General features: G+C 36.7%; 3 protein-coding genes across 6 annotated transcripts; 1 reads left to right on the forward strand and 2 right to left on the reverse strand.

Annotated features, from left to right (window-relative positions):
- The first annotated feature begins 1903 nt into the window (after window positions 1-1903).
- PPP4R3B (protein phosphatase 4 regulatory subunit 3B) lies at window positions 1904-67434 on the forward strand. 4 transcript variants are annotated; one of them, XM_044918996.1, is made up of 18 exons: window positions 1904-2266; window positions 3586-3641; window positions 13283-13381; window positions 21327-21950; window positions 28303-28380; window positions 29962-30078; window positions 31472-31588; window positions 44886-45017; window positions 46354-46456; window positions 47585-47608; window positions 47721-47767; window positions 48760-48820; window positions 50389-50547; window positions 53831-54000; window positions 56340-56479; window positions 56872-57056; window positions 58484-58677; window positions 64836-67387. In XM_044918996.1, the coding sequence occupies exons 1-18, from the start codon at window positions 2125-2127 to the stop codon at window positions 64929-64931; spliced, it is 2544 nt and encodes an 847-aa protein (XP_044774931.1). In that variant the 5' UTR covers window positions 1904-2124; the 3' UTR covers window positions 64932-67387. The 4 variants fall into 4 exon arrangements, with proteins under 4 accessions (XP_044774931.1, XP_021556969.1, XP_021556970.1 ...); XM_021701294.2 differs by lacking the exons at window positions 47585-47608; window positions 47721-47767 and having other exon boundaries at window positions 48779-48820; window positions 64836-67434; XM_021701295.2 differs by lacking the exons at window positions 47585-47608; window positions 47721-47767 and having other exon boundaries at window positions 48779-48820; window positions 56893-57056; window positions 64836-67434.
- On the reverse strand, window positions 34105-34781 carry LOC110590487 (40S ribosomal protein S8-like). Its single transcript, XM_044918998.1, has one exon. The coding sequence runs from the start codon at window positions 34756-34758 to the stop codon at window positions 34132-34134; it is 627 nt and encodes a 208-aa protein (XP_044774933.1). The 5' UTR covers window positions 34759-34781; the 3' UTR covers window positions 34105-34131.
- Window positions 67435-68568: 1134 nt separating the features above from the next.
- CFAP36 (cilia and flagella associated protein 36) lies at window positions 68569-97637 on the reverse strand. Its single transcript, XM_021701182.1, has 10 exons — window positions 97288-97637; window positions 94466-94530; window positions 93605-93706; window positions 80364-80478; window positions 76641-76728; window positions 74928-74979; window positions 72698-72800; window positions 69646-69785; window positions 69310-69459; window positions 68569-68785 (listed from the first exon to the last, which is right to left on the reverse strand). Exons 1-10 carry the CDS (start codon window positions 97400-97402, stop codon window positions 68684-68686), a joined length of 1032 nt encoding a protein of 343 aa, XP_021556857.1. The 5' UTR covers window positions 97403-97637; the 3' UTR covers window positions 68569-68683.
- Window positions 97638-144179: the final 46542 nt, after the last annotated feature.

The following is a 144179-nucleotide window of genomic DNA, read 5'->3' on the forward strand; positions in this document are numbered from 1 at the left end:
GAAGAGGGACCTTCTCTATTTATTCACCGTATAGAACAGTGTCTAACACATAGTTTATGCTCAACCAATATTTGAATGATTGAGTAAATGCAGGAAATAACTCTTATTTCCCAATTTTGTCCAGAGTTAGTTCTATTTGTAGGACATTAACCTCAACACATATAGTGTTAAACTGACTTCTGTATAGTTTTCATTCCTTTAAGTTATATAACTTACCTGTAAGTTCTTTGAGGCCAGCAACATATGACTTTGTTCACCCTGTCCCCTCAGCCTTGAACACCTTCCCAAGCCAAAGTGCAAACTCCCACTTAGGGATCCTCTAACACCAGTTCAAAACTTAATCTGTGAAGCTTTTTCTGACCCAAGACAGAAAGGTTATTTTCTCTGGGCTCAAAATGCATTTGTCCACATCAATCACGGCAATTAATGGGCTCTATTATTACATATAACTACCTAATTCAAGAATATTTTCTGAGATCCTCTATAGATTTTTTAAAAATGCGATGTATCCAGATTTTGAAATTATAATTTTTTTTTTATCAGGCGCCTGTTCTATGTAAGACGTCTCACGTTTTTAGTGCATCGCCGAAGGCTGTGCACACATACGATCTAGTAAAAACAAAAGCACGTTTTGACGAAACCCCTGGTAAGTAATGACTACAACCCCCAAGATGCGCTGCAGGGTCAACGTGTGCATCGCGTCTGTTTGCACCCTTCAGACTAATGAGTGGAAAGAACTGACGACAGAACAAGCTGAGAATGTCTTTAAAAATGAAAAGTATTCTATCAAGAACGAATGAGCACTGAAATAAACGACTGCCCAGCACATGACTGGTATCCACCGGGCAATATTTGACAATTAATATGTTTGACAACGTGAATGTCCAGAGAATTCCTCCTTCGCTTATTCAGCGCAGAACACCTCCCGATAGATAACGCAAAAAATATTCGTAAGAGAAACTCAAAAATATCAAAACAATGCTCTTAGATACGTTAGGCAGGTAGGTCCCCTCCACTTCCCTTAACTTCTCTGAAGACTTCTTTTCCGAGGCTACAAACACGGGAAGAGCACTGCATTTCCTGAAGTGGAAAGTATGCTTTTCAATTGCCAGCTACCAAATGCCTAACAGTGATACGCTTTGGCGGGAAACAGGAATTTGTCAACACACTAATGTACCACATTATAATCGCCTGGTGGTCCATAGAACACTTCCTGAGATGTTTAACAGATTCTACAACGAGTTTTAGCGGGTTTCGGGTCCCCGTAACTTACAGGGCTCAAAGTTCCTACGTATTCACGGCAAGAATTTTAAGTTATTTTTCTCCCATAGGCTGACAGAGTCAGCTTCCATTAAGGAGTGCGAGCACATATCCTTCCTTTTTGCTCAAGGTTAGTCCCGTCCAAGGATGCGTACCTCCCAGGTATGCTTTACTTTTTCCTCAGAGCTGGGTCCCATGGCTCGTCACACCCCAGGTGCAGCCAGCAACCTCTCAAAGGAAAATCCAAGACCGCTCTCGCTGCCGGCTCAGAAAGGAATCTCGCGGCACCAGACGGGACAGGGAACTCGCGAGAACCGACCACCGCGCGGAGATCCCGCGCCAGCAGGCGGGACCGAGAGTAGAGGAAGTCGCTCTTAGACCCTCCCACATAGGTCCAGTACCCGCCTCGCGAGAACACCGAACACTGCCGGCTGGGGAAGCGCGTGCGGAACGCAGAGGCGTCGCGCATTGGGCTCGTCGGCCGCCGTAGCCCCTGCTAGGACAGCCCGTGCGAGCCTGCTGGAGGAGGAAGAGAAAGGCAGAGAGAATCGGGTTACAAGATGGCGGATCTGTAGTAGTTACGGCGGCGGCGGCGGCGGGAGAGCGAGCTCTGGGGGGCAAAGGGAGGGGAGGGTGGGTGTGTGCGGGGGTGAAGTGAGAGGTTACCGGGACTCTGGGCGGAGGGGTCTCGGTGACTCTTGTTGCCCCTTCCCGCGACTGAACCTTGGGAGCCATGGTGAACTTGGGCCTCTCCGGAGCCGCCGCCGCCGCTGCCGCCACCGCCGCAACCGTCTCTCAAGAGTGAGGGGTGCGGACGAGGTGAGCGAGGAGGCGGCGGCCGGGGCGGTGGGGACAGCAGCCACCATGTCGGATACGCGGCGGCGAGTGAAGGTCTATACCCTCAACGAAGACCGTCAATGGGACGACCGAGGCACCGGGCATGTCTCCTCCACTTATGTGGAGGAGCTCAAGGGGATGTCGCTGCTGGTTCGGGCTGAGTCCGACGGTAAGGTTATTGGAACATAGGATAGGGGACAATCCGTGCCTCCGGTTTGGGCATAGCCCTGGTGTTTAGGCTCTGGGCCGGGTACTGTTACTACCACATCTTGGGACAGCGCTTTGGTTTTGTGCCTGCACTTCAGTACGGTAAAAACAAACTACTTTGTCCGGATTTACTCTCAGTCAAACGTTGATTCTGTTCCCCCGCCTCCTATGCCTATTAAGGATTTGACCCCTTCCTCTCCAGTCTCGCCTTTGAAATGGAGAGAGAAGTGCGAACGGAGGAAGTAATGAGAGACAAGAGTAGTTTTATTCTCGTCCTAGGGAGCTGACTCTCCCCCTCCCTTCATTTTTTGTTTTCTTATCCATTATATGTCTGTTTCAAAAGCTTAGTGAAACTTCACTGAGTGGGTTGTTTGTTTTTTTTAAACCCATTTTACTAACGAGCCCGGTTTGCCCCAGGCGACAGGTGCTGGGGAAAACCAAAAGGTACCTTTTCCTGCGATTATTGCAGACTGTTGCCACGATACATGCACGCACAAGCATATCTATAGTCTGGGATCCCCCCAGGCTGCCTTTGTAGAGGTTGCCATGAAAAAGTGGGTACTTTACAACCTAAACAAGTTAGGACACCAGAACAGATTGTAAACTTGTATCCGTTGGTAAATGTACGAGTCATGTGTGAAGAATTTTTAAATTATAAAATGTAGAGCATAATTAAAACCTTTCTCACTGTAATTTGAACACCTCGATTTGAGCAATTATGTGCAGATAATAGAAAAATAACAATCTTAGATTTATTCTTGTATTTTGTACTCTTGCACTTTCCCTTTTATTTTAAATAGTTATGGGCATTTATTTCTATATGAAGTGTCATTCAGTATGTTAAGGAGAAAAGGATAAAGGCAGTTCTGTAATTTGTGTACTAAGTACTTAGATTCCTGTTGTGGTCCTTTGTAATTTGTTTTGTTAAACTGGAAATGCAATAAAATAACTTTGTTAAAAAGAGCTTGGCTTCAAGTAGTCATTTAGACCTTAAAATTTTCATTTCAGTAAAACTTTAATAGACATCTAGTCTCCTTATATTTTGGGTCTGAATGTTGATCTTAGGTGGATTTTTTTCCTTTAAGGATATATGGGGGATAAGATGGTGTGTTCTGTATGAAGCCTAGATCTGAAGAGAAAAACGTGAATCAGAATACATTTGATTACTTCACATGTCTAGCTAGGGAAGGAGAACAAGTTTGTTTTTTTAAAGTAAGATTCAGATATTTTATTCAGAATTTTACGAATTGAAACTTATAAATATTATTTTTTATCTTTCAGGATCACTACTCTTGGAATCAAAGATAAATCCAAACACTGCATATCAGAAACAACAGGCAAGTAGTTGTTTATCTTTAATTTGAAAGACTTCATCTGTCATCAAGGAAGTATTAATCTGACAAACATGGGAAAGCTTTCCTCACAAGAAAAAACATGTTTGGTAAACAGAGTTACACATTCTTTGTTTTTTCCTGTAGGTCAAAAGTTTCAAACTAAAAAGTGAAAGTTTTTGTACTGGCAGTAATTTATTATCTTTGAATTGAGCCACTGTTAGTTTATGTTAGAATACAGTGTATTCATTAGTCTTACTTAACTACGGATAGCCAGATATCTTATACTCTGTATACTAAGCCTTTTATTCTCAATCACATTTAAAGGAAATGACATAAAAGAAAATTCAAAGGGGTACTCTTTAAAGCAAGGAAAGCCTGTTTGTGGTGTGAAATTCGATCCTTTGTTGAAAGCAAAGGTAGAGTTTTTGAAGTAGAAGCATTTAAATCCTGTTCTTTAATTGTTATATATTTTTAATATAATCAGTGGATACTTTATAAAAAGTGTACCTTGCCAATCATGTAATGTTTTCTGTTAATATTTATTGTCTTATTTGGGAAAAGAAAACCTGTGTTGTGTTTCAGTGTGCGCAGTTACTTAACCTGGAAATGGCAGCAGTGATTCAACCTTTTCTTCTGTGAATGTTTTCATTTTTATTATGAAAGATTTCAGAATTGAAAAGTACAGAAAATATGTGTGTCTGTGTAACACCACCAAATTTAACAATGTTAACATTATACCATATTTGTTTCTAATCTTTGTAATGTTGAGCATTGTGGATAGAGTTAAAGCCCCCTTTGTGCACATCTCATTCTATCCATTCTCCATCCTCCCTATAGGTAACCACTATTCTGAAGTTGATGTATTACTTCTGTACATGGCTATATACCTTTTTGCATATGTATGTATCCATAAATAATATGTAGTCTTTTGTGTGTTTTTAAACTTTACATGGTTGATCTCATGCTCTTACGTGTACTCTGAACTTTCATTTTTCACCCAACAGTTAATTGGAAGATTTGTTGATGTTAACAATGTAGATTTAGTTGTTTTTTTTTAAAACTGTATAGTATTCTTCTGTATGATATACACCTATTGTTAGACATTGGGATTATTTCGTGTGCGTGTGTGTGTGTGTGGTGTGTAAAGTGAATATGGCAGAGATTTTTGAAGGAAAAGATAAATTATATTAGGATTATATTTACATCATCAATATCTTTCTTCAAGGTCAATGAAAATTTGGATACCCAGAAATAAATACTTCACAGTTGGGGGAATGAAATTATGTCTGTTGCACAGCTCGTTATTAGTAAAAGTCTTACTGTTAAACAACTGTTTTGTGTATGCAATACATTCTTAATCATTTCTTTGAAGTATTTAAATTTTCAGTATTCAATTAATAGTTTTTTTTTTCCTTCTGCTTAGAAAATACTGTTTATCTTTGATGGAGAATCAATTTAAACATTTGTCCTGTATTGAACACTTGAAAAATGTTTCCTATACCTGAGACATTTAAGTAAATTTAATTTCTAAGTCAGCTAAGCAGATGGTTATTCTCTGTCTTTGCATGGAATTTTACCATGTAGCTACTTTTGTTTTTTTTGTTGTTGTCATTGGCCTCCTTTTTTGTGGGGAAAGAAATACTGTTTTGTAATCTTTTTTTTTTTCCCCCATCTGCCTAAATATAAAATGCTCAGAAACTGTGTTCTTAAATGTGACTCCCTACAAATTAATTACAATGGATTCTTCTCAGATTATGTATAAGATTCTTTAACTGTTGTTACTATTGGAAAGATCACATATGGTGGAGGTTTGTATATAAAGTAGCCCTCCAACATTAGTCCAAAAATACACGATGTTTCATCAGAAACTTTGGAACATGTCTTTATGTGTAATATCACTCTGATAGAAAACTAAAGTATTGGAGGAAAAAAGTACTTATTTTTAAAGTTTTATGCTATTGGGAAAAATGTTCTCTGTAATTAATCATGTTTCATAATATACTGTTAGGATTTTTAAGTATTTTTTCTAATTGAATTACCTTTACCAAATAACATTAAACTAGAAGAGAACTCTTTGGCACTGAGAATAATGTGAAAAAGCTTTGTATGTAAGATTGAAAAATGTGTAAATGGGGTCACTTGTTTTATTTTCTTTATATTTGTTTAAATTGCACTTTTCTAATAGAATCAAAGAGCAATTTAGGGAATCTGTTAAACTTAGTTTCTTTGTTACGGATATGGTTTTTTCATTTTTTTCACCATAATCTTGTTCAATTTGCATTTTTTATCAGATTATAAAAATTGGGATTTCCAAACACATTGGTAGTTTTCTGTGTTCATTAGAATTACTTTTTTAAATGTCATTGTTTAAGTTATTCAATATATTAGTCCAGAAAATAGCCATTTCCAAAATTTACATGAAATATATTGATCATTAGTGGGTTTTTAATTTTAAAAAGACTTGAGTGAATGAGATGCTCATAGTTTATAGGATATTTTGCTACAAAATACACTGAATAAACTCAAAGCGGACTATTTAGCATTCTTTTTTAACATTACAGTTCTAAAATGAGCCAAGCTCTGAATTATGGACTCAAAATAAGTTAGAATGAGTTAGTTGAATGTCAAATGACCCTATATTGATAGGTCATCATTGATTCACAACACTTTCTTGCTTCAGTACTGTGGGCAGTACTGAAGTTGTTAATGGGAAGAAGATAAACTTAAAGGAGCCAATAAACTTGTTAAGCATTTAAACACATTGGGAAGAGAAGAGAATGATGATACAGTGGAACATGAAATAGTGTCTGATACATGTCAAAATTTTAAGTTATTTAGAATCCATCCTACTGATCTGGACTAAATCAAAAGCAGAGTCATAGGGATGTATACTCTTTATATTCAATACAATTTTAATACAATTTGTGTTAATTGGGTTAGGAGAGAAGTATAAGGAAGTCCCCATCCTTTGTTTTATTGGGAGACAAGACCTAACAGGTGAAACAATTACATAACAGTAATAAAATATCTGATAAAGGGTTTTAACCCAGTCCTTATTGAAAGCCCATGAAAGCATTTCACAGATGAGGCAGTTAAGGCACAGAAAGGTCAAGTTTCTTGACTGAGATTTTACAGCAGGTATGTGCCAACACAAAATTTATATAAAGCTATTTTATTCCACAGACTTGGGATAGTAGAAAATTAAAGAAGGAAGAGATTAATTTTCTACTATCCCAAATCTGTGGAATAAAATAGCTTTATATAAATCTATATCAGTTTCACTCTCCCTGGTGGTGCCTGTTGAAGGAATTGTGATAGGGAAGGAAATAGTATACCCGACACAAAAGTTATTAAGGCACTTGGCAGCAGAGGTTTCTTATTTGTGAGCTTGGTTTACTAAACAAAAGGGAGCTATTCTAGATTCTTGAGGAGGGGCCTAACATGATGAAAGTGATACTGTGTTTAGGAAGCAAGTATGGCAATGTCATGAATAATGAATTGGAGGTGGAGAGGGAAATAAGAGCTTTAGGTAGCAAGACCTTTTACTATAATTCAGATGCAGGAAAATAGAAGTCTGTTCCAGTGTAGTAAATGGAATTGTAAAGAAATAGAGCTCCAGTATATTAGCAAGAAAGTGCTGGAAGATTTGGTGAATGATTAAATATGAAAGAGAAGGAATCAAAGGTCACTAGTAGTGTTTTGAGTCTTGGGGCCAGGAAAATGATGGTTCTCTTCAGTTTCTCTCTAGAAACTGAAAAGTGACAAGAAAGCAGGTCATTTGGCTAGTGGCTTGTTCATTTCAAAAAGCAAAAAACCCTCTTTGTTTATTTTGGATAGATAATACATTCACATCTTTAAAAATTCAGAAAGTATTTGGTGAAGTCTCTCCCACCCTGGACTCCATAGTTTCCCTTGCTAGAGGCCACCACTATTACCAGTTTCTTACATACCTTCCTAGAGGTTTTATGCATGTGTAAACAAATAGGTATGCAGTCACATACATTTTCCCTTTTATTGTCATAAATGGTAGCATACTATATACTGTTCTGTTATCTTTGGTTTGGATTTTTATTTTTTTCACCCCTTCCACACCTGTGGTTTAGATTTTTAAAGTGCAGTTGAAAGCTTTTGAAAATTTTCAGCAGAGGAATGACACAATCCAAACTAGTAACATCAGTGTTTGGAATTGAAGAGAGGCAATAACTGGAAGAGTAGCTGAAAGATCACAATATAATCCAAGAAGATATAATGTTGAATCGGGTTAGGGTGATGTCAGTGGAGATAGAAAGAGGTGGATGGATTTGAGATATATATAGAAGATAGAATTGACAGGACATGCTGCTGGGTTAGGTATTTGGTAATCAGGAAGAAGATGTAGTCAAGAGGAAGAATAAGCAATTGGAAAGAGTAGAGAATCAGGAAAACATGTTGTCTTGAAACCAAGGGAGAACAGAATTTTGATAAGGAAAGGAGGGTCAGTCAATGAATGGCTGTTCATACCCTTCAAAGGTAAGATTGAGACTATTCTAGGTTTTAGCTAGAAGAACATTTGCCAAGATAAAGATAGAGGTGAAAGTTTTGAATGCTGAGTTAAAATAACAGCATGAGTTTGTAATGAGTAGGGTCTACTCTAGCTATAGATCAGGAGCAGGAGTGGAGGACATGAATTATTATATTGGAAAGATTGGGCAGTAATGGATAGAGGTATGTTCTGGGTGGTTGTTCTAGAATGGGACTAAGGTATCTTTTGGAATGGGACTAAGGAGGAATACTTGGAAATCAGATGGAGAGGGTTTTTAAATAGGGGTCCAGACAGATACCTAGATAAATGTAATGCCTCTGGGCAGGAGGTTGGGAAGCAAGTTGTTGAGAACTTTGTGTTCTTTTAGAATTGTTTACATTTTTTATGGGGCATAGTAGCATGGACGTGGGTTTAGAGCTGAATACTCTTTTAAGTTTTTTTATTTCATTATTTCAGATTTTCTGAGCTAATTTTCTCTGAACTGTACCTTTTATTTATTTTTTTAAAGATTTTACTTATTTATTTGATAGAGAGATGGCACAAGTAGGCAGAGAGGCAGGCAGAGAGAGTGAGGGAGAAGCAGACTCCCCGCCGAGCAGGGAGCCCGATGCAGGGCTCGATCCCAGGACTCTGGGATCATGACCTGAGCTGAAGGCAGCCACTTAACCAACTGAGACACCCAGGCACCCCTGAGTCTTACCTTTTAAATGATGATACTACCTACATCATGAAATAGTTGTGAATTAGTGTATGAAAAATGCTTTAGCAAGGTATGTGACACATAAGATCAATAAGAGAAATACAGTCATAATTTCATCATAATCCTCTTTTCCAATGAGGAAAGAAAAATCAAAGAGGTTAAATACTTTGCTGAGTCACAGAAATAGTGGACAGTGAAACTGAGTGGTGCTAATTCTAGTCTGAGGTTATTCCCATTATATCCAAATATATGTGGATTTTAGGAAGATATTAGTATTGTTTTTAGCAATATCATCAGGTCTGTCTTGGACTATATGTTATACCATACTATATTTTAAAAATCCATCTCAAAAAAAGTTTAGGTCAGCCACCCACTAGGAGAGCTAGATGTTGCATAATATGTCTGTTAATCTCACTCACTTTCAGACTTCTGTATTGATTTTGAATATGTAAATTGAAGTCTACAAATCTGATATTTCTATTTTCCCTTTTAAAAAAATAAGTACTCCTTTTGAAAAACTTCAGCTCTGTATTGAATTTCATCAGAGCGATTGGGGCAAAGGTAGGATTAATTTGACAAGCAGTAGGATCTCAGATATTTCATGAGTGGATTTTATTCATGTTAATGTACTGGAGAGGAAAACTGAAACTGATAATCCATTGGTTTGTTAGACTATTTTAAATGTGTCACAGGTGCCTTTGTGAGTATGATGTAAAAACTGAAGAGACCCTTTCCATAGAAAAGATGTTAAAAGCACCAAGTTTTAGATACAATTCTAAGGTGTGATTTAGACCTTGAATAAGAACCTTTGATTTAAACAGTATTCACCTCAGGAATGTATTTTTAATATTTAAGATCAGAAATGACCATTTCTCATAATAAAACTACATTGTGAAAATCTGATTCAGTAAAAGCTAAATTGTCAAGCCTCTCCAGCTCATGTCTTAACTTCCATCCTGGCAGTAGACTTAATCACCTTTCTTATTTTTTTAAAGGACCAGAGCAAATATAACTGACTTTTTCTATTCTCCCTGAAGGCTCATTTTAAATCTGATTTCCATGGGGACATAGTGGTGATTAAATGTTTAGTTGGTAGAGGAAAACTCTTAAGCTTCTCTTAGTTTAAACAGGCATTAATAATGTCCCAAAGATGTGTGTGCCACGCACAAATGAGCAAAAAATACAATACAAAGAGCACAGCAGTTGAAAATGGACATTACTACTAAAACTGAGCTTGACTTTGGGATATGTAGGAAACCCTGCCATTTGACACTTTTTATTTTGTTTTAAATATTCTTGTGCAAGCTTTGTGCTCTCTTACCTAGGAGCTTTTACTGTGATCTTTGGAATAAGCAGTTACAAGAAGTACTTCTTACAGTTATTTTTTGACTGAGATAGTAGGTTTCCAGGGAGGGGAGGAAAAAAGGATGGGATTTGTAACCCATTTTGAGTAGATTTCGAAGGTGCCTGCTCTGATGGCAGTTTCCTATCTTGTTAACCAACCAGAGATAGACTTAGATGATGTTTTCAAAAGAATTATCTGAGACCCTTGTTAAAAATAAGGATTTGGGGGCTTCACTCCAGGGGAGAAGCATGGGAATTTGTGTATTTAACCATCACCCAAGGTCAATCCTCTTTACATTGAAAAAGGATTCTAAATATAAATTCCATTTAGTTTCTGGGGCTTTGCCTGGCTTAGGGAGAAGACTTTACATTAAGAAGATACAACAAGAAGAAACAAACAAGAAAATGATGAAGAAGGGGACTCAGTTACCTTAAGTCAGACTTCATTGCTTGCCTGGACTTTTGCTCAGAAGATAAATTGGAACCAAATTGGAAAGGGCCTTGGGTGCCTGGATAAAGTATTCTGGATTTCATCCTGTTGTACTAGTGATCTCTAAATTGGAATACACAGTATAAAGCACTGAGATTTGAGAAGAAACCTGCTTAGCTATTTAATCAAAAGAAAAAATTGACTTTTGCTAATACTTAATAAGCAAGTGGTCAGAAGTAAAAACAACAACAACACACAGACATGGTATTCTAAGAGTAACACTTCCATGAAAAGTGTTCCCTAACTACTGTGAATTACGGTAGCCTGCATGTGCAGATAAATATTTATAGATATTTTCTAATTTAAACTGACCTGTAACCCTAACAAAATGAATGCATGCCATAAAAAGGCCTGAAAAAAAATAATGTAAATGCAAATGAACATGATAATGGTAAAACTGACATTTATACTCCCAGTTAATCTGTCAGCCAAGTAATAATGCAGAAATAAGGATAAAACAGATCTCACAAGGGCGCCTGGGTGGCTCAGTCGGTTGGGCATCTGCCTTCGGCTTGGGTCATGATTTCAGGGTCCTGGGATCGAGCCCCACGTTGGGCTCCCTGGTTGGTGGGGAGCCTGCTTCTCCCTCTCCCCCACCTCTCTCACCTGTTTGTGCGCTCTCTCTCAAATAAATAAATACAATCTTTAAAAAAAAAAATAGATCTCACAAGAAGTTGCTCCTCCCCCAAAATTCAGAATTATTAAAAGGATGACATTAAATATGGATTTGTATCTACTTTCATTTGTGGATGTACTGTGCCCTAAATATATATTGGGTCTTAAAATGCTAGCCAATAATGGTATGGAGCCATAACAGTTTAAATATTTTAAGATGTTGCTTATTTTATTTTTATATAAGGCTTTTTATCTCTATTTTAGTGTGTGTTTTATAGAGTATTGATGTACTAATACTATATTCCTGAATATAATGTATAAGTAATTTGAGACATACAAATAGAGTATTGGAGATCACTGTTTATGAAGCTGTTTCAAGGAGAGCTCTAAGAAGTTGACTCGGGTTGAATAAAGGACATGAGCCTGAGTGTGTTTCCTAGACCTTTAACCAGAGGAGCTCTGTCTTTATCTTTTTTTTTTTTTTTAACATGAAGATTCTGAGTAAAATTTTGTTTATAAAAAGTTCTGGATTTTTTTAAAGATTTCAAAACCTCTTCTGTATATGGTGGGAGCCATGGAAAGTTTATTTTTATTTATTTATTTATTTATTTATTTAAAGGTGAAATATATTTTCCTTCGTGACACAGCTAGAAAGTGTAGAATTTTTTTTGAAGATTTTTATGTATTCCAGAGAGAGAGCGAGCAAGCAGGGGGGAGAGGCAGAGGGAGAAGCAGGCTTCCCGCTGAGCAGGTAGCCTGATGGGCTCGATCCCAGGACCCTGAGATCATGAGATGAGCCAAAGGCAGACGCCCAACCGACTGAGCCACCCAGGTGCCCCACAGAAAGTTTTTAAATGAAAGGAGTGACCTGATAAAATTTAGAATACATGGTGGCAAATTTTCCTTTCAAGGAGCACAGCCAGAGGAAAGGGAGAACACAGCTTTCCAGGTGTTGTTCTTACCTGATTAAACAGCAAATAAGTATTAATCTGAGGCCTGGGTTAATTGAAGGATATTTTTCACTTACAGATTAGAGCTCTCAAAGTATTGAAGTGTTTTCATTTTGAAGACTTTGTTAATGTGAGGCTCACTTTTAGTATTATATTTTTTAATATCAAGTCATAATATTTAGAAGTATTAGATGAACAATTATTAACTAATATATAAGGTATTTTTGTAGATTATATACTTGGTAATTAGGATATAAACTCATGTATATTTTTTTTTAAATGTATATTTTCTGAAAAAGTTTTAACCGTGTTAAACTTTCATTGTTATATATCCTTAAAAAATTGGCCATTTCATTTGAGTGTTGCATAATGATTTTTGTGTTTAGATGTGTCTGTGTTTTAATTTAAACCCAAACTCTAGTTTTTAATAAAGGGGTTGACAACTTTTTCCTAAAAGCTTAACTGACTTTTTGGTAGGGATACAATTAAGGACATTAGTAGAAAAACACCTAAACCCTGGGGTTCTTAATTTTTCTACAAACTAAAATAGGTGCTGAAATAGGTGCTGTTGATAATACTTAGAGCTAGAGTATCTTCATTTCATCATTGTTTTGAATTCCTTCATATACTGAAGGCTTTTCCAGATTCAGAGGAGAGAGGCAGTAGAGGATTAAAATGTCTACATTACTGCTTGGCCAAGAATGGCTGGACTTTCCAGTCGACATTATCGTAGTAACACGAGCCAGAGCCTGCTGCCCTGTTCTAATATTTTTTTTTGTTTTAGAAAATTCTCAATGTCATTTTAGTACCCAAACAATTCCATTGCCAGTATATTACTAAGCTTCAAAGGATAACAAAATACAGTTACATGATGTCAGTTGAGTATACATTAATTGCACACATCAGAGGGCGTTTGTCACCACTATGCTGTTTCCTCTCGTCTTGATTTCTACTTACACTTTGTAGTTATTTCTTTTCTAGCTTTTCTAGTGTGATGATGTAAAAATCTTTATTTTTAAACAGGATACATTAATTGTTTGGTCGGAAGCTGAGAACTATGATCTGGCTCTAAGTTTTCAGGAAAAAGCTGGCTGCGATGAGATTTGGGAAAAAATTTGTCAGGTAAGGTTTTTTAAATAATATTTAAGTTTGCATTCTTGATATTTTTTCTTTTTATCTGAAAGATATGTATTAGAATGTGGAGAGAGAATGTGTTTATCACTTTAGATTTTGATAGCATATACTCATAATTAATAAAAGGTCAGTAAATAATTACGTTCTAAGTCTTTGAGGTTTTTCTTTAATATTTGGTCACCTGTTTGAGGGCGCCTGGGTGGCTCAGTTGGTTGAGCAACTGTCTTCGGCTCGGGTCATGATCCTGGAGTCCCGGGATCGAGTCCTGCATCGGGCTCCCTGCTCGGCAGGGAGCCTGCTTCTCCCTCTAACCCTCCCCCCTCTCATGTGCTCTCTCTCTCTCTCATTCTCTCTGTCTCAAATAAATAAATAAAATCTTTAAAAAAAAAAATATTTCGTCATCTGTTTGCCTGATATTTATGAATTCTGTGTGCCAGACACTAATGATCAAAAGTGCTCATTCATGACTTCAATTCTGAAAGAACTTATAATATAGCAGAATATAAGATAGGTGGTAACTCTCACGTAACTGGAACTTTTTTTTTTTTTAATATTGATTTATTTTTAGAGAAAGCACACACACAGGCTGGAGGAGTAGAGGGAGAGAGACTCTCAAGCAGACTCCACATGGAGCCCAACGTTGGACTTAATCCCACGACCCCGAGATCACGACCTAAGCTAAAACCAAGAGTCAGATGCTCAACCCACTGTGCCACCCAGGCTTCCCTGGTACTTTTTTAATAAAGTTTTTATTTTAGGGGCGCCTGGGTGATACATTTAGTTAAGCATCTGCTTTCGGCTCAGGTCATGATCCCGGGGTCTTGGGATCGAGCCCCACTTCGGGCTCCCTGCTCAGCGAGGAGCCTGCTTCTCCCTCTCCCTCTGCCCCCACCCCATGTTCTTTCGCACACTCGTGCACACACGCGTGCTGTCTCTCTCTCTCTCAAATAAATCTTGAAAAGTTTTTATTTTAGAAGTTCAGATTTATAGAAAATATGAGCAGAAAATACAGAGAGAGTTCCTGTGCACTTCGCTCCATAACACCTTGTCCTCCAGTTTCTCCTCTTAATGGTTTCTTAAATTAGTAGGATACACTGGTCATAATTGATGAGCTAATATTCATACGTTATTATTACTATTCATTATTATTATTCATACATTATTATTAGCTAAAGGCTATATTTTATTCAGATTTCCTCAGTTTATTTTATTTTACTTATTTATTTTTTTAGAGAGAGAGCGAGCGTGCATTTGAGTGTAGCAGGGGCAGAGGGAGAGAGAGAATCTTAAGCAGGCTCCATGCCCAGCCCAGAGCCTAACTCGGGGCTTGATCTTAAAACCCTGAGGTCATGACCCTGAGATCATGACCTGAACTGAAATTAAGAGTCCGTTGCTTTAACCAGTTGAGCCACCGGTTGAGCCACAGAGTTCCTCAGTTTAAAACATAGTGTCCTTTTTCTGTTCCAGAATTCCATTCAGTATACCATATTACATTTAGTAGTTATGTCTCCTTAGGCAAATATAGTCTGTGACAGCTGGTAACTGGAATTTTAAATTAATCGTAACATTTTAACTATTATTTTCTGTAAATGGAATCACTGTTTCAGCAGTTGCCTAGTGTAATATTCTGTTCTAATTTTTTTACTATTGTCATTTTCACTTCTATCAGCTTTTCTTTATAGTGATTCTGATCACTGAAGGTTCTTGAGTTAGTTTTAATGCATCTGACCACAGTAATTTTTTTCTGTAGTCCTGCCAGTAACAGTGCCACACAGTGCAAGAAAGTATGAACCTTCTCATTCTATATAAAGCTTATTTAACAGCTGGCTCTAGGTCACAAATCTGAACTGGAAGTAGATGGTTTGTTTCTTTCCACCTCATATCTTACTATGTATGTATCAGGTATTAATGGAGCATTATTAGTATACACTATTAAATAGAAGAATTTCTATTGATGAACAGGTGAAAACACTGGTAAATATGATTTTGCTTTAATTTGTAAAATATACCTGAGAATGTAATCCAAACTGTTTTGTTATTATTTTGCCTTTGTGTTTTGCCTGTCTTTAAACCTATGGGTGGTGATGATGGGAAGGTCCTACCCTTTTTTTTCCTTTGTGTGCTCTCCAGAGATTGAGATTGAATTTTATGTTTGCAAAGTTTTCTATAAAGTGAGTTGTAAGACTTAAAAATGACCTCTATTGCAGATTCAGACACATGCAGTTCACAAATATTTGCTGCTCTGTTCTTGATTCAGAATCATGCATGGGTTCACCTACAAAATGAGGGGAAAAAACTGGTCCATGAAAATAATGAAAGCATACTGAAAGATATAAAACTTTAAAAATAAAAGAGGGAAAGATTACTTTTCTATAATGTGGGTTTAAAAGCTGTTCAGAATATTAATAGTATATAAAGATTAACCTTTTTTATTATAAGTTCCTGAAAAGTGATGTTTTATTTTGTATTCTCCCTCCTCTAATATACCAGCATGGCAACTGGCACATGTTGTGTGTGTATACAGTACATATTTAAAGAATGAATGAATAAGACAGAAGATAAACGTCTTACTTAGAACTAGGATGTTGGACTACATTTCTCCTAGAACATATATTTATATGGTGGATAATATTTTCCAGTGATCGGCATATTACATTATGCCTACTCCCTTCCCACACATCAACATGTACTGTTTAATATTAGTTCCTGGATATACATATATTCTTGAAGACTTGGTGCATTTGTCCTGGAAAGTTTTGCTGAAATTTGTTTACTGTTTTCACTCATGCAGTTCAGGAGTTCCCACAACCACTGTCAGCTTCACTAATTCACTAGAAAGACTCACAAAACTCCACAAAGCTGTTACATTCATTGTTACAGTTTATTACAATGAAATAATACAGATTAAAATTACCAGTGGAAAAAGGCACATAGGTCAAAGTCTAGGAGAGTTCCAGGCACGAGCTTCCAGTTTTCTTTCTCAGGATACTTATGCAGACAGCACTAATTCCAGCAATGTTGTGTGGCAACCTGCACATAGTACTGCTGACCAGAGAAGCTTACCCCAACCTTTGTGTCCAGTATTTTCATTGGGTGTTAGTTCTATAAGCAGGCTGACTGCCCTGTGGCTGACTTTAGTTTCCAGCACCTCCACAGGTTGAGCTGATACTATGTGGCCTAAGACCTCCACTATAAACCACCTAGTTACCCACACAAAGAATGTCTGGCATAGCCCAAGGCTCCCAGGTAAACAGAAAACACTCATATCAGACAGGATATTAAAAGTGCTTAGAGGTTACCTCTCAAGAGCTAGGCAAAGGCCAAATCTTTCTTGAGGCAAGACTAATCCTTGACTGCAAAGGCCACCCATTGACCCATTGCCAAGACTCTCACAGCAAAATGATTATATTTAGTATAGCATTTATATGACAGAACAGGTATCAATATGAATATGCCTGATATTTGAAGGAGCCATTCTGGGGTAGGGATATATTTAAAGAAACAATCTGTCTGATAAAGCCATGATTTACTTTTTATATTTTGTACTGATTACTCATTTTTCTCCTTGATCTGTTGCAGTTTGTACCTTATGATAAACTTGTACAGAGGTGTTTAGCAAAGAAGTTAACTGACAGTTAACAAAATCCATTTCTTCCTCCTGCCAGGCATTTTCTTTGAGCATTGATGTTGAGGAGGCTTTAACTCCGTTTCCCAGCATTAATATTATATTATATTATATTAATATATTAATTATGCATAGATATGTAATATATAAGCATATTAATATTATGACGCTTATGTACCTAAGGTAGTTGGAGCAGCAATGCTAGTATTATACCATGTTGCAGTATGGTAGTAGATGAGACCTGAAAAGTAGGAGTCTGGCACATTACTAGAATCATTAACAGTTATTAACAGTTGTTTCAGTTCATCAGGTTTATTTACAGGCCTCCATTCAACCTTGTCAAGTCCCAAGAAGAGGTGATCTTGGCAAACGTATGGCTTTTACCCTTAGGCACCTGATACAATTGAGCTAAGAGAATATCATCTCTTGCTCCAATCCTTTCTTGAGGCACTAGTGTTAATATTGGATTTCTCTTGTAGCTTTACCCATTTATTCATTCCTTTGCCCTTGGTTACTTTTTCTTCCCATTCGTCAATGATTTTTACTCACACTTTCCACCTTTGGAACGGGTGCTAGATTTGGCCACTCTGCTGGTCCAGGAAGTTTAATTTTTTACTAAACAACTGAGTACCATACTTTTTTTTTTAAAGATTTTTTAATTTTATTTTATTTTATTTTTTTTTTATTTTTTTTTTTTTAAAGATTTTATTTATTTATTTGAGAGAGAGAATGAGAGACAGAGAGCACGAGAGGGAAGAGGGTCAGAGGGAGAAGCAGACCCCCTGCTGAGCAGGGAGCCCGATGTGGGACTCGATCCCGGGACTCCAGGATCATGACCCGAGCCAAAGGCAGTCGCTTAACCAACTGAGCCACCCAGGCGCCCAAGATTTTTTAATTTTAAAGAGCGAGAGAGCATGAGCAGGATGGAGGGAAAGGGAGAAGCAGACCCCCTGCTGAGCAGGGAGCCTGACATGGGGCTCGATCCCAGGACCCTGAGATCATGACCTGAGCCGAAGGCAGATGCTTAACCTACTGAGCCACCCAGGTGCCCCGTGTACTGTACTTTTTAAATCTATGCATGTTGCTGAATATAGATTTAGTTTATCGCTCCTCACAACTGCCTGGTATTCCACAGAACCATACGTTGTCTTACTTTCCATTTCTGAGAAGCCCTTGCTGACCTTTGAAAAAACAATTTTAATTTCAACAAAAATCATATTACTCAGTCACTTCTTAACTCCTTATATTGAGAAAGTAAAACTCTGAAAAGTGTAACAGCTCAGAGAACAATAAATTTCTTAAGGAGAATGGTGAATAATAGTGAATAATTTTTTATCTTAGATAAAGATTTATTACTTCGTCATTAGAGTCCTTCGCTTTCTCAATATTGATACCATATTTTGAATTGTCCCTTTGGCAGGGCAAGGCACCACTGTAAGATTTAGAACAGGGGAGATGTATGCCTGTGTATCGCAAATGGGTGAAGGGCAGCCGTGACGGGGAAGGAGGGAGAAGATCCGGCATGGCATGTGGGAAAGCCCCAGAAGGCCACACTAAGGTGCAACCAGTCATGCAGCTCTACCTACATCTCTCTGAACTGTTTCCCTAGAGTCCAGGATATAATTCTGCTGATATCCACCTTGGCCATCATTAGTGCTTGATGCACCAAAGATGTGGGGTCCCTATTTAAGGTCCCTATAAATTTTTTGGCTTCAGTCCGATTCTTTTATGTGTGGAAGAGGAATAAGTTATAAAAAGAGCTAAGATAATTTCTGTATATATAGCTTTTAGAAAGCATAAAGTCAAAAGCACGTATGGAAGCATTAACCTCAGAAAATGGGAGGGTAGAGACATTCTCTCTGAAAGAGATGATGGAAATGAGTGAAAATAAGTTGTGAGATGGAGAAGGGTGTTGGATATTGGAATATGTTGAATACCAGTGGTCTCTTTTTTCAAAGGAAAGGTTCTCTCTCCTGAGATTTAAAGGGGAAAGTAATAGTGTTTGACACTTAAAAGGGGGAAAAAGTTAAAGCAACGCTGTAAAGGAAGTAAGCTAGAAGGGTGGAAAAGAAATTTTTGTTGAGAACCCTACTGATAGTGTAAATTTTTGTGAACTTACACAACCACAAATGACCCTATAGTTTTTAAGTGTTACCCTAATACCAAATTTCTACCTTCTGTCCTACTCTTTTTCCTGAGTAGTAGGTCCACAGATTTAGTTGCCAGCTAGGTATTCAGACACCTCAAACTTAATAGAACTGAACTTTTACTAACCATTCCTCTCCCACACTCTTAGTTTTTATTAAAGGAGCCATAATCTTTAAAACTATAGGGTCATTTGTGGTTCCTCCTCTCTTTTGTACCTGTCCCTTATCTGTCCCACCATCACTATCCAAATTCAGTTGTTCATGTAGACTTTGGAATAACACCCTAATTTATCTATATTCTCAAATTTATCCCATACAACTGATGCCAGGTTGACTTTCTAAAGGATAATGCTGTACATTCACTTCCCTAAACAATAACTCAAGTGTTCTAGCTTGACTTTCCATAATCTGGCTTTAATCTACATTTCCAATTATGTTGCTGTTAGCTGTATGCGTGTCACACATTTCCATCTCTCTGCCTCTACTATTCCCTTTGCACTTTGCATGCCTTTATCCGCATCTGAATCTTACCCATCTTTGAAAGTCCAAATGCCACTTTGAAGATCTCAAATGCCACTGCTTTTATGATTTCTTCCTTATAGTCTCTCCTCACCACCCCCCTGTACCCCCAAGAGCTGGAAGGAATTTCCCTTCGTCTGAATTTCCATAGTATTTTATCTGAATTGCTCTTATGACCTTGTTACTCACCCTCTTATATTTGTGTGTCAGTCTCCCTAAACCCAACTACTCTGTTGAGGACTCAGAAGTAAAAGTACTCTAGGAGAAAAATTACCTTATATGCACCAGTATATCTGTCTACTTTTCTCTAAGCTCTTAAGTCTTTTTTCATGTTGTTTTGGTGGATTTGGAAATTTCTGGAGCTTTTTCATCTCAGGATATTTGGATATTTTGAGGTGAAAAGAGGATAATTGCACTCTTGTGTTAGGAATTAGAAAAAATTTATAAAGAATAAAGTTTTTATGTTATTATAGAAATCATTTATAGAAAACTTGTTATACGGTAGCCATGCTTTTCTTGAGCTGTCAACATGAATTATAAAACAGTTTTTATTCATTATGTTTTCTAGATATTATAAGTTGGAGGCTTTATCACAGATGTTAAATGAATGCCAGTTTTTAAAAGAATATTCTTTGTTTTTTTCTTATTTTTTTAAAAAATTTTATTTGAGAGAGAGAGCACAAGAGCGGGGTGTGAGGGGCAGAGGGAGCCTGATGCAGGGCTCAATCCTGGAACTCTGGGATCATGACCTGAGCCGAAGGCAGACACTTAACCGACAGAGCCACCCAGGCGCCCCAAGAATATTCTTTGTTTTTTAGAGCAGTTTTAGGCTCATAGCAAAAGCAGCTATTTGTCCAAAAGTGAATTTCAAAAGTAATTTGAGGAAATCTTCTCACTCTTGAATATACAAAGAGTTGGGTTTTAGTTTGGTTTAAACTTAGTGGTGTTTGGGGTGCCTGGGTGGCTAGTTGGTTAAGCATCTGACTCTTGATTTCAGCTCAGGTCATGATCTCAGGTTTGTGAGATCCAGCCCTGCATGAGGCTCCAGGCTGGGCGTGGAGCCTGCTTAAGATATTCTGTCTCTCTTTCCTCGCCCTCTCTAAAATATATATATATACACACACACACATATATAATATAAATATACTCATATATAATATATGTATATATAACATATATATTATACATATGTAAAAATAATAAACAGTAGTGTTTTTGTCAGGCCAGTGTGATGGTGCATTAAGAGTCATACATAGTAATTTGGGGGACCCACAGAAGAGTTAACCTGAAAAATTCAAAATTAGTTGGAATAGTGAAGTTACTAAACAGCTGCACATGGTTATTACATAACATCACATAAATCAGTGTAACATTAGCTTAAATGTGCACATTGTCAGGGATCAGAGTTAACCTCAAGTTATAAGTTGGGAAATTTAGAGGTGAAATTGAGACTCAAGTAATTGACTCTAAACTGGGTATGTTTTCCCCCTCTAGACTTCACTTCTAATTAACAATGACTGTGTGGCTAATATTGTTTCTCTGCAAGGTATTTTTACTTAAATTCAGCCGTCAGTGATTTGATTTCCAAAATTTTGAATTCTTTTGTATTTTAAGGTAACCAGCTGTACTTGGATGTTTTTAGGTTCAAGGTAAGGATCCATCAGTGGAAGTCACACAGGACCTCATTGATGAATCAGAAGAAGAACGATTTGAAGAAATGCCTGAAACCAGTCATCTGATTGACCTGCCCACATGTGAACTCAGTAAACTTGAAGAGATTGCTGACTTAGTTACCTCAGTTCTCTCCTCACCTATCCGTAGGGAAAAGCTGGCTCTGGCCTTGGAAAATGAAGGCTATATTAAAAAACTACTGCAGCTGTTCCAAGCTTGTGAGAATCTAGAAAACACTGAAGGCTTACACCATTTGTATGAAATTATTAGAGGAATCTTATTCCTAAATAAGGCAACTCTGTTTGAAGTAATGTTTTCTGATGAGTGTATCATGGATGTTGTGGGATGCCTTGAATATGACCCTGCTTTGGCTCAGCCAAAAAGGCATAGAGAATTCTTGACCAAAACTGCAAAGTTTAAGGAAGTTATACCAATAACAGACTCTGAACTAAGGCAAAAAATACATCAGACTTACAGGGTACAGTACATTCAGGACATCATTTTGCCTACGCCATCCGTTTTTGAAGAGAATTTTCTTTCTACTCTTACGTCTTTTATTTTCTTCAACAAAGTTGAGATAGTCAGCATGTTGCAGGTGAGTAAGCAAAGGTGTTCCTTTATTTTTTTCAGATACTTACTTCCCTTAATAGTTTGAGCTGGTATTCATTCCTTTTTGAAAGATTTCTTTTGTTTACTTTAAATATACTGTCAAGCATAGAAAACAGGACTTTATCTCATGGGTTTTTGAAAGAGAATCATTTCTTAATGTGACCTTTTACATTTTTAAGTGTTCTGTGATGGAGCTTTTTTAAACTTCATTTTTGCATATATTTTAAAAATTACAAAATATATATGACATAAAATTGATCATTTTAACCATTTTTAAGTATATAATTCGTAGCATTAAGTACATTCACAGTGTTATGCAGCCATCACCACTGTCCATTTCCAGAACTTTTTCATCATCCTGAACAAAAACAGCTATTTTAAGACTATCTTTTAGTCCATTTTGTGAGACCTAGTTATTATTAGGGGGGTGTGTGTGTGTGTGTGCGCGCTTAAAGCTGCCCGAATAATTCAAATGTGCAGCCAGTACTGAGGAATACTAATCTTCAGGAAAAGATAATTAAATTATGTCTCCTTGAGTTGTAAAATAGGAATTTATACTGTGTTTATCATGTTAATCCTTTATACCCAAACAGTGTAGTAAGGATGATTTTGAAGATTTTGCTTTACTTGTGGTAGTATACGATACCCACAATTTCCTACATAACTGCCTTTGTTATGTCCATATCACTCATTAAATTTTTTGAGCAGCTTCTGTATACATAGTGTAGTGGTTCTCAAGTGTGTTCTCAGAGCTCCTGAAACCCTTTCAGAGAGGTCTGTGAAGTTTTTCTTTTTCCAACTTCTTGTTACTGTGAGGCGGTATTTTCTTCATATACTTCAACCAAAACATATCACAACAGATTGGATGTCAAAGAAGATATGAGAATATAGCTTTCTTCTATTAAGCCAAACATTATAGATTTACAAAAATGTAAAACAGCCACTTTTTTTCTAAATTTATAAAATTTTTTCTAAATTTATAAAATATTCTCATATAAAATATTTACATAAACTTATAATAGCTTATTTCTAGAGCAAATTAATAACTGTTTCTAAATGTCTCAGTTTTGATTATAAATATTGATAAACATAATCCACATAATAAAAGCTCTTTGGAGACCTCCATCATTTTTAAGAGTTTAAAGTGGTCCTGAGACCAAAATGTTGAGAATCTCTGTCTTAGTACTTAGCTATGAGATTCTACTTCATGATGCTTCCAACCATCATTCACCTTTCCCTTGTTACTGTATTTTTTTGTACAGGATTTACTTCTCTAGTTTATTCTTTCACCTCACAGTTTTTCCTTATTCCACAGTAACAGATATAAGGGAAAATTAGACTTATGAACGAGGTTCCATTTATAATATATGGAACCTGCTTTTTTAAAACCATACTTGCTGTACAATTCAGGGTGCCATTTGACTTGCTAACAGAAAAACAGTTACAGTTAAGGAGTTTGGAAGTAGACTCATAGTCAGTGTGGCTGATGTAAAGCACCCATTAACAGAAACTCAAGTGCAGAAGCTTTCAAATGACTGCTTTTGACTTCAGAAGGGTTTCCAAATCCATAATACTGAATTATAAATGCTTTTTTATATTTTAAAAAATAAATTATGCAGGGGCACCTGGGTGGCTCAGTTGTTAAGTGTCTGCCTTCGGCTCAGGTCATGATCACAGGGTCCTGGGATCGAGCCCCGCATTGGGCTCCCTGCTCAGCCAGGAGCCTGCTTCTCCCTCTCCCACTCCCCCTGCTTGTTTTCCCTCTCTCGCTGTCTCTCTCTCTCTCTCTGTGTCAAATAAACAAATAAGAATTTTTAAAAATATAAATAAATAAATAAAATTATGCAAACTATAAATAAATATTTATAACACTTTGTCATTTTATATATTGTGTCAAAGATCTATTTATAAAGGCTACAATTATATAAATCAAGTGTAGCTTTAAGAAAAGAAAGTCTTACTCATTTCTGGTCCATTAGATGCATTTATGAAATAGATACTGTGAATTACCTGTTGTTTATCCAGGGTTTACCACTTAGTTATCTCTTATGTGTCAGCAGTGATGCTGAATTCTGTTTTCTATTCTCAACAGTATGTGAGAAGAAAGAAATTAGGATTATGGTGATTGGCCTCTAAAAGCTCATTTCCTAAAGCCCAACTCTGAGGTTTCCATGTACAAAGTTTTTGGCTAGGTATTAGATGTTTCCAGATATCCTTCTAGCTAGGATACCTGTCTGTAGCTTTATTTGTTTATTTATTTATTTGAGAAAGAGCGAGCAAGTGTGGGTGTGCACGCATGAGTTGGGAGAGGAGTAGAGGGAAGGGGAGGAGGAAAGAATCTCCAGCAGACTCCGTGCTGAGGGTGGAGCTGGACATGGGGCTCCATCTCACAACCCTAGCCAAAACTAAGAGTCAGACACCTAACTGACTGAGCCACCCAGGCATCCTGATATCTGTAGTTTCTTAAATGAGTATTAACCTGCTGTTGTATGAGTTACATAAGCAAGTGAAAATGTAAGAATTCTATTTATCGGAACCAAAATGAGTTAGTGCAAAGATACATAAAATAACTCCTAGCCTGAATTAGGTTAATTAACAGAAATTATATGAAAGCACTTACTGTGGTCACTGGCTCCTGGTATGTACCCTAGTACATGTTGAGATTCTCTTAAGCTTAATTGGGGCATAAGAGTTTAGTTAACCTGAACTTTCTTTTTTTTTTTTTAAAGATTTTATTTATTTATTTGAGAGAGAGAGTGAGAGAGAGAGAGAGCACAAGAGGGGGGAGCGGGAGAGGGAGAAGCAGGCTCCCTGCCGAGCAGGGAGCCCGATGCGGGACTCGATCCAGGGACTCCAGGATCATGACCTGAGCCGAAGGCAGTCGCTTAACCAACTGAGCCACCCAGGCACCCTAGTTAACCTGAACTTTCTAATTGCAGATCAAAATCTCATGTGCCCAGAATTGAGAAATATACTTTAAAATGTTTTAAAAATTAAATTCCTTAAAGCCAATAAAATGAGGTTATTTTCACACAGACAGCTACAGATAAGATCCTTTTCAGAACAAGAAGTTTTAACTTCTTCCTTCACTAGAAATGGTGGAGGACAGATACCGCAAATGTTGACATTTTAACACATATATTTCCACTATCCCGTAAATGAGAATTGAGCCAAAAACAAACCCAGTAATACCAGTAGTTTAGTTCTTTTTTGACATATTTTGTGGATTTCAGCACTAAAAAAAATTTCTAACCTTTCATCCCAGTTACTAAGTAAATATATAAAATCTTTCCATGCCTTTAAGAAAACAACTTACAGTCATACAATTCTTACAATAATATAGTTCTCCATTTTGTTTTAGAGGTTTTTGGACTCATGCATACTAAATTTTATCTTACTAGATTTGGCCTATTCTACTTTCTATGTATGTTTTACTTTGGTTTGTTTCGTAACTATGAACTACTTAGGAATCTGTCCTATAGTTTATTATATATTGTGGGAGTTACAAAAATCTCATCATGTGGGAGACTTGGATTCTAAATCTGTCTCTATTATAGCCAGCCTCATATAAGTCCGCTCTTTGGGCATCAGTCTCTTGAAATTTAAAATTGGACTAGGCAATCTATGTAATCTCTTAAAGCCTGATGTAATTCTAAATTTCTGCATTTACATGAATAATGGTGAATGGGTTCTGGGTTTGGGTTTGTTGGTTTTAAAGTAAACTCTGCATCCAGTGTGGGTCTCGAACTCACAACTCTGAGATCAAGAGTCGCATGCTCTGCTGACTGAGCAAGCCAGGCACCCTTGGGTTTTTGGATTTTGAGCATGTGCTTGTTTTTACATTACTGCAAAGAAAAGTTTGATTCAGGCTTTTTAAGAGTGGCTCCCTTTTCCCCCCCCAACAAAGAATTGCTGTGTAATTCAAAAAAGCAGCCACACACAATTTGTCTTAAAAGTATGTTTTATTAAAAACAAAGGCTTTTAAACTAAATAAAAAAGAAAAACTAAAGTTATCTCAAGAGACTAATTACTGGGAGAACCAGGTATGTAGGGGGAAACATTACAACTATATTTATAATGGACTTTAGGCTGTCAATTAATTGTTTTTGTTTTTTTTTTTAAGATTTCACTTATTTGAGAGAGAGAGAGCTCTAGGGCTCACAAGCGGGGGGAAGGGGGAGGTTGGTGGCAGAGAGCTGAGAGAGAGGGAGAAGCAGACTCCCCGCTGAGCAGGGAGCCTGACGCAGGGCTTAATCTCAAGCCACAGTCTGAGCCAAAGGCAGATGCTTCACTGACTGAGCCACCCAGGTGCCCCAATTAATTGCTTTTTTAATGTACATTGGAATAGAGTGCTTTTTTAGAGTATTATCAAGAATAAAGAAATCAGAAAAAATATACATGATAGGAATTAGAAAATATTCTCCTAGCAGGCTATAATATACTTGAAATTGCCTCCATAATACATTAAGCAGTTCTAGCTGTCAGCACACAAATAATGAATCATGGAAGAAATTGTATTTATTAAAGAATTGAAACTATTTTCCTATGAAAGTATTCTCAAAAAAGTTAAAAAATCTTAAGAAAGGAAGATTTAATCTGGGAGAGATGGAAGAAGAAAAAAATTTATAAAAGGTGTAAGTGCATAGTTACTCACCAGAACCTAAAATATTGAGAGGAAAAGTATTTAGAAAAAGTGATTTGAGAAATAAGTATAATGCTGTTGAATTCTCTCAGAAACAGATGGTTCAGGCCACGGTGTATAAGGTCCATAAGAAGTCAACAAAATAAAGAACAAAAAGAAACACCATTCTGAGTCAGACTAATGAACGGGAGTGGCTTTCAATATTCTTTGAGTAACACTGATGAATGGTTAGTGGGAGAGTATGTTACATCGTCCATAATCATATCTAGTGGTTTTTACTTAGATTTTTTATATATACATTTTATCTTATTTTAGAAAAACTTATTTAAGGGATTGATACCACTTCACAGATGATCCACCTTAAGTAAAAGGGCAGGTATTTAAGGTATATCCTTAACATGTCGTGATTTGATTTTATTGTCAACCATGAAGGTATCACTATTACAAACATTCTTAGAACATGCTATCTTAAATAAAATTAATGCAAGTTGTATTTCATAAAAGTGAATTTTAAAAATAAGTGAAATTTAAAAGGATAGGTTTTTTAGTAGGTTTTGATGGAAATTTCCAAAGTGAATTTCAGAATTTATGTCAGTTTTTTCCTTTGTAATTTAATAGTCCATACTTATTATGGAAAATTGGAAAATATAAGCAAAAAAGCACTCATAATCCATCACCAAAAGATAATCACAATTAACACTTTAATGTTTACCCCTTTTAGATTTTAGACATAAATTTATATTAAAAATAAGATTATATAGTACGTACTCTACTATATTTTTTGTTTGTTCTTGTAAATAGTACGTAGATAAACTAACACATACCTGCCCTTTAATACCTCAGAATCATCAGTGTGAAAAGCAGTTATTGTAGTGTTTATCATTTAGTTTTATCCTTGGGAACCATAAGAAAATGTAAGCCTGTAACCCAAATGGCCCTAGATAATTATATTCCATGAGTTTTTGTGTTTTAAAAGGCTTTGCAGTCTTACCACTGCCAGAATTCAGTCTCCTTTACTGCTGTTCCTGTGCCATATTTGTAATTTCTCATTTTTCTAATTTGTGGCAGATTGACAATGAGATCTTCAAACTTGTTTGAATTACATTTAAATTAGAAGTAAATAAATAGGGGCTCCTGGGTGGCTCAGTCAGTGAAGCGTCTGCCTTCAGCTCAGGTCATGATCCCAGAAGGCATGATCCCAGGGGTCTGGAATGGAGCCCCTCATCCGGCTCCCTGCTCAGCGAGAAGTCTGCTTCTCCCTCCCTCTGCCTCTTCCTCGGCTTGTGCATGCTGTCTCTCTCTCAAATAAATAAATAAATAAATAAATAAAATCTTTAAAAAAAAAGTAAATGAATAGACCCTGAGAGGGAGCTGCAGAGCCTTTAACTGCAGAGTTAAAATACATGAGTTTTCATATATGACTTCTAGAACATAACTGGATTTTTTTGTTTTCCAAAGGGTTCTTTATAGCTGAAGTTTCTGGTCAAATGAGGTATTAATGTAACGTGTAACTAATATTAAATGGTGTAGTCAGGGTTTGAAACTTATAACATGAATATACCCTGGAATTTTAGGTTTCATGATGAAACTATTGGGTTTTCAGCTATTTTTATTATAATTTGTGTAGATCATACAAATGAGTGTAACTTTATACTATTGTTAGACTGTTTCATAGTAATTATTTCTTCTCATGTAGGAAGATGAGAAGTTTTTGTCTGAAGTTTTTGCACAGTTAACAGATGAGGCTACAGATGATGATAAACGGCGTGAATTGGTAAGTTATTTATTCCTGAAATTCGAACCTCTAAAGAGCACTTACTGTTGGCATATACAGCTTTCAATACTGAATTTGTTAAGAGAGAATTTTTTTATAAATATGAGATGAAAGATACTTATTTATACTATATAATTATTCTCAAAGTTTCTCAAACTTACTGTGTTGTATATTTACAAATTTCTTAAATTATTTTGATGAGGGGACTTTTGTGTCTTACAAATCCCAAAATTAGGTATGGAGTTTATGTATGGACAGAACTACAAACTCATACATTTTTAAGGCTGTATAGAACAGCTCTTTTTTTTTTTTTTTTTTTTTTTAAGAAAAAAAGGTAAGGACAGTGCTTCTTGAATAAATGCATGATAAGTAATTTGGTTCTTGGAAATGTTTTTTTCTTTTGAATATGTGTATATTTTATGAGGTATAAGCCATGCTTTGGTGGAAGAAAATAGTGATTGCTATTTACTAGCAGTTTGTCATTATTTTTTTAAACATAATCAGGTGCTTGGGTTTTAAAAAGAAATGCAAGTGGAGCACTGGGTGTTATACGCAAACAATGAATCATGGAACACTACATCAAAAACTAATGATGTAATGTATGGTGATTAACATAATAAAAAAAAAATGCAAGATTGCCAACTTAAAGTCAGCCAAGTCATCTTGGTATAGTTGATCGCCTGCTCAGTTTTCTCTTTTAAAAAATTAGTTGTTTAAACTCGGGAATGTCTAATGTCCTTTCCAATTCTTAAAAATGGAATTGTAGGGGCGCCTGGGTGGCTCAGTCGGTTAAGCGGCTGCCTTCGGCTCAGGTCATGATCCTGGGGTCCTGGGATCGAGCCCCACGTCCGGCTCCCTGCTCAGTGGGGAGCCTGCTTCTCCCTCTCCCTCTGCCTGCCGCTCTGCCTACTTGTGCTCTCTATCTCTCTGTCAAATAAATAAATAAAAATCTTTAAAAAAAAAAAAAATGTACTTTTGAGAGCCCCCTGAGAACCCAGCCACCATTTGTTATACAGCATGTTTCTGTGAAAATACATGCTCTAATTAAGGATACATGCCTTACATGACATTTTTGCAACTAAACCGTAAGTTAATATTGTATGTGTATTCACCCACTGGGACTCCACATATAACATGTACACTATAATGTCTTTGGGGAGTTCATTGTTCAGTGTTAAGAGGTAATGCAAAGTTTACTTTTAGTGGGAAGCTAGTTTTTAATATGTTATTTTAATATAGGTTTTAAGGAGCCAGGACACCCTAAAAAATCAAGGTCCTTTTTTTTTTTTTTTTAAAGATTTTATTTATTTATTTGAGAGAGAGAATGAGAGAGAGCACATGAGAGGGGGGAGGGTCAGAGGGAGAAGCAGACTCCCTGCCAAGCAGGGAGCCCAATGCGGGACTCGATCCAGGGACTCCAGGATCATGACCTGAGCCGAAGGCAGTCGCATAACCAACTGAGCCACCCAGGCGCCCCAAGGTCCTTGAGAAGGGCACATTACACTGTGGTACATCACATTAAAGTGTGCCAAGTTTGCTCTTATGTGTGTCAACTTCTTACTATGTTTTCTAATATTCCAGGTTAACTTTTTCAAGGAATTTTGTGCATTTTCTCAGACATTACAACCTCAAAACAGGGATGCATTTTTCAAAACTTTGGCAAAGTTGGGAATTCTTCCTGCTCTTGAAATTGTAATGGTAATTATATAGCTTCTTTTCATGTTTTTGAAGTTGTGAATTTGTAGTAGTTCTATATTATGTATGTGAAAGTATTTGTTATAATAATGCATATTGAATTATATATATTAGGTTATGATTCACTTGATAGTGAATTACTACAAGTGTGTGTTCAGTCTTTGGGTTTTTATTATTAATTTAAATTTATGTTATTAATATGTAAGCACTTGCATATAATATGGCTTCAAGTGAATAAAAATCCCACATGCTTTTTCAAGACTATTATTTCTTCTGTAACAATATTATGTTTCATAGAAACAATTAAAATATCTTTCTTTTTTAGACCAGTGAGTAGAGTGAGGACAGACTGGACCAAGGCAGCTCATGCTGCAATATGGTTTAGGGCAGTGGTTCTGCATACATTTGTTTATATGATTTTTATCCATTGGTATTGTATGAAAATTAAAACTGAAAAATTTTAAATATTTATCAGTTCATTTTAAGATGATCACATATTTGTTACAAATAATATAACTTCTATGAAAAAATAATTTGCCGGAAACAAAAAAAATTTTAGCGAAGAATGGCATTGTTTCACCTTTTTTTGCCCATCCCTTTAACATTTGGTGTAGGAGATGACAGCTAGATTCTCATAGCAACTTCTGCATTTGCTTTGTTGTGATACCACATGTCTCACTATACTTGTGATATCCTCAGAGTGAAAAGGGCCATTAATGCTCTAGTATTGTTTATTGCTATGAAAATAGTTTTAATCTCATGCACTTCCTGAAAAGGGTGTTGAACACCTCATCAAAATTCCCTGGACCACACTTTGAGAATGCTGAGTTAAGGAATGTTTTCAGAATCACTTGGAGATTTTGTAACTTACAAGTCATGTATCCTTTATCTATTAAAGAGGGAAAAGCATTCAGGATCACTCCCTTAGAAAACTAAGATGTGGACAAAGAGTGAAAATACCCAGAGTGCTTTTCAAAAGCATCCTCTCTTAGGAGAGTCATAAAAGAGAGAATCAGTTACTAAGGAGTAACTGGCAAATCCAGGACCAAAGACAGATTCTGGAAAATTTTGAAGTCTTAACTAGGTAACATCATTCACATTTTGCATATATATAAATAAAAAAAAATTTTTTTACAGCATTTGTAAAGTGTAATAGTATAATCCTATGCTGATCCTTACATCTAAATTCTCTGAGTATTTATCTTTGTGATGGTGAAAACTGGCAGAAACTAATCATTGAGCTGCTTAAAAGCTTTTAATATTTATACAAGAAAAGGAAGAAAAGATTCCAGTACAATGTCTGAATCCAAAAAGTTAGTGTGCATAGATTTGGGAAAGATAGGGAACATGGCGTAATTTTTGTTTACAGTCTCTAACCTAACTTTCCTTTTACCAGGGCATGGATGATTTGCAAGTCAGATCAGCAGCTACAGATATATTTTCTTATCTAGTAGAGTTTAGTCCATCCATGGTCCGAGAATTTGTAATGCAAGAAGCCCAGCAGAGTGATGATGTAAGTAATAATTCTCTGATTCTATGTGAATGACCTGTAATGTTTGCATACTGTTGAGAAAAAAAGTATAACTACAATCTAAATCTTCAATGAGGCAGAATAGATTTCTGATCAACTGCGACTTCAGCAACCCCAGAATATGTGGCATTTGATTTGTTTATTGTAAAAAACTGTATTCAAACTCAAGTTGAGATCAGTAGGTTATAATAGAATCAAGTTCTTCAAAAAAGTTCAAGTGCTAAAGGCACTTCTAGTATAACTAACAAGTTGCCTTCACTTGTTCAAATTGTCTTTTTTTCCATGTGAATAAATGTTTAATAATGAGACCACTGTGTTTTCCCACCACAGAAATACTTAAACTTTCCCCTTAAACTCTTTTAAGAACAAAATGAACAAATAGCTACAATTTAAAGTACTCTTTCTTATATCAAATATGTTTTAGTGTTAAATAGAAAATAAATATAATTATGTTCCATCGTAAAGAAGATTTTGATTCCTGTTGTTAATTTGATCTTTGTTATGAGTTACTACTGAATTAAATAAACTACAGTTGTTTTATATGTTTTGTGTTTAATCTCATAATATCTCCTTAGATTTTTTACATTCTTTGTTAGATATTTCCAGTGGTTGTTTTTTTTTTAAGCAATTTTATATTAGAATCAGTTTGAGCTAATGCTACAATTTTAGGCAGTAGAAAAGAAATAGAAGAAATCTTTATGTTAAGTATATTTTAAGGTTTTTTGGTTTTTTTTAACCCAAATAGTGCTAAATCTGACTTTAAAGAAATAAATACCTGTTTTATTAATCAGTTTATAATCTCACAGTTGTTATGTGTATCTTTGTGCCATCCTTTACAGAAGGTAACTTTGAATTTAACACTCTTAATTGCTACATTCTTAGTGATGTGTGTGATTAAGGGCACTCATTATAAAATCTCTTCCGATTGTGAGAATAGGATTCTTAACTCTGAAAGCTTTTATTTCTGTTTTTATTAGGATTCTTAACTCTGAAAGCTTTTATTTCTATTTTTATTAGAAATATTTCCTTGTTTACATTTAATTGACAAATGAGACTTAGAGAAGCAGTTACTGATATTTAACTATGAAAAGTCCCTTTCTCAGTTTCTTTTTTTTATAATCATAGTCTTCAAGGTCTTTCATTTCCCTGAATTTTCTGAGATCTAGCAGTTTAACAATTTAAAAATTTTGTTGCCATAAAATAATTGAGTTAGCCCACAAAAGAGGATACTTTTTTTTCTTTTTTTTTTTTTGCTTTAAAATTAAGGATTCCACATGCCAGATTCTTTGTTGAGTTCCTGGTAACCTTTAAAAAGAAAAGACTTACCTGTGTATTTGGTGGGCACTTGCTATTTTGATGCTCTTTTAAAGTAAATTGACAGCATTCAAACTTTCTTTCCAGTATTATGGAGCAGATTTGGTTTAGGAACCTGGATTACATACTAAAATACGTCTTGAGCAACAGGAAATACTAACATTTTTTACTATAGTCATTAATTCTTTCTAAGCTAGACGGATAGATTTAGCAATAATTGCTGTCTTTTTTTATGCCACAGATTTCACATATTTTTATGCTAATGTCCTTTGAAACATTTAGTAAAACTTATTTTAGAATCTGGGTAAGTAACGCAGCTATTACTGAACCACTTATTTTGGCAGGTATTTTCACTGTATTCTCACTTAAGAATAAACTCATATGTTAATTTTTTAAGATATGATAATAGCATTGGGGTTGTTTTTTTAAGAATCCTTATTTTATAAAGTTTTATACTGAAATACTTCATAGAATTATATGTGGAATTTATAGTAATTCTGGAAAATGAAATTTGCCATAATAAAGTTAAAAATACATAAGCTAATCTCTATGGGTTAACTCTTTGATATTTTGTATTTGAACATATCATGTTTCTTAAATTTGCATCCATTTTTTAACTTCTTGTTTTGAAGTAATATTTAATTTACAGAGAAGTTACAATAATAGTACAAAGAACTCCCATATACACTTCACCCAGATTGCCCAGTTGTTAATGTTTTATCTCTAATTTGCTTTATCATTCTCTTTCTTTGCTTATATTTGTATGTACACATTTACATACAGACATAATTATTTTTGTTCTAAATCATTGAAGAATAAAGTACAGAAATGATCGCACAATGGCTTTTTACCAGTATCTACTTCACTGTCTATTATAATTATCAAAATCAGGATATTAGGATTTTTATAGTACTATCATCTAACTGCAGTCCTATCTAAGATTTTGTCAGTTGTCCCAGTAATGTTCTTTTTAACCAAGACAAAACTGAAAATTTTCTGGTCTAGTATCCAACAATTGGGATTTGTCTTACGTATCCTCATGATTCAATTTAGGTTACTTTTTTGTGTCAGGAATGGTACAGAAGTAATGTTTCCTTCAGTGCATCACATCAAGAATTCCCTCAACTTCAAAAACTGAGCTTAAAGGTTTTTTTTTTTTTTTTTTTGGACAATAAACACCTTTATTACATGACCGAAGATAGGAGGAAGATTTATTTGCCTTTCTGGGCTTTGATTTTCCTCAGATAGAACTCTAGCTCCTTGCCCTCTAGCACATAGCCATCTGCTCGGCCACACTGGCCTGGTCTTGAAGCGATGCACGCAAGAAGCTTGCCCTGCTGGAATTGCTCCTCCACAAGACTGCTGATTTTGGCATTCTTTTTCCTTTCATCATATTTCTTCTGAATTTTCTTTGATCGTTTTTTGTTTAAAATCTCTTCCTCCTCGGGCGTCAGCTTGGCCCCCTTCTTGCGGCCCAGGGGCAGTGCATAGTGGGACTCGTACCACTGTCGGTACGGTGTGCTGTCAATGAGCACAATACAGTTCTTCACCAGGGTCTTGGTGCGGACCAGTTCGTTGTTGGATGCATTGTAGACAACATCAATAATCCTTGTTTTTCGCATACAACACTCAGAGCCCCAGGAGAAGTTCCCCACGTCTAGCCTCAAGGCACGGTACTTCTTATTGCCTCCCCGGACTCGGACTGTGTGTATGCGGCGGGGGCCAATCTTAGTGTTGGCAGCGGGGCGTCCCAGCTCATACTTCCGCTTCTTGTGGTAGGGCTTTCTCTTGCCCCCGGTCTTGCGGCGCTTGTGCCAGTTGTCCCGAGAGATGCCCATCTCTCTCGGCAGTGGCTGCGAAAGAGCAAGCTTAAAGTTTTTTTATTCAGACTGTTTTGCTGTTTCACAGACTTGAGAAATTGGACCATAAAGTTCTGTAGGATTTGAAGAGCTGTTTTTGCTTTCTTCTGACATGTCAGATGGATTAAAAGAAGTATTGTTTTTCTCATTATTTTAGCCCTAATTCAAGTTGCTGCAGAACAAATTTCGTGTGCATTTTTAAATAAGTCTTACTTTTAAAGAACAAAGATGTTTCCAGAACATCCATCAGTTTTTATTCTACTTCAGAATAATGTTCCTGCTCCTGTCATTCTTTCTTTTCCTCTTACTTACTATATTCATGGAATCTAAGATAACATGGATGCTAATATTTTCTTGATCTTACCTGAAAGTGTTAGTGGAAAATTTTCATCTTACTTTGTCATGCTTTCTAATTGGCTGATAATAACTGTCTAATGCCATAAATTATAAAATGTATCTTAATATCAAGAAGTTGAAAGTTTTAAGAAATCTTAGAAGCAATGAAATAAGTATGTTCTTTATCTTTCCCAGCCAGAAAGTAGAGAGGCCAACTGATAACCTGGATAATCTCTCAATTCCATATGTAGGTACCTAGAACTTCCCCTCTGTTGCTGATTATTTTTTGCAATACAGCAAAATTCTTAAACCCACAAAAATGTACTTTAAAAACCGTTATGTGCTTCTAAGAATAGTATGAGGTTGGAGTGTGATGAAACCCATGGAAGTATCATTTCTCTAAAACTTTGATTTAGAAATAACTAAAACCTTGAAAAATCTCTCAGAAACCTTGGTTAAACTTACTTAAATGTTGCTCTTTAGGTAAAGGATAGCAACCTTTCTTTAAAAGTCCAGAAAATAAGACTTGATCAGCCCTGTGGTCTCTGTTGCAATTACTCAACCCTGCCATTGTAATATGAATTGTCCAAAGATGGTGTAGCTATGTTCCAGTAAATGTTTTACCGTAAACTTTATTTACAAAGTAGGCAACCAGCAAAGTGGTCTTGTGGTTTGCCAACGCCTTAGACCCCTTTCTCAGAATATTGCAGGACAGTAATGGTGGCATTTAAAGGCTGATTCTGAACTAAAGGTTATAGTTGCAGAAGCTGCTATGGTGGTGTAAAAAGAAGTTAAAAGAGAGAACATAGGAATAAACAGGCTTCAGTGGAAAGGAGGTCATTGGGCCCTCTTAATTAAGACTATAAATTTAAGGGGAGACGGAGAAAAAAAAATTTTATATATACATATATATAAATTTAAGAGGGTGTTCTCTAGATTTTGGTGTCTCGGCATTGACACATACTAACTGGAGTTACTCTATAATGGTTTATTTGCACATCAAGTCATTTGATTTTAAGAAGGAATTTTCCAGTAGTTTTTCTTATATCTTCATTATTTAGCTACACTTACTTGCATGAGTTTTTTTCTAGCTGAGTAATGCCATTGTTGGAGAAGCAGGTTAAGGAAAACTGGATTTGTATGGGTAGTATTTTAATGGTACCAGTAAAGAACTCCTGCAAACAGTTAGAAATTAGACAGTTCAACTCTAGCTGGCTTGAATTTTGAAAGAGTGGTCCAACTTATAGTGATTTTCTATTCCATTTCCTTTGTTCTGCCATTGGAGAAATCGGTATGGGAGAGTTAATAAGGTCACTTGGATAGTGTATATCTTAGATGGCTGTACTGCAGTTAGAGAGGCTGGGTCCTTTGATTCGGCTGTTCCTTCTGTTCAGAAGGGCTTGCTCTATTATGTTAATTAAGAAATGAAACATGCCTTACAGACAACATATAATGTTGATAATACTTTTAGTTCATTGATGTATGTTCAACCATTCATTAATTGTTTCGGAACTATTTGTTCATTGTTTCTGAAAAATACCATTACTTTTGAGTGGATGTAGTCATGCACTGTAGTAGACTAATTTTAATTATTTACTGAGGTGGGTGTACCTCTGGAAAAAGACTGTTCCATACTGCTCCGTGGGGCAGAATTTCTATAAATCTGTGGTGAATTCTAGTATTTTAGGAATTGATTTTTACTTAGTTTGGCAGGATCCAGTAATACAATAATTGTAATAATAATAATAGAGCCTGACATGTATTCTAGGGCTTATCTCATTTTTTCCCATCTTTTTGTCTTTTATTGGCCAGTGTCTACTGTCTTACCAACTGTAGTTTCATATATTTTGTCCAGCTTTTTGTTGTTGTTCCAGGTAAAAACTAAATCTAGTTCCTGTCACTCCATCTTGACCAAAAGCAGAAGTCTGATTTTATATGTATTTTCAGAGCAGATTTTATTGCAAAAGTATGACTCTTATTACAGAATAAGAATGTTTGTAGATTCCTGTCTCTTGTGTTTTCTTTACTAAATTATTTTTCATTACAGTGACACTTAAGAGCAGTAAAAAATAAACCCATCTGACACAAGGATTTAGAAGCCAACTTGTTTAAAGACTTTTGTATCATTGCATGTGGCAATTAGTATTTTGATTGTGAGAAATTCCATATTTTGCCCTTTTCTCCCCTGCATCTTTTTTTTTTTTTGGTCTAAGTCTGATTATCCTGCTTTTTTTCCTTTTCTTTAACAACAAAACTATAATAGGCTTGAAGAGTGCTGTTTAGTTTCTGTGATAATGGAAATGTTTATTGTGTAACCACAAGGTAACCACTTGCTACCTGTGGCTACCAAGCACTTAAAATGTAGGTAGTGTGACTGAGGAATTACTTGTTTTAATTTTAAACTGCCTAATGTGGCAAGTGGATACCATGTTAAACAGCACAGGATTAGAATATTTTTTACCTACACAGCCAGTCTAAGGAGTGAATCTTTTATCTTACAATCATTCTAAACAAAGGATGTCTTCATCAGGTCTCTGTTTTAGAAGGATAGTTCTAACAGCATTGTGGAGGAGAGATAACTGGAGAAGGAAGACCTGACCTATGACAGAAGAAAGTAGGAGAATAAGGAATTAATGTATTACTTAGGAATGGGTTTGGCTTCATATATCAGAAAAACCAGGAGTGGCATCAGCAAGATGGCAGAATAGGAAATTCCAGGTCTTGTCCCCACAACAGAAACCAATTTAACAACTCTTAACAGACACAAATACCTCCATGCAACTCCTAGAGTCCAGGTTAGAGGTTACAGCATTTTAGTGCAGCACAGAAATGAGAAAAGATGCATTGAAAAGGGTAAGAACAGTTTCACTTTATCCTTGTCACTTCTCCCCAAGTCAGCATAACACAGTACTGAGAGAGATCCCTCTGGGCCCACAGATTCTCTCATGGGGAAAGGGAGAACAAAGAGAGAGTCTCAGTGACATCCCCAGCCTTTCAGAATGCTACCCATGAGGGCCATTTCTTTCAGGTCCTACCCAGAGCAGTGAGGGTATCACCTTGTAATAGCTAAGAACAAAGAAAAGGAGCAGGGGCTCTCAACACCACCACACACATCTCAATAGCTGGTCCATGTACCCCAGTAATGAACCCCATCAGCTGACCCAGCCAAAATCTCTGACTGGGCTGACGGGTGAAGAACTTTCCCTGCCAAAGCCAGTCTGTAAAGACAAAGAGCTAACTGCTTCTTTAGATGGGCAGACATCAGTGCAAGATTACAAAGATCAGGAAAACTTGACACCACCAAAACAAAACAAAATAAAGCTATCATAACTGACCCTAAGATGATGGAAAACTGAACTGGCTGACAAAGAATTCAAAATAATTGTCTTAAAGAAGTTCAGTGAGCTGCAAGAGAACACAGATAACTAAATGAAATGAGGAAAACAGTACATGAACAAAATGAGAAGTTCAACAGAAACCAAGTGTTAAAAAAGAACCAGAAGAGGGGTGCCTGGGTGGCTCAGTCGGTTAAGCATCTGTCTTCAGCTCAGGTCATGATCCCGGAGTCCTGGGATCAAGCCCTGTGTCGGACTCCCTGCTGAGCTAGGGAGCCTGCTTCTCCCTCTCCCTGCCGCTCCCCCTGCTTGTTCTCTCTCTCGCTCTGTCAAATAAATAAAATCTTAAAAAAAAAAAAAAAAGAAATTCTAGAGCTAAAGAATACATTGAGGGAAAAAAAAGGCAATAAACAGCTTCAACAGTAGACTCAGTCAAGCAGAAATAAAAATCAGAGAACTCAAAGACAAGCCATTTGAAATTACCCAGTCAGAGAACTAAAAGAAGAAAGAATGAAAAATAGTGGAGAAAGCTTTCATGAATTACAGGACACAATAAAGAAAACCAGTATACACATTATGGTCCCCTGAAAGGAGAAAAGAAAGGAGCAGAAACCTATTTAAAGAAATAATGGCTAATAGCATCAAATCAGGGGAGAGATATGGTCATCCAGGTACATGAAATTTATATGTCCTCAAATAGATTCTATCCAAAGAGGTCTTCACTAAGACACATTACAATAAAACTGTCAAAAGTCAAAGACAAAGAGAATTTTTAGAGCAGCAAGACAAAAAAACAAAAACAAAACACCCCAAAGAAACAAAACCCTCATTACATACAAGGGAACTCCCGTAAGTCTCAGCAAATTTCTCAGCAAAAACCTTTCAGGCCGGCAAAGAGTGAGATGATATATTCAAAGTGCTGAAAGAAAAAAACAACCAACTGAGAATACTTTACCTGGCATCACTAGATCTGCCTTAACAAGACATGCTTAAAGGGAATTCTTAAAGTTAAAATAAAAGAACACTAAACAGCTACAAGAAAGCATATTGAAAGTGTAAATCTCACTGGTGAAGGTAAATATATAGACAGATACAGAATAACATAATACTCTATTCATGGTGTATAAATCACTTTTAACCCTAGTATAAAAGGTAAAAGACAAAATATTAAGAATAACTGTAACTACAAAAATTTTTAATAGATACACAATATAAAAAAATAAATTCTGGGACACCTGGGTGGCTCACTTGGTTAAGCGTCTGCCTTCGGCTTGGGTCATGATCCCCGAGTCCTGGGATCGAGTCCCGCATCGGGCTCCTTGTTCAGCGGGGAGCCTGCTTCTTCCTCTGTCCACTGCTCCCCCTGCTCGTGCACTCTCCCTCTCTCTCTCTCTCTCTGACAGATAAATAAATAAAGTCTTTAAAAAAATTTTTTTAAATATAAAATAAATTCTGACATCAATAACATAGTATGTAGGTTGGGAGTAAAAGTGTAGAGTTTGTTTTCAATTGCTGATGAGATATTAATATTCAAAATATGTAAGGAATTCCTGCAACCCAGTAGCAAAAAGACAACCCAATTTGAAAATGGGCAAAGGGACTGAACAGACATTTGTCCTAAGTACACACACATCTATTAGGGTGGCTAGTATCAGGGCTGTAGGAGAAGGTAGTCTCCACAGGAGTTAAAGTTACTCGTAATTTTCGCTTGTTGGAAGAACTTGAAGGACAAGAGGTAGTAGGCAATGGCACTGTCATTTACGCATAAACCTCGATTACTCAAAATAGAATTCAGGTTTACAAGCTGAAAGCATGGAGAGAAGAGTCATGCTGTGGAAGCATGTGTGTTTCTAAAAAGTAAAAAATCTCAAGAAGGAAAAACAGAAATGGCATGCCTTATCCGTCTTGCTTAGTGAAAGAGCTTCAGGTGAAACTGTCTGAAGTAGCAGGTACAATGAATATTTTCACAAATTGTGTTAATTTTTGAAGTGGTATGGGTGCTGACTATAGTAGTATCAAAAATATGTCCAGGATTGTTTCGATAACTGTATTTATAATAAAAAAGTGTTGTGGGGGAGGTCGATGAATTTCTGTTAAAAGCCGTTCCTGTGTGTTACATGTAACAGACATGGTAAATATTTGTTTACAGTCTTTGACAAACCATGCATTTAAGTGCAATCAGCAAAAAGGAAATAGGTAAATGGATATGTGATTTTGAGATTAAAGTTAGTCTTAAAATGTAAATAAAATGTGGAACATGTCCTCAAAAAAAAAAGTATGGCTAATATAAAAAAATAAAGATGACAAGTCTTGACAAGGATGTGGAGAAAAGAAGAGTCCTTGTATACTGATGATGGGGATATATTGGAGCAGCCATCATGGAAAACAGATGGAAGTTCCTCTAAAAATTAGACTACCATATGATCCAGCAATCTTGCTTCTGTCCATAAATGCAAAAGATCTTAAAAGAGATATCTGCCCTCCCATGTTCATTGCAGCATTATTCACAATAGTCAAGACATCTAAGCAACCTCAGTGTCCATCTGCAGATGAATGGATAAATTTGTCATATATGTACAGTGGAACATTATTTAGCCTTAATGAAAGGAAGTCCTGCCATTTTTGACAACTTCGATGAACCTAGAGGACAATTTGCCAAGTGAAATAAGCCAGACACAGAAGGAAAAATACATGATACTTCTTACATGAGTAATACAGACTCATGGAGTCAGAATAATGGTGCTTGCCAGGGGATGGGGAGTGGGGGAAATGGGGAAGATACTAGACAAAGGGTATAGAGTTTCAGTTATACAGGATGAGTAAGTTCTAGAGATCTACTGTACTGCTGTACAGTACCTATAGTACCTATAGTTAAGAATATTATATACTTAAAATTTTGCTGAGAAAGTAGGTATTATGTTAAGTGCTTTTGTCACACAAAAAAAGAAAAACCAACTTAGAATAGTTTTACCTAATGAAAGTTTTATTAATGTCACAAGTCATGAAGCAGCTCCATGATGTCCTTAACTATACAGCTCATGATGCTAAAAGACTTTCATCTTTTGAGTCAGTCATCCTCATTTTCTGGTTTTAATGCCTGTTACTTTGAGGTTGCAAGATTGCTCTTCCACCTCCAGGAATAAGAAAGGCAGCAAAATAATGGAGAAGGCTAGAAAGCTTTGTATTTTATTTTAAAGCACTTTCCTGGAGGTTCCCCTTAGCAATTTCTACTTGGATTTCTTTGGCCAGAAGTAGGTTACCCTTAGCAGTGAAGGATGCTGGGAAATTGTGTTTTAGCTGAGTACATTGCCTCTGAACAAAATTTGGGCTCTGCTAGCAAAACAAAGAAAATAGAAACTAAGTTGGCATCTTGTAGTATCAGGCACACAGTCCCCCTCTCTAGCTACCTAACTTTCATACATATTTTTCTTTGCTCACTCACCTTTCCCTCATGGGAGATAAATCAAGTTTCCATTCACTTTTGTATCCAGTGCCACATCCAGAATATTTGAGTATTAGATAGTCCTTTTCAAGTCCAGATAAGACTCCTAGTGTTTCAGTGACCTATAAATAAAAAGATAATTTATCTGCCCCCAACATCACAACGAAACTGCTTTTGTTTGGGAAAAGGGAGAGCATACATATAGCAATCATTCATTCGTAACTATGATGCACTGTTTCATCAAATATTTGTTGAATAGCAGTAGCTTGGACTCTTTGTCCCGAGAGGTCCTTGATTAACGAAACCAGCTGTCTCTAAAGAATTCCCCCTTGCCTATTTTTTTCCAAAGCCTTTCTTCCCTCAGGATATTATCAGCTGTGGCCACATCTGAGTTGGGCAATAGAAGAACCCTTTCCTCCAAGGCTCTATATAATCTTCATAGTCTCCTTTCTGTTGGTGTGAGTTCTCTGGCCCATTGGTGGTCTTAAAGATTGAACAGTCATGGACCTTTGTTTATTTTAAAACTTTCTTGACAATTAAGCTTCCTCAACTGTTTAGTAGGCTTCCAAACTATTTGCTTCTTAAGGATTTTAAAGATCTTACCCAAGCATAATCTTTTTTTTTTTAAGATTTATTTACTTATTAGAGCACATGCCCGAGCTGTGGGAGGGGCCAAAGGAGAGGGAGAGAATCAAGCAGACTCCCCACTGAGCGCAGAGCCCAACTGGGGGGCTCAGTCTCACAACCCTGAAATCATGACCTGAGCCGAAACCAAGAGTCGGATGTTCAACTGACTGAGCCATCCAGGTGCCCCGTGTTCAAGCATAATCTTTGAACCTAGAGATATCAATTTATCTACTGACCTCTGTGCCCTTCTTATCTGAAGCCTGGGGAATCTTAAAATGTTCTAAAGAATAGCATTCAATGGTGCATATACCTCTCTCTGGCAGGGAAGTCTTACAGGCCTTTGAGAAAGGCAGTTCTTTTCTTACCTCTTTCACCATGAAGTATATAAATCAGCTTTTTTCAGTTCCACAAGTCACTAAATTATGGGACTGAGTTTGGCATTGATACTGATGGAAGCAGGGTTTATGAGAAACTGCCTTTAAGAGAAGACCAGAGCAAAAAGTTTGAAGACTATATTGAAATGACATTTCAGTGTATGAGCTATACCTTAAGTATTTCTTGCCACTCTGATTTTATTTAGATGTAACCTAAATTCATCATTTATTTTTTTTTGTGCCTAGTTTTAAATGAATGAACTTATGAAAGATGATTATATATAATTCAGCAAATTATCTGAGGCCCTAATTAACTGGTAGAATGTAAGTAGTACACGTTGACATAAATGTAAAGTAAATGCCATAGCACTGATCTGAAGAAAGTTTATTGGCTAACACCTTTTTGTAATATCTTAATATTTTACATGAGTTAAGCTTTGCTGATCATGCCAGAATAAAAAAGAGCAGCAGATTAATGTGGAATCTACCTTTTTCTTCTAATTGAAATGAGGCTTGGGTCTGGATTTATTAATTAGCTCTGTGAATTTTATTTCATAATTCGTAATTCCTCTTTGAAGAGATTTTATTCTAATGCCATGACAGAATTGATTCATTGGTGTTCAAATTTTGAAACATGGTAGGGGTGAGGGTTCTAATTTTAAGCAGCTAAGTCACTGTGACATGCTTTTGTTGGTTCTTTTTTTTTTTTTTTTTTTTAAAGATTTTATTTATTTATCTGAGAGAGAGAATGAGATAGAGAGAGAGAGCATGAGAGGGGGGAGGGTCAGAGGGAGAAGCAGACTCCCCGCCGAGCAGGGAGCCCGATGCGGGACTCGATCCCGGGACTCCAGGATCATGACCTGAGCCGAAGGCAGTCGCTTAACCAACTGAGCCACCCAGGCGCCCAACTTTTGTTGGTTCTTAATGGAATTGAAGAACACAACTTTACAGGGAAATATTTTTGAAAACCACAGTATGTTAAGTTTAGAGGGGCTAGCACAACAAAATAATAACAAAAAGTGCTTTATATTGGGGGCACCTGGGTGGCTTAGTCGGTTCTGTCTGCCTTCTGCTCAGGTCATGATCCCTGGGTCCTGGGATCTAATACCTCCTCAGGCTCCCTGCTTAACGGGGAGTCTGCTCCCCCTGCTCGTGCAAGTGCACACTTTCTCTCTCTCTCTCTGACAAATAAGTAAATAAAATCTTTTTTTTAAGTGCTTTATTACTGAAGATTTATTTTTATTACTTTACAGAATTCTCCCAATTTAAGAAATTTATCTTCATTCCATGCAGTTCCCTTATTTCATCTCCTTCAGTTACTACCTTCCTTCCCCCAACAATAAACATATTCTCAAATCACCAGAGTTGATGTCAAAACTTTTTTCTTTGACATGAGCAATCACTTTGTACTGTACTTCAGTTTCCAAGATTTCTTAAAAATACAGGCAAAAGGCAAATTTTTTATCTGCAAGCTGCTTTGTAGTTTCTTAGTTAAGACCCAAAAGCATGCAACCTAATGCAAATCTCTGTGGCATTAGATTATTATGTAACACGGTGTGCACCCACTTGCCTCCTGTGGAGAGTTGTATACTGGGTTTTCTCACTTTTTTGCTAGAAAGGATTTTCTCATTTGAAGCTCAGATAATCTGTGTTTTAGGGTCAGATGATGTGTGATCTTCCTTATTCAGTCAACTTCTAAATTCTTACCTGAGGCTGAAACCTAGAATGAGAATCTGTTAGAATCTCCGGTGAACAAGAATCACTGGTAAATGATTTTGTTTTCCACTTCCCTACATTAATGTTGCAGCTGTAGGGTGCTCTGCTTTTTTTAGTGGGCTTTTTCACTCTAGTGTGTTTATAGAACTTTGAAAAATACTAGAAACATGAAAGTTTAACTAAGTTCATTTATTCTTTGGTTCTGATTTTGTTCTTTCAGCTGGTATATTTGTCTTATATCCAAACCAGTTCTAATGGAAATGCATTTTCTTTCAGGATATCCTTCTCATTAATGTAGTGATTGAACAAATGATCTGTGATACTGATCCTGAGCTAGGAGGTGCTGTTCAGTTAATGGGACTTCTTCGTACTCTAATTGATCCAGAGAACATGCTGGCTACAACTAATGTAAGAAATTATTCTGAGATATAAATGTTTTGGTCTAGTCAGTTTTAGAGGATTTAATATATAATAAATTATGTATAAATATATAAATTATATGTAAATATAAAATCTTTTTAAATTTGTACAATTATTTATTTATTTATTTTAAAGATTATATTTATTTATTTGACAGAGAGAGACACAGCGAGAGAGGGAACACAAGCAGGGGGAGTGGGAGAGGGAGAAGCAGGCTTCCCACTGAGCAGGGAGCCCAATGCGGAGCTCGATCCCAGGACCCTGGGATCATGACCTGAGCTGAAGGCAGACACTTAATGACTGAGCCACCCAGGCGCCCCGTAAATTTGTACAATTTTTTAAAATAATAAATACTTGAGTATTTGTACACTTCGTATCCAAGTAGCTGTGGTGTTCCTGTAGCAGTTTATTTGTGGCAAAATACAAGATTGTAATCTGCGAAAATCTTAGTAAAAAGTGTTAGCATTTCTATTTATGGCCCTTGGCCTCATTCTGTTAACTTCTTAAAAATTAATACACAACAGGATGCATATATGTAACACTGCTGAAATGTAAACAGTAAAAATGGCTAAGATGGTAAATTTTATAAAGTTACATGTTCTTTAATCATAATGAAAAACATTAATACGTACTGAATGATCTCAACTGCATAGTAGGAGAAGTCATTCAGAAAGACTTATAGAAGTATTCCAAAATATTAATAATTGTTGTCTCAAAATGCTGGGATACTTTTTCTTTATAAACTCTCTCATATTTAAAGAAGAATATGTATGTTGTTTTTAAATCATTACTTGTTTTTTCGAGACCATTGTATAAAAAATAGTGGCCAAAAAAAGGGACTGTTTTCCAAATTTCCAAATAATAAATTTTTAAAATTTAAAAAATAGATCTAAATTCTATCCTGTTTCAGATGACTTGATAAATCATTTTGGTGTTTTTTCATATTTGACTATGCTATGAATGGAGTTTCAGATTTGAATATGTGTGGATATGAACTTTCAGATTTTCAGCAGTTAAGTTGCTCCTCTCACATTGCTTGATAGATTCTTCATTGCATTTCAGGTCACAAGCATATTAGAAAAAAAGTTCTTCTGAATAATTTTCTTCAGAAAAATGTTTTATACTTGTTTTCATTTTAATTTAGTAATATGAAATAGACTTGATTTTTCAGTTCTGCAGAAATACGATTAAGGTGAATATAACTAGTTTTTTGGTGCTTTCATGATATCTTGAAGTATCTGTTGTATATGACCTGCATTAATTCTTAAAGATATTTTATTAATTAAAAGATAATAAAATATTTTTTTAATTCTGTATGTTTCAGAAAACTGAAAAAAGTGAATTTCTAAATTTCTTCTACAACCATTGTATGCATGTTCTCACAGCACCGCTTTTGACCAATACTTCAGAAGACAAGTGTGAAAAGGGTAGGGTGTCTTACTTATCTGCTTATGATTTCCATTTTTAAAGAGTGAAATAAGTAGTATAATAGGCTCTCTACTCAGTGCTTTATTTGACAGGGAAATTACTACTGAAAAATTTAAACTGCGGTATAAAATCATGATTTCCCTTTTTTCAGAGGGACTGTGTTAGAGAATGATACAGAAAATGTAGCAAAAAGTATTACACCTTGAAGAAGAGAAATATAAACACTTTAACAGAAGGGGATTATTCTCAAAGCTGTTAATTACCAGAGGGGTATATTACCTACATTAGAAAATCCAAGGGAACCATCATTTTGGAGAATAATTTGGCAATATAGTACAAGCTCTTTAATTTCACAACATAAGGATCAGAAGTTGATGGGTTAATCAAAAAAGTTGGTTAAAACAGAGAACAGTTTAAAAAAATAAACTCTCTAAACATTCTAAATGCTGACTCATTTGCTGATATTTTTTATAAGGGCAAGCCTTTTTTTTTTTCTTTAATGTATTTTTTTATTGTATTTCCATGTCATCTTTCATGCATAAACTACAGTCATAATTCATCAGCTCCAGCTTCTGGTTTTACTGATTTTCTAGACTGTATTCAACTTAGCCATAGATAACTACATTTTTATGATATTTCATCAGTCTGTGATGTTTAAAGTATGTAATCATACTGCCAAAAATAATTAGTGTAAACAAAGGACTTTTTGTTAAGCATACAACTCAACTGGTGAAATGAGAAATGGGCAGGATGGGGGGATTTTATCTCTGAGAGTGTTGGTTAATCTGATGAGTCATTTTAAAAAGGAGTCAAAGAGAATGCTTACTAAACTAATTAAGTTGTAAAAATGGGCACACCTTACATAATACCATCAATTCAATTTCCGAGCATATCCTAGGGGACATTTATGCATATGCATGACAGGTACAAGAATGTATAAGAAAATAAAGAACACGTGATATATTCATACAATGGAATACTATATAGCAGTTAAAACAACTGAATTTTAATCTGTCAACTAACTAGTTCTTGAAAATATAAAGTTGGGTAAAAAAGCATTTGGCAGAATGTTTTCATACAGAATGGTTTCATTTGTATAAATTAAAATAAATGCATTTTTAATCTTTATTTTAAAATAAAACACTTTCAGCGTACAGAAATATTTAGATAATTGTATAACAGACACCCATATATTTCCTGTTGACTTTATCAAAACTAACTTGCCCTATCTTTTTTTCAAATATTTTTGAAAAGAAAATACAGATATTGTTAGTTTCCTGTGCACCACTTCACATTCTCACTTCACCCCCATCTCTCAAGGAATGCTGAATTTGAAGTTTATCACCCCATGTCTATTTATATTATTATGACAAGTGTAATGTATTATTTTTCATATTTCCAAGCTTGATATGAATTGATTTCTGTTGTACACATTATTCTGCATTTTTTTTTGCCCTTACTCAATGCGTTTTTAAAATCTATCCATATTGATACCTGGAGTTCTTATTTATTTTTAAATCTTGCATAATATTCTCTATGAGTATGTTATAATTTAGCCATCCTGCTTCTAATGTACATTTAAGTTTCTAGTTTTTGCTATTACACACAATGCTGCAATAGACATTTGTATTTTCCCCTATGCAAATGTGCTCTGAAATATGTGCCTAAAATTCAGAACTTACAATGTCCTACTTATTTTTTTAAAACTTCAAGGCATAAATTATCATTGTTAACATGTTATTCTGGAGTTTAAGAAATTCCTATATAGAGAGAGACATATCCTAATTGTTGGGGGATGACTAAGAAATAAAAGAAAATGTGCCTTCTCTGGTTGTAACCTCACTTTTTTATCACAATATTTATTGTCTTTTAACAATTCCTCATCTGCACCGAATTCTGTAAAGGACTGCAGATACAGGTATAATATTTGACTGAAACAACTATTTTTTTAATTGAAGTTTAGTTGACACACAATGCTAACTTCAGTGGACAGCATAGTAGTTCGACAAGTCTATACATTAAGCTCTGCTCACCACAAGTGTCGCTACCATCTGTCACCCTATAATGCTGTTACAGTACCACTGACTATATGCCCTATGCTGTACCTTTTATCCCTGTGACCATACATTCCATAACTGGAATCCTGTGTCTCCCTTCATCCATTTTGCTCATTCCTTCACCCCCCTCACAACTAATTCTTAACGGTTATTATGCAGGTAAAATGAGATTACGACCAAAGACATCCTTTGTATGTTGTAAAGGACTAGGAAAATGTTAAATAATTATTACTGAAGTAACTGACTTTAACTTTTTTTTATTAGATAATATAGTTGGATCTAACAAAAACAGCACGATTTGCCCTGGTAAGTATAAATTTTTATTTTATGAACTAATATAAACTGTAAGCTTTTTTTGCTCAGAGTATAATGCATTTATTTATACAAGGCTAGGAAAGGCATTTTTTTTTTTAAATTTACCTTTTTCCTCTGTTGTAAAGAAAAACATTTCATTTTCTCTAATATAAAAAATGGAAAACTGGTTGGAATTTTGTTTTTGTTTTTTACTGTAAATTTAGAGCTAGTTTTCTGATTTTTTTTTTGAAAAGACATCTGAAAGTTGAGGATTTTAGTTCATTATTTTTGAAACCTAGTAACTAAGGCCTTAGTGTTCGTGACAGCATTATGCTTAGGTATTATTTATGAATCTGAGTGTAAGCACTGTTGCTTCTACTTGGAACATGCATACCAGGTATGGGCCTGGGAATATAGAAAATATGCTCTGTGCACCTAGCATCCTGTCTTTTCTACCAGGTTCATCAATGGTCTAGGAGAGCCAGTTTCAAATGAGGAGACTGACATTCAGAGATTGGATTAGTTAGAGATATAATGATTAGTTTCATGTCCTAATTTGAGAAAGTGAAAACAAGACATTTAATTAAGACTGTAGATCATTGTTACAAAATCTTTTGTGAATAAAATTAGGGAACTGAGGGATTAAGAGAGTTTATTTTTTTTAATGGTGAGGGACTAGTTCAAATAAATACCAGAACTATATTTTGTATTTTTCATGGCTTTTCTGTTATCAAAAGAATGTTGATTTATTCCCGATAGCATCAGAGTTCCACAAAATAGTCGTGTGTGTAATCTTCTTGAAAAATAAAATAGTTGGACTAGATTTATTCTGTAAAGCTATGATTCCAAAATTTCCTCACAGTTTAATATTTCTTGCCTAAAACTTTTAATAGATGTCAGTAATTATTGACAGAAGCCCTTTGACATACATTGAATTTTGATGTTCAGGAACCAATTTGAAGTCATTTCATTAATGTATACACCAAGGCCTCTTGAGGGAAGAAAAGGTAGTTTATTTTAGTAGGCCTTTCATGGGTATTACACTTTGATGTTAAAAAGGTTATTGGTAAAAAATCTCAATGTAATATTTTTCACTTTATATTCAAATAGCCAAAAATGTCCTTTCCTTTAAAGATGTCTTTAAAGAAAGCATATTAATTTTTCTTGGGAAATTTTGTTGTACAATGTTAGGCAAAATGCTTGAGGTATTTACTGTTTACTGTGGACCCTTTAATAGGTTCATTGATATTAATAATGAAAGCAGCACATACTAAGGAAATATTACTAAGAAGATCTCAGTGCAATGAGGGTTTTCTTACCATGTTTGTAGATTTTTATTTAGGCTTTTTTCCCTCTTAACACTAATATTTTATACAAGAGCCTTAGAAAGTATCCATTTAATCAATAAAACTGAATAGTATTGCAGAGTCTACTAATGAAAAAGTAAAAATCTGTAGCTTTAATTGATATAAAATGAGGAAGAAATACAATTTTACTTTTGCTCTAAAATATGGGACATAAAATTTATTCTCTTTATTTAGGTGAATTACAATATTTTCATGTGATGACTTTTTTTGTAGATAATTATCAAACAGCACAGCTGCTTGCCTTAATTTTAGAACTACTCACATTTTGTGTGGAACATCACACATATCACATAAAAAACTATATTATGAACAAGGACTTGCTAAGAAGAGTCTTGGTCCTGATGAATTCAAAGCACACTTTCCTGGCCTTGTGTAAGTAACAATTTAAAAAGAACATTCTTGTAAAGTATTTTAAGGAACAGTCGATAGAGATAAAACCTGAAGTTACTCATGTGAATTGATTTATTTTTTAGCAGTATATATGCCATCAAAGAGATGATTATGAGAAGTACTAATCTTTTGTTTTCTTTTATTTAAAGGGCAAGAGGAATAGGTCATGGTGCTTCCCACCCACATATTACTCACATTTAGATTGAATTAGTTTAACTGTTGTGATAAAATACCACGTACGATGACGACATTTCACTAATAGAACAAGTCCTGCTGTCTTTCACATCTGCTTCATCAAACTGTCATTTATAGTGACTTTTTTTATACCTTTGAGATATGGGCCTTCAAACGTTTTTGTGTAATTTGGGTTATTTATTGAACTTGTAAAATAACTTATGAGTAGTCCCCCTCAGTATACCACTTGGACCAACAATGATCAAACTTAAATGCCAGTAGTTGCGTCAGTGTTGATTTTTGGCAAACTGTTAAGTTTCCTTTCCTCTTCATAATTTTACCTGCAAATAGAGATAAAGTAACTTCCTTCACCCTCCAAATAAAAAGAGCTTTGTGTGTTTTTTCTGAGCATAAAAATTACGGTTAAAATTGAAACATTTAACATATAGAGAAAAGATTAATCTCCCAACTCCTTCTTTTATTTTTAAGGCCTTAAAAGTAGCTACCATTAACTCCGTGCACAATTTTTCCTATTCCTTTTTCCACAGCTGTACAAATTTATATAAAAATTCACACACTTTACAGGGTTTTTTTTATTTTTATAAAAACAGGATCATATTAACATATTTCTCAGCTTTTTAGTATTACTACTCTAGGTGATCGAATATGGTCTCAACTAAATTTTTTTACTAAATGTAGCTGAGTCACACTTGATGGAGTGGCTCTTCCACAATTTATTCTGCTGTTCTGTAGTGCACAGATAATGGATTGTTCGGGTATTTTGCCCCTCCAAATAACACTGTAGTAAATAGTTTAGTATATAAATCTTTTAAGTGCTGGTTTCTTTATTTCCATAGTATGGATTCCCAATAATGATAATGCCAGGACAAAATGTTTATATAGTTTTAATGTATCCTTTTAAATTTGAGTTTCACATACAGCCTCCAGATTACTTTCCCAAAAGATTGAAGCACTTGACACTCTTGCAGCACTGTGTTACTGATTCCTAAAATGTTATGAAGAGGATGATGGAAAATGTGGTATTCCATTTATGTTTTAATTTACATTTTCCTTGGCAGTATATTTTCCTGTTTTAGGGCTTTTGAATTTTATCTGTTGTGAATTGCCTATTACCTTTTTCTTAGAGCTCTTTTTATATTAGAGATATTAATTTATCACATTTTTGGGAAAAAATGTCACAGTCTCATTTGTCTTTTGCATTTGCCTTTATAGTATTTTTTAAATATATAACAGTTTTAAGATTCTCTATGATGAAAAGTATGTCTCTTTTCCTTTTATGAGTTTTGGGGTTTTTGTCTTGCTTAGGAACATCTCCTATGTCCTAAGATTATACAAATAAAATACTCTCCTCAATTTACTTCTAATATTTTTATTATTTCATTTTTTACTTATATATGTAATACATTTGAAGTTTGTTTTTATATGTGATTTGGAGGGTCTTGCTTTGTTTTCTTCCAGATGGAGAGCAAGTTGTACCAATCCCCTTGTTAAATAAACTATATTTTTCTTACTGAATTAAAATTTCTCTGGTTATATAGTAAATTGACATATATATCTTGTGTCTTGTTTCTGAACTATTATTTCTATTTCTAATCTATTGTTTTATTAGATGAGATAAATAGGAAACTTTATTCTTAGGCCACTATAGCCTCTCTCTTGTAAAGTTTAATATCTGCTAAGTCCCTGCTCGCTTTTCCTTTTCATAATTTTCTTGGTTCTTGGACATTTATTCTTCTATAATAACTTAAAAACAATTTTATCCAGTTCATCATGACCAGACTATGTTAGATTTTTATATTAATTTTGGAAGGATTGATGTTCTCATGATAGGTATTCCTATCTGGCTTTCTGTAAATAGTTCTTTTGGATGACTGCAGAGTAGTCCTGTTTGTGTGGATATATCATAATTGAACAAATCTCTAGTATTTAAATGTTTACATTGCTTCAAGATTTCCATCATTTTAAGTAGTGCAGTTGTAACTATATCATATCATTCACCCATTCACCAGCAGTGTATTAGAGTACCTACTTGCGCACATACTCAGTCTTTTTAATCTTAAATAACTGTTTCTTGTCCTGCCACAAAAAGAGGTGATGTTGTAAGTCTAGCAGTTCTCTTCACACTTGTTTTTGGTTTTTTTCTTCACACTTGTTTAGTGTTACAGCTATCATACATTTATACCTTATGTGGCCTATTTCAGTTTTATTCTCAGATAATATTTGGAACCTCTTTTGACAGGCACAACTTCTTTTAATGACTTGCCTCTGAATAGCGGGTTGAAATGGGAGACATTTCTTTTCAGTATTTAAAATATGAAAAGCCACATTATACTGCTTGTTACTCTATTGTTCTTTTACAAATACAGTCTGATCTGCCACAGTTCATGTTTACCAAAGGCAAAAGAGCTCATAAGCAATTGGTAAAAAAGGACTAAGACGTATAGGGTTAAAATGTATATGTTATATAGGTAGTGTCGGTTCACAGATGATTTTTCCAAGGCAAAGAGACCTGAAATAGTGGGAGTGGAACTATAGCCTTGAAAAAGTAAAAGACCTTCAGCTCTCCTGTTAAGCTGGCAGCAGGAACCCCTTTGGCTTTATTTTCAGAAAATCAAAAAGAAGTACCTCCCTCCAGAGCTCTCCCCACAGAGAGGGGAGGCAGCCTTGGGCAGGTTGCAGCACTCCTGTGCCCACCTTCACGACAGACAGCCCTGCACTGGTTCTGAGTTGCCATCACCACGTCTGCATGTCTGCCTGCGCTGCTCTGAGTACTGCCAGCATTGGCACTCGCTGGTTTCTGTGGGGGGTTTTAATCTTTACACCATGGAGCTACCTGCCTGGGTACTTCATCTCCCAAGTACCAGTTATTGGGGGTTTTTTGCTAGCTCTGTCTACATGAGTTACACAAATTTGAGTGGTCTTTCCCTAACTCTGTTTTTCCTCAAAACCCAATTATTTTTAGTGCACAGTTTTTATTTTAGAATATATACATTGCTTTATGTAAAAATACCTGTATAATAATTGTTATTAATGAGATTATTGATTTGTTCCCTGTATTATTTTTAATTAGGTGCTCTTCGTTTTATGAGGCGGATAATTGGCCTTAAAGATGAATTTTATAATCGTTACATTACGAAGGGAAATCTTTTTGAGCCAGTTATAAATGCTCTTCTGGATAATGGAACTCGGTACAATCTGTTGAATTCAGCTGTTATTGAGTTATTTGAATTTATAAGAGTGGTAAGTTTATGCTAAAGGATTCTTAGTAAAATAAAATAATTATATGTTTAGTGATGTTAATATTTTAAATTGTGAAATTTAGCATAGTGTTTTAACCCATGTTTACTCTATATTATTCTCAGTTCCATTTTTATTGGCCAGATGTTTCAGGATTGTATTTGGCATATGTAGACATTTTGGTCAAGTATATGCCATTCTTGAGATATCTATGATCTTTGTAGGGGTAGTGATAAGTAGGAAGGTTGAAAATAATTACTTTGGTAAACTGAATAGAAGATGTATAAAAGGTAGGCTATTATCATGGAATTTTAAGTTGAAGAGACCAGGAAATTAGGCGGACCACTCCAGCTGCCTTATTTTATAGATGAGGGGCTTCAGACACCCAAAGTAAGTGATTTATTCTAGAGCGTCCATTTGGTTAGGAGCACAGTCAGAGCTTGAAGATAGGTCGTAGCTCAGTTTTGGGCAACAGAAGATCTGTCATAAAAAGATCTGGAGAGGGCGCCTGGGTGGCTCGGTTGGGCGACTGCCTTCAGCTCAGGTCATGATCCTGGAGTCCCGGGATCGAGTTCCACATCGGGCTCCCTGCTCAGCAGGGGGTCTGCTTCTCCCTCTGATCCTTTTCCCTCTCGTGCTCTCTGTCTCTCATTCTCTCTCAAATAAATAAATTTAAAAAAAAATCTTTAAAAAAAATAAAGATCTGGAGAGAACTCTATGTGAACAACACGGTTAAGATAGGTAACTGCAGAACCAGTACAATAAATTTACCCTCTCCCACACACTAAAATCATTCCACCAGGGGAAATGGCTACATGGTTAGAATTTGAAAAAAAGGAGAGTAAAGCTAGAAATTCATTCTCTGGTTTTGGCTGTTAAAAATCAGATTTCTGCTCATGACATGCTGTTCTCATGTAAAGATTATTTGGCTGACTGGATTACTTTTCTAGTAGTACTCACTTGGCAAGAGTATGGCTTTCAAAAGGATGAAAAGAATAGAAGTATTGTCTTTAGCCTTAGAAAAGAGGGAACATAGTTAACTACCTTACCAGGTATCTGAACCCTGTTTCACAATGCAGTGTTCTAATGAACCAGAGATTGACTTTTCTGTTTTTTTTTCCTTAAAATTTTTGGTGAGAAACTGATAAAATGAGTTGTAGGGTTCATAACCCCATTCCTATGATTGAATTTGTTTTTCAGAAAATAATTTTGAGTGGTCGATAAATGTACATTGAATCCCAAAACTTAACTCATCTTTTTTTTTTTCTTTTTTTTAAGATTTATTTATTTGAGAGAGGGAATACAAGTGGGGGCAGGGGCAGAGCAAGAGAATCTCAAGCAGACTCCCTGCTGTTGATCTCAGGACCCCAAGATCATGACCTGAGCCAAAACCAAGAGTCACCCAGGCGCTCCAAAACTTAACTCATCTATTTGTTCAGTATACAGCACAGAACCGTTTTACCTGGGTTTCTAATGTTTCTTCTTTGCATATTATTTAATTGAGATTTCCAGAGAAACTAGTTTAAAGACTTAAAATCCTCAAAAGAAGCAGATTATGGTGTATCTTTTAAAGAAGTGGCATGTATATTTCTTATTAATATTAAATTCCTGAATCACAACTTCAGTTATTATTAATAATGAGCGTACTTCGCACCCAAGCGTTTGCAATGATTATTTAGAATGGTTCATTTAGAATTTAAAAGAATTTAGAAGTTACTACTGTCAGTTTGTTTCACAAAAATTATACCATTGGAAGACTGGAAATAGGTGGAATTCAAGTTAATAGTTTATCAGATCTGTATATGTAATATAGTCAATGGAGTCTGTGTTTATTATTTAGGTAAGGCTTATCCCATTTTGATACCAGTTAAATAAGGAGTCATTAAGTAGCACCTAATATTTGTTAAAAATGTAATTTCAACATCTATCTGCCTTCTAACTAGCTCTGTGCTCTTCATCAGGTCATCCAACCTCTCAGATCTTCAATATTCCTTTTCTGTAAAATGGGGGTAATAAAACCTATTTCATAGACTTGTTAGGAGGATCAAGTGAAACTATATGTCAAAGCGCTTTTTAAATTGTAAAGTGCTATGTAGATGCAAAAAATAAACAGAAGACATAAACTAAATCTAGTTACTTTCAAATGTTTTGTAGCCCCCCAAAAGGGCTCCTTTTTTATTCCAAGTTTTCTCTGGAGGCCTGGCTCATGTGTAAAGAAACTAGGACATTTATTTTTGTAATGTGATTTTGAAAAACCTTTTTTGATCAGCTTTGGAACTATAAAAAAGTTCTTCTAACAGTCATTGAATTATATTTGAATTGTAAATTTTGTCCTTAAACAGGAAGATATCAAGTCTCTTACTGCACATATAGTTGAAAACTTTTATAAAGCACTTGAATCAATTGAATATGTTCAGACATTCAAAGGATTGAAGACTAAATATGAGCAAGAAAAAGACAGACAAAATCAGAAACTGAACAGGTATTGTTTAAATATATTGCATTTATAATCTATAAAATTACATCCAAAATTTTTTGTTTGGATCTGACATATGAAATTTACCCAGGAGTATTCTGGGTACCATCATTAGAGTACAGGGTTGTATAGAAGGGTAGGTTTTTTTCCCTACCCAGAATCTTTTATGTGAAAAATGACTGCTCCATATCATAACTCAAGATAAATTTTTAGTTTAATTTGCAATATTTTGGAGTGTTCTCTGGTTACATCTTGTATCACTGTTGAGGTGATTATGATGTAAATTATACGTAGTTAAAATTACTTTAGCTCCTCTTGGTTATACATATTTATTCTCAAATTTAACCTGGTCACAAACTTTAAATCATTACTCAGTGTTTGTGATATGTTTCTTACAGTGTACCATCTATATTGCGTAGTAACAGATTTCGCAGAGATGCAAAAGCCTTGGAGGAGGATGAAGAAATGTGGTTTAATGAAGATGAAGAGGAGGAAGGAAAAGCAGTTGTGGCACCAGTAGAAAAATCTAAGCCAGAAGATGATTTTCCAGATACTTACGAAAAATTTATGGAGAATAAAAAAGGTATTAAAATTTTGAATTTTTTAATAATGTATCATTTATTAGGTACAGAAATTATCAGTTGCTTGTGAAGGTTTGGTCATAGTATATAAAGCATGAAAGACATGAATTTTATAGTGAATCAGGACCTTTTAAAATTTCCACATCTTTTTCCAAACCTGGGAGTTATTTTCGTGTTTAAACTGTTTTTCTTGAAACTTGCCATTTTGTGATGCTCTTCATTTGCTGTTTAGAATTACACTGTCTACTCATACATTGCCTTTTATGAACAGTCTTGGATTTATTTCTGTACTGAAATCTCCAATAATACTAGAGACCATATAGATCCATAGAAACTTTCCAGAGCACTCTGCCTTTTATAGCTGTGAGGAAACTAAGCTCAAAGAAGTACCCCTGCTCTTTGAAATTTTAAAATCATTATAAAAATTTCATAAAGATACACTATCAAGCGAAGTAACATTTCCCATCTTTCAAATATGTTTAACTTGTTTAAAAACTGAGATCTTATTTTTCAAAAGAATTAATCACTTTAATTCTATGGCCTGAAAAACCACCATTATTGGAGTACTGTCCTGCATATATCATATAAATGTTTACCAAAAATTTACATTTTGAAAGGCAAAAGCATTTCCTGAAAGGCAAAAGCATTTGTGATTTTGAATGAGATTTTCTAAAAGTATTTCTCCTTAGGTAGTGTTTCATTGATTTATTACATTTTTCCTGCAACTTTTGTTCCTAGCCTCACTCATTATGTACTTGTTAATGCTTGAAGTTTTATTTACTTCAGCCTGGCAGAGCAAATAGCCCATCAAAATGTCCTCTAAGGAATAGGTAACTTTTGGTAGCCTAATTCTTCTACCTTTATTCATTACAGGCACTGCCCTGTGAAAAGGGGCAGTGAGGCCATACTTGAAGTACTGCATCCACTTAAGAATCATATACAAAAAAGTAGCAACCAGATATGAAAGGATAGTAGGTACCTAAGTCATAAGAGAAACAGATAAAGGAACCTGGAATATTCAGGAAGTAAGAGACTGATAGACATGATCATGTCATTGTCTTTAGGCATTTGAAATACTAACTTATGGGAGAGATTATCAGGTCTATCAAGGACTATAGAAGTATAGGTTCAGTTCAGTGAAGGGAAGCTGCAGAGGGACAATGGAAGAGTCAGACAGGTAATGAATCCTTGACACGCCCTAGGTAACAACAGTGTAGAATTCTAGTGTAGGATGACTGATTTTGGTATATGATTCTTAAGGTCTTTTCTAATCCTGAGGTGTCTAAGATTCCAGCTAATTAAAGACTTAACCACTGTACACATCATGCTCTACTCTTAGCTCTTACGAAGCAAAGGCAGTGTTATTTTCACTTGCTTTGCTTTTAGGAATATTTACTGAACAAGATTAAAAATTTTACTTTCACTTTAGCAAAAGAAAGTGAAGACAAGGAAAACCTTCCCAAAAGGACATCATCTAGTGGCTTCAAATTTACCTTCTCCCACTCTGCCAGTGCTGCTAATGGAACAAACAGTAAATCTGTAGTGGCTCAGACACCACCAGCAAGTTCTAATGGATCCTCTTCCAAAACTACAAACTTGGCCACATCAGTAGCAGCCACCAAGGTATGTGACATTATTCTATACACGAACTTTGCTTTTTCCATCTTTAAAATTATTTCATGTTTACTAAAGAAAATTTGGATAATAATTTCAAAGAAGAAAGTTGTACACAATGTCATCAGAGAACATGACTGCTAATAACCTTTGATTGATTCTTTAGGTGTATGGGTTTATCTGACATGTAATTGAGGTCTTTGTATAAACACAGTTTTGTATCCTGCTTTTATTTGTTAAAAAGAATTTTTCTGTGTTACTAAAACACTGTTGATGACTACAGAATTTCATTTTATTTAGCTGTATCATAGTATTTGTAAGTAACCTACCCAGTAATATTTTGGAGCACATACGTTGATTCCAATGTTTCATTGATAGTAGGACTACTGGTGGTGTTGCATTTTAAGTTACCTTTTTGAATTGATGAGTAGAAGAATATTTTCATACATATTGTCAAATACCTCCAGGAAGTTTCTACCAGTTTACATTACCATAAGCATTGTATGAGTGTGCTTGGCTCACTGCAGCTTTGCCAGTGTTGTTATAATTATTTTTAATCCTTGCCCATTAAGTAGTGGAGACAGTATAGATCTCATTCCCAGTTGTGTGTCCTTTGTTAGTAGCAAGGTTGAATATTAGCCTTTTGAATTTGTATTCAATAATTCTTCTGCAAGTTGTCTTTTCATAGTCTTGCCTTTTTAAAATTGGGTTACATTTTTCTTAGTATGAATGAATCTTTAGTTATAAGGATATTAGCCTTTGGTCATTTGCATAGCAAATGTATTTTCCATTTGGTTACTTTTTTATATAAACAAGTTTAAATTTTATTTTTTTTTAAAGATTTTGAGAGAGAACATGAGCAGGTGGGGGGAGGTGCAGAGGAAGAGGGAGAAGCTCCCCACTGAGCAGGGAGCCCAACACAGGGCTTCATCCCAGGACTCTGGGATCATGACCTAAGCCAAAGGCAGACACTTAACTGACTGAGCCACCCAGGCACCCCTAAACAAGTTTAAATTTTATATAAAACTTTTTTCTTTCATTTATATTGTTATTATATGTAACCATCCTTTTCCCCAAAAAGGAGTGGCTTAAAATAAAAAGGCATAAATCTAAGACAACTGTTAATGTAAGGGTAGAAGGACAAGAGGACAAATGCCATAGTAGTAGAAAACCTAATCTGAAGGGATGCTTCTTGGTTTGAACACATAATACAATTGGAGTTTATTGTTTTACAAAAATGTAGTCTTTATTCAGTATTGTATTGAGGTAGGCTCTTGACTAAAGATCACAGAAGTAGCATTTTCAGTGAGATTCTACTGCTTTTGAAACTTTTTTAATTAGAAATTTTAAAATTAATTTTCACTTCTTGATAGGAGAATTTGGTATAATATTTGTGGCACTCTATTAAGAATATTTGCTGTGAAGTTAAATTGTTCAGGTTCAGATCTTGGCTCTGCCTCTTCCTAGGCTATTTGACTTTGAGTAAGTTATTGTATCTCTCAGGACCTTATTTTTTTCATTTTAAATAAGGATAAAATAGCACCTACTCTATAGGCTTATAAATATTAAATCATGTAATAAATGTAAAGAACTTAGAACACTATTTGCACCTTCTCAATATATACTAGCTTTTCTTTTTTTAAAGCAATACATGCGCTTACTTTCAAGTGAAAATAGTATTAAAATGTTGAGAAAAATCAGTCCTTTTTTCTTCTCCACAGAGATAGTTAGAACTCTTCTTGTACCTGTTTCTTCCGTTTCTAAATAATATGTTAATACTTCATATTGTTCTATCAAGTTTAGACCTAATTTATTCTTGTTATGGTAGATAAGAATTTAACATGTGAACACTCCTTACCACATCCTCACCCTTACTTCTCTATGTATCACAATTTTTGTTTAAAATAACCTTTGATAATTTTATAGCTATAGTGACAATATAAATATTCTTTATTCACAACTTTTTTCTTGGTCTTTTTTTCTATACTATATGTTTCTTAATAACTTTTCTCTTTTTAGAGTAAATAATTGCCACCATTTTTTCATTTGTTGCAATAGTTAGGTGCCTTTCACTAATTCTTGCAGTGCCATTCAGCTTAGTTTCCACATTCTCTTGACGTCTCCAGTCTGGTTCCGACCTAGATCCGTTGCTCTCTAGACTTGCTGCACAGCTCTTGGCTTGAGGTTGCCGAGGCCATTATCCTAATACTTCTTTTGCCTCTCTTTTTCTTGTATTGCTTCTGGGTCTTATGTCTCTATACTCTTTCTTGATTTTCCCTCCCATTTTGGTGCACATCCTCTAATAATTGTTTTCTGAGAAAAGAATCCCAGGAGAGGTAAAATTTGAGCCCCTGCCTCTATGAAACTGTGTTGATTCCATCCTACTTGACTGCCAGTTTAACTGAATGTAGAACCAAATCGGAAATCATTTTCTTTTAAAACTTAACTTTTAAAAGTTATTGTTGCCAAGAAATCCAAAGACATTCTTATCTGATTCTTTGTGTGTGCATTTTTATTTTCTTGGGAGCAGCTGAACAGTCATGTCCTTCAGTTTGGAAACATTTTATATTATTTTGCTGTAACTTATTGTTCAGATGTTGGGCCCTCTGTATTGATCTTATAATTTTCCTAATTTTTCTCTCCTGTTACTCTTCTTTTTTTTACTCTTCTTGTTCTATTTTCTGGGTTATTTCTTATAGTTTTTAATTCATTATCCTTTCAGATAATTTTTTACTTAGGACAACAAAAGCAGGTTCAAGCACTAACACATTTTTCACCTTTCTTGACACTAACAGCAGATTACTGAATACACTTGTACTACATCTTTTTGCGGGGACAAGGAGAAAACAGTGATTGCTCTTGGAAAATAAATTGCTCATCACTCTAGATTATGACAAAAGTTTGAAATTTACTATCTGTTGAGTGCCACAGTCCAATTAATTGGTTCTTAAACAGATCAGGTGTGAACTTGTCTGTTTTCCTTGGCAAGGCTTCTAAAGCTCTAATATGCTTTTAAAAATTGCATTCTTGGCAAACTTGGTAGTTTTTCAAGGCTGGTGAGACATTAGCTACTAATGAAATTACAAAGATTTTTTTTTTTTTAACTTATAGAGCTATAAAAACCACATTTTCCTTAACAGAAGTATACTTACCCAAAAAAGGAAAGAAAAATACTTACAAAATCATAATCAGAAACCATTAGTGGGTGCTAAAACAAGCACTTCTTTTGCCACAGATTAACAGAAGAGAACACTGAATCTTGCTTTTTCAGTTAACAAACTTATCTGGGTGAGCTTTCCATATTAGAACATAAAAGAACTTCTCCATAGGATTCCAAAGTATGATACACTTTAATTTATAACTAACACTCTTGATGCATTTTAATGTTGTTTCCAGCTTTGTGTAGTTAAAGCAATTGTATGTGACTTTCTACACAAAATATTTCATATACATGTGTATTTCTATATAGAATATGCATTTACAGTTTTGATTAGTTATTGAATTTACTCAGCAAAATGGAAATATGTGGATAGTTCCTTAACATGGTATATATGGCCAGTACCCAAAGCTAGCTTAATACTTATGGACATATTAGAAGCATTCCCACGAAAGTTGGGAACAAGGTAGGATACCACTATGATTGCTATTATTTAACCATTGTTCTGGGGTCATAGCCAATGTCGTTAGGTGAGATAAAGAAATTAAAGCTATAAAAATAAGATATAGGGCGCCTGGGTGGCTCAGTTGGTTAAGCGACTGCCTTCGGCTCAGGTCATGATCCTGGAGTCCCGGGATCGAGTCCCGCATCGGGCTCCCTGCTCAGCAGGGAGTCTGCTTCTCCCTCTGCCCCTCCTCCCTCTCATGCTCTATCTCATTCTCTCTCTAAAATAAATAAATAAAATCTTTAAAAAAAAAATAAAAAAAAAAAGATATAAAAACCATCACTTGCTGATGATTTTTAAAAGTTTTATTAATCATGTTTATGGAAGATCTGTCCTTTTTTTTTTTTTCATGATTTTATTTATTTATTTGAGAGAGAACAAGCAGGGGTGGAAGGGTAGAGAGAGAAGCAGACTCCTCACCGAGCAGGGAACCCAACGCAGGACTCGATCCCAGGACCCTGGGATCATGACCTGAGCCGAAGGCAGATGCTTAACTGACTGAGCCATGCAGGCGCCTCTGTCCTTTATTTTTTGAGTAGAGGATAATTCTTGAATTCTCTCTTCTTACATTTTTTTAATATGATTAATTATATTAATAGTCTCCTAACATAATTTGTTCATTGGTTTGTTTGATTCAGAAAAAATGTCATTGTGTATTCATAGGTGTTTGTTATTGTTATCATTCGTTTTCATCCCTTCCTTCGTATTGGAAACTTTTCTCAAGGGTAATTGGCATAAGTGGTCTAATTGCAATCTGATATTTATTTTAAAACAAGTATGTTTATGTTTGTATATTAAGTCTTGAATCTGTCAGATTCTTTACGGAGTGCATCTCTGGATTACAGGCCTTTTCAAATATTTCACATTTTATATTTTTATTTTCAATAAAAATGATTGTTTTAACATATAGTTTATGGCATATATGTATAGATAATAGAGATAAAATTGATAATAAATTATGTAGCTGTGTGTTTCAGATAGAATATTTATTAATCTTAAGTAAAAAGGCATTTGAAATGTTACCGATTGGAAACTGAAATGTTTGTACATTATGATATATAATTTGTAATCCTAAACATGATTAAAACTTTCCTTGATAATTTGTCATCTTTGTGAATATCAGACTGGTGCCTTTTTAGAAGGTAATTACATCTTCTATCTCTTCCCATCTAACTTGTTTGGCTTAGAAACCAAATGAATAAGGATGATATCGTAGTAGCAGTTAATAGCAATTATTGAACACTAACTACATACCAAGGACTGTGCCAGGTGCTTTTTATGTTTTCTTTTCATTTTATTTTCAAAATAGTTCACTGAGATCTAAGTACTATTATACTAATTTTAAGATAAGGAAAATGAGGCATAGAGATACTAAATCACTAGCCCACAGTCATACACTTAAAAAATTGTGGCATTGCAATTTGAAGTTAGGCAGACTACAATCAATACATTCTTACCAATTTAGCCATACTGCCTCTTACCAAACTTAAGATTTGTGTGTTATTAAGCTGAGAAAGCAGGATTCTCACATAAGTATATGTGGTATAAATAAGTTTGATTTAATTCCCAGACTTTCTGATAATGGTTTCTAGTTGCTCAGTGGCCTTTGTTGATATTACAGTGGTTCAGTTATATATTGGCCAATGTTACTGCCAGATGTCTGGATTCTTTAGATATGAAGCTACTTAACTTTGAAATATGAGTTATTTCAGTTGTATTTGTTTTTCCCCTTGAGGTCTGAAGGGTTTGAACTAAATCCAGTGTTTACAGTAGCGCTCTTAACCTGTGGGGTCATATGTATAAACTTATGACTTATGGGATGGATTCAAAATGAGTGCAAACCTGAGGACATTTAATTTCCTGGGTAGTATCCAGAGCCTTAATAGGTTTTTAAAGGGGTCCATGACTCATAAAGGGCCGAACACCTGAATTACCTCATCCTTAACTTTTCTTTTAGTTAGAGAGGTAGCCCTAAATTTTTTAGTTGTTAGTTTTAGGAAGTATTTCATTTGTTTATTATTATCAAAAGCATAATGAAAACAATGGTATGCACTTAGTAATGAAATACATACATGAAGTATGGAGACAAAAGGAGGCTTCTTGTCGCTGACTGACTACTCTTTCTAGTTTAAACATAGAGAAATGAACTAGTTCATTTCCACAGTCCTTCCAGCTCCCCGTGTCATGATGATTTTTGAGTCCTGCTGTTTGGAGATACATTTTTCCACAATGAAATTTTGCTGAATTGAATTAAATTGTGAGGTATTGTTAAAAATCCAAGAGCTAAATAGAAAAGTTGAAGGTAACTTAGAGTGCCACCAATGGTACCAAGTGTTCATAATTTTCAAGCAGTTCCTTTATCAAATTCAAATGTATCTGAGATAAATATGATTAGATAGTTTAGAAAAGTTATTTGTGATGTCTTTAAAAGTGACTATTGATACTAGTAAGTTTTTTTTCCCCTGAAGTTACATATGTTAAAAAATTCTTATTCTTCTTCAATAGGGAAGTTTGGTGGGTTTAGTGGATTATCCAGATGATGAAGAGGAAGACGAAGAAGAAGAAACAGCTCCCAGGAAAAGACCTCGTCTTGGCTCATAAAATATTTAGTGAGGACCCTCAACGCGTGGTCTTACTAAAATGCTGCAGCTGTTCAATGAGCTGAAAATCTGAATCAGAAAGCTTTCTCACTTGAACTTATAAATATACAAGGAGTAGCAAAAGATACTCAGTATATCAGCTAGGAGAGTTTAGTTCTGTAAAAAACCAGGCTTCCCAGGAACTTGACTGCTTGCTAGTAATTAAGGGGTTTGCCTTTCAGGCTGTCAAAAAAAAAAAAAAAAAAAAAAAGTTAGTAACCAGAACCTGGGAGATAGCTTCTTCATGAGGAGACTCTCAGGTTTGGGGATGGCTTGGGGGAGGGAACAAGGTTGATAAAACAATATTAAATGCAGGGTTGCTCCAGGGGGGTATCTGATCTAGAAACAATTACAAAACTTTAGTTACAAACCCAATAACATTACTTGTATAATGGTGCTGGCCATGTTGTTCTTTTAATCAGTTGCCTCTTTTTAAAAAAATTTTTTATGAAAACCAAATTTACCTATCGTAAAAATGAAGTTATGCTTTTGGGACCATTTTTTGAAGATTTAACAGAAATTCAGCCTAATAGGTAGTTAGAGGGAAGTACACTCTGTGTTACAGTACATGTTGAGTTTTCTACACCAGAAATTTTCAGTATGTATTTTGATGAAAACAAACAAGCTGGATTCAAAATGGACAGTCTTGTTAATATAACTTTACAGCACTCTTAGAGATAACTGATGCCAAGAATCAGTACATTAGTATTTTGAAATGATTTTCTCTAGAAACTTGGGAGTGGATTGAACAGAATGTTTCCAAGTGTCTCCCAGTAGTACGTACAATCTTTTATGCAAGATACTTTGAAGTCACTTTCTGCTTTGTTCATAAAGTTGTCTCTCTCTCTAGAGCTGCAAGCAAGTTTTAAAGTATAATTTATAAAGACTCACATACAAAGACTAGTGCTGAATTAAGTGGCATTTAATATCTAGAGGCCATTTTGATCCAAGAAGTTACTTCAGTATCAAAGTCAGTATGCAGCACATGAAGTTTTCCCATAAACAAACAAGGGTGTAATATGAAAGCTGCTTTTTTTAAAGAGTAAAAGCACATTCCATGTACGTAAATGAATTTAAAATAAGTTGAGGCAAACAGTTAAGAGGTTTTATTTTTAGAACAGCAAGTTAACTGTAAATATTTTTAATGTTTGTTTGCTCATCTATGATCTGAGATCATGCTGAAGTGAGAAAAACATCCTCCAAACTACAATTTAATGCATTGGGAAAAAAAAAAAACTAAAAAACAGGAATCCCAGCTACAGTCTTCAGATCACCCTTGTAATGTGTTATGGGTCCATTTTTCCTGGAATAGCTTAAACTGAAGCAGTTTCCCCTGTTTTGGAGATTTTGTAGTTAATTTTAATTTTGGCTATTGTTTGGAAAAGATGGGCTGTCTGTGTAGATATGAAGTATAGTTTTTCCATAAAACAGATGTTTATTTTGTATTAAAAATACCACTGTACTTGTTTTACACCATTTGTATACATGTGGTGATATTAATGCTGAACTGTAAAATTCAGGAATTAAAATGTGACCCTGTAATTCTATGATTGTTGCTTTTGTTTGGTTTGTTGTAAATATAAGTTATCTCCATTTTGAGATTTGTTCCATTTTATAGTATCTTTTAAAAGCCAATAAATTATCCATAGATATTTATTATAAACCACTAAGTCCTACACCAGTCTGAATGAAGTAATAATAAGCAAACGAAGGTTGACTGCACTTTAAGAATTATTGATTGTACTTACAGAAGGTGTGCCTTGGGCAAATGAAGTCTCAACACCAAAACATCACAGCATGGGGCTAGTCTCACCTCTTTGATTAAAAGTACATATAATGAAAAAGACCTCCCACTTTATAAGGCAAGTGCCTCAGGATACCCTAATTTAAACCAAGATCAGTAAAGTTACCATCTGAATACAGTTTTTTTCAAGCAAGTCTGTGAAGCCCCTTTCACTCTTCTTAGCTCTTAATTTCTTCTTGTCATCTAAGAAGCCCAGGCCTAAAGCATTTCCCTATTTACTCTTGACTCTTCCTGATTAAGTAATTTTAAAGTTCCAGTAGGAAGTATTATCTTTATACCTTATGAAGAGTTTAATTTTCCTTTCTGAAGAATTGCCAGGAGTCAAACATTTAAATCATCATCATCTAGGAACCTTTCTTACCGCAGAAATGTGTTTTGTTGACTTACAGGATAACAGTTTTCATGGTACATATGCTCACCCACAATGATATAAAAACAGGGCTTAAAATATCCCTTGAAAGAATAACTATTAAGTTTCCACATGTTAGCTGCTGTCTTAATGACTACCCTCAGGCAGATCAGGATTTTTATATCTCTATCATCACTCAGTGAACCAAGCCAGAGCCCACATTTGTATGCCTGAGGTTCTCTTAAAATTATATCTGTAAACATGTATCCACTATAAAAACTATTTTTAATAAAAAGTTACATGAAACAGATTTCTGTGTTTTAATCACTAGTTTTTCCTCTTGTCCATCTAAGTGATGAAAATGTAACAAATGTAAAGTAATGATGGTTTTTCTCTGCAGGTTGAAGACTGGAGCTAAACAAATTTTGGTATCCCTTTTTTAAAAGTTTGTAACTGTAGATTTAGAGAGATAAAATGGAATTATAAATTAAACCTCAGGAGCAACCTATAACTAGAAAAGGGGTGCTTGCTGGAAGACACAATACAGGAAGTTTTCTGAAAGAAGGGTCTCCTACTATTCTGGTTCTGGACATGGGATCTTTTCTCCTGATCTGTAAGCAAACAACCACAGAAAACCATCCAGGACCATTTCACATAAAAAAGGCCTACACCCATGGCTGCATTCCCCTCAGGAGTTGACTGTTCCCTTTATCTTTTTTAATGGTAGCCTTTCTAGAAAGAGTAATTGAGTATTTTTAACATCCCTCATCCATTTTCCAACTGCTGTTTGCTTCTGCCCAGGGATAACGTCTTCTGGTTGGATTTCCTTATACTTGGTATACCCACAACAACTCTAACTCACCCCATCTCCATATAGCAGCCACACATTTTTTTTTTAGCTGAACGTTTTGATAATGTAACTTCCCTGCTTTAAAACTTTGCAGTGAGTTCCTACTGCCATAATAAAATTTAAAATCCTCACATTTCCTACAGGGCCCTGCAAATCAGTACCCCGCCTATCTCCAATTTCATAGCCAGCCTTCTGCCCTGATTCTGTGTATACACACCATACTGCCCACTCCTCACTAGCTGCCTTTCCTGTGGTAGGACCTGAGTTGGTCCTTCCCATTTCTCCCTGCAACTAGCCTTCCAATCAGCTTAAGTATGGTTTTCTCAAGAAGGCTTGGCCAGCCCTGCTTATAATACTGCATTTTTCCCTCTGTACACTTGGCTCTTCGGGCCTTCTTCACTAGCCCCATGAAGGCAGGGACCCTGATGATCTAGTTGACAACTGTATCCTTGGTACCTAGCACAGTGCTTAGCATAAACAATAGTAACCAAGTTGGAATGAATAAATGCACAATCGCGTTTCTATACCCTTTCTCAGCCCAAGTAGCTGTCTTCCCCACCACCCTTTACCTCAAAAGTTTAATAAAGTATTAAGAATGAGCTTATATTTGCATTTACAAACACAAGTATTTGAAACTAACAGGCTCAATTTAAGGATTAAATAATTTATTTTTAAAATTTGAACTTCTGTTTTGCTAAATTGTTTTTAAAATTACTTATTAATAACTTCTTCTTTAAGTTTCTCTGCAAGCAATCTCCTCTTTAGTAATGTTTGCTTCTCCTCTGCTGTCATTTCTTGTTTCTCTGTCATTTCCTTAAAAAAACAAAAAACAAAACAAAAAAAAAACAGGAAAAAAATTGGCTATAGTGTAAGATGGGTTCATTTGTCTAAAATTCCCAACATACTGCCTCAAAGAGCATTTTCAGTAAATAAAAATGTAAAAAGCCACATGTGGACTGGGCTCCCTAAATCTCTTCTTTGCAAAAATCTCTTCTTAGAGAAGAAAGCCTCTTGGAGGTGGTGGCAAGGGTACTGTTGCTGCTTTGTGGATAAAATATCTCAAAGGGCTTAGGTAAAATAGACTGCTGACCCTTAAGCACTCAGAGCAGGGCAAGTAAAGAAAAAAATGTATAATGAGACCACTATCATTTCAACCTCATAATCTTCATATCATAACCACCTCACTGCCTAGAAAAAACAGGTGCTACACTAGCAGGGAGGTTAATAGAACTGCATCTACAAGCAACATTCATTATCAAGGCTGTCTTGCACACATTCGGATTTTGACAATTCCACCTCTAGATTTGCAAAGTTTGACACACTAAAGCTAGCCATACCTCCACCTCCCCAGCAGGTTTTCCTTTCTGCTCGGAATTCTGTATCTGCTTAGTCCTCATATCCTTTCTCATGGACATCAATTTATCTCTCTTCTGCTTGAGGTAGCGCTCGCGTTGTCGGAGCTCTTCTGTTCCAAGTGTTGATAAATTCTGAGTCAAAAAAGAGAAGGAACTATTTAAATTCAAGTCCACATAATAAGCGGCACAGATAACCACTGGCTGATTCAACTCAAAATTTGTAATAACAAAAGCCAAGTGTATGCCTGTTTACATTGTTTGTTCCCAGTACTTTGTCATTTTGTTCATAGTTCTTAAAAAGTAATGTTTTTTACTTACTGCTATTGGTCCTTCAATGCTTGCATGTTGTAAGCCAGGAATCTTCAGGCCTTTTTGTGGGAAGGAGGAAGTTTCAGGCAGCATTTCCAGCTTTCTTGCCAAAGGTTGTACTGACTGATTAGCAAAATGCACTTTAACTTCTGGCAGTAATTAGACAGAGACCAATTAGAATATTATAAGAAATATTAAGTATTAGGTTGGTTCACCAAAATGCCTAGTGTTTTTTTTCTCACTGTCTTTTTTTTTTTTCCTCACTTTCAATCAACACACACTGATTCAATGTCTATATTGTTTCAAGCACTGGGTGAGAACAATAAACATGGTCTCTGTCCTCAAGGAGCTTGAACTACTGCTACTCATGAATAATGACATTTCAACAAATACCAAGCTCCTGCTGTTTGGCACTATAGCTACAAGAAGTCTAATTCTTGTCTAAAGAGTAGAACTACACTACACTGTAATACAAGGTTGCCACATAAACTAAATAAACAGGACACTAAAATCCCTTAGGTAGTGTAATTGGTTGTCAAACTTTCGCTTACAGAAGAAACTGTAAATGACCCTATATTTTCAGAACAGTGAAGTTAAAGCTACAATTTTTTGTACTGGACAAGTAAATGCCAATAATATCAATAATTTTTGTTTGTAATACATACTGAAGGTAACTTGAATAAACCTACTAACACTGTAAGAAAATGTAAAGATTTTACAGTTGAGTAGAACTTAGAAGCAGATATAACAGAGCACTCAATATTTTCCAGTTCTTTGGTGACTGTGCTAAGAGACAAGATTAACATGCTAATTGCTCTTCTGAGCCATTTTTTATTATAAGAAGGTGATTTTTTTTTTTAAGATAAAACATTTTCAGGGTAAGTACATGAACTATGAAAGACAGCAGAGTGAGACAAGAAAAGACTCCGATAAAAACGATAGCAAGAACTAAAAGCAGGATGGGCGAACATGATATACATGTCTCAGAATGTTTAAAAATCTTGATAGCACAGTAAAACTGGAAATAAAACTCTGCATGAGCAAAAAACTTGCCAAAGGACCACTGCTTTAGCATGGAGTAAGTGTCCTGATGGCAGTGCCAGGGAGGCTGGAAGAAGAAATGCTCTTCAGGCTCTTGGACAGTAAGGAAAGTCTTCATAGAAAAGATGAGGCTATAGCTAACCTCCCATCAGCCTAGACAGGGAGCTACAGAACTTAGAAATAAAAACAACGCTCAAGCAAGTTGGTTGCTGCAAACATGAGTTAAACATGCCATTCTTACTGATGGTGACTTTACACAGAGGTAGGCTTAGCCCCCAGATATGGAAGCACATGGCTGAAGAAGGGACAATTCCATTCATTTCTGAGGAGGGGGATCCTAGGCACATAAGCATTTATATTCCATTCATGTACATGTTCTGGATAGTTCTTGCCTGGAGTTTGTTAGTTATGAACACCTTGTATGTTCTAACTCACACCTAGAGAGGAAAGTACTTGAAACCAAAATACTTAGCTTCTCTGATTTCTAGGAATACACAATTAGAAAACCAGGAAGCTTAAAGAAAGATCATCTTATCTCTGGCAACTCTTTGCATCAGTCTGAGAACAGATGCCATCCATTTCTAGCAGGAACCAAGGAAAAACATGAAAAAAAAAAGGAATTAAAAAGGAAGTCAGACTCCTTTTTGATTCTTCCCAAATTAGGTTTTCAAAATGGACTTCCATCACTGTGCATGAAATGATTTCCTGGAATATCAGATATACTCATTTTTAAAAAATAGAATAGTTTTTGAAAACTAAAGTCATTACTTTAGAAATTATCTGCCATTTGTTCTGTGCCACTTATGTGCATATCTGAGTTATATGTGGTTTGAGATTAAGTTTAACTTCACTTAATAGCCAGATAAGGAACTAGACAAAGCAAATGTATTCAAATTATGTCAGACACAAGACTGAAACGTGTGTACTTAGGTCTGTACAAAACAGAAAGCTAAATCTGGGCCAGCAAATTAAAAAAGAGCTCAGACAAATCTAAAGCAGGTGCTTTCATAAATATAATTCAGATGAAGTTATTCTACCTAGAATCTGATTATGAAAAAAGAACAATGGTTAAATTTGCTAGGAAGAAAGAAGGAAGGTAATTTCATAAACCTGCTTCTGTTTCATATGCCCCATTGTTTTATCAACTAAGAGTACAGTTCCTTAAAATAAATGGGTAAACATCAAACCCATCTTATCTCAATTATAAAAATTCTTCTAAAGTGTAAAAGAACACAAGATTTTGGAGGCAGAAGACCAAGTAAGTAACAGTTTTACCACTTAAAAGCTCAGTGGTTTTAGACAAGTCACTCAACTTCCTTGAATTTCTTCTAAAACAAAAATAATAAACATAAAAATAAAGATCATATCTACCTCACAGTTGTGTGGCTTTTTTTTAAATGAGAAAAGGACATTTATTTAAAACCAGAGAAATGCGTGATAAAATGAACTGAATTCATGATCATGACTCAACTTCTGTTTCCGAGTTACTTGTTTTCTTATAAAGAAAATCAGAATATATTAAAAATGACTTTGCCATATATTGTACAAATCCATCCACAAGGATTCTCATCAATTTTAGTTTCAATATTTCCCGACTAAACATCTGGATAAACTGGCTACTTTTTGTTTCCTAGTTATGCTTTAATTCATTAGGAAAATAACTTAATATTACCTTTCCAAGTTCTGCTTCTAACTCACAAACACTATATAACTGTGGTCAAGGAAGAGAACACAAATGCGACGGGAGCATATCTTGAAGGCTGCGGCCTTGGTGGCTCCCTCAAGGAAATTTCACTCGCTGCTGGGTTCCAGGCTTCACTTAGAAATCTGGGGACTACACCCTCTCTGTCAGCTGAGTATTTCCTACCTGCAACCTCCACAGCTAAATTAAAAAAGAATTTTAAAGACAAATGGCCACTCAACACTCCCTCCCAGGGGTTTTGAAGGTTAAGTAGGTATGAGAAAGTAACACACTCTTTATGATGTTTATCTATCCATCTTGTTAGAGAAAGTTCAGTACCTGAGGGTGGGTGTGCAAAATGTTCACCATCTCCTTGGGAATTCTTCATTTTTGCAGTTTCATTAGCATGCACTGGAGGCTCTTCTGTTTTAGCCTCTGATAACTTCAGGAATCCATAATACAATTTAAAAAAATTTTTAGATTAATTTTGACTAATTCACTATGTAAGGGATCCAAAGACGTTACTTTAAAAAAAATGTATTGTCTACTAAATAAATAATGAACAAGAGATTTTCCAAAGTTTTTAAGATGTTTCCAGCATTTTAAATCTTTTATTTTTTGAGGTAGATAAACATTCTCATTTCAAATCATGCACTGCTAAGAGTAACTAACTAGTATGTTTAGAACTTTGGACTTAGCAAGAAGTTAGGTTCAAACCCAGGATTCACCTTTACTACTCATCTGACCTTGAGGAAGACACCAAAAATACTCTAATAAGAGAAAGAAATCCACTGAATTATAAGGTGCTTTTCCACTTAAAATAATCTATAAACCACTACCATGGTATGCCTGAAGAAGCCACAAATGGGTTTATTCCCATTTCTAAAATGGGATAGTGTATTTAAACCAAATAAATCATTTAAATCTTGGAAAAAACTAAACTGACAATTTGTTTTTCTTAAAAACAGAGGAAAATCTAATCACATGTAGCTTATTAGGTAACTCATGTCATAAGCCCCTATATGCTGGTAAAAGACAGAGGAAGATTCATTATCATACTATCAGCTCCACTCTTGTGTGTTTGAAAATTTCTATAATAAAAACCCATACATATAGCCCCTAAAATATAGTATTATTCAAGAAGCCAAATATAGTTTGCTTATAAATCAGAGTTAATACTAATGTCTTCTGATAGCAGTTTTGAGCTGATTTCTATTCTATACTCTTAAAAGGTTTTATTTATTTATTTGTCAGAGAGAGAGAGCACAAGCAGGGGGAGCGGCAAGCAGAGGGAGAGGGAGAAGCAGGCTTCCCGCTGAGCAGGGAGCCCGATGTGGGACACGATTCCAGGACCCTGGGATCATGACCTGAGCCAAAGGCATATACTTAACTAACTGAGCCACCCAGATGCCCCTGTTCTATACTCTTACATTAAAAAATATCAGCACCTATGAAATGCACCTCCATTTACTAAAAGGAGATTTACTTAAAGATACATAAATCACCTCTTAATCCTAAAACATCTCTATTTCTTCTGCTCTTCATGGGATACCTTGCAGTAAAATAAAGCTTTCCAAAAACAGTGCATGATTGAAGGAAAAAAAGGAAAACGACTTTTGAGTGATTGAGAGACAGTTTATATTCAGTTTCCCTTTCCCTTCAGAGAGATTTGGGAAAACACAGGAAGAGAGGCAGCTAGAGCAGAAGAGAGGAAAGAATAATTATTAGCTTCCTTCACCTCAGCCGGATACATGTTTAATTTATCCTTAGGAAAGATTAAGCACTTTATGGAAATAGTTCTTAATGGAAGAACAGTATGCCAGGATATATCATAACCGACTCATTCTGCTTCAGGCTGATAACGTTGAAGTCTGCAGGGGACCCTCAAGAGTAACTGCAGTTGCTGTTTCAAAACAGTAAAGGAATCAAAGAGAGGGAGAAAGTAAAATATTATTCTTAACTGTCTCTTATTCATAAAATTAAGGGGAATTTTTATAAGGAATCCCTCATAATATGAATGATATTACAGTTTTTTGTAGTTAATCTCAGTGTTTTGGGGTACTTAAAAGGTAGGTTGCTGCATGGGTTATAAAGCGAATATGGTTATAAAGTCACATATAAATGCTTAGAATTGCCAAGAGAATATGATACTCTGAGGAACTACGTAGTTCCACATAGGCAGCAAATCCTAGGTGTAAACTTAAGAGATAACAGCAATGAGGGGCACCTCGCTGCTCAGTCAGTAGAGCATGTGACTCTTGGTCTTGGGGTCATGAGTTTATGCCCCACGTTGGGCGAGTTTACTTAAAAATCAAAGGATAAGGGAACCTGGGTGGCTCAGTCGTTAAGCGTCTGCTTTCGGCTCAGGTCATGGTCCCAGGGTCCTGGGATCGAGCCCCACATTGGGCTCCCTGCTCAGCGGGAAGCCTGCTTCTCCCTCTCCCACTCCCCCTGCTTGTGTTCCCTCTCTCGCTGTGTCTCTCTCTGTCAAATAAATAAAATCTTTAAAAAAAAAAAATGGTTAACAGCAATGAAATACTTCTGTTATATTAATATGTTCTGTGGGCACCTGCTTTTTTCTCTTCCTTTCTTCCTCCTGGTCATATTCATCTTTTGATTTTCTGAAATATACAAAAATAAGGTAGAAAAGTAAATTTTCTTTTTTGGTCAAAGAATAAATATCCAACAAGCAACATGCCAAACTAAGCTCACAATATGTGCAAGGAATCTTGGAAACCAAGATGGAAATAATCAGGCTTTTCTTAAAGCAGCTTAGAATCAACAGAGAAAGATACACATAATAGGCATGTACAGCATAATACAGTAACATAAACTACAGGTTCACCCATTTCTTCTGGAAATGGGAATGACCCCTAGCTGAACAAAGACCTACAGATTTGAAATCCTAAACCCAAATCTGAATGGCAAATCTGATCTCTCACTTTAAAGTGATAAGCTCCATCTCTCCCTCATTTTAGTTTTTCCAGTGCCACCAGAGCTATCTCAAAGCTCTCCTGGTATCACCATGCCAAAGCCCTATCAGTTGTTGTAAACTGCTCACTGAGGGCCTCTGATTTAGGAAAACAGCCACGTCAACTCTCATTCATTACTAAGCTCTACTACTTTAAAGAGTACATTCCCCTCGAAAGCCCTTAGAAAATAAAATCTGAAAGTACAAGGTGATTAATTTTCAGACCACTAATCAACCAACAGAAGCAACCAGTTCAAGTCAAAACTACCAGTCCTCTAAACCTATTAACAATATCCTTAACTCTTCACACCTATAAACTCAAAGCATTCTGTGTTGTCTCAGGCTCCCATCTGCCCCTGCTGTGCAAAACAGGATCTGGCCGGAAGAGGTTGGGTTTACCAGCACACCTGCCTCCCTCCCCACAACCACTCAAATCCCCTGGAATTAAGTACTAAGTCATGGAGCTCTTGCCATAGTTCCCCACTAGACCCATCCTCCTAATCACCATCCTGCCTTGTCCTCCCTTCTGCTTTGCAGTTGAGGACAAGGGTGGATAGCGGTAGAACTACAGAATGCTAGAAGACGATCATGTGTATGGCTAGAGTTGAAGAGGAAGGAAGGACTCCCAAAGAACAAGTCCCCATTCTGCAGGTGACACAGTGGCTGCAAGTATCCTTCTGCCCTAAGCCTATACATTCTCAAAGGAGATTTTAAAAATTAGGTGCTGCAATTGCTGCTCCCTTCCGAAATTCCCAGAGGGGTCAAGAGACAACAGGCCCAAGGGGAAAAAAGAAATGTTCCTTTAGTGGCCTGCACACTCCATGCCAGGCATTTGGCTGAGAATCATGTAACTGGGGCAAGGAAGAGACCGGCAAGACAGTCATCTGGGATGGGCACTTCCCACTGTCCACTTTTCCCTTACAGGTTACCTGCCCCCCTGTCAGCTATTTGGTCTGTGGAGTGTGAATGTCCAGCCTCCTGCTATTAGACACACCTGGAACGATAGCCATGGACTATCTTGCTCACCAGGCTGGGTCTACTGGCTGGTTTCCTGTTCCCATGATGGGAGCGGAAGAAGCCCCTCCCATTTAGGTTGATATGGTATGAGGCACTTGAAAATCATTTTTTCTGTCCATTAAAAAATGTTATACATAGTTATAAACAAATACAATGATAAATCATTTTTATTGTTTTTAGTAGAGAATTTAGTTATTTTTCACTAATTCATAATATTTTGAGGATAGAAAACATATACAGATCATGTCACAATATTACTAATGATTCATTCAAAAGATAATTAAAGAAGGATACCTAAGAACTTCCCTCAGGATTTTCATCTCTTCCTGTTCAAGGTCACTGACCATATCAGAACCATCTGTTAGGCAGTCAGGTAATACACCTGTTCAAAATCAAAGACCACACAAAAGAATATGAACTCAACTGAAAACATTCATTGCTCACTATTCTAACTCACCAAGAAGTACAAATCAGTTTATTAATGGCTTTCACTTAAATGTTCTAAGCTATTATCTTTCTAATTATGGTCTTTTTACTTTTTCTTGTTTTACAGAATCAGCCCCACCCAAACCCCAGTTTTACCTAGAAATTCTCTTAGTAATTATTTGTATTACCTACTAAAAATAAACATAATATAGCAATTAAAATTAGTTAATATAAACTATCACCTCCCTTAATTGTATACTGAGGATAGACCACTGAAATCATTAAGCTCCTAATAATGAAAGTATGCTCTCGGTGGCACCTGGGTGGCTCAGTCATTAAGCGTCTGCCTTTGGCTCAGGTCATGATCCCAGGGTCCTGGGATCGAGCCCCGGGAAGCCTGCTTCTCCCTCTGCTGCTCCCCCTGCTTGTGTTCCCTCTCTCCCTGCCTCACACTCTGTCAAATAAATAAATAAAATCTTAAAAAAAAAAAAAAAAGTATGCTCTCAGAAGTATCCCTTAAGTGTGAAAAGAATTTACAAAACAAAATATAAAATACTTTGTTAATTTGAACAGCATGTTAATACTCTTCATTCATACTACAGCAAATGCTACTGAAAAGGGCCCTGCTTACTACCTGGGAAAAAGCACAGTGCTAAGCACTCGGGGGGAACATAAAGATGAATAAAACAATCTGCCCTCGGAGCTTCTATCCAGATATTGGGCCAATAACTATAAACCAGGGCAATACCAACTTCAGCCCAAAGCAAATAATAATTCATGGCAAGTAATTTTAAGTATTGGTTGAATTTACTTTATTACCTACATCTTCCTAAGAAGCAGGTAGACTGGTAATCAGTGTTCTATTCGTAGCTATAATTAGTATATTCCCACAACATCAGTAGCATGTCTCTTAATTTTTACCTTCCATTTCTTTATCCACAGATGACTATGGGATTTTGGATCTGCTCTAAATTAAAGTACCTTTATTATTCTAATCCCCTTGATGTTTAAATACCTTTTTTAATTAAACATTTTATTTTGAGATAATTGCAGATTCACATGCCATTGTAGGAAATAATACAGAGAGATGCTATGCATGCACCCTTTATTCAGTTTTCCCCCAATGGTAACAACTTGAAAAATATAGTATGGTATCACAACCAGAAAACTGACATCTATCAAGTGCATTTTTGCACTTTTTCCAGTGAAAAGATATACAATTAGTATTCTCTGATAGTATTTCTGAGGAAAATGAAAAGAACTAAGGAAAGAATGATGCAACAGTATGCAATACTTCAAAACCATCAAAATAATGCTCTGATTTGCATTTCCCAAAAATTCTTTGATAAAATACAACAAAGAATCCAGAGAGCCTTTGAATTTTTCTTACCACAAAGACAATTTTCAAATGGTCTGCGGTTTTGAGTACAATCAACATTGCTCTCAGGTACTAACTCCTGGATCTAAGTTAAGCAACATTCTTAAATGCACGTATTAAAAATGCTATGGCACAAACTAAGTATTAGATTTTATTTAAATGTAAGCCAACAGTCCCACCCAGTGGTTTGATACCAGCTCTATTCCGCATCATTGCCTCATCCTCCCTTGCTAATATAAGCCAGATTTGTTTAATTATCAGGCAGCCAAGTATTCAGAGGCTTAACCCCACCCACCACAGGAGAGTGATTCATGATAATGGTCTCATTTCCCCTGCCAGAGGGTTTAAGAAAAACATGTGACCCCAATCCTGACCAATAGGACCTGAGAGGGAAGCTCCTGGGGGCTTCCAAGCAAGTTTTGTCTTGCTAACAAAAAGAGATGTACAGGAAGAAATACCCCTTTTCTTCAGGAGATGTTGTTGAGTTTCAGCCAGTGCAGCTAGAGTGCAATCAGGAGAGAAGATCCTGAGAATAGCAGAGTGTAAAGATGGAAAGTGTCAGCGTTCTTGATAATATCACTGAGTCACTAACTTAACCAACATGGACTGTCTTCCTTCCTTTCTTCCTCTGGACTTCTTGTTCTGTGAGAGGATCGTTTCTTACTGCTTAGGACATTTTCACTGAGGTCTTTTCTGCTAATGGCAGCCTGAGGCATCCGGCTGATACAAGCTATATGTATTTGTTCCCTTTATATTAAAATCTAAATGAGTTTCCAGTTAAATTCCAAACTGAAAACTATATGGAGTGCCAATATCAAGTTCACTAGTTATGCTTTAATCCCCCCAAAACAATTTTAACTATAACATAAAGTAATTATTCACATCCTCTAACCCATAGGTCAAAATAAAGCATAATTTCAGGAACATTCAGAGAAAAGGATTTTATAAAAGTAAACTATGGTAGAAAAACAAACAGACTGTTTTCCAAACTTATTTACACCAAAGTAACAGCACAGTGTCATCCATCGTTCAGGGTTAGGGTGATGTTATCTCCTACTCAGAGACATCAGCTCTCTCACCTGCTGTGAAAAGCATCCCAGGATTTTACAGGATGGTTATGGTGGTGGTTGGGCTCTAAGAGACAGTCTCTACTCTCATCATACTAATGAGAGGAGAATCCACAAGGGCCCTGCAACACTGCGATGTTTGCCCTGCAACAACAGAAGCCTCTTGTTGCATGTTCCAGACCCTTAAAAGCAAACAGTACAACTGAACTATAGCTCTCACATCTTCAAGAAACAATTTTTTAAAAGGTCCTGCTGCCAAACCATTAAAGAGTATGTAGGCATGGTCAAGAATATCAGTGTAGTTAACTGAGCAAAGGAACACATAAGTATTAAGGTAGGTTACTAGAGCCAGAAATCTGAAAGGAGGTAAGAATCTGGATTGAATCTGGATTGAAAAGGAGATAGTACAATAAGAAGTATGGTTAGAAACTCACATGTGTTGAGTCAAGATGTCAAATGCAATTCAAATACACAAGAAGGGAACAAAAGCAGGAAAATCTAGGGACAAACTGAAATTAGATAAGAGAGTCAGGGAACAGATTAACTAAAGAGAACTACTAGGGCTTTGAGTTCTGTTTTCCTTTCCCTGATGGTAGTGCAATCATACCTGCCCATTACCCTAGAACAGTTCTCAGTTTGGTCCCAGGACCAGCATAATCACCTGGGAACTTGTTAAAAATGCAAAGCATTCGGTCCCACCCCAGACCTGCTGAATCAGAAGAGAGAAACAACCATACGTGTTTCAACAGCCCTCCAACTACTTCCAAAGCTCACTAACGCTGGAGAGCCCGTCTCCTACAAAGGTTCTAACAACGATAAGCCAGAAGGAAAAGACAAGTCACCTTCTCTCAACAGTAACTAAAACTGTGACAATTCAAAAATACTGAATTTCATAAATAAAATGGCTAGGAAGAAAAATCAACCTAAAACATCATTAAATCAAATTCTGGTCTGCTTTGAGACAGCCAACACAAACTGATCAGGAAAGTTTACATTGTTGAATCTCTTCAGTCAACAAACCTGAAATACATTTGTACAAAGCAGCTACATTTAAGACCATAAAAGAATCAGAATAGTCAAAACTAAAATAAAAAAAACAAAACAAAAAACCATTTAGCACTTAGATTTCTAAATTAAACATTTTACCATTTCTCTCTTGAATTATTCGAATGGCTTGCAGCTGCATTTCAATGTTTTTCTGGACCATCATTGCTTTAAAGATAGTAAAATCTTCTGCTGCCAACACAGGTTGCAAAATGGCCTATGGAAAGAAGTCTGGAAGTTAAACGAAGATTCAAGTTGGTTTTTTTGTTGTTTTTTTAGGATTTTATTTATTTACTTGACATTGAGAGAGACAGCGAGAGAGGTAACACAAGCAGGGGGAGTGGGGGAGGGAGAAGCAGGCTTCCCGTAGAGCAGAGAGGCCAGTTTAGGGCTCAGTCCCACGACCCTGGGATCATGACCTGAGCTGAAGGCAGACGCTTAACGACTGAGCCACCCAGACGCCCCTAAACGAAGACTCAAGTTTTAAAACTATTACCACACACTCAGATCATTTCTATGGCCAATCATCTGTATTAATTCAAGAATGCTGTATTATTATTTACAGTCAGATGACTCAAAAGGAAAATTTTAAGATTTCTAAAAGCCTAATTTAATGTAAGGTTGACTCTCCCAACCCCAGGCCTCCAAGAAGCTAAGTCTGACAATGGTGATGTATTTTCCAAATAAGCCAGTGCTGAGTAACTCTGAAAAATAACACAGAAATTAGGCTTACTTTTTTAAGGTTGCACTTCAGTATCTGGATTTGTTTTGCAGCCAAAATAACGATATCTATTGGTTTTATTTCTATCACCTGAAATTTACTGTGAATAATAAATCGGTAACTACAAAATTATCCCTTAATTCATAAAAGCACCAAGTTGAACAAAAGTAAATGCAAAAAAAATGGAGTCTGGAAAATAAGTGAAATGAGATATTAGTAATGTGAGAACACAACTGTCCTGTATGTAGAAGTTTCATGTAAGAGGTAAGTTAGAAATTATGATATGAAATCATTTTCTGGATGAAACAAAAATGTGACAAATTAAGGGGAAAAAATGAAGGTGTCTACCCTGGAGTACCCAAATTAACACTTCCTTAACTACTGGGAGCTATTTGCTGTATTAAAGAGCAAACCAATTCCCAAGCTAATTAATAATAAGTAGAATAAGATTTGCAATGTGTGAAAACCCAGAAGAAAGCACTCAAATTTTATGCACCCAACTAAAATCTTACTTCAAGCTTTACATGATATTAATGTAAAAGCTGAACACACAAAATCATGCAGAGGCAACCAAGGGTGTGCTATTGTTCACCAGGCAGGCTGCAGCACTGTCAGACACATCAACAAAGGCTCTATGGAAGAGCTCTACTCAAAGAGGAAGGAGCCCTCCCCCAGCAACCAGCTCACACCCTAGACAACCGCAGTATATAGCAAAGCAAAACAAAACGCAAAAGCAGCTCTCTGTGACATTCATGAAGAGTCAACTGTCGAAAAAAATGATGGAAAGTTTATTCCCTTTAAATTCACATACACTGTTCAAAAGACCCACAGCAGGGCGTAGCAGATAGGCTTGACTGAAAGTTGCAGCCCAAAGCTCAGTATTGAAAACACTTGTGGACAGTCTCCGTGATAGATTAGTGATGTCTGCCAAAACACCTTTATGGGATTGCGCCCCCACGTAACTTTGTTCTCGGGCTTCCTAGACTTCTTATTAGTGACACTAAGGACTTTATCCTCATCAATAATAAACACTTGAAGGGCAATGCTATTAATAGCAATGTATCAACTGGAGCTTCTAACAGCAAGTCAAAGTTTGAGTTGATACTTAAAAGTGTACCTTGATGCATCTAAAATGCATATTCCTAAACTGTGCCCTAAACATAATGAATCTAAATTTCTAGAGGATGGGTGCCGTGCTCGCTAAGGCAGCACATATACTAGCGGGTTGGGTGCCCGTGTATTTCCACAGATAATTCTTGTAACATTAAAGCTCGAGAACCATTGACACACTGGAAGAAAATGAGCCCTTGATACCAAAAGCCATTCCCAGCTTAACCATGTACCAGCTGTGTGACTCTGGGCATGTCATTTAGTCCTCTGAGCTTCAGTTTCTTCATCTGCAAATTGGTACTATAATAATAATAGTATTACAGTATTTTGTTGAATCTAAGACTCCAGATTAGTAAAATAAGCCTTTACTTCTTGTACCAACTAGAAAAGAAAAAAAAAAAAAAAACCCTGCCAATTAAATGATAACATGTCATTCAGTGTAAAATACATTCTCATTTCAGAGGTATTATGATATGAAAAATTTGCATTTTAGCATGAAAGAAATATAATAATAACTTTCTGGCTGGGTGTTGGAATTAAATAAGAGAAAGCACTTTTTAAACTGAAAAGTACCTATAAAAGTAATTGTTCTGGTCCTGTTGAGGCTGGTTAAATATCAAAATGGTGCACTAATAAACCTAACAACTTTATAGCAATGGGATTCTTCTGGTTCAAGGAAATGGATAAGAGCTTCCAATAAAGGCACTAAGAGGAACTAAATACAAGACTTACTTCAAAAAACTGGCAAGTACTTTAAAAACAACAATAATCTTAAGTATCCATTAAATTAATTGAAATGTCAAACTACTTTGACAGAAGACTATGAAGTAAGGTAAATGTGATGGTATCTATGTTTAAGAAGAGCACATTAACAAAAAAATGAACACTGAGTATTTAGGAATCTGACATACATGAGTTTACAAGATATTCAAATATATTCACGCTTAGTCTAAGGTTACCCTATTATTATCTCTGCTTAGAGTTCATCATACCATAGTTTTGAAAGGTACAAGTGGTTTCATGTCCTTACACTACTCTATTAATAGACAGAACTACCAAGAGAAACAGATGAATTCATAATTATAGTTGGAGACTTCAATACCCTCTATCAGTAATGGACAGATCCAGCAGGCAGAAAATCAGAAAGGACATAGTTGAACTGAACAGCACCTTCAATCAACTGGATCAAATTGACATTTCTCCAAAAACAGAAAAATACACATTCTTCTCAAGCACACATGAAAAATTCACCCAAACAGACTACATTCTAGGCCATAAAACACATCTTAATAAATTTAAAAGAATAGGAATCATACAAAGTATCCTCTCAGACCACAATGGAATTAAACTAGAAATCAATAGCAGAATGATAGCTGGAAAAACCTAAAATAATTGGAGATTAAATAATGCACTTCTAAATAACACGTGAGTAAAAGAAATACAGTTGACCCTTGAACAATGTGGGGCTTAGGGGCACTGACCCCTATGCAGTCAAATATCTGTGTATAACTCTTGACTCCCCCAAATTTAACTACTAATAGCCTACTGATGGTCAGAAGCCTTACCAACTACATAAACAGTCCATTAATACATATTGCATATGTTATATTTATTATATACTGCATTCTTACAATAAGCTACAGGAGAGGGCGCCTGGGTGGCTCAGTTGGTTAAGCAACTGCCTTCGGCTCAGGTCATGATCCCGGAGTCCTGGGATCGAGTCCCGCATCGGGCTCCCTGCTCGGCAGGGAGTCTGCTTCTCCCTCTGACCCTCCCCCCTCTCATGCTCTCTCTTTCTCATTCTCTCTCTCAAATAAATAAATAAAATCTTTAAAAAAAAAAAAATGAGCTACAGGAGAGAAAATGTTATTATGAAAATCATAAGGAAACTAAAGGCAACCTCCTGAATGGGAGAAGATATTTGCAAAGGACATATCTGATAAAGGGTTAGTATCCAAAATATACAAAGAACTTACACAAGACCAAAAAACAAATCATCCAATTAAAAATGGGCAGAAGACATGAACAGACAATTCTCAAAAGACATACGGAGTGGCCAACAGACCCATGAAAAGATGCTCAATGTCACTCATCATCAGGAAAATGCAAATCAAAACCACAATCTCATTTCAGAGGTATTATGATATGAAAAATTTGCATTTTAGCATGAAATATTATGATATGAAAATTTAGCATTTTAGCATTGAATGAAATTCAAATAATATATTTGAATATCTTGTGTGAGCTATCACCACATACCTGTCAGAATGGCTAAAATTAAAAACAAAAGAAACAAGTGTTGGCAAGGATGTAGAGAAAAAGGAACCCTCCTGTGCTGTTGGTGGGAATGCAAACTAGTGCAGCCACTGTGGAAAATAGTATGGAGGTTCCTCAAAAAATTAAAGATAGAAATATTATAGGACCCAGTAATCCCACTACTGGGTATTTACTCAAAGAATACAAAAACACTAACTCAAAAAGATACATGTACCGCTATGTTTATTACAGCATTATTTACAATAGCCAAATTATGGAAGCAGCCCAAGTACACAATGATAGATTAATGGATAAAGAACAGGTGGTATATAGATACAATGTAATATTAGTCATAAAAAGAATGAAATCTTGCCATTTGCAACAATATGGATGGATCTAGAAGGTATAATGTGAAGTGAAATAAGCCAGAAAAAGACAAATACCATATAATCTCACTCATATGTGGAATTTAAGAAACAAAACAAACGAACAAAGGGAAAAAAAAGAGACAAACCAAAAGACAGACTCTTAACTACAGAGAATAAACTGATGGTTACCAGAGGGGAGGTGAGTGGGGGAGGATGAAATAGGTGAAGGGGATTAAGAGTATACTTACCATGATGAGCACTGAGAATGTATAGAATTGCTGAATCACTATATTGTACACCTAAAACTAATATAACACTATATGTTAACTATACTGGAATTAAAATTTAAAAAAAAGGAAATCATAAGGAAGAGAAAATACATTTATAGTACTGTGATGTATTTTAAAAAAAAAAAAAATCTGTGTAGAAGTGGACCCACACAGTTCAAACCTGTGTTGTTCAAAGGTCAACTGTAGTCTTAAGAGAAATTTCTTTTTTTGAAAGAGAAATTTCTAAAATATTTCTAACTAAATGAATATACAACTTATTGAAATTTGTGGGATGCAGCAAAAGTAGTGCTCAGGAGAAATTTATGGCACTAAAAGCATATATTTAAGGGATGCCTGCATGGCTCAGTTGGTTAAGCGTCTGCCTTCGGCGCAGGTCATGATCCCAGTGTCCTGGGATCGAGTTCCACATCGGGCTCCCTGCTGGGTGGGAAGCCTGCTTCTCCCTCTGCCTGCCACTCCCCCTGCTTGTGCTCTCTCTCTCTCTCTGACAAATAAGTAAATAAAATTTTTTAAAAAGCATATATTTAAAAAGAAGAAATATCTAACATCAGTAATCTAAGCTATCACCTCAGGAACTACAAAAAGGAGAATAAATCAAATCCAAAGTAAGCACAGGAAAAAAACAGTAGGAATTAGAGAAGAAATCAATTAAATTTAAAATAGAAAATCAACCAAACTAAATTTGATTCTTCAAAAATATCAATAAAACCGAAAAACCTCTAGCCAGGTTAACTACGAAAAAAAGAGAGAAAAGATATAAATTACTAATATCAGGAATGAAAGAGGGTGCATCGTTACAGATCCCAGAGACATTAAAAGGATAATATAGAAATCCTGACAACTCGGGATGCCTGGGTGGCTCAGTTGGTTAAGCAGCTGCCTTCAGCCCGGGTCATGATCCCGGGGTCGAGTCCCACATCGGGCTCCTTGCTCAGCAGGGAGCCTGCTTCTCCCTCTCTCTCCCTCTGCTTGTGCTCTCTCTGTCAAATAAATAAAATCTTAAAAAAAAAAAAAAAAGAAATACTGACAACTCTATGTCCACAAATTTTATAACCTAGACGAAATGGACCAATTCCTTGAAAAACACAATGTGCCAAACTCACACAAGAAGAAATAGACAATCTGAATAAGGTAATAAATAGATAGGAATATTCTATCTATATCTATTAAAGAGAAGGAATCAATAATTAATAACCTTCCAAAACAGAAAGCACCAGGCCTAGCTGGGTCCCCTGGTTAATTCTACCAAATATTTAATGATGAAATTATACAATTCTCCACCAAAAAAAAGACAAAACTTTGAAGAAAAGTTATAGATTCTTATTATTTCTCAAAGGAATAATGATTACACATTTATTTGCCAAAGTTAAATAGCATAACCTATAGAACTGATGTAAAAGCTTTTCTACTGATTTAAATTATTAAGGAGAAAAAAAGTATGACTTTGAAATCCACTATCTCTTCTATATATAATTTACTCAGTATCCATGCTATTGTCTCACCAACTCTCTCTGCATGATTCAGGTTAAGATTTACATATATTTGAACATGCATATGCAAATTTGCCCTTAGATAAGAATCCTCAAAAAAAAAAAAAAAAGAAATTATACCAATTCTTCACAATCTCTTCCTGAAAATAGAAGCAGAGGGAGAACTCCCTAACTTATTTTATGTAGCCAGCATTACACTAATACCAAAACTAGACAAAGACGCTACAAGAACAATCTCTCTCATGAACAGAGATACGAAAATACTCAACAAAATATTAGCAGATTGAAACCAACAATGTATAAAAAGAATTATACACCATGACCAAGTGGGATTTATTCTAGTTATGCAAGGTTGGTTCAACACCCAAAAATTAATTAATGTAATCCATCAATCACACCAAGAGGCAAAAAAGAAAAATCATATGATCATATAAATAGATACAGAAAAAGCATTTGACAAAATCCAACATCCATTCACGATAAAACTCTCAGCAAATGAGGAATAGAGAGGAATTTCCTTAACCTGATAAAGAACATCTATAAAAAAATTGACAGCTAACATTTTACTTAATGATGAAAAACTAGATGCTTTCCTATTAAGATCAGAAATGAGTTCCCTCCCACCACTCCCACTCCACATTATACTGGAAGTCCTAGCTAATGCATTAAGAAAAGGAAATTAAAGGTACAAAGATTAGGAAGGAAGAAATAAAACAGTTTTTCCTCACAGATGACAGGACTGTCTGTAGACAATCCCAAAGAATCAGTTTAAAGAAACTCCTGGAACATATAAGTAATTATAGCAAGGCTGCAGGATACAAGGTTACTATACAAAGTCTCCTATATACTGACAATGAGTAGTGGGAAAATGAAATAAAAAACACAATGCAATTTACATTAGCTCCACAATAAAAGAAAGTACTTAGGAATAAATCTAACAAAATACACAAAAGATCTATATAAGGAAAACTAAAAAACTCTGATGAATGAAATCAAAGGTAATGTAAATAAATGGAGAGATATTCTTTCATAGATAAAAAGACTCAATTTCATTAACATGTTGATTCCTCCTAATTTGATCTGTGGATTTATGCAACCCAACAGAATCCAGCAAATTATTTTGTAGACATCAACAAACTGATTTTAAAATTTATATGAAAAGTCAAAAGTCCCAGAAGAGCCACATAATATTGAAAAAGAACAAAGTCAGAGGACTGACACTACCTGATTTCAAGACTTACTATAAACTACAATTATCAAGAGACACTATGGTATTGGTGAAAGAGCAGAGAAAGAGATTAATGCAATGGAAAGAACCTGAAAATAGATCAACACAAACATAGTCAACTGATCTTTGACAAAGAAACAAAGGCAATCCAATGGAGAAAAGATAATCTTTCCAGCAAATGGTGCTACAAGAACTGGATATCTACATGCAAAAAAAATGAATCTAAATACTGAATTTATACCTTTCACAAAAATTAGCTCAAAATGGAACATAGACTTAATTGTTTTAAAAAACAAAACCATAAAACCTCTAGAAGATACAACTTCTGAAGATACAACACCAAAAGCATAATCCATGAAAGAAAGCTGATAAATCACAGACTTCATTAAAATTAAAAAAAAAAAAAAAAGGAACAACTTCTACTCTGTGAAAGACACTGTTAGAGAAGGAAGACAAGCCACAGAAGAAAATTCTGTGAAATATTTGCAAAACACATATCTGATAAAGAAGACTTGTATCAAAAATTGTATACAGAGAACTCTTACAACTCAACTACTAGAAAACAACTCAATTTTAAAATGGGCAAAAGTAAACCACTACACCCCTAATTAGAATGGCTAAACTGTAAAAAACTGACTATACCAAGTGCTGCCGAAGATGTGGAGCAACAGGAACTCCCATTTATTGCTGGTGAAGATTCAAAATGGTACAACTACTTTAGAAGAGACTTCGGCAATTTCTTACAAAGCTAAACTTAATCTTACTGTATGATCCAGCAATCTCCTAGGTATTTATTTGCCCAAATGAGTTGAAAACCTTATGTCCACACAAAAGCCTAAATATGAATATTTGTAGCAGCCTTTTCATAATTACCAAAGACTGGAAGACACCAAACGTCCTTCAAAAGGTAAATAGATAGACTGTGGTATATCCATATAATGGAATGTTACTCAGCAATAAAAAGAAATGAACTATCAAACAACAAAAAAACATGAAAGAACCTTAAATTCATACTGCTTAGCAAAAGAAGCCAGTCTGAAAAGGTATATGCTATATGATCCCAATTATATGACATTCTGAAAAAGGCAAAACTAGAGAGCCAGTAAAACACAGTGGTTGCGAGGAGCAAGGATGGAAAGGATAAACATGTGGGAGACAGGGGAATTTTTAAGACAGTAAAACTATTTTGTAAGATGATGTAATGGTGGATATATGACATTGTGTATAAATCCACAGAACTGTGGAACACAAAGAGTAAACCTTAATATCAACTGTGGACATGAGTTAATAATAATGTTTCAATGCTGACTCATCAATTTTAACAAATATACCACACTAATGAAAGATGTTAATAATAAGGGACACTACTCTGCTCAATTTTCTGTAAACCTAAAACGTCTCTAAAGATAAAGCCTACTAGTGTGCCTGTGAGGCTCAGTCGGTTAAGCGTCCAGCTCTTGATTTCGGCTCAGGTCATGATCTCAGGGTTGTGAAATCGAGCTCTGTGTGGAGCCCCATGTCAGGCTCCAGCTCAGCATGGAGTTGGCTTGAGATTCCCCTGCCCCCTCCCCCACTCTCTCGCTCCTGCGCTCTCTCTCTCTCTCTCTAATAAATAAATAAAATCTTTAAAAAAAATAAAGCCTATTAATTTTTTTTAAATCTTACTAGTACTCACACAAAATATTGTTAATTATCCTGTGTGTATTTTTAGAAAATGAAAGTTACACCACATATGTAATCTTTTCAATGATACAAATTATTGGAAAAACAGCATAATTTTGCCAAATTACTATCATAACACAAATGTTTCTGAAAGTGTTAATTTTTGTTATTTTAAAAGTCAAAGCAAATCAAGACACAAAAGCAAAAAATACTGCTTGTTTCTTGCCATATAGAAGTCTTTTGCAATACAGTATATAGAAATCAATGACGAACTTTATCCTCAACAAAAAAATCACAAGTCACAATGAAGGAAGTCATTTTTGCCTACTTCAGTTGGAAAATACCACAAAATTACAAAATTCAACTGAAGATGACTGAAATAATAAATATCTCAGTAGTTATTATAGTATCATATTTTCTTAACAGTTAATTCATGAGCATGTTTTAAGAAATCACAGATTCAACAGAAAAACATGCTCTTACAGGTTTTTGGTTGTTGTTGTCTTAAACTAGAATTCTTCATCTGGTGCACTCCTTGCTATTCCTGCTAACTTCGATATACAGAGTATGGCAGGAGCAATGGCCTAGGTAGAATCATGACCAAACCAGGTGAAAAGAATTTTGTTAAGTGGGCTTTAGCAGTATAATTCAATGGGATCTGGTTTAAACAATCAAAACCAAACCAGCAAACCAAAACAAAATAAAAATTACCTCCGCAATAACCCAAGGCAAGCAGCTGGTTCCTTGAGTTAATTCTTAGGCACCCTATATTGGCATAATGGAATCAGCATTCTGATCTTTCTGTATAAAGACTAGATCATTGCTGCAAAGCAGTAAATAAAATAGCTTTAAGCTGGTTTTCTGGTAATGATGATGGCTTTGTGCTGATTCAGTCATTTTGCTATTCAGTATCTGATGCTAAGTGTTTGCTCCAGAAGAGAATACAGCTAACTAGTCCACATGGGGATTGAACAATGACCCTGGCCTAATTAGCACACTGCTAATCAACCACCAAAATAGCTAGTATTAATTAGGAGGTGTTTCCATTTATAGACTGCCTTATAAATGTCAGGTATTGTGCTAAGTGCTTTATGATCATTATCTCTTAAATTTTGCAAAAACCTTTCAAAGTAGATACTATCCAGATTTTACAGATGTGGAAACTGAGAATCAGAATGGTAAGAAAGGAAAACAGCACAACAATCTTACAGCTAGTAAATGAAAGCTCTAGGACTCAAATCTAGGTCTGTCTGTAATCAAAAGCCTTGCCTCCTTGTACACAACAAGACCGTATTACCAATCAATTCCAAATAAATCAAAAGGTGTTGTATAACAGAACAAAAAAGATGTGTTACTCTTGATCTGAAAACAATATTTTAAAATTCTGAACATCTTCATTCAATTTAAAGTTATCCAAATAATAAAAACAAAAGATGGATATTAATTTTTTGAATTAATTCATTAATTCAAAAAATTAATTTTTAATTAATTAAATTAATTAATTAATCATTCACAATGACTTAATTAAGAGATTGACAAATATTCACCAAAGTAGAAAATATTCCTGAAAAACAAGGAAAATAAAAACAAATATCAACATCTTAAAAGAAACCTAAATATTAGTTAATAGTTTTCAAATTACTCCTGCCCACCTAAAAAGGAGAAGAAAATAATGCCTGTTACTGTCCTTAAACTAAACTTATGGTACATATAGAATAAAAGCTACTGGTGAACTGTAAAACAACTTTCACTTTATAGCATTATTAACTAATAAAATCAGATATTTATTTACATTAGTTGGGGCATACCAATAATAGTTAAAAATATTTTTCAAAATGCCATGTTGTATTAAAGATATTGTATAAGACTGTTGAATCACAGACCTGTACCTCTGAAACAAATAATACATTATATGTTAAAAAAAAAAAAAGAAGAAGAAGATAGCAGGAAGGGAAGAATGAAGGGGGGGAATCGGAGGGGGAGACAAACCATGAGAGACTATGGACTCCGAGAAAAAAACTGAGGGTTCTAGAGAGGAGGGGGGTGGGGGGATGGATTAGCCTGGTGATGGGTATTAAAGAGGGCACGTACTGAATGGAGCACTGTGTGTTATACGCAAACAATGAATCATGGAACACTACATCAAAAACTAATGATGTAATGTATGGTGATTAACATAACATAATAAAAAAAAGGGATGTTCTATCTCTAGAATTAGAGATGATCGCTAAATAAGAAAATCTTGTACAACAGAGAACTATAGCAGGAAGCACTGGATTAAACAGTAGTCAAAGCACCCTCTTCTAGGCCATGGTAAGAAGATAATTTAAGTTAACATTTATTAAGAACTACCTACTAGTAACTAGGTTCTCATCTATGTGCTAGACACTGGGAATGCAAAGATACTAAAAACATTTCAAAGGATTTATAATCTAGTAAGGCTAACAGACTTGTAAGAAACTAGAATTTGGGGCAGAGTATGAAAAAATATAAAAATGTCCAGTGAGGGGGCGCCTGGGTGGCTCAGATGGTTAAGCATCTGCCTTCGGCTCAGGTCATGATCCCAGGGTCCTGGGATGGAGCCCCACATCAGGCTCCTGGCTCAGTGGGGAGCCTGCTTCTCCCTCTCCCCCTGCTCATGCTCTCTCTCTCTCTCTCTCTGTATCTCTGTGTCTCAAATGAATAAATAAAATCTTAAAAATAAAAATGTCCAGTGAGGTAGAATGAGTGCTAGTCTACCCTAGCATACCAGAGACCAGGAAAGCTGCCACAGGAAGTAACATTTTAGCAAGGCCCTCATGATAAGAGGGATCTATCTGGTAAGGAAAAGATACTGGGGTGGGGAGGTAAGGGCCAAACATTCCAGGGTTAGGGAATAGCATGAGCAAAGCCAGACGCATGGATGCTTCCAAGAACAAGTGGCCTGGAATGACAATAGTACATAATGTATCAAGAAATTACAGCAGGAGGAGATTGAAAATATAATTTAGGGTCACATCACAGACAATCCTCACTATCATTTGGCTAAGGAATTACAGTTTATTTAGTAGAAAATGGAAAGCTAAAGCAACTTGAGAAGAAGGCTATTTAGGTAGTAGTAACATATCCCTACCCTGAACTTCTGAGCAAGGGCTTGCAGTTGGAGTGCCTGGGCTGGTATCCTGCACTACTACTTAATGAGCAGAGGACTTTGCACTAGTCATTTAATATATCTGTGCATTGGGTTTTTCATTTCTAAGTGGAAATAAAATAGTGCCAAATTCCTATGGGGCAGCAGGAAGATTAAATGAGATAATACATGTCAAGTGCCTAAAACAGCAGCTAACATGAGCCCTCAGTAAATATTAGTTATAAATACACATAATATCTAATTCAAACCAGCACTGCAGAACTAATGTGACAATAAAAGTAGTTCCAGGGACACCTGGGTGGCTCAGTTAAGTGTCAGACTCTTGGTTTCGGCTCAGGTCCTGATCTCAGGGTTGTGAGACGGAGCCCCGTGTCTGGCTCCCTGCTCAGCACGGAGTCTGCTTGGGATTCTCTCTCCCCCTCCCTCTGCCCTCTGCATTCTCTCTCTCTCTCTCTCTCAAAATAAATAAATAAATAAATAAATAAATAGATCTTTAAAAAAATTTTAAAAATTAAAAAAATAAAAATAGTTCCAAGAGAAGGAAGCCCCAGGAACTGTGTACTATAGAACGGCTAAGATTAAAAAAGGGGCAACTGAAAAACCGTCAGAAATCTATATAAATAAAACAGTAGTATATAAATAAAACAATAGAACAGTTTATATAAATAAAAACTGTGATGTATTATAGTTCTGCATTCAGAAAGTTCCTTTTTAATTGCATTAGTTCATTAATGCCTCAAATTACCATTTATTTGCGGGGGGTAAAGGGCAGAGGGAGCAAGAAAGAGAATCCCAAGCAGGCTCCAGGCCCAACAGGGAGCCCCACACAGGGCTTGATCCCATGACTCAGATCATGACCATAGCTGAAATCAAAAGTGGAACGCTTAACCAACTGACCCACCCGGGTGCCCCACAAATTATCATTTCTTGAGGTAATTATAGAAAAGAACCCACATGTGATGAATTTGCTTTTCACTCATACAATGTCTAAAATAGTATACTTTGACAATCAAATATAGCAAATTTAAGTGAAACCCTGGGCATTTTTATGAAAACTATATGTTAGCAGAATGATAGAAAAGCAGAACCTGTGATGTACGGGTCTTTGCAAGAGGAGAAGTGCATGCTTCTTGAAATTGATCTTCATTAATTCCAATTTCTTTGAGGTAACTTTCCAGCAGCTTTTCAACCTAAAAACAGAAAGTATAACTTTTATAATTTACATAGAAAAATTCCAAATGACAATTTTCATGTTAAGTGTTGAGTTTAGAAAAGGATAATCAAATGTTTGCTTGCAATTATTAATCTATATAAATTATATTATATGGCAATGACAATGTCTTTCACTAAAAAAACCCACAAACAACGAAAAGTTAAAATTTTTGCAGAGAATCAAATGAAATTTTATTTCCTCTACCTGAAATAATTGAAGTCAGGGTTATGACAGTCAATGTAGTACAACTCTTCTATTACTCAGGCATTTTTAAAAATCACAAGACAACCGTGGCAAATTAATAATTAACACTTCTCTAGGTGCATCAACAGAAGATTAAAAATAAAATTTAAAGATTAGTTGCAAGATCCCTTAAAGTAGTTGTCCTAAATTCATTTCTTAGATTCTAGAGTAGAAGAGATAAGAAGTCAAAAGGATGAAATGCTCAGAGAAGCGTTAGGGCCTGATGGAACTCGTAGTACTATTAGGGTAGACTGGATGTTTTTTATTCTTTTTTCTTTTTTTAAGGAGGCTCTACTCCCAATATGGAGCTTGAACTCACAACCCCAAGATTAAGAGTCACATGTTCTACAGCAGAGCCAGCCAGGGGTACCTAGAATGGATTTTTTTAATTAAAGAATTTTAAAATGGAAAAAGTCCATGTTTTTAATTTAGAAAAGCTAAAATTAGTATTATTTTAATTACCTTTAAAAATCAGTGGAAATAAAATACTCACTAGTTCTTTGTATTCCTGATGAATCTCTGTATAGGTCAACTTGCTTTCTTCTTCATCATCAAAAACTAAATTTAAAAGAAAAATATTATTATATAGTGTACAAAAACAAATCCTTTCATTAATGCAAATATAAAAGTGCACTCCTTACATCTTACAATAGAATTCTTGTTCTTATAACCTAGCTCTTCAGCTTTGAATTCTTGAATTAAAAAAAAACTATGTGTACATATATATGATATATACATATATTTGTAATAATATATGTTATTTGTATAACATATAACAGTGTTTTTTCCTACTTAAGATCTATTTCATATGTAAGACAAACACTAATTTGCTACTTTCAATAATAAAAGGCAACAATTTCTTTATAAACTTTTAATGGAATATTAATAGTTTTTAAACATTAATTCCCTTTACAACAGGCTCCAGATTATGTTATCATATTCAAAATTTGCTGATGCAAATTTTACTGAGAGTGACTAGGCCATTTTTGCTCCATATAAGTCAGTAATGAAATTAAAATAAATAAAACCAAAACAAATGTTTACTCAATGGTCATACGTGTGAAACAATGTGGATTAGAAAGATATATATTCCATCAAGAAGCTACAATCTAATTAGGGAAACACGCCAAATTCATGAATTGTTACCAATAAACTTTTTTAAATTCCCCCTAAATGATCTAAAATGCAAAACTAACTTCTTTAACTTTCTATTTAAAGCTCTTCAATGACTGTTCTTTGCTTAAATAACAAATGCAAAATCCTTAGAAGGCCAGACAAAACCTCCAAGTCTCATCTCCTTTCACTCCAAAACCCAAACTTTGCACTCTTAACATACACCACTACTTGGAATGCCATCAAACATAACATGTGCAGTGCTTCAAACTCCTGTACATTTGCTCAAGTGTTCCTAGAATTTTTTGCCTTTACCTAATCCTCTTCCCCCAACTATTCTTCAAGACATCGCAAATGGCACATTCTCCAAGACCTGCCACCCACTCCCAACTCCTGGGCTGGTTAGATCCCTTTGAACTCTTACAATAGTGCCACATGCCTTCCTTTATTATAACACCTGACACTTTAGATTTAAATTCCATTTACCTGCCTGTGTTCCCCCACTAAATCATAAACTTCTCAACCACAAGGATTTTCTTTCATTCATCTCTCTATCCCCAGCTTCTGGCCCATAGACACTCAATAAGTGTTTATTGAAATAAATGCTGATATCACAGATTGTACAAAACTCATCTTTAAAGAATAGCACACTGACAACCTAAAGCCACTCAAGTGTTAACATTTATTTCAAGTGACACTAGGATGTTACTTCCACTTCTACTGGCATCTGCTCTATATAACACTGGGCATACACACAATATAGCAGCAACTTAATTAACTGTTTCCAGTTAATTCTAAAACCAAATTACTACATTACATATGTATAAGGCTTCCCTGTACAATTACACAATCAGATGTACTACTACTGAGATGCAACCGCTTTTGACATTTGGGGATAAAAAGAGCAATGCTTTAACTTTTTTTCATTTTAGCATTTAGTCTCAGAGGCATAAATAGAATCAAAAAGTGACATAATTCTTTTTTTCTCCCAAAGGAGGTCAGAATTCCACATGCTTCATCTGTCTCAGAATTTTAAATTTTTAAAAAGATCATAAATAAAAATTATTTTGAACTTTAGAAATTATGCATAAAAACAATACTCTCTAAACAATTAAATACTCTCTGAATTTTGATTACAGCATAATTTTGATTATGGTAATGAAAAGATTCAACGGTCAAACTAAAGTTTATCTTTACCAGATTCATGGACTCTTAGGGTTGAAAGGACTTTTCAAAGGTCATCCAGGATAACTCACCATTTGATGGTTGAATTCCCCTCTATAACATCTCCATTAAGTTGCTGTCAAATCCATTTAAACACAGCTACCGTCTGGGGAACTCATTACCTTTTCAGGTAGGCTAACTTAACTGGGATACATTCCCCTATGGAGCACTTCCTTCATAGAAATTTGTCTGTGGCTTGTACCCACTGACCCTTACAAAACAAGTCTAAACCCTCCAACATAAGGCAGACGTTCAAATGATTAATGGATATTACTGCCCTGCAAGTCCTGCCTGCTAAACAACCATGATATCAGTTGGGCATTCATTCATATGACATGGTTTCTAGCTCCTTTTCCGTACATGGACTCCAGTTTGTCTCCGAGAACTGAATGCAGAACTCTAAGCGTGAATGATCACGGCCTGGGGGTCCTTTGCCCTCACAGGGAATATTATGCCACCTTTATATACCTCACTTGTTAGAAGATACCCCCCATTTTTGGTATATCCGAGAGTCCGAGTGCTCAGGAAAGGCAAACAGGCCACTGGGTCGCCAGCTCTGGGCCTGGTGGAGCAACAGTATGCCCTCCCTTTGCGGTTAACTGTTTAGATCAGAAGGAACACAGGCGAACTGACCTCTCTCCTCCCCAGTCCCTGGGGAAATTGTTGAAGCCCACCCAAACAGTGCACCTGCCCAAGGAAGAAACGTGCAGGGTAAGGTGAGAGACCCAACATAGGATTGAAGTCTAATGATTTTCGGATGTGTGCTTGGGCCCAGGGAAAGGGGAGTCCCCGTCTTCAGTTCCGTGAAGGAAGACGGCTGGCGCAGTGACAGCAATACCTCCTACAAACCAGCTCTGAACCTGGCCGACAGGAGTAAAGACCTGAGAGATGAGAGATGGTTCGTGGTGACCACCTTCCTGCCGATCGCTGGTGAGAGAGAGACGAGAAAGAATTGTCGGTTCGAGATCTGATTTTTACCTTCACATTTCTGCTCCACAAAGTCCAAGATGGGGATGGACCAGTCCGGGCCTCGCAGGAACCCAGCGATGCTCTCCACTACCCATTCCACCTCATCCTCTTCTTCCGCAGCCATCCCGCTCTGCGGGGCGCCGCGGAACCGTAGGCCCGACCCCCGGAGCCTGCGTAAGGCTCTTGGCCGCAGGGAGCCGAGACAGAATGGAAGAAGAAAGAGTGGTCCCCGCAGTCCCCCTGCTACCTGGACGAAACCTACAAACCAGTTAACGTAAAACGGTCGCTATGGCAACACGCGCAGCCGCCCCTCACAGCCTTCCGGAAGTGAAGCCTGCTTCCCTGGAGCCTGCGATCTCAGAGAGGGGCATTTGAAGAACGCTTCCGATTGGCTGGAACAGGACAGTACCGCATCAAAAGATAGCCTTCCGCGCATTGGCCCGGAGTTGCTAGGGCTGGGAGCAAAAGTGTAGCCATTGGTTGGAGGTCCTAGCAGGATTCGACGTTCCCTCTTCGGAGAAGTGCGTAGGAGCCAAGAAATGGCGCAGTGAGGTACACGCAGTGACGGGTCCTACCCCTGTAAGGTCTTCAGAGGCTTGGGTTCACCGTTGTATACCCTGCACCTCAGTACCAACCATTTTCAAACCCACTGGCCCAGAAACCTTTGTAATAAAAGGGTTGTTTGAAAATACAAAGCCGAGCAACGTAGCTGTAAGACTTGCTGTTCGGCTCTTTGTATCTCATAGCTCCAGGCGGGTCTTTAACCCTTCATGGGTAGATAGGAAAAACTAGAATTAGGAGATTTGCAAGGGCAAAATCGAACTTAATGTTTATTTAAATAAATATTTACACAACCAAATCTTATGTCAGACAACACCAACGCAAATTTTCAAATTAGGGTCCATTGGGAATGAGTCTTCAGAGGTCATTGCCAAGGTCTTCAGTGTCCCCAAATCTCTTCAAGCAGCCTTATATATTGTTATATTAAGTTTTCAAGATCTAATTCTATCAATTCATGAATGAGGCAGCATCCCATCTGGCAAGTAGAGGAGAGCTCCAAAGGGCTACAGGAAAGGAAAGGTTTTTAAAGGCTTTTTAAAGGTTTTAAAGGTGTGGAAAAAAGGACATTGTTAGCAAAGAATCCATTGTTTGAGGCAAGGTCACCCTCCTGAGGGGGACAGAAAGTGTGTATCAGTAAATTTCCTAATGCTGACTGAGAAATTCCCATGTTGACTGGTTAGAGGTTACATTTCTAGGCTGAAATGACAGGTTAGGTTTTTTTAAGTCTTGGTTAACTGGTTCTGGGCCTTAACCTAAGTGACACCATTTTGGGCCTGTGGTTTTCTTTTTAACAATATATTTATATAAATGAGATCATATTATATGTACAGCCACAGAACTTTTTTCACTATGAGGTCACTTTTCATGTGAAAATATAGAACTCCTTTTTTTGCAGCTGCATAGTATTCTATAAAATATCATTTAGTCTATTTTTACTTTTACTTCCACAATATCTTAGTGGATGCAGAAATATCATTACTGTGCAGTCTTTTTTCTTTTTCTCCCTTCCTGATGTGGGTGTACTCTACCATTTTTTCCTTACAAACTGCTGAAATTAACATCTTTGTGTCACTAAGAGCTATGATTTTATGGACTATTCTAGAGGGTAGATTGCAGCAGAATTGCTAAATGAAAGTATAGATGTCTTGATTTATTTGACTAATCTTCAACTGCTAGATTAAATTACTTCAATTTTTTTTTTTAAAGATTTTATTTATTTATTTGAGAGAGAGAGAATGAGAGACAGAGAGCATGAGAGGGAGGAAGGTCAGAGGGAGAAGCAGACTCCCTGCCGAGCAGGGAGCCCGATGCGGGACTCGATCCCGGGACTCCAGGATCATGACCTGAGCCGAAGGCAGTCGCTTAACCAACTGAGCCACCCAGGCACCCAAATTACTTCAATTTTTAAAACTCAGTTCTGCAATGAACAATTCTTCACATATATTTTTGAACCCGTTTCATTATTTCCTTTGAATAAATTCCCAAATGGAAAATTACTGAACTTATTTTTAAAATCTTTTTTGAAAAATGTCTTTGCCAATCTACTAGGTTAAAAATAAAACATAGTTTTAGTTTGCATTTTTAAATTTGAAATTGAGCACTATTTGACATGGATTAGCCTTTGCGTTTGTTCCTGGGTTCTTTCCATATTCTTTGACCATTTTTTATTGGGATGTTCTTTTTTATTATTGATGTATAAAAGCTTTTCATACATTATTATAAGAATTTTAACCCTTTGACACATGTTGCAGTGACATGCTTGTCATTTGTCTTTTAATTTAGTTCGTTGTGCTATATGGAAGTTTTGCATTTTCCATGTAGACTTTTTTATTTATTTATTTGAGAGAGAGAGAATGAGAGACAGCATGAGAGGGGGGAGGGTCAGAGGGAGAAGCAGACTCCCTGCTGAGCAGGGAGCCCGATCCCCGGACTCCAGGATCATGACCTGAGCCGAAGGCAGTCGCTTAACCAACTGAGCCACCCAGGCGCCCTTCCATGTAGACTTTAAATGGGAGATTATAAGTTAATTCTTTTCCTTAGTGGATAGCTATGCTTCAAACACCACTTGCTGGAAATGGGTATGATAAAGTGTTGTGGTTTTTGAATTACTGAGTAGAGGTAATAGGAAAGAAGGATATCATCATTCTTAGGCTAACCTATTGTGACACCAGAGATGGATTTCTGTAGTTTCTTACTCTTTTTCTGTTTCCTAAACCAGCTTAAAATAGAAATCCCACTTTTGTTCTGCCAGTTTCCTCTTTTCATAAAGAAGTTGCTTGTATGGTTTCTAATGAGCCTAGAAGCCACAGAATGCTATTCAACTGCACTTGGCATTACTTGGCATCAGAGTCTTCATCTTCAGTCTCTCCCAAGTGCTTTCCCATTTCACTAGAAGCAGACAATAACTGGGATGCATAAGCTCTCCTTTCGTTTATTTTCTCAGTATTATTCCTGAATGTGGGCAGTGTGGATTTCCTCAGGCCTTGAATTTTTCTCATTTATTTCAAAACATCTAATTATTTCAATTTTCACCTCAAAACGTAAGGTTTTTCTTTTTATTCACTACTTGGGATCTTAGAACCAGTATGCTCATACAGTTTTAACAAAATATATTCAACATGTTCATCATGATATAACACAAACTCAACAGAACAGTGCGCGTACTCAGGACAACACATGTGGGCGCGCTGGGGTAAAAGTAAGAAGACAATGTGGATGTGTGTCATGCATTTTACCATAGGTCACTTTATTCAGTCAGGTAGTGTTTTTCCCGTTTCACAGTAATACAAAGCCTATTCATCTCTTGAAAAATCATGACTTCTTATTTTGGCGGTTTTATTACTTTTTACCTAATATATATAAACAGATTTTCATACTGAAGGTATGTGTTGTAACAAAAGAGAACAAAATAGATAACACATACACACTGCTTCTTTCCATCCTCAGTATGGGAACTGAGCCTCTGCCTTACAAAAGGGTTATAAAGTTCAATCTTCCTCTTTTTAAGATTTATTTACTTATGAGAGAGTACACACAAGTAAGGAGAGGGGCAGAGGGAGAGGGAGAAAGAGAATCTCAAGCTGACTCTCTGCTGAGAGTAGAGCCCGACATGGGGCTCGATCCCACGATACCAAGATCATGACCTGAGCTGAAACTGAGAGTCAGACACTCAACTGACTGAGCCACCCAGGCGTCCCTATAATGTCCAGTCTTAACAAGATGACTGCATTCCTCCAGGTTTTTACATTTGTGTAGTGCTTTATAGTTTACAAAGACTCAGTGCAACCTTGAAAGCTAAATAAAGATGGTATTAAGATTTTCCCCATCTTATAGGACTGCTAGGTTGCTGCAACAAAGTACCACAGACTAGGTAGCTTAAATGACATAATTTTATTTTCTCACAGTTCTGGAGACTAGAAGTCTGAAATGAAGGTGTCAGCAGGGTTGGTTTCTTCTAAGGCCTCTTTCCTTGACTCCTAGATGCTGCCTTCTCATTATGTCCACATGGTCTCCCTTCTTTGCCCATCTGTATCTAAATTTCCTCTTCTTATAAGGACATCAGTTGAAGGGCAGTCAGAATATGATATCCCGAAATATGCCACTTTCAGAATATTGATTATTTTGAGCTGAAATGAAGGCAACTGAGAACTCGCTGCTCTCTCACCATCTGCATAAAAGCAGGGCATAAATTTCCCATAAGAAGAGACTTTCCCTGGGAGAGTACCGGGAAGAGGAGAGGTGAGGAGAGCACTCATCACTGCAGACAAGGAGTCAATGATGAGATGAGTTTGCATAAACAGACTTTACTAAAATAACCCTTACCTTACATTAAAAGATCTTTGTCCCCCACACATATTTCCTATTCACTTTTGCACATTAATGCACTCAAGCAGCCCAAATCCGCTTTCCTTCGTCAAGTCACTTCTCCACAATTTATCACCTTTTGTTAACAAGGTACATGAGTGGAGCGCCTGGGTGGCTCAGTCGTTAAGTGTCTGCCTTCGGCTCAGGTCATGATCCCAGGGTCCTGGGATCGAGCCCCACATCGGGCTCCCTGCTCCGCGGGCAGCCTGCTTCTCCCTCTCCACTCCCCCTGCTTGTGTTCCCTCTCTCGCTGTGTCTCTCCCTGTCAAATAAATAAAATCTTTAAAAAAAAGGTACGTAAGCCCCCAAGTCTGTCTGCTCTTTGACTTTTTTCACTTCTTTTCTGTGAAGCCCCCATGCACATACAATTTTATTAATACTTAAAGTTAAGTATTTTTCTTACTCTGTTTGTCTCTCCTGTTATTTGTCAGTTTAATTCTCAGGCCCCAGCTACTAAACTTGAGCGGGCAGAGGAAGAGGTTTTTTCCTTCCCTCCATAGTCATACTGGATTAGGGCCCCCCCAACAATGGCCTCATTTTAACTTAATTACCCCCACTTAAAGGCCCTGTCCCCAAAATACAGTCAAATTCTTACGTAGGAGGTTAAGACTTCAACATGTGAATTTGGGGAGAACACAATTCAACCCACAACAGGTGGGAAAACTGATACTTTTTGAGGTCAAGTTTCTTGCCCAGGGTCAGAGCGAAGTCAGGGCTTACACTTCCCTGTAGGTACCTTCCAACTTTCACTTTATAATATATCACAGAAAATTTTCCTTATCAATGAAAATATTTCTGCATGATTCTTTTTAATGTTATCTAGTGTCTTAGCTCAGACTGCTATGACAGAATACCAAAGAGTAGGTGGCTTATAAACAACAGAAATTTATTTTTCACAGGTCCAGAGGCCAGGAAATCCAGCAGATTCAGTGTGTTTGGCAAGAGCACACTTCTTAGCATAGATAGCTGTCTTCTTCCTATGCCCTCACAGGTGTAAGGCCTAAGGGAGCTCGCTTGGGGTCCCTTTTATAAGACCACTAATCCCATTCATGAGGCTTTCACCCTCATGACCTAATCACCTACCAAAGGCCCACCTCCTAATACCATCACATTAGGGGTTAGGATTTCAACATACAAATTTTAGGGGTACACACACAATTCAGTCTATAGCACCTACTTTCCTATTGTGTAAACATAACACAGTTTAATCCAACAATCCCATATTGACCTAGGCTGTTTCTTGCACTATTTAAAAAATAATTCTATAGTGAGGAGCGTCCTTGTAACTAAGTCTTTGCACCTAATCTTTTTTTTTTTTTTTAAGATTATTTATTTGACAGAGAGAGAGAGAACACAAGTAGGCAGAGTGGCAGGCAGAGGGAGAGGGAGAAGCAGGCTCTCCGCTGAGCAAGGAGCCCGACATGGTACTTGATCCCAGAACCTGGGGATCATGACCTGAGCCAAAGGCAGCCACTTAACTGACTGAGCCACCCAGGCACCCCTGCACCTAATCTTCATCATTTTATGAAGATGAATTTCTACAAGTAGAATTGCTAAGTCACACAGTATGCAGTTTTCAAAGAAATTTGTACCTATGAAGGTTTTTTTTAAGAGAAAGTATTGTGCATTCTGCAATAATCATGGTTAAATGCTAAGTAATTCTTATCCTTTACATCCATGAGTCTACACATCCATACACATGCACAAATGTATTTCAGATACTTTGGAAATTGCTAATTTAATCAAAGTATGACCAGAAAAATGTGAATTCTGGAGGAAGCAGACTCTTTAATCTCACAAATGTATCTCCAACAATAACACTTGGCGCTAAGAGACCCACAGTGAATATTTGATGAATATGTGAATGATGATCATAATATATAGTGCCTCATATTTGCCTAAAAATAATCCATCTCTTTTTTCTGACCCTGGAAGTGAGAGTAAAGGTACAATTACTGGCAGAGCAGGTGTTTTATGGTTTTTTTTTAATATTAATGAATCATGCTTGCCATTCTAGATCAGATGGCTTAAAGTTATTATTAGCAATAGGCTTAAAAAAATAAATAAAATTTAAAAATACCTATGCAATAGAAATGTCATCTTCCTATGTAATTTATAGAACATATAAAACATCACTAATGAACTACCTATTGCTACTCCAAATGGTATGATTTCAGCTTTCAAGTTAAGAGAGGGGGAAAAAAGGTCACTGCTTTAATCCTATAAATTGCTTTTATCCTGACTATAGAAAGACTTTTTAGAAGTTCTAAATTATAGGTTTTTTGCAAATATCTTTTCTTGATTATTTGGTCTATGTAACAGCAAAGGGATAGAGGAGGTTTCCGTGGGTTAGCAAATAATTACCCTCCATATCTTCAAATTCTCCAATGAATCCTTAGATTTTTATTGCATGTGCAGATGTGGCATCACAGAATTTTCATTCTCTTTTCGATGTCTTTTGTTTTCTATTCCTCATAATCTATAAAATATCCAGCAGCTTGATTTAAAATAGCAGCAAAGAAGGGTGGCTCAGTCAATTAAGCATCTGACTCTTTTTTTTTTTTAGATTTTATTCATTTATTTGACAGAGAGAGATACAGCGAGAGAGGGAACAGAAGCAGTGGCGTGGGAGAGGGAGAAGCAGGATTCCCGCCGAGCAGGGAGTCCCATGTGGGGCTCGATCCCCGGACTCTGGGAACATGACCTGAGCTGAAGGCAGACGCTCAACGACCAAGCCACCCAGTCACCCCTCAGCTCAGGTCTTGATCTCAGGTCATGAGTTCAAGCCCCGTGTTAGGCTGGGTATGGTGTCTACCTAAAAAAAAATTTTTTTTTAAATAAAATAACAGCAAAGAAATAACAAAAACACAATGACTTTTAAAAGAATGGCTAAATACATACATTTGGTATAAAATGGCATAGCTTAAAAACCTTTCTTTACTTATGGAGTGCATACTATGTGCCAACCACTGTGCTCAACACTCAGAATGAAGAGCCCTGGATCTGGTACATTCTAAATTCCAAGTGCATGACAGATGGCTTATTTTCATTTCATCTCTAAATGTTCAGGGGTTTTTTGTGGCCTTCTTTTTATTTCACCTCCCTTTCTTTATTCATTATGGGTTTTTTTTTTCACTGTTTTACTTGTATGTGTGTAAATAATTTTCCTATCTGTTTTCCCTTCTCTTTCCTTCTACCTTTTATTACCTACTAAGCTGACTCTTTCTTACATTTGTCTCCTTTGAGTTTACTCACCTATTTCTCTATTTGTTTTCTTCTAACCATTACTGATTTTGAGGAGGGTAACTAATTTATGGAACATGTTTATATGTGCCTTATATCTGGTTTTTGTTCTTTTTTTTTTTTATATTTTATTTATTTATTTGACAGAGAGAGACACAGCGAGAGAGGGAACACAAGCAGTGGGAGTGGGAGAGGGAGAAGCAGGCCCCCTGCCGAGCAGGGAGCCCGACGCGGGGCTGGACCCCAGGACCCCGGGATTATGACCCGAGCCGAAGGCAGACGCTTAACGACTGAGCCACCCAGGCGCCCCTGGTTTTTGTTCTCTTAAAAGCAGCTGCAGCCTAGGTTAATGGCCTCTAAATTTTTTTGACCAGAGAGTCCATCAGTAAAAAATTTTTGAATACTCCACTTAATATGTAAATATATATTTACTAGTGATCTACATGTGTGTACATACACATATATGAATATACACAATTGTATAATAGACAATTTTAAAAACAAAACTTGAAAAAAAATTGCAATTAACAAAGGGTGAGACAAAAATACATAGGTTGAGGGGTGCCTGGGTGGCTCAGTCGTTAAACGTCTGCCTTCAGCTCAGGTCATGGTCCCAGGGTCCTGGGATTGAGCCCCACATCAGGCTCCCTGCTTGGCGGGAAGCCTGCTTCTCCCTTTCCCACTCCCCCTGCTTGTGTTCCCTCTCTCATTGTGTTTCTCTCTGTCAAATAAATAAAATCTTTAATATATATATATATAGGTTGAAATTCTAATATTTTTTCCCCTGGGTGCCAGTGGATCATCTTGTGCACCCTGTAGAAGCCCCTAGTTTGCATTTGATAAACTTGATAGTTTGGTCTTCTCTCATTGTAAGGAAGCCACTGAGCATCCTGTTTGCTCTATTCCCTTTTAGAATATTCTGGGAGAAACGGTAAAGACAATTTTGAGAGTCATCTTAGGAGCCCAGCACATTGAGATCAAGACTCTCAAACAAAAATGGTAATAAACATCTCTTGCACATTCAGAATAGGTAGAACCATCCTATCTGGGAACCATGCTGATGTGGGAGTCAGTAGGGAATTAGCTTAATAATGGAACATTCTTAAAGATGGCTGGGAAATACTCTTTTATTTATTCATTTAAAAATTTTATCTTTATTGCTTTTTCTGTTGGAAAAGTAATAATATATGCATTGAAAAAAGCTCAAACATTATAGAACTTTATAATGAAGATTGTGGCCTCCAGATTTTTTAAATACACATGTTAACATGTATTATTATTGTCTTCTTCAACCAAAATGAGACCATTCCCATTTATACAACATTTTTTACTTCATTTCCAAGGATACCTTTCAGTATTAATACGAAGAGATTGTTCTTTTACATGGATGTATAGTATTCCGTTATATAGGGATCTCTCTATATTTTGTTTATGCTCATGTCCAATATTTTGCTCTTATAAACAATGCTACAATAAATAATAAACATTAGTGTACCTGTATTTCTGCATTCTTGCCTGAGCAGTTTCAGAAAAGAGAAGTGGAATTCCAGGTGTAAGGATATGAAATATTTGTGGAACATTAAAATTTTCCATCAATACTACCAAATTGCCCTGCAAAAGGCAATACCAACTAATACTCCTGCCAAAAGATTATGTGTTTATTTTTCCACACCTTTTCAGCACTAAAAACTATTAGTGTTTTGGTGATTTTTTTAAATCTGAAAACTGAAAAATATTTACTTGGTTTTTTTAAATTTATTTATTTGAGAGAGAAAGAGAGAGAGAGCATAAGCATAGGGGATGGCAGAGGGAGAGGGAGAAGCAGGCTCCCTGCTGATCAGGAAGCCAAATGCGGGGCTCAATCCTAGGACCCCTATGATCATGACCTGAGCCCAAGGCAAATGTAAGTGAGCCACCCAGGTGCCTCATTTACTTGTTTTAATTTGCCTATGTTTTATTGTTAATGAGATTGTGGATTCTTTTATATGTTGACTAGCCATTTATATTTGTGAGAGCAATGATTCTTTGTTTTGTTTCTATTTTTAACCTTTTATTGTACAAATTTGCAAATATACACGAAAGAAGCACCACGCTTCAACAGTTACTAACATTTTTACCAAACTCAGACACCATGTCATTTCATATAGGAGTGCTTTCACGTAAGACTCGAAGATGTCGTTTAGTGCCCTTTGACCCAGGCCCTCACCTCTAATTCCTTGGCTAACCAGAAGTGTAAACTAAAGGAGTAAGTAGTGAGAGCCAACCCTAGGTGTCCTGCAGCAGTGAAAACCAAGTTACTGATGCGGGCCACCAGATGGCAGACTACGGGGAAAAAGAAAAAGGAGAGGACGAAATCTACACCTACCAAGACCCAGCTCCAGGATGACCCAGAAGTCTTACAGAACTTGGTTTCCTATTAGTATGGGGGGGAGGGGCGTGCGGCAGGGAAGATTATTCAGAGGCATTGTTTTAAACCATAATAATGTACTTAATTATCTGATAGTAGTGTGGTTTATTATGTGATGTATTTTATTATCAGATAAAATATCTTTTATGTTTTTTTCCCCTATAAAGGTTATTATCATTCTTAAGGCCTCCAACAATAATGTCTTAATTGGAATTGCACCAAACCTATAATTAATTTGAAAAAAAAAATCAAGATCTTTATATTTCTTTTTCTCATGAAAGAACATGATGCTTTCCCCACTTATTTAGGTCTCCATTTGTATCCCTTAATAAGGATTGCAGTTTTCCTTATAAAGATCATGCATATCACTCATTAAGAATTTTACTTGAGGATGGGTTTATTTTCTGTATATTCTAACCGGGCTTTTATGATTTTACAGAAATATGTTGATGTTTGCAGATTAAAATTTTTTTATTAAAAACAGCTATGAGTTCTTTCTAGTTTTCTTGCTATGCAATTATGTAATCTGAAAAATATCATAAAATTCCTATATTTGCCTTTCCACTGTTTATTCTCTTATTTCTATTTCATGTGTCATTATATTGGCTAAAAATGACATAAAAATGTAAAAAAATTAATAGTAATGATAAATAATATAGCTTTGATATGTATAATTGAGTTATTTGGAAAAGATACTCATGTTTATTTTAAATTTATATAATAGTATGTTTTTATTAAGAATATAAATGGGTATTGAATTTCATCCAGTGGCCTACTGAGAGGATCATATGCTTTTTCTTATTTAATCAATTTATGTGGTTATTTTATTAATGTTTCCTTATATTGCCAGTTTTTTGTGTCTAATATTCATAAGTAAGGGTTGTCTGTAAATTTTGGGGGGTGTGTCATACCTTTATTGGATTATAGTGTTAGAGCTATATTTAGCTCATAAAAGAATTGGATAACATCCAATAATTTTCTGTGTTTTATGTTCCAGATTAAATATATAATGATTTTTATCTGTTTTATTATTATTATGTTCCAAAGGCTGAGAGACTATGGACTCCGAGAAACAAGCTGAGGGTTCTAGAGGGGAGGGGGCTGGGGGATGGGTCAGCCTGGTGATGGGTATTAAAGAGGGCACGTATTGAATGGAGCAATTGGTGTTACATGCAAACAATGAATCATGGAACACTACATCAAAAACTAATGATGTAATGTATAGTGATTAACATAACATAATAAAATAAAATAAAATAAAAAAGAAATGCCTGTCAAACCCATTATAAAAGATTATCTCTGTCTGGGTGTGCTACGGGTTACACTATTACATAAAGCAGACAAAATCCTTTATTTTTCTCAGCTGTTCTGCTCAATCATGGAAAGAATAAAATTATGCCTAGTGATTCAGCATCTGAAATGTTATACCAAGTCAAAAGTTGCTGCCTATATAGTTTTCACAAGAAGCTATTGCATTTCTCAGGTTCTGGTAGATAATAATATTCCAAGGAAGTCTTTCTTGGCTGGGGGCGGGAAGCACTAAAGAATTTGACCCTTGTTTTATCTAGTTGTATGACTTGCCTCTGGAAGTAAGTAATGGCTTGGATAATAAAAAAAAGTAGTTGTGGTAAACTTCCAGGTGAATAATATTGATAAAGCTTCATTATGACCCTTCTCATGATGAATCACAACATTGTTCAACAGAACTTTCTGGCATGATGGAAGTGTTCTATTTCTGTGTGTGCAATGCATACCTGTGTCTCCTGTGGCTCTGAGGACTTAAAAATGTGGCTAGTGCCAATGAGGAACTGAATTTTTATTTTTATTTAATTTTAATTAATTTAAATTTAAGTAGCCACATGTGGCTAGTGGCTACCATATTGGACCACGCAGCTTCAAAGCATGAAATTTAATCAGTATGGATACATTAAGAACCCAGAATGTTTTCAGCATGAAACATTTCCTTATTATGCATAAATAAATTTCACTTGCCAGTATTTTGACAACTGAAAATCAGTATCAGTCTCTGCTCTCTTCTCCAAAGTCATTTATGCTTGTATTTAAAAATTTTGGTTTAATACTTTTATCCTGTCTGAGACACCTTTTGCCATTCTGAGAAGTATCTGTTTTTCCACTCATTGGCATTTTGCTATTGTTACTCCTCTTTGTTCACATGCTTTCAGCTCTGCTGTTAGGTGTCTTTGTAATTTTGCATCTGAATTTTTGTTAGTTTCTTTAAATAAAGTGATTGGGTTTAAATACTGACATGAACATGGATATGACATGTATAATGATGGATATTATATCAATAAACTGGGCATGGGTAAAAAAAATGATCAAGAAAAGTTGGCAAAAAAATGTAATGAGAACTTAAGAATAGAATTGGCACTTTAGTATGGAAATTGCAGCCGTATCATTGAACTCCTTTTCAAAGATGAAGCCATTTTACTGAATCCATTACTGTAATTACACTTTAAACTTGCTAAAAATCTGTACCGGTATATACCAGTTTACACGTAGTCTCCACACCCAGCTCCATTTTTATGAAAATTTTAAGAGTTGGTGGTTACATTATTGTAGCAGTACTGCATTGAGTTGCTTCTTGTATATCTGTAGGAGCAATTTGAACATATATTGGAAAAGTTTTATGGTTCCAAATGATCTAATAGGATCAAGGAATTATTTCAGTGACTTATCTTTTCATTAACAGGTTGCAAAGTACTATTTTTAGAGAGGTTGGAACAACCATTCTTTTGAAGCTAAAGCTTCATCATTTAATAAATTAATTTGTCATTCTAGTCATAATCTTCAGTAGTTGAGAATGATGGTAGCTACCTAAATATAAAAAACCAAAAGCTAATTTTAAATGAAATTACCTGTGGCTAGAATCCAAATATTGAAAACATTGAGGGGCACCTGGGTGGCTCAGTTGTTAAGCGTCTGCCTTTGGCTCAGGTCATGATCACAGGGTCCTGGGATCGAGCCCCGCATCGGGCTCCCTGCTCAGTGGGAAGCCTGCTTCTCCCTCTCCCACTCCCCCAGCTTGTGTTCCCTCTCTCACTGTGTCTCTCTCTGTCAAATAAAATAAATAAAATCTTTTTAAAAAATAAAATTAAAACAAGTTTTTTTAAAAAAGAAAACATTGAAATATTGGACTGCCTGGATACTTAAACGAAGAACCCAAGTTTCTATCAAGATGCTGAGATTGATGGTGGAGGCCATCTCTAAGAGGGATAAGACAGGTGGCAAACTCTTCAGGAAGGAGCAGAAATGAGATGCTATACCTCACTCAGATCAGTAACTGAGATTAGTCCAGCATTTTGATAAAATATAATCTTATTCCCTGGGTCCCCACCAACTCACAAATTTAAGTTTGCATTGTTTCTTAGGAAAAGCTTTGCTAACAAAATAATAGTGTGACACAGGAACTAATAAAAAACATGAGATGATTCTTTTATCTGTTTTTGCATGATTACCTCATTTTAAAAATGAATGTAATTTAAGATGATTTTTTATGATGGCTAACAATATTAGCTATTTTTGTCTGTTTATTATTTATTTATTTTTTATTTTTTTATTTTTTATTAAAGATTTTATTTATTTATTTGACAGAGAGAGACACAGCGAGAGAGGGAACACAAGCAGGGGGAGTGGGAGAGGGAGAAGCAGGCTTCCTGCTGAACAGGGAGCCCGGTGCAATGCGGGGCTCGATCCCAGAACCCTGGGATCGTGACCTGAGCCGAAGGCAGACACTTAATGACTGAGCCACCCAGGCGCCCTTTGCCTGTTTATTTTTTCAGGTAAATTTGAGAATTATTTTGCTAAGTTCTTCCAGAAGTATTTTTATTGGGATTTTGCCTAATAACTTGAAGTATATTAATTAATTGGGGAAAATGACAGTATAAAATATTAGTCTTCTAAAATATATCACTTTTCTTATACTTAATATCTTTCAGGAAAATCCTCTAGTTTTCTTCGTATTAGTGATATATTTTTCATTAAAAGTCATTAACATATATTCATGTCTGCTGCTATTGTAAAGCAGGATTCCTTTTTCATTATGTATTTCAAACAGTATTGTTGGTACATATGAATGTTATTTCAATTTATATATTTCCAAGCATTTCACCCAAACTTTTAAAGTATTCTATATTTCTCTCCCCCAAATGGAAGTTTCTTTTGTTGTCTCTTCTTTTTTTTTTTTAAGATTTTTTTCTTAAGTAATCTCTACACCCAGTGTGGGACTCGAACTCAGGAGCTAGAGATCAAGAGTTGCATGCTGTACTGACTGAGCCAGCTGGGCACCCCTTGTGTCTATTTTCTTAACCAAAAGTAGAACCTACTCATTTCATACATGTCATGTTTATTAAAGTTTGAGACTTACTGGGGTTGGAGCACTGGCCTATCACATATAGACAGAAAGCTCTTTCTAGCAGATTTAGGATAACAAAGGCAAATCACACTCCAGAATATCTATAAGTCAATTTAGAAATAGCAATTTCTGAGGCACCTGGTGGCTCAGTCGGTTAAGCATCCAACTCTTGATTTCAGCTCAGGTCATGCTTTCAGGATCCTGGGATAGAGCCCCACGTTGGGCTCCCCACTCAACAGGGAGTATGCTTGTCTCCCTTTCCTTCTGCTCGCTCTCACTATCTCTTTCAAATAAGTCTTTAAAAATAAAGATTTAAAAAAAGAAATAGCAATTTCTGCTTAAATTCAAGGATGCATAGGGAAGATTTTGTTAGAGAAAAAATTACCCTACAAGTGTTCACAATTTGTTACCATAAACTTCTGAGGCTTTTGAAGATGTTACTGTTATGTTGATGTGTTGGCAATAAAGTAGGCATTTAATATTAATTGAATGAATGATTATATGTAGCACTTTGTATGCCCTGAGGATATAGTGATGAGCAAAAACAGAGCTTAAGGGAAGATAAGACATTTAAAGGCTCACCCAGATAAATGCATCATCTGGTCCTGGAATGGAGAATTTGAGGAGTCCAGAAATTGTGGCAGCCACAGGAACCCCTTCAATTTGACCTTAACCACCACAGGAAATCTAACCCTAATTAATGCTTTTCCTTTTAGGGTTTCCCATCTGAAATCCCCGATCTGTGAAACAAAGCCTGGAAATAGACTTTGAGATGATCCTACTGGACATATTTGTCAAACAGATGAAGAACTAGGTAGGACAGCCCCTAAACCACCACTCCAACTTCAGTTAGATAACTAAACTTTCTCTTTCCTGACCAACTTTGTCCCCCATTTGCAAATTATGGAATATTCTCACTGAATTTTCAAGGAACTACCAGAGCCTGAGACCTCAGTCTGCAGTACCTCTGAGCAACTGATCAACCTAGCTATTTATATTGCCCATTGGCCAAGGACTTTCACTTGCCCATAGCCACTGTTCAGAGTGTCCAGACCACACACACTGGGTATATCTCAACTGTACCCTTGAAACGGGACTCAGCTGAACTCCACGATCCATTGCTTATGGGTGGGGCCCCGTGCCTAGGACTAGGAAGTGCCTAAAACCTACCTGATCATTTATAATCAGTCCAATTAGTCCAGTCAGGAAAACAGAAACCACTGTACATAGTTCAAACAGAAAGGGATTTCATTCTGGAAAGTGGTTACAAAGGTGTTGGAAGGGCTAGAGGAGAAAGGGAGAGAAAGAAAGGAATGTCACCCAGAGATGAGCAAGCTGCTACCACCACTCAGCCTGGAGCCCTCCAGCTGCATTTGCTGCCAGAAAGTTACTGTGTGGCCCATGTCAAACTCAACCTTCACAGAAGGGGCACCCCGTGGCCAGTGCCAGTCTGCCATTGAGACACTTCTACCACCGGGACCAGACTAGAATGGCTTATTCTTTTCTCCCACCAGTGACTCCCATTGGCCACACCTGCCTGGAAGCCAGTTGGTAAAGAATTTGGGGAACGGAGTTATAGGCTTCCAGCCCCTGCAATTATAGACTACAGAAAGGAGAGTGTGGCATTGTGCCAACAGGAAAAAAAAAACCTGGCACAATAACATCATTTAGGTAGATGCTAATCATTTTTAATCATTTATGTTTGGTGGAAAATTACTTCTGAATGGACTGGATAAGTGTAAAGGACTAATCACTTTCCGATTATTTCCTGAGAAATCTTGCTGTTGAGGCTTATTAAGGTGGCAGTAGCACAAGACAAATAGGGAGCCAAGGATGGTAGAGAAAAGGAAGAATGGACAGGATAGAACAGGTCCAGGGGCAGACATCTGGATAATTAATCTGAGAGGCCAGCATGCATTTTGAAAAAGACTCCATCTTTCCAATCAGAAAACATTTTGCCTCTAAAATTGAGGATCGAGGTAGAAGAACAATAAAAACCTTTTCTTTTGTCTGAGTAGCAGGAGCCAATGAGTTTCATGAGAAGAAAAAAAAATCTAGCTTCCTAATTATATGTAAAATCTCCTTTAAAATAGAACAAAAATGAGTCACCAAAAATACAAAAGCTACATAAATTAGCATCCTTCCATATTTTTAGATAACTAAGTAAAATAGCATAATAAACTTAGGTCCCCAAATTAGCTTTCTTTCATATTCCACCCAGGCATATCCACTAGCATTGTAAAAAGCTCACATTACCATCAGTTGATACCTGATGTGGAATTTTTAAAATTTCTTTGTATTTCCTCTGCCCTCACTCTGATTCACAAAATGCTTCGTTAGAGTTCACTGGGATTTTGTGGCTTATCTGACTCAAAAGTGAGTTCATTCCTATTTTGTTAGTTGGCATAAAAAACATTCAATAAGCAATGCTGAGCAGGATGGTATTCTATGAGTAAATATGTATAAATTATTTCAAAGATTGCTTTAAAAATTCTTTTTAGTAAAGTACATTTAATTTTTAGAATCTTGGGAACTTAAAACATTAGCCCTTAAAATGAACTTCGTCTGCTCCTTGCCAGAGTGTATAAATATAAGTATAGACACCTTAAGTTAATGACTATATTTTGTGGGGTACCAATCTGAAATGTTGTTCTAGAGACTTCTTTCAGAATTGTGAAATATTTTAGAATTATAAAAGTTGGAATGTGTTTCTGGAACTACTTCTTTTTTTAAGGTGCCACTTGCTTTCATCATGAAATACATACTATATAACCAATGAAAATTAATATAAAAATAATAAAGTAAGTTCATATATATGTGCATTTCAGTTTTTCACATGTGATAAAAGGAAGAATATTTCGGTCAGGTACTTTTCTTATGTTTATGCACAATGCTCTCCCAGTTTTTATGGAACTGAAGTAGTCGATTCATTTAATAATTAATCCTCCTAGGAAAATACTGGAAAGGAAAAGCAGTGGATCAAGTTATATTGGTTTATGTGACTTAACCTTTCCCCTTTCTCCTCTTTGAGATAGTAGAGTGAACATTAAAGACACACACCTAGAGTACTGCAAGAGACCCAAAGAGGTCCATTTCACAGACCACTGGTACTCACTTACATTCAGGCCCTCTGCACAGGTGTAGCAATGCTGTTTGTTCGAACAATGAAACATGTCCATACCCATTGTGGTAGGTAGAATAATGGTCCCTAAAGATGTCCACTCCCTCCGCCTTTAGAACTTGTGAAAGTGTTACCTAACATGGCAAAAAGGACTTTGCAGATGTGATTAAGAATCTTGAAATAAGATTATTCTAGATTATCCAGTGAGCTCAATCTAATCACATGGATCTTTTCAAGCCAACTTTTTCCAGCTGGGATCAGAGAAAGATGAGACTATGGAAGAAGGGTGAGAGGAGATGCAATGTTGATGGCTTTAAAGACAGAGGAAGAGGGCCACAAGTCAAGGAATGTGAGCAGCCTCTAGAAGTTGAAAAAGGCAAGGAAACAGAATCTCCCTTAGAGCCTCTGGGAGGCTCTATTGACACCTTGGGTTTCAGTTCAGTGAGACCTGAGCCTGATTGCTGACCTACAAAACTGTAAGATAACAAATTTGTGTTGCTTTAAGCCGCTAGATTTGTGACAATTTGTTATCGCAGCAATAGAAAACTATGCATAATGCCACTGCCCTAAGCCCACTTGCTGCCTTGGCCATCCTTCCCTTCCACTGAGACTCTCAAGCCAAGAACAAAAGGAGAAGCCCCTGGCATAGCAGATTTCCCTGGAGCCCCGTCCTGACACCGCATCCAGCTTTGACTGGGTTGTGCCCAAGTTTTACCAGTTGTGAAATATCTTGACCATAACTTTTGATTAGAGGGACCTAAATCAGTGACTTTCAAGCTTTTTTGACTCCAACCCACCTACAGTAAGATATACATTTTGATGTCAACCTAATACAGAACTCCCCCACACACATATTATATAACTCAAAGCCAGAGTTTCATGAAACAGTGCTTATCTTTACTACAGGCACTGTACTCTGGTATTTTCAGCTCTATTCTCTTCCTTTTTTTTTTTTTTTTGAGAGAGAGAGTGCATGTGAGCTCAAGGGGGGGGCGGAGAGGGAGGGATCTTAAGCAGCCCCCATGCTCAGCGTAGAGCCCAACTCGGGTCTCCATCTCACCATCCTGAGATCAGGACCTGAGCTGAAATCAAGAGTGGGATACTTAACCGAGCCACCCAGCCACCCTTATTCTCTTCCATTTTTTAATGTAAATTGCAATCCACTAAACTGATTTCATGATTCATTAGGTTGCAACCCTCAACTGAAAAACACTGACCTAGATCATGAAACTCTATGGTCAAGATGTAGAATTTCTGCTGGAAAATGCGTTCTGTTTTATTTTAAAGGAAGCATAAACATTTGTTCAGAATTTAAATTGTTCCTATATGTAACCTTAATTTATTGTTATTCTTATTTATTAATGTACCAAAAACGTATTAGTTTTCTCAAAGTGAACATCAAACCTGTGATAGTTTATAATCAAGCCTAATAATAAGAGAGAAGGACCACAACGAGAGGATACATTCTAGAAACAATTTTTAAATAAATAGTCATTGGGTACATGTATTTAGTGTTCTGCTTTTCTGTTACTCCATTTGTTCATTTCTGCTTTTAATTTTAATATTTCCCTTTTTCTTGCTTGCTTTAAGATATTACCCATTTCCTTTTCTAGACTTTTTAGGTGAATTTGTTGGATTTCTCTCCTTTTTTTTTTTTTCTTATTGCTATTTATAGCTGCAGCATTATTTCAAACACTTACAGTTTGTTTCAGTATCCCTTAACTTAGAGGTCCTAGAGGAGTTTCCACATGCATTTAAAATTATGTTACAATTCAACTAGCTTTTCTAGGTGTTGGTAGCAAAAAGGTTTGAAGATTGTGATACATTAGTTAGCTTTCACTATGTTATAAACAAACAACCACTCTGTTCCAGAATCTTCATTCCAGGATGTAGACTGAAGGAGCAGCCTCTATATGAGACACGCTGGTTCATGGCTAAACCCTAGGATGTTTCTTAAAGCTTCTGCTCAGATGGGGGGCATACATCACTTCCACATACATTCCATAGACAAAGCAAGTCATAAGGCTAAACTTGAAGGCTATGCAATGGTGAACATAATCTGTTCATAGGCAGAGCAACAGATAATAGGGAGCAATGGTATAATCTACCCCTGTGTTCTCTCCCATAATGCTGAAACCAGAAGGGTTTATCCTTGCATTTCTGTCAATTCAAAACTCTATTTTATTGTTGGATTATATCTGAGACTTACCATTATGGCATTTATGCTTCACTTTTTATGTATCTTTAATCACACTATAATGCTGTTTGTCTCCCTTAATGCTTTTTGCTATAAAATCAGTTGTGCTGATCATGTTTTTATAGGCCACACATGGCTGTGGTTACCATGGCTCTTAATAACATTAGGAAAACAGTGTTTTTCGAGCTTAACCTACACTCACAGCAATGCAGGACCTCATCTCTCGCTCAAACCTCACCAGCACGGCATGTGCTTCTGCAAGGAGTGCACTGGTGCCCAGGAGGATACTTCCCGGGACCCATGCAGCCTTCCTAGGCTGCTGAGAAGAGACCAGTGTTCCCTGCCACCTCCAGATGTCTACAGAGCAGAGCTGCTTTGCACAGCTCACACCTTCAGAGGCTCCAGGGATTTCACTCTTTTCTAAATTAATAGCCATCTTTCCCCAGAGCTTTGGCTCAAGTTTCTAGTTGATGGGGCACCACTGGATAGAGAATAATATGATTAATACTCAAAATTACTCTGACAGCCAAACCTTATATTTCAATAAAGCTTCTCTCTCCCTCTCCCCACTTTCCCCCCTTTCCCTCTCCCTCCCCCTTCCCTTTTCCCTGTCTCCCAGCTCCTCTCCCTCTTCCTCTATAGGAGGCTCCTCTGCTGTGGATGCTTATATATCCTCCAATAATCAACTCCACCCTGGAAGCTGTGAAACTGATAAAATTTAAACATCAGGTTTTTAATATGCCCGTACAGATGCTATGAATTGTAGGCTGTTCCTTTGCTTTATTAAAATTTTCTTATTTTAAAACATTTTATCTCAATAATCACACACGGGAAAAAGCAATAATATACTAGGGCTTTTAATGAAAACCATTGTCTACTGCCCCATCCTCTCCCACCCCTAATTTGATTTCCCAAAAGGAAGCACTTTTAATTGTTTCTGTTTCAAGGCTTTTTGGTGGCTACTTCCCTAGTTCTAAATAAGGGGCCTTTACTGCTATTTCTTGATTTATTGGTAAATCACTACATTAGGTGAGATGATTAATTCCCCTATAAAGGTTGGCATTTATATTTTCTCTGGTAACCATATTTAAGTTTTCCCTGTTTGGTTCATAGGCTGCTTCTAAAAATTGAAAATTATTAACAATAATAACCTAACAATGTAAATATTGTAACTATGTAAATATTGTTGATAGAAATATTAGATACTAAGATTTCATTTTCCTCTCCACAGGGGCCGTTACAGATAATGTAAAAGACTGTTCAAATTTAAGATTTGAGTTTTACTTGGCTGGTTTGATTTTATATTTCCATCTCTTTTCACTTAGGCTGAAAATCTTGGTTCCAATGATAATAACATAACAATCAGTACTTAGAGCTCTATGTTACTTTCTTTTCCCCAAAAGTTTATTTTAAAAAATGTCAAACCTACAGAAAAAGCTTAAAAAAATTAGTACAATAAATGTCTGCACATCTTTTATCTAGATTCATAAATGGTTAAAAATTTTTGCCACATTTGCTTTATTTCTCTTTTGTTTTTGCTGAGTCATTTGGAAGCACATTGCAGACAGCATGACAATTCACCACTTGCGCTTTCTTCTACAACAAGGACATTTTCTTACAAAACCACAAGGCCATTATCAGACCCAAGGAATTAATATTAACATACTGTGACATGATTCATATCGAAATTTCCCCAGTTATCCCCCAAAATGTCCTTTATAGCTTTTTTCTATCCAGAATTCAATCAAGGCTCATTCATTACATATAACAGAAATATCTCTTTAGTCTCCTTTGCTGTTGCTTGCTTTTTTGGGGGTGGGGGGGGAGGGTGTCTTTCAGTACATTTGACACTTTTGCAGAGTCCAGGCAATTTCTTTGTAGAAGAATGCCCTACATTCTGGATTTATCTAAATCCTTCATCATGATTAGATTCTTAAGATTAAACATTTTTTCATAAGAATATCATAGTAGAAGTAGGCAATTCCCATTGCATCACATCAGAAGACACAAAATGCCAGTTCATCTCACTGGTGATGATGCTAATGATCATTTTCTTCGGATGGTATCAGCTAGAATTTCTCCAGTGCAAAGGTATCCTTCCTCTTTGTAAAAAACAAATAGTCTATGGAGTGATTCTTCAAGACAATGTAAATATCCTGTTCCCCAATCACCTTTGACTCGGTGGTTTTAGCATCCACTGATGACCCTTGCTTGAATCAGTCACACTGAGGTTTTATTTATTTATTTATTTATTTTTAAAGATTTTATTTATTCATTTGAGAGAGAGAGAGCATGAGGGGAGCTGGGGGGAGGGAGGGACAGAGGGAGAGGGAGAAGCAGACTCCTCGCTGAGAAGTGAGCATGAAACAGGGCTCTTTCCCAGGGCTCTGAAATCATGACCTGAGCCAAAGGCAGATGCTTAAGGGACTGAGCCATCCAGGCGCCCTTACACTGAGATTTTTTTTTAAGATTTTATTTATTTATTTGTCGGGGAGAGAGAGAGAGAGCACAAGCAGGGTGAGCGCCAGGCAGAGGGAGAAATAGGCTCCCTGCCGAGCAAGGAGCCCCATGTGGGACTCGATCCCAGGACCCTGGGATCATGACCCGAGCCAAAGGCAGACGCTTAACCGACTGAGCCACCCAGGCATCCCTCCCCTACAGTGAGATTTTAAAATGATAATTTTTTAAATCATTCTTTTGTAATGACTGCATAGTATACCAGCCTTTAGAAATGTATCATTATTTATTAAGTCCCCTATTGATGGGTATTTAGGTTGTTTCCAGTATTTTGCTTTTATAAACAATGCTGCAAAGAACACCCTGGTATCTTTATGCAAACGTACAACTATAATTGTTAGATGAATTCCACGAAGAAAAATTGCTCGGTCAAAGGCATTTCACATTTTGATAGATATTGCAATGTTACCCCACCACTACCTCCACCAAGAGAAGGGATACAGATCTATATTCTCACTAGCAGTGCATAAGACTGCCTATTTTCCCAATTCCCTGATTTTTTTACTATATTTTTGCTTTATATGTACCACCACCTCCTATTTTTCCAGCTCACTCTCCCTATACCTTGACTCCCACAATTCTTCTCCTGAAACCTACAAGCCATTAGCACCTTTTCACCTCTCTTCTCTCCTTCCTCAGTTTATATTCCATGCTCCATCATTGTAATTACTCGTTTGCATACTCGCTCAAATCCCTTACTCCTCTCTTCCTTCACTGTACTTCATGGCCAAACTCCCACCCCAGTTAAAGCCAACTGTCTTCCTGTGTCACACCCAGCAGCTAGATAGTACTGCAGAAAAACAGCCCCGCAGAAGATACTCACTGTAAATTCATGGCCTCAACTACAAATGGGCCTTTGATAAAGTCCCAGTACCTTCTCTAGCCCATTCCTCTCTGCCTTTCCTAGAGGGCTGTTTCATTTCTTTCCTCTCTCTTCAACCTCCAACATTTCCTGATCCCCCTGTTGATGATTTTGTCTCCTGCCTCACCGAGAAGAGAGCTTCCACCGCAACCACCACAGCTACTGGTCTACCAGCATCAGTGCCCACATTTTCTGCCTTCTCTCCTGTAACTGTGAATATGACATTGCTTCTCCTTTCTTGAGCCACCCCTGTAGTTGTGCACTGCATTCCACATACCCAAGGTTCTCTCTCTGGCAATCGTTCTTTCCCTCTCCTGCATCATTGATGTTTTCTCCCTACTGTATTATTCCCATTAGTATCAACATTCTGTAGTATCTCCCATTTGGGAAAAAAAAAATCATCTATTGACTCCACATCTCTTCCAGCCAGTGCCCCCCTTGACATTATTATAGTGAATACTATTGTGCTCCATCAAGAGTCCTTCCTCAGGACCCAAACTCCTATTCCCCAGCTGCTGGAAATATCAACTACCATTCGCTCACAACCACATCCTTCACAAGGATCACCTCTTGGCCGCAAAGAACTGCCTCTCCTAAAGTTATAGGCCCTCCTAAGAGGCAGCCCATCAAGTGACTGGCTGAGGCAGGAATACAAAGCCTGGTCCCCTTGTCTCAATTTGGGACAACTCTGAAGAGTCATCCCTGCTCCAGAACTCCCCATAAGATGACTGAGGCCTCAGCTGAAACTTCACTAGGTCAGCTTTTCCACTGTCTAGTCTTATCTTCCTCACTTCCTCAGAAGTATATGTCCAGTAAACTGCATGCAACTTCCCCCCTACACCCCCAGAATTTGTATGTTGGAACTTACCGTAAAATAATGTTCTACCAGAGGTAGCACTATCCTCCAGTAGTTGTGACATTTACAACAGAATTATAGAATATTTATTTGTTTAAAAAGCCAGGTCATTTGTTTGGTAGAATTTCCCATATTCTGGATTTGGCTGATTGTGTCCCTGGGTGTATTCTTATTTCTGATACTTTCTGTAAACTGGTAGTTATGCTAGAGTATAACTATATTATACTCTATACTAGAGTATAACTAGAGTATGCTAGATTAATTAGACTCACCTCCACCCATTTAAACCTGTTACTCTGAAACTTTTTTACTTTTTTTTTTTCTACGCTGTGAAATTTAAATATTGATTATCTGATGCTAAGAAGAGATAAAATCAAAGCTCCCCATGATCAGGAGAGATCATTTATGATTGCCTTTCCTTCCCCCAGCCTCCAAACCCCTTCCACACACACCCACACACAGATTTGATATATGCAATTGAAAGGCCTTCCAAATTCTTAATGGAAACTGGGAACAAATAACTGGAGAATGTGTTTACCTAGGTTTACAGCCTTAAATACTAAACACCTTCCTCCCAAAGCAGAGTATGATTATCTTGTTCTCATCAAGGAAGGGAACCAAAGAAGGGATTATTTGCATATAGAATTCCATGTTGTTACTAATTTTAAAAGCCATCCTGGCTTTCTTCTGTCAAATGGTTTGATTGTGGATCACATTCTTTCATCGACAGCTGGTGTATTCTAAGTCAATTAATCAACATGCATTTATCAAGCACCTGCTGTGTGATCAACGTCATTCTTGCAGAATTCATTCTGATTAAATTCTCTGTAATAGGAAGCTGTATCTTATTTCTGCTCTGTCCTCATCCCCACCCCCAGTTCACACAAATGCATTCCAAAATCAAATAGATGCTCTTTTTGTAACAATTTACTGTTTTGAATTATCTATACCCTGCTCCATTCTGTTCAGAGTTGATAACACTCTGGACAACTATGATTTTTCTAAGGTACTAAAAGCACTTTTGCATAAATGTATACCCTTTTGTGTAATTATGCTCTCTTATGTGTCTCCTTCTAAAGAAATTTAAGAGTTTTTGTTCATTTTAAATTTTTTGTTGTTGTTGTTAATGTCATTACAAGTAACAGAAACCAGCTAGAGCTGGCTCAAGGGAAAATAAAAGCGTATTGGAAATCTATTAGGCTCTCTCATGGAATCCAAGAAGAGCTGAACTACCAAATAGGCCTCTGGAAAGGCAGAAGACAGGGAAGCTCTGGGGACCCTGACAACAGCTGCTCACAAACCCTCCTGTTGGAATTCTGCCATTAACATGACTCAGAGCCAACCGGCTCTGTGTATCTCAGTTCAAAATTCAAATTCCCGGGCGGGAAAATCTGATTGGCTGAGCTGAGGTCTGAAGGCTGCTGCTGCTCCAATCCAGGATGGCCAGGAGACAGGGTTGCTTGCTCTGTATGTGCACTCTCCAATGCAGAGCCACCAGCCGCGTGTGGCTATGGAACACCTGAAATGTGGCTAGGACACTGAGCAAATGAATTTTTTCATTTTATTTGTTATTGGCTTAAATTTTGAAACTGAAGCAGTGTAAAATATATTTCCGTTACCCTACAACTTCATTATTTGGGTGGAACTATGTTTTTACTTTAATTACTAAAACTTACTATCTGAATTGAGATGTGCTGCCAGTGGTAAATACTCAGCAGATTTTGAAGACACTGGTTAAAAAAAAAAAAAAAGAATGTAAAATATTCCATTAATAATTGTATTTATTTTTATTGCATGTTGAAATTATAGTATTTTGCATATCGTGGGTTAAATGAAATATTAAAATTCTTTTAACTATTCTTTCTACTTTTAAAAAATATTACTACTGGAGGATTTTAAACTATATATGTGGTGCACATTATATTTCTCCTGGACAACATTCTTCTATATAGCTATGAAGGATCCATTTCTAAGGACCAGGGGCAGTTCCAAGATACTAGACAAAAGTTCTCAGCAGAACAGACACCCTCAAAGGGGTCAACTACATAGTACAAAATAACAGATTTCTGGGATAACCCAATGTACTCAATCAATAGTGGAAAACATCTCTTCAGCATTGTTTGACTACTTCATTGCAATATCCTTATATCATTAAGGAATATGGAAAGCTTTAATGTTTGATGCTACAAATTTCTATCCAACTAACATTTCTCGAAAAGCCCCTGTTCTCATGGAGCTGAAAATCTGGTAGAGGGGAGAGAGCCAATAAGCAGATAAACAAAGACATAATGCCATGATATTAATAGACGTTGGGGAGTGGGGAGGTAAGGAGACAGAGAATGACAGGGGATGCTCTCTAGCCAGATGATTAGGGAAGACCTCCCTGATCACTGATATTGAAGTAGAAAGTAGAATAAAGGGGAAAGGGTGAGTCATATGACTCCTCCAGGCAAATGGAATTAGTTCATTATGTTTCAGGATCCACAGGGAAGTTTCTGAGGCTGAAGAACAGGGAGAAAGGGGAACAAGGTGGAAAGTGAAATCAGAACAGGTAGTCTGGAGCCCGATCGTTCAAGGCCCTCAAGACAAGTGAGTGGAAGCTCTTCCAGTGTTGAGAATCGCATTTACATTTTCCTTGGGTCCACAAATCATACAGCTAAGACCTGAAATTTTATGACGCAATTTTTTTCTGTGGATTTTTATTCTTGTGGTTTTATCAAAAATTATTGACTTTATTTCCTCACCATGTGTCTTATGAAAAATTAATTTTGAAAAAAGTAAAAATTTATGAAAAAATAGTGGAAAATTTAAATTAATTCCAGAGCTACTTATCTCCTGAATTAATTTGAATCTTGAAAAACTTCTATGTCCTTTGCTTGAAGAAAATGTTTGTACAACTCAGTTGTAGAACAAAATTATTAACCTTAGAAAATCCGTTTTATCCATGATAGAAGTCTTTGTAGTGACTAAGAATACTTTCCAAATTTCTTGAATGCAAAGCTTTAGAAAAATAATTCACTCAGCTGCCTAATGCACAGACACCCATAGAACCTAAAGGCAACCCTAAAGGGGACATGAATGCAGAGACACATAAATTCCTAAAACTTGCCAAGCATATGCATGAATAATCTATATACAAGAAGTATATATATTATATATATCTTATATATATATATATCTTATATATCTTATATATAAAATGGTAGTATGTGTAATCAGCAGTTTAACTACCATTTTTTAAGCACTTACTCTATGTCATTCACCTGTGACAATCTGTACTAGTTTGCTAGGGCTAGCAATGTACCACAGACTGGATTGTTTAAACAGAAATTCATTTTCTCACATTTCAGGAGGCTGGAAGTCCAAGATCAAAATGTCGGCAGGTGTGGTTTCTTCTGAGCCCTCTCTCCTCTCTGCATGCACAAATTTCTTATAAAGACCGATTGGATTAGGGACACCTGGGTGGCTCAGTCGGTTAAGCGCTTGCCTTTGGCTCAGATCATGATCCCGGGGTCCTGGGGTTGAGTCCCACATTGGGTTCCTCGCTCAGAGGGGAGCCTGCTTCTCCCTCTACCTGCAGCTCTCCCTGCTTGTGCACTCTCTCTCTCTCTCTATGGCAAATAAATAAATAAAATCTTAAAAAAAAAAAAGATTGGATTAGGCCCCACCCCAAAGACCTCACTTCAACTAAATCACCTCTTTAAAGACCCCATCTCCAAATACAATCACATTCTGAGTTACTGGGTGGGGAAGGGCTTCAAAAGATGAATTGGAGGAAGAGGGAAAGAAACAACTCAGCCTATAACACTGCCACTTACTTAGGAAGATAAAATATTGGATAAGATGCTATTCCTAAAACAAGTGACAATGTGATAAGTGCTATCACACAAGTATGTAAAATTGGTTACATATCTTGGGAGCACAGAAGAAAGAGGGCAGATTCTTCTTTGATGGAGGGGCTGGAAATAATCAGGGACTTTACGGAGGAGGGTACATTTGAAGTGGCTTCAGAGGACAATTAGGCATTGTATACGTTGTGCCAGCACCCGTGGTCACTGGGTGAATTGTAAATTCACCCTAAATTATAGGTTGCCCCTTAACTATTCAATAAATTATAATGAGAAATGAGTAAGAAGCAGTAAGGTGCTATGCAAATATTCAGTTTTTCTTTCTTTTATAAATTAGCTAAATTACTATATTTCCTATTCCTCCAGAAAACAATTTGCTAAATGAAAATCTAAATACATAATATCTTCATTTGCCTCCTTTACTTATAGACTAATGCTTGGCAAAATATTTTGTTGTTTCCCATTGTTTTCTCACCTGTCTTTGCTTTCTTTGGGTTTTACAAAATAATTTAAATAAGTCTTGAATCTTTTTTTCTGGGATGGAGAGAGAGATTCTACAGGAATTTTACATGTGATTGCTGTGATTGATCACACCACCTGAAAATAACTACTAATTGTGGCAGGAACTTGATGAAATGTATACTTAGCAAATTTCTATATTTCTCTTGGGTTAGAAAAGTCCTTGAATTGACTTCAAGTTGAATTCTTTTTTTTTTTTTTTTTAAAGATTTTATTTATTTATTTGAGACAGAAAGAATGAGAGAGAGAGAGCACATGAGAGGGGGGAGGGTCAGAGGGAGAAGCAGGCTCCCCACCGAGCAGGGAGCCCGATGCGGGACTCGATCCAGGGACTCCAGGATCATGACCTGAGCTGAAAGCAGTCGCCCAACCAACTGAGCCACCCAGGCGCCCAAGTTGAATTCTTTATAGCTCTTTTTATAATACCTACAAAATTGTTCTCTTAAAATGAAAGACACATGTGAATTAAAAAAAGGTTCTTATATCAAGGTAGCTTCTATAGGTCTGAAAAGATCTTTGTGTAAAATTGCATAGCCACTTTAACTTTCCTCCAAATTATTCCAGATATTACTCCTGGAGAGAGCTTTCTTTTCCTAGAGAGAACTTTTGGGTTTTGTTGACAAGTGCTCTTCCCCCAGAGAAGTTGGTTGGACAGCAATCGGTTTCTGTGGTCTCCTGTGGTTTCTGTGACTTACACTATGATGATTGGATCTGATCTGTAATGTATTCAGAAATTATATTCCCACTACCTTTGTAGCATGTCACTGGAATAAAATCCCAACTCTACTAATTCCATTAGGAAGAATGAAAATGTTTTCTACTAAGTTAGAATGTTTTAAATTTTCTTGTACTTTTCTCAACTCTTATTGCTGTGAAAACTACGTCCCGAAGCGAATGTATGAAACTATATATAACTAAAATATGCCAAACAAATAATAGAGACTCTTCCCTAGAGGAGCTCATAATCACAGAACAAGTGGCATCTTGACAACTTGTGTTGTTTTTGCTGATGAATATTTTATCTTAAATATTAAAATGCCACATTCCTCATAATTGTCATAGCTTAACTGGAAATGACTTGAAAAATAGCTTGTTTTAAAATTTAGCAGATTAAATGCAATGTCCTATCCTGGATTGGATCCTGGAATAGAAAAGAACATTAGTAGAAAACTAGTGAAATCCATATACAGCCTGGAGCTTAGTTAATAGTAATGTACCAATGTTAATTTCCTAGTTCTAATAAATGCACCCTGGCTAGGTAAGATGCTAACATTAGGTTACATTGGATGAAGGACATACAGGGATTCTCTATATTTTTGTGATTTTTCTGTAAAACTAAAATTGCTCCGCAATAAGATTATTTTTTTAACTCAAAAAATTTTTAGCAGAATGTTGAAGTTACATTTCCCAGTCTATCTCCATGAATAAGAGGGGCATACCCACCAGTCCAGGGATCCGGATTGGATTCGGGACTATAGGGATAAACAAGACAAAGAAGCAAGATGCAAAACCTAAAAGGCTGGAACCGAAACAGCTTCCGGGTGAGGAGTTTCAAAGCAGACAGACGGCTCTTCACTGGAGAAGAAATCCTCTAGGTTGTCAGTATAGGTAGTCACTAATGCTAATATAACCTAGAAGCGAGATTTTAATAGCAGAATATTTTATAAACACAAAACATATATGTAGATGAGAATGATGGATGGAGCACTGACGGATGCACCTTTTAAAAGTACTTTTGAGATTTAGACTGTACCTGTCAAACATGTGGAAGCTGTCGGTTGTGGAAAGCTAAGGAAGTCGCTGAATATTTACAGAATCAGCTCTTGCATTTCTGATGTGAAACGGGGTGACAGGCTGCTGCTGTTTTCCTCGTTCTCTGGTTCTCGCTCTTTGTCATTCTGTTTGAGATCACCCTGCAACTTTTAAGCATTAGGGTGTGATCCTAAGAATCTTTTCTACTCATACATCTTTCAGTTTTAAATTGGCTAATTTTTATATGAAGTGCTAACTCCGCTTGCATTCCCAGCCCTCCTCCGTTTCTCCAGAAAGCCCTGCGCAAGCGGAGGTGGGCACGTGACCCGGCCCAGTCAAACATGGCGCCGGGGTTCTGTGCACATACCAACAAACCAGGATGATGCGAACGTGGAAGAGCGAGGAAGAACCCCGCTGGGCGAAGAGGAAGCGACAAGCTTGAATCCAAGCTCACCTGTCTGAAAGCACGAAGGCAACAGCCGACTGGGAGGCCCCTCCTGCCTCTAGCCAGCATTCCGGGACCACTGAGAGTCAAATAATAATTCTTCCTGCTGATTTGAAAAAGCTGAACCCTGTGTCTCAATTTAAAATCAATACAAAGGCGTGAGGCAGGAAACACACCAGAGACTCGGTAAAAATTAGGGAACCTTGTTTCCCTTGCCCTTTCTTATATACAGCTGTGCTCTTCCCTGCCAGGTATAATCAGAAGTCATGCCCATGGCAGAACACCACCCACTGGGCTGAGCCTAGGGGCAGGTTAACCATGATGGGAGAGAGCCTATCGGGTGGGCAAAGCTGAGATCTGTTGCTAAGAAAATGAAACTATGAGGACAGGGTAACATTTTTGGTATTGGTGCTTAGTTTATGAAATCGCCACATACGAAATTGACAAAAAGCCAGCTGAGATGTGAAGAGGGTTGTGTTGCCAGAAAAACCCAACTTGGAAACAAAGCCCTGACTGTTCAAAGCCTAAAGCAATACCCAGGCTCCCTAATGAGAGCAACAAGAAGTTGGTGGCAAAGGCGGTGGCATCCGAGAATGTGCCAGGGGAAGGGAGACTTGTTTCCCACATGTGCAGACCTAGGGACAGCAAGATTGAATCACCAAAGAACTTACTTCACTGCAAGGGAAGCCATTGGGATGCTGTTTGGATTACAGGACCAGGAGGAAAGCATATGGCCCAGAGATACTAGACTTTAAGACAAGGTAGTCACTGGATGAGAGCTTGCCTGGTCTTGTTGGGAGATGAACAGTACGTGGGGCTGTTACATTAAATTCAGTATGGGACATTTTTGGAATTTGCCTTTCAGAAAGGCAAGAGTGTGAATGATAACAGTGAACTGCGATAGCATACTGTGCTGCCCAATACCTTCCTTAATTTGACTGACCATCATGCTATTTCTTTCTTGCAGTACCAGATCCTCTCTTCTGGAACAGATATGGGCACATGTCAGAAGCCCACCCAATCTTAATTCTGCATTCCCCAGACATGGTGATGAGTATAGAGGTGGGCATGTGACCCACAGAGAGGCTGTGAGTCCCTCACAGGGGTTGATATGTAGACATGGGGGGAGAGAGGCCTCTTCGCATTGAGATTCCTAAAGCAGATGCTGTGAGCCTAGAGCTGTGGGCAACCTAATTCTCTGGCAGTCTGGAAGAGGGAAGAAAATGAGGTCACTACACAGAGGAGGCTGAGCTGAGATTTGGGGGGAGGGTGGAAGAGAGAGACTTGATGATACAATTTCCACCTGGGCCTGAAACCAAATCCTTCCATGAACTTCTCTTTCCCTCCTTCCCCCTCTCCTTTCAAATCCTTTCCCTTTTTGGCTTAAATTAATTTGAGTTGTGTTTCTGTGAATTTCAACTAAAGTAGTCTTTATGTATTTTTATTTTTCTAGATATAAAAGTAATGCATGCTCACTCTAAAAGAAATTTGGAAGATACAAGTAAGTAAAGAGAAAAAAGAAAATTATTCTCTCATGCTTTGAGTATAACCAGGCTAGCATTTTAGAGATTTTGCAGTATTTGAAATGCTTATTTTACATAATTATGATCATAATAAATTTATTTTGCATAGTTATGATCATAATAAATATTCAAGCTTAATCTCCTGCTTTTCTACTTAATATTATAACATTTTTCCATGTTCTTAAACCACCTTATAAATAAAATTTTCTAAAATTTTCTCTATTATTACTTTTGAAATATTATAACCATTTTGGATTATAACCCTAGCATTTGTTTTCCAAAATATAATTACTGGGACTAAATATTGGAACATTTTAAAGGCTCATGATATTGGGGGTGGGTGGTTGGTTTTTTTTTTTTTTAAGATTTTAAATTTATTCATGTGAGAGAGAGATTAAGAGCATGAGCAAGGGGGAGGGGCAGAGAGAGAGGGAGAAGCAGACTCCATGCTGAGCAGGGAGCCCAGCTCAAGCCCAATCTCAGGACTCTGGGATCATGACCTGAGCCGAAGGCAGATACTCAACCGACTGAGCTACCCAGGTGCTCCAGCTCATGATATATTTTTAAATATGATTCTTTATTTAGACAAATACAAATATACACAAATGAAAATTCGTTCTTCATGGATAATCAGGATTAAGTGAATCAAATATATAGGATTAAGTAAGAGGAAAAATAGATACCATTAGACCTTCAATGAATAGTTCTTTTAGGGGCAAAAACTATCCTGAATTAACCCAATTCAAAATTTAAGCCACATACAATTATAGAAATTAAAAGAAATAGAAACATGGATATTCAACGATGGCATATATATACATCCCTCCCTATTTGACATAATCTTTTAAAATTATAATTTTAGCATTTTCCAGTATGAAATTAATATATGAAACAACACATGATACCACTGACAACTTTTTTTTAAGAATTTATTTATTTATTTGAGAGAGAGAGAGAGCGTGGGGGGAAGGGAAAGGGAGAGAGAATCCCAAGCAGACTGCACGCTGTGTGCAGAGCCCTATGCAGGGCTCGAATGGGGGCTTGATTCCATGACCCTGAGATCAGGATGCTGAGATCATGACCCAAGGCAAAACCAAGAGTTGAACGTTTAACCAACTGCGCCACCGAGGCACCCCTACTACTGACAACTTTTTAAAAATGATAATGTGCATTGTCATTGAAGATACAGGTACAGTGCTGGGAAGGGTACAAATTAGTTTAACCCTTTGGGGACAGCTTGGCAACTATTTTATTTTTTGCATTAATGAATAAATAACCAGTCATTTAAATTGCTTTATAATATTCCATAAAGTGCATATATTTACTTAACCAATATTCTATTTTTAGAGATTTTGATTGCTTCCAGCATTTTACTATTACAATAATGTTTTTATGTATTTATTTATATTAATTTAGTATCATATTTTATTTAATTTTAATATAATTTAATGTATTTAAATATATTATGAACTATTTTTTGGACTGATTCCCAGAAGTGAGATTATTGAGTCAAAGGTAACTGAATGAAAATAACAAAATCAGACATTTTCTGTGTTGTTTTTTTTTTAAAGATTTTATTTATTTACTTGACAGAGAGAGAGCAGAAGTAGGCAGAATGTCAGGCAGAGGGAGAGGGAGAAGCAGGCTCCCCGCTGAGCAGGGAGCCTGACAAGGGTTCAGCCCAAGGACCCCAGGATCATGACCTGAGCTGAAGGCAGATGCTTAATCCACTGAGCGACCCAGGTGCCCCAGTAATCTTTTAACCAGTGAGAAGGCACTCTTTTTTCAGAGCTGTTTCTGTCACATTAGGAAGAAACATGCGAGGCTCTTCTGTCACTTTGCCACTCTGGTTAATCAGTGCCCAAAGACTATTACAATGGTCCCCAAATGCCTATCCAAAAAATTGTGTCAGGACCACTTAAGAAATAATACCTGTGAAATCTATTAAAAATGCAAATTCTTAAATTCCACTCTCAGAGTATCTGATTCTGTGGGCCTGCAACATTTTTTAACAGTTCTATAGGTGAGGCTGAGATGTTGTCAGATTTGGACACAGTGCTCTAAAGCAGATGTTCATAGAGTGTGGTCCCTGGACCAAAAGCAGCAACATCACCTGGGAACTTGTTAACAATGCAAGTTCTTGAGACCCTACCTCAGACATATTGAATTAGAAACTCTCAAGGTGGGGCTTAGTAATCTGTGGGTTTTTTTTTTTTTAAGATTTTATTTATTTATTTGAGAGACAGAGAGCACGGTTGGTGGCAGGGGGAGGGACCGAGGGAGAGGGAGAAGCAGATTCCCCACTGAATAGGGATCCCGACTCGGGGCTTGATCCCAGGACCTGAGATCATGACCTGAGCTGAAGGCAGACACAACGGAGTGAGACACCCAGGTGCCTCCAAACCATGACAATTTTAAGAGTGAAAAGTGATATAAATACTAATTATACCGGGACAGGGTGTGTAAACTGGGACGGTGGCAAGCAAACAGCAAAGTATGGTGACTCTTCTTCTTCTTTTTTTTTTTTTTAAAGATTTGTTTATTTAGGGGCACCTGGGTGGCTCAGTTGTTAAGTGTCTGCCTTTGGCTCAGGTCTTGATCCCAGAGTCCTGGGATGGAGCCCCGTATCATGCTCCCTGCTCAGCAGGAGGCCTGCTTCTCCCTCCCCCCCGCCACTTGTGTTCCTTCTCTCACAGTCTCTTTCTGTCAAATAAATAAATAAATAAATAAATATTTGTTTATTTATTTGAGAGAGAGAGAGAAAGAAAGAGATACAGTTGGGGGGTGGGGGCAGAGGGAGAGGGAGAAATTACCTCTTCCCCATTATGTCTCACTAACAGGACAGTAAATCCAAGTGCTCCCCTGGTACAGAAACCAAAGGAGCCACTTAGGGTTTCCCTCTAAGCTTCTCTCTCACCTCCCTGTGCAGTCAAGGGGTGAGCATGAGACATAAACCAGACCAACTACACTTTCTGTTCTGAAACTCTTTTCTTTTTTTAAGATTTATTTATTTATTTATTTGACAGAGAGAGACACAGCAAGAGAGGGAACATAAGCAGGGGGAGGGGAGAGGGAGAAGCAGGCTTCCCGCGGAGCAGGGAGCCCGATGCGGGACTCGATCCCAGGACCCTGGGATCATGACCTGAGCCGAAGGCAGATGCTTAACTGACTGAGCCACCCAGGTGCCCTTCTTTTTTTTTTTTTAAGATTTAATAAAAATTCTTACTGTGGAGAATTTAGACATACACAAAAGTGGAAGGAACAATATGTTAATCTCCATAAACTCAAACTCATTCTCAACAATGATTAATACATGGCTATTCTGACTTACCTATACACTTCTCCATTTCCTCCAGGCTCCAGAGTTTTTTTGAAGCAAATCTTACAGATATAATATCGAGGAATATTTTTCCCTGTATTACTAATATAAGCCATTAGACTAATATAGGTTAGTTGATGAAAACATTGCTTTGTGCTAGAAATGATATGTGTAAAAGTCCTTTCAGTGCCCAGTACTGAAACTGCCAACACCTGAAAAAAAATATTTTCTTCACTGGAGGAAAGAAGAAATGCCAAGATCTGGTGACCTGCGTTTCTCTAACTCTGTCTCTCTCTCTTACTTCCAAAGTCAAACACAGTTGTATCAATTTTATTTAACTTGATCAGATTTATTTAAGTCTATATATTATCATGTATCCCTTAATCTCTAAATAGTTTAAAAGCCACATACTTATGTTTCATTGCTCTAAAATTACTTTACTGAAATTATCAGTATTCGGCTGTATAAAGATTATTGTTAATTTTTTGTTTATTGTGGTAATATATATATATAAAACATAAAATTTGTCATTTTAACCATTTTTTATGATTTATTTATTTATCTGAGAGAGAGAGAGAGAGAGAGCGCGCATGTGAGTGGGGGGAGGGGCAGAAGGAGAGAGAGAGCACCTGACACAGGACTTGACCTCACCACCCTGAGATTGATTCAGTTCACCACCTGAATTGAAACCAAGAGTTGGACATTCAACTGACCACGCCACCCAGGAGCACCATCATTTTAGCCATTTTTAAGTGCACAATTCAGTGACCTCACGTACATTCACAATGTTGTGCAATCAGGGACTTGGTATTTTGAGCAGCATAGCACAAGGGAGAAGTACCCAAACAAGACCAACAAGGGATCCCTACCACTGAAACCCTCAGGATTGGAGGAAACGAGCTGTATAACCAATATTCACTGAAAGTTGCCTTCTGAACTAGTTTCGGCTAGTTTGGACTTGCCCTTGAAAGACATAATTGCTTCTTCCTTTTTCTTCCTATGGAACTTGAGTTACACTTCCTAGTGTTCCTACAACCTTCCAACCTTTATTTATCTCATGTGGTTTGAGCTTCAGCAGCTGGAGAGCACAAATATTGTCACATGAACTTTACAAAACACAATGTTCCTGTTTGTGTCACCACTTGAATATGCATGAGCCATCTACCCTTGCATAACCCTCTATCTGGACATCCCCAAAGACGAGGAGCCCATATACTCACAAACAACTACAGAACTAGTCGTCTTATGGCATCCAGCATGTCCTTCCCTTTACTTTTGCATCTCTTACCTGATATCTGTTTGCCTGAAAGGTTTTTTTGTTAATTGAGGTAAGATTCACATAACAAAATTAACCATTTTTAAACATATTTATCATTTTAATTCTACTATAGTTAACATCCAGTGTTATATTTGTTTCAAGTGTACAATATAGTGACTCAACAATTCTACACATTACCCAGTGCTCATCATAAGTACACTCCCAGTCCCCTTCATCTGCTTCACCCGTCTCCTCACCCACCTCCCTTTGGTAGCCGTCAGTTTCTTCCTATAGTCAGGAGTCTGTTTTTTGGGTTGTTTCTTTTTTGTTGTTGTTCATTTGTTTCTTAAATTCCACATATTAGTGAGATCATATGGCATTTGTCTTTCTCTGACTGACTTATTTCACTTAACATAATACACTCTGGATCCATCCATGTTGCAAATGGCAGATGGATACTTATGCTGCTTCCATAATTTCACTGTTGTAAATAATGCTGCAATAAACATAGGGGTCCATGTATCCTTTCAAATTAGGGTTTTTATATTCTTTGGGTAAATACCCAGGAGTGGAATTACTGGATCATGTGGTAATTCTATTTTTAATTTTCTAAGGAAGCTCCATACTGTTTTCCAGAGTGGCTGCACCAGTTTGCATTCCCACCAACAGTGCACGAGGGTCCCTTTTTCTCCACATCCTCACCAGCACTTGTTGTTTCTTGTGTTTTTGATTTCAGTCATTCTGACAGGTGTGAGTTGATATCTCATGGTGGTTTTGACTTGCATTTTCCTAGTAATGAGTGACTTTGAACATCTTTTCATGGGTCTGTTGGCCATCTATATATCTTCTTTGGAAAAATGTCTATTCAGGGGTGCCTGGGTGGCTTAGTCAGTTAAGCGTCTGCCTTTGGCACATGTTATGATCCTGGGGTCCTGGGATGGAACCCCACATCAGGCTCTGCTCAGCGGGGAGCCTGCTTCTCCCTCTCCCCACGCCTGCCCCCGCTTGTGCTCTCTCTCTCAAATAAATAAATAAAATATTTTTTTAAAAAAAGAAGACTGTTTATGTCTTCTGCCCATTTTTTAATTGGATGATTAGTTTTTTTGTGTGTTGAGTTGTGTAAGTTCTTTATATATTTTGGTTACTAACCCTTTATCAGATATGTCATTTGCAAATATCTTCTCCCATTCAGGAGGTTGTCTTTTAGGTTTGTCAATGGTTTCCTTTGCCATACAGAAGTTTTTTATTTTGATGAAGTCCAAATAGTTTATTTTTGCTTTTTTCCTTTGCCTCAGGAGACATATCTAGAAAAATCTTGCTATGGCCACTGTTAGAGACATTACTCCCTGTGCTCTTTTCTAGGATTTTTATGGTTTCAAGTCTCACATATAGTCTTTAATCCATTTTGAGTTTCTTTTTGTGTATGGTGTGAGAAATTTTCATTCTTTTGCATGTAGCTGTCCAATTTTCCCAGCCCCATTTGTTGAGGAGACTGTCTTTCTCCCATTGCATATTCTTGCCCACTTCGTGGAAGACTAACTGACCATGTAATCATGGGTTTATTTCTGGGCTCTCTATTCTGTTCCATTGATCTATGTGTATATTTTTTGTGCCAGAACCATGTTGTTTTGATTACTACAGCTTTGTAGTAAATCTTGAAATCTGGGATTGTAATACCTCCTGTTTTGTTATTCTTTTTCAAGATTGCTTTGGCTATTCGGGGTCTTCTGTGGTTCAATACAAGTTTTAAAATTATTTGTTCTAGATGTACAGAAAATGTTGTTGTTATTTTGATAAGTATTACATGAAATCTGTGGATTGCTTTGGGTAGTATAGACATTTTAACAACATTGGTTCTTCCAATCTGTGAGCATGGAATATCTTTCATTTGTTCGTGTCATCTTCAATTTCTTCCATCAGTGTTTTATAGTTTTCAAAGTACAGGTCTTTCACCTCCTTGGTTAAGTTTATTTTTAGATATCTTATTATTTTGGTGCATTTTTAAATGGGATTGTTTTCTTAATTTCTCTTTCTGCTACTTCATTATTACTGTATAAAAATGCAATGGATTTCTGTATATTGGTTTTGTATCCTGTGACCTTACTGAATTCATATGTAAGTTTTTTAGTTTTTTGGTGGAGTCTTTAGGGTTTTCTATATACAGTATCATGTCATCTGCAAATAGTGAAAATTTTACTTGCTCCTTCCCAATTTGGATGCCTTTATTTCTTTTTCTTGTCTGATTGCTGTAGCTAGGACTTCTGATACTCTGTTGAATAAATGTGGTAAGAGTGGACATCCTTGTCTTGTTCCTGGTCTTAAGGGAAAAGCTCTCAGTTTTTCACTATTAAGTATAATCATTAACCATTTTAATTGTGCAATCCAGTGGCATTTAATACATTCACAATGTTGTGCCACCATCACCTCCAAGTAGTTCCAAGACATTTTCATTACCCACCTCCACCAAAAAACCCTGTATCTATTAGCAGCCACTCCCTATATTCTACTCCACCCAGGCCCTGACAACCATGAATCTCTGTCTATTGATTTACCCATTCTGAATGTTTCATATAAATAGAATCATACAAATGTGGCCTTTTGTGTATGGCTTCATTCACTTAGTATAATATTTTTGAGGTTCATCCACATCGTAGTATGTACCAGTATTTCATTCTTTTTTATGGCTGAATTATATTCCACTCTATGGATATACTACATGCATTCATCATTCAATAGACAATGGGTTGTTTTCACCCTTTGGCTATTGTAAATAGTGCTGCTATGAACATTTATGTACAAGTATTTGTTTGAATACCTGTTTTCAATTCTTTTGGATATATACATAGAAGTGGAATTGCTGAGTAATGGTAATTTTATGTATAACTTTTTGAGGAACTGCAAAACTGTCTTCCATAATGGCTACACTGTTTTACATTTCTACCAGAAATGTACAAGAGTTCCAATTTTCCATATCCTTGTCAACACTTACTTTACTTTATTTTTTAAGATTTATTTATTTATTTGAGAGAGAGAAAGAGTGTGGGGATGGGGGTGGGAGGGACAGAGGGAGAGGGAGAGAGAATCGCAAGCAGACTCCTCACTGAGCATGGAGCCCAATGCTGGGCTTGATCTCACACCCTGAGATCATGACCTAAGCTGAAATCAAGAGTTGGATGCTTAACCAACTGAGCCACCCCAACACTTATTTTCTATTTAAAAAAAAAATTATGGCCAACTTAGTGAGTGTGGAGCAGTATTGCATTGTGGTTTTAATTTGTATTTCCCTAATGACTCATGATGTTGAACGTCTTTTCATATGCTTGTTGGCTATTTGTATATCTTCTTTGGAGAAAAGTGTGTTCAAGTCCTTTGCTCATTTTTTTTTTTTAAGGATTTTATTTATTTATTTGAGAGAGAGAGAATGAGAGACAGAAAGCACGAGAGGGAAGAGGGTCAGAGGGAAAAGCAGACTCCCCGCTGAGCAGGGAGCCCGATGTGGGACTCAATCCCGGGACTCCAGGATCATGACCTGGGCCGAAGGCAGTCGCTTAACCAACTGAGCCACCCAGGTGCCCCAGTCCTTTGCTCATTTTTAAAATGAGTACTAAACACTTAATCTGCCCATACATTGATCTTGGACTTCCCAGCCTCCACAGCTGTGAGAAATAAGTGTTTGTTGTGTATGAGCCACCCAGTCTATGGTATTCTGTTATAGCAGCCTGAATTAACTAAGACAAAGGCATGAAGATTTCTCCTATGTTTTCTTCTGAGAGGTTTTTGTTTTTGTTTTTGTTTTTAAGATTTATTTATTTATTTATTTTAGAGAGAAAGAGAGCACAAGCAGGAGGAACAGAGGGAGAGGGAGAAAGAATCTCAAGCAGATTCCACATTGAGTGCAGAACCTAACACAGGGCTCAGTCTCACAACTCTGAGATCACAATCTGACCTGAATGCTTAACCGACTGCACCACGCAGGCACTCCTCTTCTGAGAGTTTTATAGTTTATAGTTTTATAGTTCTTATATTTAGGTCCTTCAACCATTTTGAATTAATTTTTATATATTTTTGTATATAAATGTACTTACTTCATTTTTTTTGCACATGGATATCCAGTTCTTCCAGACCCATTTGTTGAAGAGACTGTTCTCTCCCTTATTGGAAGGTTTTGGCACCTTTGTGAAAAATCAATTGGCTGGGCTGTAGATATATGTGTTTAATTCTGGACTATCAATTCTATTTCATTGATTTAAATCTCTCTCCTTATGCAAAAACCACAGTATTTTAATTACTAAAGGATTGTAATAAGTTTTGAAATTGTAAGTGTAAGTCCCCCAGCTTTGTACTTTTTTTTCAAGATTGTTTTGGCTATTTGGGGTTCCTTGAGACCATATATGAGTTTGAGGATTGACTTTTCTATTTCTTCAAGAAAAGTGTGGAGTTTTGATAGGGATTGCATTGAATCTGTAGATCACTTTGAGGAGTATTGTCATCCTCATAATATCAAGTCTTTTAATCGATAAGCATGGGATATCTTTCCATTTATTTAAGTCTTCTATAACTTCTTTTTTTTAAGATTTTTATTTATTTGAGAGAGAGAGAATGAGAGAGAGAGCACATGAGAGGGGGGAAGGTCAGAGGGAGAAGCAGACTCCCTGCTGAGCTGGCAGCCCAATGCAGGACTCGATCCAGGGATTCCAGGATCATGACCTGAGCCGAAGGCAGTCGCTTAACCAACTGAGCCCCCCAGGCGCCCAAAGTCTTCTATAACTTCTTTCAGCAGTGTTTTATAATATTCCCTTCAATAAGTTTTGCTTCTTCTTGGTTAAATTTATTGCTAAGTAATAAATTAGCACCAACCTCAGAATTTCTGATTCAGTAGAACTAAGGTGGGGTCCAAAAATTTGAATTTTTAGCAAGTTTCTAGGTAATGCTGATGCTGCTGGTCTGGGGGCCACATTTAAGAACTAATTTAAGCTAAGACTCAAGTAATAGAGTTTTGGGGAAAAAAATTCTCCAGGTGTTTTTCAGTGTGCAGCCAGGATAGAAAAATTACTTCCCTAGCACTATTTCCTCTCTAATTATAGAGAGACAGAGAGTACAGAAAGCCTAACTCTCCTAAATCAGGACACTTCGATTGAATGATCAAAGAGGAAGGGAAGAAGGAAGGAACGTCAGATAGAGTCCCAGGGTGAATCGGAGACTCTCTGATAGGTTTGACCTCCATGGTGGGAAAGAACGGTTGGACTCAATTCCTAAATTTTACTTCTGCTCAGTTTCTAAATTTTACTTCTGTTCAGACTTTAATCTGTACTTTTCTATGATTATAGAACTAGGGGTAAAAACTGTTTCCTGAAATATCATTTGACACCTTTTTATCTGGATAGAAGTGCTATCCAGAAACTTTACTGAGTATCTAATACCATGGAACTTAGATAACTCCTGGGATGAATCTTGCTTTAATTCTGGCTCTGCCCTTCCATCTGATTAAGTATTTCTTGAATTCAGGTAGCAACTGTTTAAAATTATTTGATCAGTAGCAGATGCAGCTAAAGAACGTCACTGCCCCTTGCACTAAACCATTATGGATCATAAGAACCAATGCTTCTCAACAAAATGGCACACGTAGAAATGATAATACAGTATTCATATGGCACACTGGGGCAAGAAGAAGAGACTCCTTACAGCTGAAGATAGGCAGCCAGGGTTCTGACCAGCTGCTCCAAGGACTTAGGGCAGTCAATATCTCAATTAGCTAGAACCAAACCTGCTGTTTAGAAATCTCTGATGTAGCCAAAGTATCCAATTACTTCATGTAATTGCAACCTTCTGTAATACATAGTGTTTAAAGAAGATATCCTCAAGAAGCCATTGTTGAAAAAAAGAAAAAGGAAGCCATTGTTGGCTTAAATATATTATAAATGACTTTATCTAAATTTGTTTAATTGTGCATTTACTCATGATATGTGTGGATTTGTTCCATGATACAGTTGTACAATAACTATTGCCGCAATCCTGGGGTAATACTGGAAATGAAGGGAGCAGAATTAGAAAGTCTAGAACATTTAGAGAAGGCCAGTGTGGTTACCACTTTAGGTGTTCCATAATCAGGAACAGTCCCTTGAAAGCCAGGTGGCTCCATTTCCTCCATGCTAGACTCAGACGTGGGCAAATCTCCCAAGCCATGGCATCTAATATCCAACATCCTTCTGGGACTCCATGCAGACATCTCCCCATCCACACATTGTGTATAAGTGGGACACAGGGCTCTGCCAAAATCAAACCCTCCTCCCCATCCCCGTGGGGGCAGCTCCACTTTAACTGCTTGTTGGGTCCATGTCTGTTTTTCTTCAGGCCAATACAAAGATGTTGGAAATGCTCTCTAATTGGTGAGAAGAGTCCAAATGTAGTTTTCCTGATGGAAGTGGAATACCTTTCTATTCTTTTCAGTCTCTTAAAGTGAGTGGCTAAGAACTGGACAGAAGATGCTGCTATATGAACAAATTAGCCTGCCTCCAAAGGAAAAGGTCTCTGCTTCAGGAACATGTATTTACAGCTGAAGCTCAAGAAATTACATGGTGGGGCACCTGGGTGGCTCAGTCGTTAAGTGTCTGCCTTCGGCTCAGGTCATGATCCCAGGGTCCTGGGATTGAGCCCCGCATTGGGCTCCCTGCTCTGTGGGAAGCCTGCTTCTCCCTCTCCCACTCCCCCTGCTTGTGTTCCCTCTCTCGCTGTGTCTCTGTCTGTCAAACAAATAAATAAAATCTTTTTTAAAAATTACATAGTGAAATAGTATTTAAGATTGAAGACTTTTTGGGAGGGACTGGGTGGCTCAGTCAGTTAAGCATCCCACTCTTGATTTCAGCTCAGGACATGATTTCACAGTCGTGGGATTGAGCCCCAAGTCAGGCTCTGAGCTCAGCAGGGAGTCTGCTTGAGATTCTCTCTTTCTCTCCCTCTCCTCTGCCCCCTCCCCCACTTATGCTCTCTCTCTCTAGAATAAATAAATCTTTTAAAAACGATTGAAGACTTTTTTTAGGTATATGAGTTCTGCTTTTATGTAAAAATGCAGGATACTCTAATTATGGACAGATTATTGCTAGTGATATGTACAGTGAGAGAAGTTTTCCACATTCAAAATAGAAATAAATGCTTTCTGTGTTAGATGAAACAGGTCCAGGGCTAGAAGGGGAGGGGTGGATCTGTGTAGTGTTTGAATGTGTGAGTTGGTCTAAGTGCAAAACCAGAGGTGGACTGCAAGCAAACATAAAAACTAATACCCAGAAACAAACTGGATTAGAGTAGGAAAAAGAGATCATAGAAGTGTGAAACTAGAAGCAGGCGTCAAGAAACAAAACTGGATAAAATCCCAAAGAAGTTTGAGAATCTAAGTCATCAGGGAGAATGGAGCAACTTCTCTCACCATTGAGATCTGATCTAAGACAATTTGAGTTCAGGAATTGTCAGCTTGTTCTAGTAAAAATAACGGTAGATTCCAGATATTGGAGGTGGTTCAGGACCCTCCTTAGGATAATGCTTCCTCTCCTACAACATCGTTACTATGATTTCTTATGACATAACATAGTCTCAGACCTAAATTTTCTACAGATACCAACATGTATTAGCCAACAGGCTAAAATAAAGAGAGTGGTCACGCACACACAGTTCCTCTAAACTCAGTGAAGTCCACACTTCTTGTTCTTGGCAATCTAACAAGATAACTTGCCTGGAAGATTCACTTGGAGGCCAACACACTGTAGGCTGACAGGATGAGTCAATCTTCCAATCAGCTCAAGGAGAAGAATTCTGTATTAAGAAGGGTGACACAGAAGGAAACAAGTTAGCACTAGAAGCTCCAGGTGCTCAACAACTGTTGGGCTTCTGGGCTGCTAGGTGCTTATCCTCCATTTATGCAAAGTGGATGTACCTGAATAGTATAGTTATGCCCAATAATATGGTTATGCCCATAGTTATAGTTCACTATAAAAAAAATACCTGTTATCTCTTGGTGCAGGTTCAGATAGCAATATGTAAAGTGCTGCACCAGCCTCCTTTGAGGGATGGACTAGTGATTAAGGTCCTTAGACCTGCTAACTGATCACCTCTGCCTGGGGTGTGGACTCCTGACCAGACTGTTACAAATGTTAAATCATTGCCTCTGGGATGTAGATTAATGTATGAACATCTATACACCAAACTAGTGTATTTTTAAGCAAATTCCAGACAAAATATCAGACACCTTTAACTAATAATGTTTACATCTAATTTTATTTCTCACAGTATTTTTTTTCCTCCCAGGGTGGAAGTGAGATTGATTTTAAAAATAGTTACCATGACTCAGAAATGGAGAAAATGTAATGTGCTTTACTATTAGTCAAGGGGCAGAAGTCCTACTCCAATTAATTTAAGCAGAATAGACGTTAGCAGATCGTGGTCCTGGCAAGAATAGAGAAGGATCCAACCATAGGGACTCTGGACCCAGGGACTCAAAGGATATTGAAATCTCTTCTCATTCTCTTTCTCTCTCTCTCCGTCTGCATTGTGTTTCTTCCTCACAGGTCTATTTCTCTGTGTTTTGGCCTCATTCTCTTCTATTTCTTGAAAAGACTTTTTACAAGGCATGCCAGACCCTTTAGCTTCACTTCCTTCTAGCTCCATGACCCCAGAGTCAGGGGGCCCCTCTATTTCAATTTTTTTAAAAGATTTATTTATTTGTATGAGAGAGAGCACATGCCTGCAAGATTGGTTGGGGGGGGGTAGAGGGAGGGAATTTCAAGCAGGCTCCCTGGTGATCGAGGAGCCAACTCGGGGCTTGATCTTGAGTAAATGATGAGGAAAGACGGGGGTTATCTCAATTTGTGTCACCTGCTCTGAATAATAACCCCTGGATAATCCCTCTAGCAGGAGGTTGAGGTACTTTAAGGCTGGATCACTTGCCCTGTGCTTCCTGGGTGGGAGAGAACTGTTATCAAAAGAAAGAGTGGAGCCAAACTGCCCAAAACTATCCCTGCTCCAGCCTCCCCCATCCTCCCTATTCTTTCCCTGCTTTCCTTGGCTTACGGGTATTAAATTGGATATTACGAAAAACAAGAATTAAAACTGTTATGTCTTAAGATTCTGTAGCACATAAACTTTGATCCACGTCTTTCCTCATCATTTACTCAAGATCAAGCTAGCAGAGACCATGAAGAACTGCTGGCCTGAGAACTTTCTGGAATTTCCCCCCCCCCCCACCATTATACCATTGCAATGGAAGTCTGAAGGTTTTTATAAGCAGAGGTGGGCTAACATTGATCTGGGGGGAAATGCCAATATGCCATAGCAGCCAATATCATAACCAAAATACACATCCTTGAAACATTGAAATTAATTGAACCGGGGGATTGGTTAAAATGGTCTGTTTGAACATTTAATCATCATCATAGGTTCGAAGCTCCTGGGTTTTCCTGGTCAATGATACTCCTGATAAACATCTCTCTGTTTTGTGGACAATAAAATGATTCAACAAATGGCATATGTAGTATTTAGCTCTCAAGGAGACCTACGGCCTAGTTGGAACACATCCTATTTGCTGTGCCTACTGGAGGGTAGAATGAACAGATTGCTGGTAATAGCTCACTCCACATCGTGTCTGTCAGACATCATGTGCCAGGTCAAAAACTGACCACATGCAATGTGGCACCATTATTTTGCCACTTCTCTCCATTACTGGGAAGCATCAAAGAAGAACAAAGAGAACAAATTGCAGGAACACTATTCAAACAAATTGTGGTGAGATATCTGACCATTACATTATGATGACTAAATTCTAGCAGGGTTGATTAAAATTTGACAAATGGTAGCAGTTGCAATTTTAAGTGTTAACAGAAACACTTTGATGTCATTATTCACAGTTTTCTGGCGTGAAATTCTATGATTAAATAGATTCTGAAGAGCAGCGCTGCTGCAGCAAAAATCCACATTCCTACTCGTATACAGAAGACAGTGGCCTCATGTCGGTGGATGAAACCGAAATACAAATGGAGTGACGAGTGATAACATCTAACTTCTGCTACTTAGGACCTAGTTGGTTGCTGAGAATTACACTTAGGATACTGAAATGCATAGTGTTCTGCGTGCATGAATGGTATTGCACCTGGACACTCAAAGTGTAGTACAGGGTCCTGCAGCAGCACCCAGGAGCTTGTTTAAAATGCAAATTATTTGGCCCTACTCTAGACCCACTGGATCAAAAATTCTG

This window comes from Neomonachus schauinslandi, chromosome 10 (genome assembly GCF_002201575.2).
Source record: "Neomonachus schauinslandi chromosome 10, ASM220157v2, whole genome shotgun sequence".
NCBI lineage: Eukaryota > Metazoa > Chordata > Mammalia > Carnivora > Phocidae > Neomonachus > Neomonachus schauinslandi.

Coding starts and splice junctions, on each gene's coding strand:
- PPP4R3B (XM_044918996.1), top strand. CDS start 2,125: ATGTCGGATACGCGGCGGCGAGTGAAGGTCTATACCCTCAACGAAGAC. Junction 46,457..47,584: donor AGAAGACAAGTGTGAAAAGG/GTAGGGTGTCTT, acceptor TTTTTAATCTTT/ATTTTAAAATAAAACACTTT. Junction 54,001..56,339: donor TATTTGAATTTATAAGAGTG/GTAAGTTTATGC, acceptor GTCCTTAAACAG/GAAGATATCAAGTCTCTTAC.
- LOC110590487 (XM_044918998.1), bottom strand. CDS start 34,758: ATGGGCATCTCTCGGGACAACTGGCACAAGCGCCGCAAGACCGGGGGC.
- CFAP36 (XM_021701182.1), bottom strand. CDS start 97,402: ATGGCTGCGGAAGAAGAGGATGAGGTGGAATGGGTAGTGGAGAGCATC. Junction 94,531..97,287: donor TGTGGAGCAGAAATGTGAAG/GTAAAAATCAGA, acceptor TTTTAAATTTAG/TTTTTGATGATGAAGAAGAA. Junction 69,786..72,697: donor TTTTGCACACCCACCCTCAG/GTACTGAACTTT, acceptor AATTACTGCCAG/AAGTTAAAGTGCATTTTGCT.